The 138,347-nt window shown below is 60.5% G+C and overlaps 1 protein-coding gene and 4 long non-coding RNA genes across 13 annotated transcripts; 3 read left to right on the top strand and 2 right to left on the bottom strand.

Moving 5' to 3' along the window:
- Window positions 1-6,555: 6,555 nt before the first annotated feature.
- BAHCC1 (BAH domain and coiled-coil containing 1) lies at window positions 6,556-83,599 on the bottom strand. 9 transcript variants are annotated; one of them, XM_070225788.1, is made up of 30 exons: window positions 81,969-82,100; window positions 77,786-77,859; window positions 69,241-69,634; window positions 45,121-45,300; window positions 33,560-33,682; window positions 28,275-30,035; window positions 27,865-27,973; window positions 27,259-27,467; window positions 26,903-27,061; window positions 26,422-26,666; window positions 25,919-26,249; window positions 24,054-24,893; window positions 20,521-20,622; window positions 19,671-19,870; window positions 19,396-19,532; window positions 18,897-19,025; window positions 16,682-16,802; window positions 15,647-15,939; window positions 14,667-14,845; window positions 14,277-14,578; window positions 13,940-14,047; window positions 13,704-13,854; window positions 13,508-13,622; window positions 13,333-13,408; window positions 13,100-13,208; window positions 12,227-12,346; window positions 11,891-12,067; window positions 10,594-11,774; window positions 9,416-9,652; window positions 6,556-8,853 (listed from the first exon to the last, which is right to left on the bottom strand). In XM_070225788.1, the coding sequence occupies exons 3-30, from the start codon at window positions 69,416-69,418 to the stop codon at window positions 8,647-8,649; spliced, it is 8,079 nt and encodes a 2,692-aa protein (XP_070081889.1). In that variant the 5' UTR covers window positions 69,419-69,634; window positions 77,786-77,859; window positions 81,969-82,100; the 3' UTR covers window positions 6,556-8,646. The 9 variants fall into 9 exon arrangements, with proteins under 9 accessions (XP_070081889.1, XP_070081884.1, XP_070081883.1 ...); XM_070225783.1 differs by lacking the exons at window positions 77,786-77,859; window positions 81,969-82,100 and adding an exon at window positions 83,461-83,599; XM_070225782.1 differs by lacking the exons at window positions 77,786-77,859; window positions 81,969-82,100 and adding an exon at window positions 73,466-73,667.
- On the top strand, window positions 16,687-18,240 carry LOC138916077 (uncharacterized). Its single transcript, XR_011422734.1, has 2 exons — window positions 16,687-16,822; window positions 17,137-18,240. It is a non-coding gene; the product is annotated as an uncharacterized lncRNA (long non-coding RNA).
- A 668-nt stretch (window positions 83,600-84,267) lies between the features above and the next one.
- On the top strand, window positions 84,268-85,196 carry LOC111775563 (uncharacterized). Its single transcript, XR_002811269.2, has 2 exons — window positions 84,268-84,768; window positions 84,922-85,196. It is a non-coding gene; the product is annotated as an uncharacterized lncRNA (long non-coding RNA).
- A 30,103-nt stretch (window positions 85,197-115,299) lies between these two features.
- On the bottom strand, window positions 115,300-116,366 carry LOC111775564 (uncharacterized). Its single transcript, XR_002811270.2, has 2 exons — window positions 116,128-116,366; window positions 115,300-115,535 (listed from the first exon to the last, which is right to left on the bottom strand). It is a non-coding gene; the product is annotated as an uncharacterized lncRNA (long non-coding RNA).
- A 4,334-nt stretch (window positions 116,367-120,700) lies between these two features.
- Window positions 120,701-123,179, top strand: LOC138916078 (uncharacterized). The gene is made up of 2 exons (XR_011422735.1): window positions 120,701-120,960; window positions 121,033-123,179. It is a non-coding gene; the product is annotated as an uncharacterized lncRNA (long non-coding RNA).
- Window positions 123,180-138,347: the final 15,168 nt, after the last annotated feature.

Here is a 138,347-nt window from a genome sequence, read left to right on the forward strand (position 1 = left end):
TGGGCGGGAAGATGCTTGGCCTCTGGGCATAGTCCACAGTGTCTGTCCACTCTCCTCCTCCTCGAACCTCCTGGACTCATCTGTCGTTTGCTTCTTCCAAGTCCCTCACGTCTGGCCACATGACCAGGCACTGCCCAGGACCCTGTGTAGACCCCAGCCTTGGACATCCAGACCGATGCTCAATGTTCAGCCCCCTGGGGGGACTGTCCTGCAAGGCAGGGTTGTAATGGCACTGTGGTCCACCTGGGCTGGGCTGGCGCCTACCGAGCCATCTATAAACCCAGCTGCTTCTTTGTTAGGCAGCAGATCACGTGGCTTCGCAGAGGTGGTGGGTTTGGGCTCCTGTGGCAGGAGTGAGCTCCAGAGGCTCCTGTGCCTACGGGCCTGCTTGGCCTCTTCCGCGTGCACCTTCCTGCCCCATGAGGGACACCTGCTGGGTGCACCTGCTTATGGCCAGGTGGGCTGGGGAGCACCCAGTTTATTTTGAACAGTTGGGTTTCAAGGTCAACCCGTTGTCCCACAGTAGCAAATAAATATAGGACGTCGGGGTAAATTTAAATTTCAGATGAACAACGAATAATTTTTAGTATAAGTATATCCCGAATACTGCCTGGACCATAGTTATACTAGAAGTTCTTCATTGTTTATCTGTCAAATTAAACAGGGCGTGCTGTATTTTATCTGCTGACTCCATTAGGGTCAGGGGTTCCGTCTGCTGGAGCCCAGTACCAAGCCAGGAGACACAGGCCCACTTTACCGCAGGCACCACCGGCTCGGGCTGGCATCACACCTGGCTACCCAGGCAGACTGCACTCGCGCCTCGGGCCTGCCTGAGAACCCACGGGCACACCCTGATTGGCTTAGCCGGGGCCACGTGCCCAGCTCAAAGCCAATCGCTGTGGCGAACGGGGCAGAGGCCGCCCCCCCCCCCCCATTGGCCCAGCCGTGGTCATGTGACCAGAGGGCGGCATGGCGCCCGCGGGGCCTTGTGTGTTCGCGGAGGGGTCTCGGGCGACCATCCTTGGGCACGGGCCTCAGAGGAGGCTGTTTCTCGGACGGAGGGGTCTCTGGGCCCCGTAACAGTGGCCTCAAGCGGCCCTCGCGGGCTTTGCTGCTCGGCAGGCGGCGCCAGTAGCCCAGGGGGCCCGGGGGCTGTGGCCGCGTGGCTTCCCTGCTGCTCCCACGGAATTCTCCGGAAGCCTGGGCGGAGGCCGTCCCGGCTGGCCTGTCCCTGGCAGTGGCACGCGTCTCCTTCCTGTCAGGGTCCCTCCATACCTGCTTCCAGCCCGCGTCCAGCGGGCTCCCCAAGAGAGGGGCCGTCGCGGGGCCGTGGGGATCCCCGGGCCGGAGTGCGCCGCCCGGGACCGGGGGTGGCGGCAGGGCCGGTGGTGAAAATGTAATTACCCTGTCAGTGCGGCGCGGCCGCGCTCGCCCTGCTTGCTGCCGGCCCGAGTCTGTTTCTTATAAGTGAAAACAGATTTCCTGACAAGGGGCAAGATCTTAAACTTGTTCAAAGCCTCCCAAATAAAAAGGGTGGTTTTAACTTTCCCCTCTCAGCAAACCAAATTGTGAGGAGGCCTCTAGACCATTCCATCTCCGCAGGAAGGGCTCGGGAGCCCGGGGCTCCTCACTGCTGGGAACCTTAGGGGAGAGGGGCTGCGGGGGGCCTTGGGTTGAACCCACCCCACCGGCATCTGGAGGCTTGATCTCAGTGGAGCCCCAGCCCCCACCCCCAGGCTCAGCACAGCCGAGTTCCTACTGGCCTCGGGGTCAGCCTACCCCAGGGTAGAGGGCCCAGGCCTGGAGGTTGTTCTCCCGTGTCACTATTTTCTGAGTTGATGCCAATGGAAGATGGTTCCCACTTGGCAAACCCCCTGGTCCTCCCTTCCTCTGAAAGCTGCTTTAGCTGGAACTTTTTTCTTCAGATTAAACCAGTTAAAAGAAGCAGCTGCAGTTGCTCCCAGAAGTGCTTTCTGCCGGGGGCTGAGTTTCCTGTGAGAGGAGCAGGATTGCTCCCCTCCCGGGGTCCTTGACCTGGATTTCTTGGCCCGCAGACGCTCTGTGCTAAGGAGGGGCCCTGCCCGGTGCCCTCCAGCACAGCTTCTCCATGGAGCTCTGGGCTTGCTGGATGCCTTGGCTTCTGTACCAGCCTTCTTCCCTGCTGGGCTCCGAGCTCCTGGAGGGTGGGAACTTTGTGCAATCCCCTGGCACTGCATCCCCGTGCCTGGCACAGGGCCCAGCACAAAGTAGGTCTTCAGTCCATACTTGTTGAAATGACAGACAATGGGTGGATGGGTGGACAGACAGAAGCAAGTTGTGTTCCTGCCAGCAGCAGATCACATCTGCAGGGGTTGAGAAAGATGTGGGCTGTGCCTTTCTCTGATGGGCAGGATAACTGGTTCCTGGATGTTTGGAGTAGACTGGAGGTGTTGGCAGCTTCCCCGCCAGCCCTGGGTATCATCAGGAGCCCGCTGTCCCTCTCCGTTGAGGGAAACAGGACCAGTGAAGGTTCCCCTGAACAGCAGGCATTGGCCCGCGAGCCTAGTGTGCTGGCTCAGTCCCTTGCCTTTTCTTTCTGCAGACAGATGCACTCAGCCTCGGGAACCCTGCAAAATCAGACAGGAAACACCCATGCGAGTGGTCCCGCTAACTCTGAACTTGGGGCAGCATGTGATGGAGAGCACCTGAGAACTCAAGCTAAGCGAAAGAAAGGGGCAAAGGATGTTGTCAGGGGGACGTTGAACTTAAGAAAACAAATGAGTGCCTCGCTGTGCGTCGTGCGCCTTCCTAGCCCTTCTCTGGGCTCCGAGTGGCTTGCTCTTGGTCGGCTCAGCAGCGAAGCGGTGATTACGACAGTTCTTTGGACGCTCTTCAGGGATGGCCTCTGCTTCCTGTTTGGGGAATCCCAGCCGTCGGGATTCAAGTGGGCTCCGAACTTCAAAATTGATGCCTGGAGAGCTCTGGCGACAGACTTGATCCCCTCCATAGGGCACCAGACACAGACGGGGGGTTTGGAAGCTGCCCTGTCCTCTTTCTGCCTCAGCTGGGCTCCTGCAACACTCCTGAGGGTGCGGGGTGAGGACCCGAGGCCCTGCAGAGGGGAGGTCAAGCTTGCAGAACACTGAGTCAGGAGTCTGAACAGGCGAGTCCCTGCCCCTCCCCGACTGTCAGGTTTACAGCCTGATGATTCTCGTGTCCCGCAGCTGCCGCTCCCTGTCCCGGCCTGGCTGGCCAGGTGTGACGAATCCGCCCTGCCTTGAGACACCGACCTGGCTCGTTGGTACCACTAGAGCTAGTCTGGGCTCCTGGTGAGGAGGCTGAAGAAAAGGGGTCCCAGGGCTGTCCATGATGGCCCACAGCCACCCTGTTCATCCCCACACCTCCCAGGGGTCTGGTCCCTAGTGAGTCTGACGGAGACTCTCTCCCTGGGGCCCAGGACCTTGGGGGCATGCAGAGCTTGACAAACGAGTAGTGTGTCTGAACTTCTGAGTTCCAGGGCAGCCGGGGTGGGAGGAGGGAGTAGGGGTGGGAGGGAAGGAGGGGTGTTGGCACCCCTCCCCCATCACTGCTCAGAGCCCCTCCTTGGCCCCCGCTTCTCTTCTCACCCCTCCTGGAAGCTTGGGGCTGCCTTTCCTTTCTCTTCCTCTGGTGCTCTTTGTCTCAGCAGCCCCCACCCTCCTGCCATCCTCAGGGCTGGGCTGGGGGCTGCACGGGGGCTCCACGGCCCTTGCGGACCTGTGGGGTCCCTGGCTAGTGTGAGGGAGGGAGGTGTGTCCACGGCTTTGGGGACTCCACCAGGGATCCTTCTTTACATGGGGGGCAGGGCAGGTGGATGCAGACCTGACACGCCGATGACTCCTCGAACTTGTCAGAGGAGGGCAGGCAGTCCCCCTTGTGCGCCCCTAGGGAAGCCCCCGTGAATCCCTGGCCTGAGCCCCCAGGGAGGCTGCGGTGACCCTTGGTGGAGTTGCTGGGGCAGCTTCCTGGGCCCTGAGGAATCCCTAGGTGGGGAAGAGCCGCGCCCCTGAGCCAGACAGGGGCGTGGAATCTGGCTCCAGTGTGTCCAGCCCGGGGCCCTGTGTGTGTCCCCACACTGCGAGCCCTGGTCACTGACAGCCAGGACAGTGTTGGGGCAGCAAGAAAGTGCTGGCCCTTCCTACCCGGGGGCAGTGGTGTGAGGACCAGGGAAAGGGCCTGCCCGCCCGCGGGGCTGCAAATGCCTTCTGCTGCCTCCCGGGCACCTCACCCCCATCTCATCGGCAGGCAAAAGTTGGGGACCCATTTCACAGACAAGCACTCTGAGGCCTGAGATGGGGCGCCCCAGGCCACAGACCGACCGCCGCCGCAGACCCACCGCCGCCTCACCCTGCAGGCCTCCCTTCCACCTGGCCTTCTCTCTGAGGGAGGCCAAGTCGCTCCACCCTCTTGGTGCTCCTCGTGGTGGGCCTCTGGCCCTGGGAGGGCACTGAGTGGGGGCGTGGGCTTTAATGACCCCCCAGCCTGGTTGTCTAGGGGAGCTCATCCACCCAGCAGCCCATATCTGAGCTAGCGGCCTGAGGCAGGTGTCCGGGGAAGGGGGCAGAAGGCTTGAATTTTAGAGGAGAAACGGCTTTGGAGGGGTGCTGGCTTGTCCCTGCGGCCCCTGGGGAATGGGACGAGGTGACAGCAGGGGGCAGCGGGAATGGAGCATGGAGGTCGAGACCCCTGGGTTCCTGGTGGGAGGAAAGGGAGCCTTTCAGAGTCACTCTCCTTGGTGCCTCCTCTGTCCACTTCCTCAGTGGGCACCCAGGGGCCCTGGAGGTGGGTCCCTCCTCACCTGGCACAGCCTCGTGCAGCTGCACAGACTCAGGAGGCTGCCAGGGGCCCGACCGACCACCTGCCTTTGGCCAGCTGAGTGCCCAGGTGACCCCTTGCTGGCTGGGCGGCAGAGCCGACCTCTCCCCCGTCCCTGCCCAGCCCCCTGGCCACCTCACCCAGGCCAGGGCACGAACAATTAAAGCCTCTTGTCCCCAATTGGTTTGTGGTATTAAAAACAAATTGCGATGGGCCAGGTTGTCATTTCTCCCTGATAAAACATCACTTTTATTGATCTCGCTCCCCCAGTGCCATCATCCATCTTGCTTCAGTGTTTCACATCATGGCTCGTTTGTCTTGATCAAAGCACAGTCCCGCATGTTTAACCCTTGGGGCTCTGCAGCCTCACGTGCCCACCCTTGTCCCTTGCCCAGGCGCTGTTCTGGGGGGCAGGAGGTTCTGGAAGGCAAGGGCCACCCTGTCTGAATTAAGGCGGGAAGAGGGAAGGGGGGAAAGGAGGCAACCAGAGGGGGTTGGGGAGGAGAGGGTGGGGCTGGGGGAATGAGCAGGGCTAGGTGGGTCAGGTCGCAGTGGGGCCAGGGTGTCCCAGGGAGGAGGGGCCAGTGGAGGCCAGGCTATGTGTCCTACCTCAGTGCCCACTGCTGCCCCCTGCAGAGTTCCTCAGGGCGAGGTCCGACCCTCTGTGTTCCAGCAGTCACCTGACTCCTGGCTTACCCCACCGGCCCCCATTCCTGGGCCCATTGGCGGTCCTCCTTGTTGTCCAGCCAGCCCCCCGACCCACGGTCCTGCCCTCCACCCCTTAGAGCCTTTCTCTGGGTGCCAGCACCTCCCCCAGGTGCCAGTCTGGTTCCTCCAACTCTGAGCCCTGGGTTGTAGAGGGAGTGCTCTCAATTTGATGGCGGACCAGCAGCTCCTTATGCACCTGGGGGGGTGGGTCTGTGTCTGGGTCACAGCCCCACTCCTTGCGCTGACCTTGCCCCTGCATACCTGCCCTGACCCAGAGTCCACTTACCAAGGTCCCCACTCCCAGCTGGGGTCTCCCTCCCTCGGGCCCTGCCTGGCTGAGTGGCAGGCTTCCCGGAAAGACCTCAGGGCCTGCAGCCTCACTGGATGGGGCTCTCTCTAGCTGGGGGGGGGGGTGCATTGGCCTGGCTTCTCAGCCCCCTTTTGCACCCCTCTTCCTGAAACCCCCAAGCTTGGGGTGTCAACTCTCCATCTGACAATCAGGGGCGTTGTTTATTTATTACCCCATGCGCAGCTGTCAGTCAACAAAATGTTTGTTGAATGAATAAATTCATGCTCTCCTTGAGGATGGTGTCTGCTGTTTGGTCGGCCCACGCCATTCCCTCTGCAGGCCACAGAACTTTGGGGACCACCCTTCCTCCTTGTGCTTGTGCCTTTGCGGGCTGACCCTCCCCTTCTCACCTCCAGGGGCGTCTGCCCTGGCCACATGGACTGGTTCATGCTGGACATCTGACCGACATCTGGTGAGATCTATACAGACCTTCAGAGGCCCCGGCCGCCCCAGACCCATTCTGGATGGACGTCCCTCTCACGGGCCTGAGGCCGGTGCCTGGAGGGGCTCCGCTCCGCCCAACAGGCGGCAGGCCTGGCTGAGACGCCCCAGGCCCGGGGCTTGGGCGTGTCTGCTGAGACCCCCCAAATCTCTGGGGCTCCAGGGAGTCACCGTGCGACATGCACACAGACCCTGAGGCACAATTAGGATTCCAGACCACCGAAAACTGTACAATAGTTCATATATTTATTCTTAAGCAAGTTATCAATAGAAAATTTAATACTAAAATGCCTTTACATAGAGTTTGCTGTTCATAAAACCTTTGTGTTTTTTTTTTTGTTTGTTTGTTTTTAGTGTTTACATTGAAAAAAACCCAACCATCCTCTTCGTTTACACATTTACAATAGGGGAGCTTCTGCCAGGTTTAACCACGGTTGGGGGAGGGGCCACACCATCCACACGTACAGACACAGATGGGGGAGGAGAGAGGACAGGACAGGATAGCGGAGACCCGGGGTGGGGGCGTGTTCCCTTTGCTGGGTGCTCGGGGTGAAAGCAGCCCTGGGCTGCGCTTCGCGGCTGGGCTGTCCCCACGCGGAGCAGGGCGCGTCTTCCCCTTCCGCATCTTCCTGCTTCCCCGGCCCTGGCAGCCCCTCGGCCAGCGGATGCCACCGGGACGCCCCCACCAGGAATGAAATATTGCACTCGGCCAGACAAAGGGGAGCGTCGGGCGGAGGGCAAGCTGGGGTCCAGGGGCCCCTCCCCATCCCTGCACTTCCCATGGAGCCGCCGGGAGTGGGAGGAGGGCCCTCCGGGGGGGCCGGGACGGTTTTCTGGTCTCCTGGTCAGAAAGAAAGGGGGGCTGAGGGCCCAGGTTGCGGTGCCGGCACCTGCTGCCACGCCTTGTTTCCTGGGCACCTGGGCTGTGGGTCACATGAGAACTCGTCCTAAGGAGCAGTGGCTAGCTTGGGGGGCTTTCCTGGGGCTCCTGGTGGGGCCAGGGGAGCCCCGGGGAGGTGAGACATGGGAACACATGGCCCTTGGTGAGTTTTGGGGACAAGGTCTGTGGGGCTACAGGTCCGGCTTGCCCTGTCTGTCCCTCTTGGCCATGGGACAAGTGAAGGGTGACATGTTCTCTGGGGTTCCTGGGGTGGCGCTGAGGGTCTGGTGCCCAGGGCACTGGGCGGAGGGGAGCTCCCTACACTCAGGGTCAGGGTGTGGGCTCAGGCGAGCAGGAGGGGCCCTCGCTCCCTGCTCCCAACACTAGCCCAACAAGCTATTCGCCCTGCCAAGTGGCCGCAGGAAACCTCCACGTGTGTTGGCGGGGGCCAGTCCCTTCCCTGCTCTGAGTGGACACTGGACAAACTGGCCATCGGAAAAGAAATCAACAGTAACTTGGAATACTCAGGAAATAAAATCAAAACATCACTTTTTCATATCGGTACTTCAAAATATTTGTTCATTTTTGCTTTTTTTTAAACAGAGGTAAGATACGTATGGCTGCTGTCACACTCCTGGGCTGGGGGCCCAGCTGATCCTGGCTTTCATTTTAGCTTCTGGGATCCCTTCTCTCCCCAAAGGACCCTCATTATTGAATCTCCCCCCAGAACTTTTTTTCCTAGGAGATGAGTTAAAAGGAAATAAACTTGTGTGACTTTCGTCTTATACAGTCCCCCGAAGAGATCAGCGGGTGTCACCAGGGGTCCCATTCAACCCCTCCTATGGCCTCCAGCCCCCCGCCCCCCACCCTCAGCTGCCTCTGTCATCACAGATGCCCCAGTTGGAACTCAGCTATGCTGAGGAAAACAGTGCATTTTCAAAGAAAACCCCCCAGAACAAAATCTCTACACACACACGCACACGCACGCACACACTCTCATCACGTGTGGGGAAAATCCTTTTCCACTTTTTTTTCCGTAAAACTTCCCCGCAGAAATACAATATTTACAGAGAGAAATAAATAGACAACACACCTGATTTCTGCTTTCCCTGGTGGGAGACAGTCGGAGGTACTAGGGAAAATATGGCTTGGATTCTAATCTCTCGTGAACTGCCGGCGGGAAAAGAGAGCGCGGCGGCCGGTGGGCCACAGCCGACCCTCCGCAGCAGACAGGGTGGGACTGGATCCGAGGCCCAGAGCTCTCTTTCCAGGGAAAATAGTAAAAAAGCCTAGGTCTCGCCTGGTGGGTTTGCATATTTGCTCAGACTCGCCCCTTGGGGTGCGGGGCTGGCTGCTGCCTGTCTGCGTCCTCGCGGCTCCGCGCCCCGGGCACCGCTGGGCGGGCAGGGCCTCCGCGGGCCAGCCGGGCGCAGGCTCAGCACAAGATGGGCACGCCGTCGGCCGTCACCAGGCGCCCCGTGGTGGGGTCGTAGGTGCCCGCCAGGTAGTAGAGGTCCCGCCGGTCCTGGTACTTGCGGCTCCGCGTCATCTGCTCGTACTGCTCACGCCCCACGACCTGGCACTTGTGGGAGATGGTCTGCACGTCATTCTCGTCCTCGTGGCAGGACTGGTACAGCGCGTTCTGTGGGGGCCAGGAGGGCGAGGAGCACTCGGGGTCGGCGGCCGGCCTCGGCCAGTGCACCCCACCCGATCCCTTGGCTGTGGAAGGGTCCCTAGACTAAGCAGCCTCTTCGCTGGGCAGCCAGGCGGAGTCGGAGGGACACTTGTTCCTGCACTGTCTGCAGACCCAAGCTCTCCTCAGGGCAGAGCAGAGAGGGCACGGGGGACGTTTCTGTCTCAGGCTGGCATTGGGAGGCAGGGAGCAGAGGGCCATGGGGCAGAGAGGCGCTGCCTCGGATGAGACCTGCTTGGTGCCACTTGCTGCTGTGGGGCATAGCCCCCCCACGAGGTGAAGTCATCACCCATTTCACGGAGAGCCAGGGAGGAGGTGCAGCTGGGGAGGGACCGGGGTTCCAGGGCACGAGCCCTCAGCTGCCTTGCTTCCTCCGGGGCCTGTGGCCACCCTGGGCAGGGAGGCTTTGAGGGGTGGGGGTGGGGAGGGGCCTCCGAGTTGACCACTCCCCTTGTTTTGGCTCTGGATCCCCCAGAATCCCCACCTGCCCACAGCACCCCAGGGGCCTCACCTTCCCGTCGCTCTGCCGCTTCCCCAGCTTGGTCTCCTCCGGGTGGTAGAACCACTTGACCCTCACGACCATGTTGCTGCCCCACGACTCCCACATGCTCTCGATGCGGCCGACGTAGGGCAGGTGGGGCCGCCCGGCCGACAGGAAGACGGCGCAGTCCCCGACGCGCAGCGTCTCCTTGCCCCGGACGATGGCCTTGTAGAACAGCTTCCTGGCTTTCCCCTTCATGCCCCGCCTCTGCAGGGGAGACAACCAGAAGCAGAGGGCTGACGGGGGCCCAAGCCTCGGGGACCGGCGGTGGCTGGGAGGTGCAGGAGACAGAATGACAGAGACAGAGCAGGAGGGACAGACGGCATGTTTCGTGTGTGACTGTGTGTGCGTGGGCACCTGTGAGGGCAAGACAACTGCCAGAGGAAGGCCACCAAGCCATGGGTCCAGGATGAGGTCAGCCATGCCTGGGTCTACCCTGCCCACCAGGTCATGACATCAAGACTGAACCAACTAAAGGAACGTGGGATCTGAAGGCAGAGAGGGTAAAACTATGAGCCGTCCACTGGAGCGTCGTCTACAAGGGCAAAAACATGAGCTGTCCACTGGAGCATCATCTACAAGGGCAAAAACATGAGCTGTCCACTACAGTGTCATCTACAAGGGCAAAACCGTGAGCTGTTCCCTGCAGCGTCGTCTACAAGGGCAAAAACCTTGAACAACTACATGTTCACCCATAGAACGTTGGCAAAGACAACGTTTGCATCCGTGCGGTGGTATTTTGAAGCCCTCCCAAAGCTGGCTGTGTTGTTCATCAACATGAAAAGAAGCTCAATGCAACACTGTGGACTGTGGACAAGCGCAACTGCCACAGGCAGGACAAAACACAGGGTACGTGCCCCAGTGCAAACTTTATTCACATGATCATATAGGCAAAGGCAAGGACTTGGAGGTGAAATTGAGACAGTGGTCATCTGCCTCCTTGGATCATGGGTGGGTGTTTGTTCTTCCCTTGAGTTTCCTAATTTTTTCCGTTGAAATTGAATAGAATAAACCCCAAAACGAGAGAGAGAGAGAGAGAGAGAGAGAGAGAGAGAGAGAGGGAGCTGAGGAGCAGGAACACGTGCCAGCTTCGCAGGGCACCAGGGTTCCCCACTGGGCCTCTGCCCACAGGGAGATGGCCCACCCACCTGCGTGGGGCTCCCCGACCACTTCCAGAGCTGCCGGGCGGGCAGGAAGGCTGAGATCTTTGGCCGGTTCTCCACGGAGGGCAGCCGTTGCCTCCGGGAAAGCTCTTTGGCTTTGGAGAAGCTCATGGCCTCCTTGCGCTTGAGCTTGGATTTGCTGCCGCTGGGGCCCGCGCCCCCGCTGGCCACCGCGGCCCGGGACAGGAAGCAGCGCTGGGCATGCGCGTGGGGGCCGCTGCCCTTGGCACGCAGGGCCTCAGGCTGGGCCAGGAGGGCGGGCACTGGGTGGGTGAGGCAGGTCTGCAGCAGCAGGGCCGGGTCCTCATCGTCCGAGCTGTAGGAGGAGCCCTCGTCGTCCGAGGAGCAGAGGCTGGAGGTGGACAGGGAGCCCGAGGAGGAGGAGGTGGACGAGCCCGAGGAGGAGGAGGACACGGATAGGCGGGCGAGGAAGCGGGAGGGCACACCGGGGGCCAGCCCGGGCTCGTCCTCCTCCTCGTCCGAGTAGGAGCTGTGGCAGTCACTGTCGCAGGGTAGCGTGTACTCGGCCTGGCCCGTGAACTTGCGCAGCGCCAGCCCCACGGGCAATGGGTGGACGGGTGCCCGGCCCTTCCTGTCCTTGCCCACGAGGGCTGGGTGTGCGTAGCCTGGGCTGGGCAGGGGCCGCCCCAGCTTGGGCCCGAGGTCCTTGTCGCCCACGAGCAGTGCTTTGCAGTTCTTATTCTTGGGGGAGGTCACGCCCTCGTGGTCCAGCTTGACCAGGAACTCGCCGCCCGCCCGCCGCCGCCCGCCCTTCTCGGCCTCGGCCCGCTCGGCTTTCTTGGCCCGCAGCAGCTTGTGGGCGCCCCCGGGCAGGCCCGGCCCGCCCGCGCCGACGAAGGGCGCGTAGGAGCTGGCCAGGCTGCTGAAGGAGTCGGCACGGAAACCATTGCCGAACACGGGCGTGGCCACGCTGTGCACAGGGAACAGCGCCTCGCGGGCCCGCAGCTTCTTGGCGCTGCCGTTGAGCTGGAAGAGGTTCTGCAGCACGCCCGGCCCCTTGCCGCCCGCCGTCGCTGCGGCCACTGCCTTCCGCTTGGTCTGTGCCACTGCCGACCAGCTCAGCAGAGGGCTGCCCCGGCGGGCCAGGAAGTGGTCTGAGGCCCCTGAGGGGGGCTTGGCACCTGAGGTTAGCAGCTCTGCTTTGCCTGGGGGAGGCCAGGTAGGGTCAGAGGGACCGTCTGCCCACCCCTCCCAGCTCCTGGCCCCCTGCCCCACCCCGAGGGTGCATCCCCACCCGGGTTCTCAGGAGCCCCTCGAGTACCAGCTTTGTCTTTGCTGATGGATTTCTTCCCGGGGGTCTTCGAGGCCTCAGGGCTGTCATGTGCCTTGGGTGACAGGTTGGGGGCGGTGGCCTCGCTGGGTGGGGGGGCCTCGCAGGAAGTTTTCTTAGTCCTCCGGCAGCTGCTGGACACCAGCAGGGCCGGCGAGGGCTCTGTGCCTGCAGAGTGGACGGGCGGCCTCAGCACTGTGCCGTGGGGTGACGGCCTCCTCTCGACCCTCCTCGGGAGTCTGTCTGGACCCAGGGGAGGCCCAGCCCGACCCCGGCGTGGGGCTGACCAGGCAGTGAGAGGCCTCCCACCGCGGCCCTAGGGCTCACACTGGATCTTGAAGTCCGGAGGCAGCAGCCTGATGTTGGAGACGGCGATGTGGCCGGTGTCCCCGTCGTCAAACTCCACCACCACTGAGTCCAGGTCCTCCTCCTCGTCACTGGAGGCGCCTGGGGACGGGGCCCATCTGAGCATGTGGCCCTCTGCTCAGGACCCACAGGGCTCTCCCTGGCGGCCAGGTGGCCGGGACGGTAGGATGACAGGATGGGCTCCCAGGCGCCTGACAAATGACGCTGGGCAGATTCTGCTCCCTGATCACATTCCACCTTGGAGGTGCCACAGCGGGAAGCAGACGGCCTCCCCTCTGCCTCCTGCGCTGTGGCTGGAGCGACAATATTACCGCCATCCATCACCCCCACCCTGGGGCATGCACACAAGGATTCGGAGCCCAAACCTCCCCCAACACACACGTGCATGTGTGCAAATACACCCCTGGCTGAGGCCTGCCTGGAGGCCTCCTGCCCGCCCACCTGCCCATCAGACCCCAGGGGCCCCACATCCCCTGCCTGGCAGGTCAGGAGGATTCACCCCAGGGGAGCTGGTGCCCATGTACCAGTTCATGATCCCCAGGACCGGGGCTCTGGGTCCCCTTCCCTGCCAGGCCTTCTGGAGAGCCAGAGCTCCCCACCCTGTCTCTACCCCAAGTACCCCCTGGCCTTTCCTGGTGACGGAGGAGCTGACCCCACTGTCAGCTCTGCCTGCCTTGGCTCGGCCTGGGAAGCAGGGCTGGTGGGAGGCGCCCCCCACCCGAGAGGCAGGAGCCCCTCCCCCGGCTCTCTGGGGGCCTCAAGGTGGCCTCATCTGCAGCTCTGCTTGAGGAGAGGAGCTGATCAGCCTGGCTGGGGGCCTTGGCTGCAGCTTACCTCGGACCACGTTGCCTGGGTACAGGCAACGCGACTTCTGGCTCCAGTAGGCGCAGACCCTCGTACCGGGGGGAAGGTACCGGCTGGACTGCGGCCGGACATCGAGAACCTGCGGGAATAGCAGGGGCGGCAAGCCCTGAGTGGGCAGGGCTGGGCCAAGGGCACCACGACGGGCTTCGTGCAGCCAGGCCACCTCCCCTGGGCAGCAGGCCGAGCGGGGGCTGTCCCCTTACCGCCTCCTGCAGCAGCTGCTCCAGTGAGTAGATCCTTTGCCGGTTGCCTCTCTCACCCTCGATGACGATGCTGTAGCTGAGAGGTGTTGGGGGAGTGTGAAGGGGCCTGCGCATCCACGGCCACCCATGGAGGCCACGGCCCGCGTCCCTCTCCCCAGCTACACCCGGGCCTCACATGTCCGGGGGCTGCAGGGTCCTGACGCTGCCCGCATACAGCAGACTGTCTTCCTTGGGGATAAGCACAGCCAGCCCGTCCTGCAGGTCCTCCTTGTGGATGGTGCACGAACGTGCTGGGGGGACCGTGGTGTCAGCACCTGGCCTCTGCCCGCCCCCGCTTCTCCCCGCCCCTCAGTGCTCCTCCCGCCACTCACCCAGGGCGGCGCTCTGCTCTGCGCTCAGGGGGCCACTGGGCCCCTCCTCGTCCTCCTCCTCCTCCTCCGAGAAGCTGCTGCTGTCGTCAAACTCGAAGTCGTCCTCCACTGCGAAGCTCTCCAGTAGCCGGCTCACCGCCCGGCCCTTGCCCTGGGGGGCCAGAGGGGTCAGCTCCCTCTGGGGGCTGTGGGAGAGGTCTGTGCCCCAGCCGGACCCCAGGGGTGGGGGACGCTACCTGCTTGCCGCTGGCCTTGTTTTTCACCTTGGCCACCTTCCTGCCCCTCCCCAGGATGGCCTTGGCATTGCGGGGCGACAGGGCGATGGACAGGGCCCCGTTCTTCCGCTGTTGGGGCAGGTGGGAAGGGACTGAGGTGAGGGTGGCACCAGCTCCCAGCTGGTGGCCGGCCCAGGGTATGACTTGTGCTGACCCCGAGTGTGAGCCCCAGGCTGTGACTCAGCAAGGAGAGGGTGAAGCGAGGTCCCCAAGGTCTTTTGCATCTGGTACCCACCCTGCTGGGCCCAGAACCCTTGGGAGGGTGCCCACTGACTGTGGGGTGCCGGCTGGCCCTCACCCGCAGTCCTGGCTGCAGCATTGTGCTCTTGCGTGTGGCTCTCTTGAGGCGCTCGCTGGCTAGCTTGCTGCCCTCCTCGCGGCAGGTAAAGGCCCGGGTGGGGCTGAAGAGGGCGTCCCTGCTGGGGGTGGACCCCGGCTCTGCCCGCAGGCCACCTTTGGCCTTACCCTTGGCCTTCTTCTTGCCTGGCGCGCCTGGGGGCCTGCGCCCCGGGGCCCGCTCCAGCTTGGTGCCCACCTTGGCCTTCACCGCCCGCCTCTTGATCTTGACCTCGCTCTCTGGGCTGGACAGGCGGCAGGCCCCTGTAGGAGGGAGGGGGGCGATCGCAAGGGTCCCAGCTGTGGGGTCCTGCTGGCCAGGCTGACCCCAGCTGCCCTTGCGCCTGCTTACCCAGCAAGCCCTGTCGCTCTTTCTTCTTCTTGGCTTTCTGGTTGGCTTCCATCTTGACCACGGAGGAGGGCGAGGGCCCCAGCGCAGCCACACTGGCCCCAGCATGCAGAGCCAGCCCAGGCTCCTTGGGGGGTGCCTCTGTCCCTAAGAGACCCTCGCAGGTCTCACTGTCATAGCCACTGCCTGGGGGGAGGTGGAGGGTCCGGGTGACCTGGCGTCAGAGCAGCACCATTTTGGGCTGGAATCAGGGGAGCTGACCGTTCTTGTGTGGATATGCTGGGGGCTGAGTGGGGCCCTGTCACTGTCATCCCTGGGGCAGCTCTGGGGGCAGGCACCTGGCCAGGCGTCCTGTGGAGGGGGGATGGGGATGGGAAGGGGAGGCACCTCTCTGCCCTTCTCCCTGCCTCCCTTTTCCTTTCTTATACCCTGGGCAGCGGGGTGCCCTCCCTGCCAGCTTGGGGAGCTTTCCCCAGGGCAGCCCCTCCCCCTTTCTGTAGTCCTCCCGTCAAATGGCCTCCCACTTCCTCCTTCCTCTTTCCCTCCCTTTGTTCCTTCTCAGGGGAGACCTGGGGAGGCAGGGGCTCGAGGGGAGGAAGCGTCTATTTTTCCAGGCTCCTGTTTCTGGACATGTGTGTTTGCTGGGGGCCTGATAACCCCTCCAGGTCAGCATGGCCGGACGCTGCAGGAAGGCAGGCTGGGCAGCAGAAGGGCTATTTTTAGCCCCCTTTCCAGGATGCATCCAGGGGCCTCTTTCCTCCTCTTTGCCCTGATGTGGGGGTAGGGCAGAGAGACCTCTGTGCTCTGCCCTGGGGCGAGGTCTTCTTCCCCTGCCCGTGCCAGCAGGAGGTCCTCCCTGGGTCCAGCAACCCCATGAGCCCTGACCTGGCTCCTGAGGCTGTCCTAGCCTCTGCCCGCCTTCTCCCCCAGCCTCCAAGGGACCACGGCCCGGAGGTCCTGGCTGCCACGCTCAGACCAATGACTTGCCTGCCTCGAGTGCCGTGGCCTCTGCCGGCTGGGCAGGGAACTTGGGTGTCTCCCTGCTGCCGTCACCGTCGGGCTGTGGGTGCCGGGCTGCCCCAGACACTGTAGTGCTCTGGGCTCGAGACAACTTCTTCCGAATTCGCCCACCTGGGGCAGCCTCTTTCCGCCGGAAGGGACTGAGGGTGGTGGGCAGCCCCTTGTTCTTGACTTTCGGCTTCAGCTGGGCCACCTTGTGGGCCACTGCGGACACCAGCTCGCCCTGACTACTGCTTTTCTTGCACCGAACCTTCTCCTGCAAATGGGCAGGCAGCAGCTGCACTCACTGGGGCCCTCACCCCAAGCCATGCTCGGAAGGTGTCACTTTCCTTGGCATTGCCCTCCAAAGGGCCAAGACAGCTTCTGGCCCAGGGGCACAGGGCCTGCCCATTGGAGCCTACAATTGTGCCTGTCCCGTCCCCCACCCCACAGCCACCCCCCGCCTCCCCTACTCAGGCTAGGGGGAGGGAGGCCAAGGGCCCAGGGGGCTGTGTGTGCTCTGGGAGGGATGGGCAAAGTGATATCATGCTCAGACCCGCCCCTCACCTGTCCCTCCCCGGACCCTGGGATAGAGAAGGGGCGGGAGGCGCCCCCTGCACAGAGAAGGAATGCATGCTGGCACCTGAGGGCCAGCCCACCCCAGGGCAGGGGCAGTTGCCATCAGCCTGCACTACACCAGGTGTGCACCAGGCCCCGTGGACTCCATGGACCCACTCCTGAGATCCTCTCTGTACCCTGGGGTTCCTCTGCCTTCCTGTTCCTTCTGCCTTTGTGAGCTGAGGGGGTCACAGAGCATAACCAGCTCCTTGTCCCACCCGCAGGGTCAGAGGCCAGCCTCTGCTGAGGTCCTGAAGTATGCTGGGCCTTGGTTTGCTCATCTGAACAGTGGCAGCCCAGCTGGGTGCTGGTGCAGAGTAGGGTGGCAGTGTCCCCGTGGGCTCAGGCCCTGTCTCTTCCACATCCCGCACCCTGAGCCCGAGGGCGGACCTGGGACTCACCACAGGGGCGGGCTGCAGGCTCACACGGACGCCCTTTTCCAGTCGGCTCCGCTTCTTCGTGGGCTCGTCGCTGCCGCCCCGCAGCTCAGCACACAGCAGGCTCAGGCTGGACCGCATGGCTCTGGGGGCGCAGGGGCACAGGTGAGTGAGGCCAGACGCAGGCACACCTGGGCGCCCTGGGCCTTGTCCCCAAACGGTTCCTGTGGCGGCAGCCAGGGCACCCCGGGGGGGGGGTCACATGGTGCAGCTGCATGTCTGGGAGACCCCCCTCTGCCAGTACTCAGCCCCCCTGGGCACCTGCCTCCCAGCCAGACCCTCGGCTCTCTGACTGGAGGCGCAGCCCTGGGCTCAGGAGCCAGGGCTCCGTGGCTGGCTGGGCCACTGTGTGACCGGGTCTGTAGCCTCAGTCTTTCCACTGGAAGATTGAGACAGTAACAACTGTGCCTCTCTGCTAGGCTGAGGCCCTAGGGAACCACCTGCTACCAAATCAGGAAGAAGGCGCTGGGAAAGGCTCCTGAGAATGCGGCCGCCTCTATCATCACAGCCACTGCCAGGAAGAGGGTGGCGGCAGCCACCAGGGAAGCTCTGCCTCCCAGTCCCCAGGGGGTCCCCAGGGGATGCTCTGCTGGGCTCAGACCCCTCAGAGCTCCATCCTCTGCCCTCAATTCAGCGTCTTGAGGGAGGGAACCCTGTACCCCCCGCCCAGCTCTCAGACGGGATCCGGGAAGCTGCCAGTACTGAGCCTCAGTTTCCCCATGTCCCACATGTGTGAGCGGGGAGATGCCTGTATTTGCTGTCCTATGCTAGACGGGGGCTGACCTCTCACTTGCCCCCTCCTCCGCCAACACGGCGTTAATGAAAACGAGTCACAGATGGAAGCTGAGAGCCCTGGCCTGGCCCCGGCCCATGTGGCCGGAAGTTCCCCTTCCCCTTCCCAGCCAGGGAGGAGGCTGGGCAGGAAGCGGGGCCCTGCAGCCATGCTTGGCCCCCAGGCCCCAGCCCTCCCACTTCCTGCCTGGGCCCAACTGCCAGCAGCCCTGCAGGGCAGGGCCCCACAGGGGGATGGGGAGTGTAGGAACCCAACACGGGGAGGTGGCGAGAGGGAGCCCTGATCCTTAGGAAGGAAACTCCCTGGACTTGGTTTCCTTCCCTGTCCTGAGGCCACTGCCCTCCAGCCACGGCCCGGCTTCTAGGGTCAGTGGAGAAAGTGGCTGCAAGTGAACAGCAGGATGGGCTTCCAGGGTTGGGGGCTTCATGCCAGGTGGGCTAGAGCACAGTGTGGGGCAGCCTCGCCAGGGGCTTCCCAACAGGGCCCCTGGCCAGACCCTGGCATCGGTGGTCACCACCCTAGCCAGCAGCCCCCACTGCGCTGGCCGGTTCTCAAAGGGGGACCCCTGGAGCCCCCTGCCAGGTAACACCTGGGCAGGGCGGAGGGACAGCTCGGGGAGGCCCCCCGGCCATATGGCGCCTCCCCGCCACCACCCGCAGCCGACGCAAACCCCTCCCTGTACCCTTCTCTGCGTTTGCTAATGTTTTGTGACATAAAGCCCCGAGATTAATTTTTTGCCTCTGTCTTAATTGAAGGAACCATTTAGTGCCGATTTAACTATTATTACCGAATCATCAGGATTGATGCAGTGCGCACACGCGCGCGCCAATCGTGTTTGGAGGAGCTCGGAGGATTTATGCAAATGGGCCTGCCGGGAGAGGCAATTTGTAGCCGAGAAGGACAATTATACCAGGCCCGGGAGTGCGCCAACGACTCTGCCGGGCGGGTAATGGATAATAACATCGCTCGGCAGCCGTGAGCAGCACCGCAGCGTGACCAACGACTTTATACAGCGCAGATAAAGAGGCTTTTACGCAACGCCGCCTCACGCTCGAGGGCGCCGGGCCACAGGCCGCAGCGTGGGTGGGGCCATGCCACAGCCCTGGCCACGGCCGGGTGTGTGGAGGTGGTGTGGCCGCCCTCCGGGCTCACAGTGACTTCCAAGAGGAAAGGAGCCCAGGTGGGGTCGAGTGCTGACAGTGGGCAGAGGGAAGGGGACGTCTGGCCTGGGCTCCGTCTGCTGGGTGGTCACTGTGGCCCAGCGTTCCGAGAGGGAATGCTGGGTGTTCAGGAGGAGCTGTGAAGTGGGGGCAGCTGGGGAGCCAGAGAGGAGCCCAGCGCCAGCCCCACCACGTACCCCGTGGCCGCCCCGCACCCAGGACTCACTTGACCTTCTTGCCGTCGCCCCTGGGGAGTGGGCCGCTGGCTCGCAGGGCAGGCAGCAAGCTGGAGTATTTGCGCTTCCTTGGCCGGCCCGGCCCTCGCCTGGCAGGGCTCCTCGAGCTCTCCTCTCTCCTGGGGGCCACAGGAGAGGCGGTCTGAGACTTATGCCCACTCTGGCTCCCGGATGGGGATCCAGGAGAGGGCACTGCCCTTGGGGAGCTGCGGGGGGCAGGCCCTCCCAAGACTTGACCCAGGGAGGCTGCACCAGCCTCTGCTGGCAGTTCTCCCACCTGGACCCCCCGCCCTGACTTGGTTTCTCTGCTGGGTGAACAGCTCATCATCCTGCTGCCTCAACGGACCCTCCCAGGCCCCAGCTTCTGACCAGCTCAGCCGGTCCACCAGGGTGCTCCCTGCCTACAAGGAGGTGCCCTGGGCTGGGCTGTACCCACATCTGTCCGGGAGCCTGAATCACACGTGCCTGCCCCCCCGACCCCAGGCGTACTCGTGGTCATGCCTGCGCTGCAGGCGGGCCAGCTCCCGCTGCTTCTCCTTGTAGCGCCGCTGCAGCTCTGCCAGCTGCATGCGCATCTCCACCTCCTGCGTGTCTAGCCGGTCGATGGCGGCCTTCAGTGGGCATACCTGGTGGGCAGGAGCACAGGAGCTCATGAGCCCCGTCAGGGCCTCACGACGTGGCAAGTGGGCGGCCGGCCTGGGTGCTCAAGGTCCCCCCGGGCTCAGGGCACTGGGCTATGGGGGCAACCAGGGACCCCCACTCACAGGCTTGGTCTTGGGGGTCCAGGTGTCCTTGCGCTGCAGGATCTGCATGCGGGGGGTGAGCGTGGGAGCCCTGCGGGGGTCGGCAGCAAGGGGCTGGGCTGAGGAGGCAGGGCTGTCCAGGCCAGCGGCCTCCACCAGGGACCAGGCTGAGGCCAGCGTGGCCAGGCGCTGCAGGTTGAAAGCCAGGACATCCTCCTCCTCTGCGGGGGACATGAAGATCAGAGTGTGTGCGGGTGGCGGACACGCACTGTTCCTTAAGGAGGTTCTGGATGCCAGCCTGCATCTCAGCATGGCCCAGACCCCTGGGGCTGCCCTGCTCCCTGAGAAGTGAGGACCAAGGATGAGGGTGAGGTGGCCAGGAACAGCAAGATGGGGCCCGGGGCTGGCCTCTGCCTGGGGAGAAGTCCCCTTTGGCTACTGTGGGCGAGGCCAGCTGGGATGGCACAACCCCTCCAGACAGACCTCAAACCTAGTAAAGTCACGCAGCTTGTTACACTTCTAACAGACACTGCCCATGCATGTGCACCCACTCCTGGCTTCATGAAAACCTGGAGCATCACAGCCCTAGCGGGGTGGGGAGGGATGGCCCAGCGCAGGGTCAAAGGGCAGCGGAGGCAGCATCCATTCAGGAGAGAGTCCTGGAATGGAGACTTGGGACCCAAGTGCAACCACGGGGATGCGGTGGCAGCAGAGATGGGGCGCTTGGTGCACATGGACAGGCTGATCCCTGGAGGAGCCACAGCTAGGGAGGGGAGCCCACCAGGAAGAGCCCTGGGGGTTAGACAGGGCACCTGGAGCTGGAGGTGCCAGTGAGCAGTCGTGTTTCCCAGAACATACAGCTAGCTCTGACCTCCTAGTGGGCCTGGGCGCACGACACTCGAGTAGCCAGGAGCACACCTAATGCCGTGGTCTTGGCCTCCTGAAGAAGAGAACTGGCTCCTTGGGGAGACGGCTGATTCCAGGGCAGTGGAGGTATGGGTGAGCCCGGAACACAGGAAGTGCTCAGAGAAAGACAGGCACACATGGGCACACATGGGCCAGCCAAAGGGGCTCCATGGGGCAAATGTGAGACAATTCGGTCATCAAAATAAATGGTGACAGCCACAAATTACAACAGATTAAAGAGAATAAGAATTCACGAGTCACACTGATATAGATAAACAAATGAATTGAATGCAGAGGAGGGGAACCATGTGGTTTCAGAGCGCCTCCCCACAAAGGTGGAAGTGCCCGGCCGATGCCACGGATGGAGCTGTGAGGTGCACCACCTCCACAACGGCACAAAGCCGCAGGGCGGACGCTGGAAGCTCAAAGCTCTGGACACTGGTTCTGGGCCAAGACCACAGGAGACCCTCAGCCCAGAGATGGGCTGCTGGGTCAAAGGTGCCCTGAAAATGGGGGCTGAGGGGGCCCTCTCCTCCTGGCGAGCTGAGCTGCTCCTGCCACCCGCAGCCAGGGCAGGGCTATCTGCTAGCCTCATTTCAGCAGGAAGTTCTGCACGGTCTTCCCATCTCTTGGGGTCACTGTGAGCACTCAGAAGCCCCTCTCCTCGCCTCCCTCAGTCCTCCCCAAGCCCCACCTCCCTCAGGCGAAGCCTGTTGAGATTGTGCAGTCCTGAGGGTGAGCCTGGGAGGAGGGTGGGTGCAGGGAGAGGGCAGAGAGGGGGCATGGAGGGGTTGGGGGAGGGCCCTGCTCTGGGCTCCAAACACCACCCAGCCTGGCTCTCTAGTCTGGGGGGCAGTGGGGAGAGCCGATAATAGACCCGCTCCCAAGCCCCAGGGGTCTCAAACCCCTATCCCCAGGGCTGCGTGAAAAGACGTGGGACCTTGTAGGGCTGCCCAGGCAGGCAGCGGGCGTCACAGACAGAGACAATGGCCGAGACGCAGGCTTCCTCCCCACAGCCGTGCCTGGCCAGTGGGCCAGGGAGAAGGCCAGGGGGTTGGCCGGGGGGAAGGTTGGGGGGCGGGGGGCAGGGCAGTTCAAAGCAGGGAGGTCTGGGGGCTTTGATCCCAGGTGGGATCTTGGGGCAGCCCATCCTGGTTTTAGGCTCACTCAGGAAAGAAGGGCCATCCACACCTGGGAGGGAGAGGGTGCCCAGAGCCCCTCATAGTGCTCCCCACCCCAGGCAGGCCTCTGCCAAGGGAATTTGGGCTTCCCCAAATCCCAGGATGGATGGGAGGCCGAGGGGCACCACATCTCCAGGCAGCTCCTCCAAGAGCAAAGCAGGGCCTTCTGGGCGCTCAGGGCCCAGCCCCTGCCCTCGGGCCTCACCATCCAAGGCCAAACAGAAGTGTCCCACTCACCCCCACCCCAGGGCTCCATCTGTCTGGGGCCTGAGTCCCTGCAGCTGGGATGGGGGTTTGGGGGCAGCTCACCCACCGAGCTCCCTGGCTCTGAGCCCAGGTGGGGGCAAGTCAAGGGTCCCTTGGCAGAGGCCTGCCCAGAAGGGGGAGGGGGTGCTATGAGGGGCCCTGGGTGCTCAGGTCAGTGAGCGTGGGACGGGCCCCAGCCCAAGAGCAAACAGGCTGGGGCTCTAACCACGGCCCGGCCATGGAGCCAAGAGCCACAGAGCCGAGGGCCACATCGCCTCTCTGAACCCAGTTACCTCCTCCCACCTCTCTGGGACCCCCACCCGGCCTTTCACCAGTTGCTCTGTCCAGCCTGGGGGAGTACTTTAGGGGGTCCCCTCTGAGGAGGAAGCAACAGGAAACCCTGCTGTTTCTGGGATCTTCACACCTCTCTCTCTGCTCCCTGTCTCACTCGGCCCCTGATCCGAGTTCTCCCAATTTCTCCCTCTGAGTCCTGCTGTTTGTTCGCTCGGAGAAAGGAGCCGATCTAATTAATTTCAGGCAAAGCGGTCACTGCACTTGCATGGAACAGCTCTGGAGCTGGGAGGCTGTGCAGACCAGACAATTCACTGGGACAGAGGGAGGGTGGGGGCCCGCGGGTGACAGGAGGGGAGCATGGGGTGGAGACCTGGCTGTGGCCCCTCTCTTGGTCCACACACCCTGGTGATGGCAGCGCCTGGCCTGGGCTGGCAGCTGCAACCCCCACAGCGGGACACACGTGGTCTCCACGTGAGCATTCATTCAATGAATGGGCGCCGGTCCAGCAGGCATTCACACGCACAGACCGGGTGGCCACACACACGGCACCGGCATCCGCTGGGAGCAGCCTCATGCCAGAGACACTCACACGTGGGTCCCAGCAGCACAGGCCCTGCCCGGGGCACCCCCGCCTCACCCTACAGCCCTAAGCCCCAAACGAGGCCCTACTGGGGCTCCCCGGCTTACTCCCCTCGGCACAGCGGGGACCCTGTGCAGGCAGACAGGAGAGGAGGGACACAGAGGCCTTCAGGGAAATTAACTTTACAGGAACATTCACTTTATCTCCACGCAGCACAACAGGCGCCAGAGGCTGGCAACGGGCAGCAGAGAGCTTCACGTGTTGGGAAAACAAGTGGGCAAGTCTGAGGACTGTGTTGGGTTCTTCCTATAAATATCGATGGAGCACGATGCCTGACCAGGGGCTCCCCCAGGTAGGGGCTCCCTGTGGGACATGGAAGATGGGCTTCTCCTAGTGGACACCTGGGCAGCAAGGAGGGCCCGTGTGGGGTCCCTTTGGGGCACAGCGGAGGGCTAGAGCAGCCTAAGCAGAGACCTGGCCCATCTCGCTGGGGGGCAGCACCAGCTTTACGCCTGTGCCCCGGGGCTGCTGGGGGGTGTGGGGAGCCCAGGAGCACCTCATCCTGCACCCTGCCCCCAGCCCCCAGCCCTGCTGAGGCTGCAGGGGAGGTGGGAGTGCTGAGGCCTGGGGACCCGTCTGAGCAATCTTGCGTCACTTCCCCTGGGCCTGGGAGGCAAGCGCCAATGTGTCCTGAGCAGGGCCGCGCACAGGCCCAGGGCCAGGAGCCTCATAGCCCGAGGTGGAAGGTGAGCGTTGAAAGCTTGCAGAGGAGGATGCCATCTTTCTTCCCCCTTCCCTGGCTGTGAGGCATCTGTTCAGAAGCTTCGACCCCTGAGCCCCACCCTGCGGGGGCCTGGGAATCCTCAGGTTGGAAATGGAGACAATTGTGGGCCCTGAGGGTGTCGGGAACATCAAGTGCAGGGAGGTGCGGCCCGGAGGCCCCTCCTCTGACACCACCGTCCGGTGCACTCCTGGCCCCTAGTGGACCAGTCAGCAGCCAGGGCTGGGGGTGATATGGTGTGGGCACACTGCCTCTGGGTTCCTGTCAAGGGGCTGGTGGGTGGAGGGGCAACTGTGGGACCACACTGTGGAGACAGCTGAGCAGGGCCGAAGACCACTATCGCTTGTTGACCCTGAGCCCGTGCCTGCGGGTCCAGCCCCAGGTACTCCAGAGGAGTGAGGGTGCTGGGGGCTCACCTGGCAGGGCTGGCTCACTCCTCCGCTGCTGGATCTCCAGGTCAGCCAGCTCGCTGAGCAGGGCGATTCCGTGAATTCCTGAGCTATGGGGCAGAGGGGCTGTGCTGGGCGGCCCAGGGACAGTGCAGGGCTGAGGGTCCAGCAGGCCAACAGCGGGCAGATCCCCCAGGTCGATGGTGGCAGCCACCAGGGCATCCAGGCCCAGCAGTGTCCTGGGCAGGTGCCTGCTGTCAGGAATCGATCCCCAGTCCTCCTCCTCCTCCTCCAGCTCATCCTCCTGGAACTTGGCCTCGGCCTTGGCCGCCGGCTCTGCCTCCCCAGGGGCCTGCCGCTCGCCTGGCTTTGCCTTGTCCAGGGCACCCGGGCTCCCCGCCTGCTGCTCCAGGGCCTGGGGGCCGGCCCCTGACGAGGGCCCTTGCTCCCTTTCTTCCCTCCCCTCCTCCGTGGTCCTCTCCTCTCGGGCCCCTCCCTGAGTAGAATTAGCCTGGCCCCTGGCCTCAGGGCCCCCTCCCCTGAGGAAGGGCCCGAATTGCAGTTCCCGCAGCCCTTCCAGTGGGCTGGGGTCTGCTGCCTTCCCCGGGGGTCCCTGCTCTGCAGGGTAGGGGGTGGTGGCAAGGTCCTGGGTGGCCTCCCTGGCGCCTGAGGGCAGCCCAGGCTCCTCGAGGCTCGGGGGACTGCGGGGGGGTGGCTCCCTGGGTGGGAACGTCCTCGTTGGCTCAGGCTGGGCCCCAGGGGTGGCGGTTTGCATAGTTTTGGGGTCCGAGAGGTCAGATGAGTGCACATTGGGGGGCAGAGAGCAGCCCGAGCCAGCCACAGGGCACGTGCATCCGGGAGGCAGGTCTGCAAAAGAGGAGCATCATTAGGAGAGCAGCAGGAGGAGGGTGGCCTCAAACCCCTCGGACCCCCATTTGGGAGGGAGGGCCCCAGCTAGCCCTGTGCCTATGGAACATGTTGGGCAGGAATGGGGACAGGTTATGTGGAGGGGGAGCCAGACCTCCAGGCTGGCCCAGGACCCTCTCTCTGGCCAGGACAGCTGTGAGGCCCCTGGCCCTGCCGCAGCCACAGGGACCCCTGGGGGCCATCTCCAGCATGGTGTGGTATGGCTCATAAGAAAAGGGGGGCGCTTTAAACCCAGACACTTGAATCAGGGCTTTCCCTGAACCAGAACGAGCGGCAGCCTGTCAGAGGCATTACGCCCCATTAACTGCAATAAAAAAAAAAAAAAGAAAAAAAAACTAAGGGGAAAAAAAAGCCTAGAAAAAAAAAACCACCTCTCTTGGCTCGGTCTCCTTGTTGTGGAACTGGGACGGTTTTATGTTCGCCACACGGGCTTCCAGTGTAAACTCTCAGCCTAATTCAGAGAGAATCCAGCAGCTGTGGGGGAGCTGGCAGGCGGCGGTGGGCGGGCTGCAGAGGCTGAGGCCGGCCAGGCCCCTCCACCGCGGGCCGCCTCTCTCGCTTCAGGCCCAAGCGGGGTGGCATCTCTGGCCCTGACGGCCGAGGATGTGTTCCCATGCCCAGCTTCATGGCTGGGGACAGGTCCTGCGGCTGCTGCCCCGGGGTCCTGCCACGGTCCCCAGCAGGCCAGTACTTCACCATTTACAGGGCCCAGAGCCGGCCGACTGGGACTGACCCTCATCTTGCCCCATCTGCCAGGGACCCTGAGTGCTTCCCCATGGGTGACCCAGAAGGATTGTGGAGAGGGAAGAGGAGAAAGAGCAGGGGACAGTCAACTTGTCCCGGGCCCTACCAGGGGGCCTGGGACCCCTCAGCTCTGGTCATTCAGCTCTGCCCGCCCAGGAGGGGGGAAAGGCCTCAGAGCGGAGGGGGCGGGCCGTGGCCAGCCCAGCACGGCCCACTCTCACCTGGTTCCAACGCGCTGAGGTCGGCTCCGGGCCGCCGGGCCTCCCCACTCTTGTCCTCGGTGCTGGACAGCTTGGAGCCAGGCCCGGGGCTGCCAGTGGGGCAGAGGGATAAAGTGCACGGGGCGCTGGGACGCGGCGGCGGTGTGGGGCAGCTGGCAGGGGGCTGCGGGGCGGGCGAGTGGCAGCAGGGTGGCAGCTTGGCGGGGCCTGCAGTGGCGGGTGAGGGGGCGCCCTTGGCCGAGGGGGTTAAGGCAACTGGCTTGTGAGTGGACTTCAGGGCCTTCTCCTGGGCGGGCTCCTCCAGCTCCAGGTGGTGGTCCTCGGGCTTCCGCTGTCGGGGTTGGGGAGAGGCTCAGCCCGCTCGGCTCCCCTGCTCAGGACACCATGGTGGGGGTAGGGGGTGGGGGTGTGCAGTGGGGACACCTGGGCCAGGCCAGGTTGGAGCAGACAGGGAGCGGGTGGTGCCCTGGGTCCCGGCTGGGTGTGGCCGTGGGGGTGGGTACCTGGAACTGGGCGGCCCGCTGCAGCTCCAGGGCCTGGGCAGCCCGCTGCTGCTGCTGCTGCTGCTGCTGCTGCTGCTGCTGCTGCTGTTGTTGCTGCTGCTGCTGCTGCAGGGCGTAGAGCTCCTGCTGCCGCAGGAACTGGGACCGCGAGTAGACGGGGAGCTGACCTGGGTGCTGCATGTGGGAGGCGGGACCCCGGCTCCCGTACATGGGGGGCCACAGCGAGGCCTGGTCCATGACATCAGCTGTGGGCAGGGCCAAAGGAGCCATCAGCCCCAGCCGGGATGGGTGGGCTATGTCCCCAGCCACCAGAGCCGGCCCCGTCACCATCCCTCACCGCCGGCTCATCCACCTCACACCTGCCTCCCTCGCCCTGGCCAGGTCCTTGCTTCCCGCCCCTACCCCCACGTGGGCTGCTCTCTCTCTCAGATCTGCTTCCCACACCCCCACATGCAAACAGCCTGGCCAGGAAGGCCCTTACCAAGTGCATGGGGGGCGGGGTGGGGCGTGGGCTCTGAGGGTAGGATGACTAGCTGTGCAGGGGCATCCTGGGAGAGGGGGAAGACGGAGGGCATGGAGCCGGGCACAGAGGCAGGGAAGCCAGGGGGCAAGTTCTGGTGCAGGGCAGGGTGCCCAAGGCCTAGAGAGACAGGGCACAGAGGTCAGGCAGTGTGAGGCAGGGAGCAGGGACCGCAGGCCAGCTGGGGCCCATGCCACATCAGGCCTCCCACACCAGGCTGGTTGGCCCCAAGTCAGCCCTGACCCCCAAGCCCGGCCCAGATACTTGTCCTGCCCCGTCCTCACCGGCTGCCCCAGACCTGCCCTCGGAGCACTGACCGTAAGAATGTCCCCCCATCCACAAGGAGGGGCTACGGGTGCGGGGCAGCCAGGGGGGGTGTGCAGGGTGGGGGTGGGGGGCTGGGTCTCCGCCCAGCTGGCTGCTCTGCAGAGAGGAGCTGCTGCCGATCATGAGGTGAGGGGCCAGATCTCCGGGGCAGCTGCCTGACGGGTGGATCCGGGTGAATTCCACGAGGTCCTTGTTGTCCCTGTGTATCATAGGGACCACAGTCGGGGGGGCTCAGGATAGTCACCAGGCCACCCACCTGGCTCCTCACCCCAGCCTGTGACCATCAACCTTGGAGCGTGGGCGGTGGGGGGGGGGTTTGGTGGCTGCTTGGAGGATCAGGAGAGACCCCAGGCTCAGGCAGCTCTTAGTGTCAGAGGCCTCCGTCCCGGCAATGCCCCGTTGGTGGAAAGGGAGTTAGCAGAGCTCCCCTCAAAGTGGGCAGACACCCCAGAAAGATGCTGAGGTGGAGGCACAGCCCTGCCTGCAACAGGCTGCTAAACCTGACATCCCATCCAATTTATCCCATGTGGGCTTGAGTGGGCAAGCCGGGGGTGCAGTCTGGCCCCTGCCCCAAAGGCCGAAGTCCCGGTTCTTACTGCAGCAGCAGCTCACGGCCCGAGAGCCCCAGACGGTCCTCACACAGGCGCGCCCTTTCCTCCTCGGCCTCCAGGTCCAGCGTGTGGGTGGCGCGGGGCCCTCCACCAGCTGCATGGGTGGGAGACAGCAGAGGGGACGAGGGTTGGGATGGCGGGGAGCCAGCAGCTAAAGCAAGCAGGGACCCCACTTCCAGCCAGGGTGGGTCTCCTGCCCTGTGGGCCTCAGGGGTCTGCCGAGGGCAGGTGAGGGGAGCCAGCGGGTTCACGGGGCAGGGGCAGGCCAGTCCGCCCTAGGAGGTACAGGACTGCAGACACGAGGAGGAGACAGGTGGGGGTGCCCAGGGTGCTTCCCAGGGAACTCAGGAGGGTGAACAAAGGTCCCCTGTCTCCCTCCCCATGGAGGGGCCTACCTTTGAAGGTGGGGGCTGCCCGGCCCTGCCGCCCGGTGCTGGCACCATAGGCCGTCTCAGGTCGGCTCACCGTGTCCTTCTGCCGGGCCAAGGCCACTGCGATGCCTACGGGCGGCTGGCGCACCTCTCCATCGCCGTGTGGGGCGTCGTGTTCCCGGCTTCGGGCACAGTCGGGCCTCTCCACCTCACCGGGGGCCTGGCCTGGGCCCTTGGAGGCCGGGAACTTCACGTCCTGCTGGGCGCAGCTGGCCTTGAGGCCACCCAGGCCCACAAAGGGCACCTTCTGGCCCACGACCAGCGCATGGCTGCTGTACTTGAGGAGGCTCTTCATGGCCGAGACCTCGTCGGGCGGGGTGGGCAGGTCCTGGGACAGAAGAGCTGCCTGCTGCAGGCCGCCGCCGAACGGGTCCAGGTAGGCGCCGCCCTTGCGCTCCTCGCTGATGGCCATGGCAGTGCCCTGGCTTGACTGGACGCTCCACGGGGGCAGGTGGGGCCCACCATAGCCCAGAGATGCCAGCTCCAGAGACTTGCGCTTGGCCTCGACCCCACTGGCCCCCGGCTCCACCTCAGGGGCCACCAAGTGCTGCTGATGCCGGATCCGGGCCACCTTCTGGGCCCCAGGGGGACCCACGGGCGCCTCCTTGCTGGCAGTCTTGTCTAAAGTGCAGCAGGCCTGAGTGACCTTCCCACCCAGCGGGTCCTGATGAACCGGCCGGGCACAGTCCTGTGAGGGGGCGGGCAACTCGAAGTAGCCGCCTTTGTCCAGACTGCCTTTGGGGAGCCCGGGGAAGGGGGCCTCGGGGCCTGCACTGTTGAGATACTCCAGACCCTTTAGCCGGGGGTTGAGGGCTGCCTCGAAGCCCCCAGGCCGCCGCTCACCCTTGCCCTCAGCCTTCAGGTGGGCATAGGAGACCCCAAAGGGTGTGGTGTGGTCAGGGGCCACGGCCCCATCAAGGTGCCGATCTTTGCCCTCACCTGCCACGGCACAGGCCTCGGCCGCCTGGAAGGGGCGGCTCTTGTCGGCCAGGTGTCCCACAGAAGGCACGAAGGTGGGCCCGCTGGCCTTCAGGTCCCGGGGGACTTTGTCCTGCAGTGGGCAGAGCCCATCTGGGCTGCCATGCAGCTGCAGGCAGGGGAAGGAGCCGGTGGCTGTGCTGAGGGGCGGGGGCGGCCCAGCGGGCAGGCCAGACGGCACAGTGTAGGATACGGCGTGGTGCAGCATTTGCCGCCGCTCCAGGCACTCGCTGAAGGCCGGCCCGGGCTCCGCGGGGCCCGCCGCCTCCTTGGTGCAGCGGCCCGAGGCTGCCATGCCCATGCTGGACCTCGCCAGCACGCCCCCTGCACAGCTGGCCAGGGCAGACTTGCCCATGTCGCCGTTGAGCACCTTGGTGTTGAGCAGGCAGGAGGCCAGGTGCTTGGGGCGGCCCTCGCAGGTGCCCCGGGGTGCGGCAGTGCCCTCTTTGCAGTGCCCGTCAGCCGGCACGGGCAGCACCAGCTTGTGGCGCTCCTTGCCGCCGTCGTCCTCTGCGACTGGCCGCTCCTTGCCCTCTGCTGCCTTGCCAGCCTTCTCTCTGCCCAGCTCTTTGCCCATGACGAAGTGGTCAAACTCCTTGGCGCCCTTCTGCAGGGGGCTGGCCTCGCCCCGGTCTCGGCTGCAGGAGCCAATGGGGTGGCCAGGGGCAGCCCGGGCCACGCCGGGGAAGTTGTGGTTGGCAGGGAGGAGCGTGGGCTGGGGGGGCAGGTTGCGCAGGTAGAAGTTATCTGCGTGTTGAGAGAACCAAGGTCAACTGGGAGCAGGGCCGGGGCTGGAGAGAGACTCCCCCAGGACCCAGGCTCCAGGTGGCTCCCCACTGCCAGCTGGCACTGACCCAAGGTTACTGTCTGAGGAAGGTTTAAAATTGTAAACTGCACATAACATAAAACTGACTGCTTTAACCATTTTTAAGTGTGATGTTCAGTTGCATTAAGTACATTCGCATTGTCTGTGCAACCATCACCACCATCCATCTCCAGAACTTCCTTATTGTCCCGACTGGAGCTCTGATCCCATGAAACTCTAACTCCCCACCCCCTAGAAGGGTCTGACTGATGTTCAGCCACCCAGGAGATGGGAGCTGCAAACGGCCCGGTCCCCCCTGCCTGGCCCAGTGCCCGTGGGGGTTAGTGGAGGGCGGGCAGTTAGGAGTGGATGGCAGTGTGTGCTGACAAAGCCAGAGGGATGAGGTCCACGGCAACAGGCATCTCCTCTCACCCCACATGATGCTGGAAGCACAACCAGTTGGTTTTTTTTTTGAGGAAGATTAGCCCTGAGCTAACATCTGCTGTCAATCCTCCTCTTTTTGCTGAGGAAGACTGGCCCTGAGCTAACATCCGTGCCCATCTTCCTCTACTTTATATGTGGGACGCCTGCCACAGCATGGCTTGACAAGCGGTGCCATGTCTGCACCCGGGATCTGAACCGGCAAACCCCAGGCCACCAAAGCAGAATGTGCGTACTTAACGTGAGCCACTGGGCCGGCTCCCTGGTTGGGTTTTTACAAACAGCCATTAGAACCTCAAAAGCTGAAGGAGGCTGCTGCCTCACCATTGGTGAACAGCTAAGTGGACGGCAGTGCACATGGCATGTGGCGTGATGTGGCCAATGCACAGTGTGCTGTGCCAGGATGCCAAGCTACATGGAGAGGCGTCTGAAAGAGCCCACTGCGAGTGGGGCCATGCGCTGTGGACGGCTAAGTGCCTGGCTCTCGCTGGCCCCAGGGCATTGCTCAGACCCTCAGGAGGAAGTGAGACCCAGGGGAGACGTGTGTCTGAGAATGGGCTGGGTGTGAAGGCCCCTGCTCACCTACCTCCTGAATCCCCCAGGAGGCCCCCGGCCTCTCTGCATCTTAACTATGGCTATATCTCAGGATGGGGGGCTGGGTGGACCCTTTAAAAAAGGGGGGAAGGAAAAGGGTCCCAGTTGGCCATCCCCACCCCTAGCCCACAATCAGCTTTCAATGCCCCTGCAGCTCCGAGCCCACCCAGCCTGGGAGCGGATGGGTGTGCCCCCAGCTCCCTGCGCTGGTCCGTGGCCTGGGGGAAACCCTTCCTGCCAGGGTACAGCCAGCCCTGGGGACACCCACTGGTCTCCAAGCTGAGGCCGGTTACCATCTCTGGGGACCTTGGGAGCCCCCCTCTACACCGAGCTGAGGTGGCTGACAAGCAGCGCGGATATCCTGGAGCTGCGACAGCAGACAAGGCAGAACAAAAGAAATGTTTGGAACTTGTAAAACTGTCCTCAAGTCACGTAAATTCCTTGTCAATTTCCTGCTAATTAAAACAAGGGGAAGAGGGTCGCCTGGGCAAAACCTAATTAGCTCTTTTTCCAAAACCAAAGCATTCTTGGATGGGGCTCTACCACAACGTGGTGAAAGCCGAGAGGCCACCAGCACTCCAATGGGGACCTGGCTCTGGTTCACTGAGTTGGGTTTCTGGGGCTGGGACCACCTGCCTGCTCCTGACAAACACCATCCCAACAGCTGCATGTGCCGGGGCTGCCCTGGGAGTCTGGGGGCCCCAGCTCACGGGCGGTGAGGGGCTGTCCTCGGGGCAGCAGAGCACCTGGCCTCCAACCCTGAGGAGGCTTGGACTTCCTGGGTGTCTGTCCATCCCCGGGTTAGGGGTGGGGAGCTTGTCTGCACCGCTCCCAGCGGGCCAGCTCTAGGCCAGGCCAAGGCCCTAAGGTGCAAGATGGGCTCCAGGACATGGACATGCTGAGGGCCTGGAGTGGGAGGTCAGGAGAGAGAAGGGGCTGGGGGATGGCCAGGGCAGGCAGGAGGGCTGACCACAGGCTCACCTCGCTGGGGACCCCTTCCTTCTCTGAGACCCCTTCACGACACTCTCCAGTTTAACTGCTGCCTCCTGAAGCCCTGCCAGGTGCCCTGTCGACCTCCCGGGCTCTGCTGGGTGCTCCGTGGGTCCCTTCTTTGCTCCACTCAGAGCCCTGGCCTTGGGGCTCCCTAGCATCCTCTCTTCATCCACCCTCCGCACCCGGGGCAGCCCCTCTCCTTGAGCCTGGTCAATCTCCCAACCCACCCCTCTGGCACTGACCCCCAAGACACCTCTGGCACTGTCTAGCCATCACCTAGATACCCCCACGAAGGCCCCTCAGCCCCTCTGCACAGAAGCTGAACTTACCCATCCCCTGTGAACTGCTGGCCCCTAGGTGCACCCCCTCCCGCAGCCGGGGCCATGAATCAGGGGTCATCTAGGACCCCCTATCCTTCAGGCTCCTTCCAGGGCCCTCATGGGACCCCAAGTCCCAGTTCAAGGCCGTATCACTTGTCATCTGAAACATGGTAACTAACCCAATGGTCTCCCTGCCCCAGCTTCCTGGGTACCACCCCAGGGAGCGCTTCCCAAAATGCAAAAGAGATGTCACCCCACCCAGGAAAAATCCTGGAGATGGACACCAAGGCCTCCAGCCACTCCCTACACCTGTCCCATCTCCAGGCGACTGCATCTCCCACAGGCTCCTTGATGGGATCCACGCCCTCAAACTGGGACTTTTGCACATATGTGTGTGTGTGTCTCTATGTGTGTATGTGGTATGTGTGCGTGCTCTCCTGGGGGAATGCCCCTCCCACTGCCCCACCAGCCCTGCCTTCTTATCAGAGAAGCCCCAACCTCAGCCTCCCTTCTCCAGGGACACCTCCTGGGGGCCTCCTCCTGCCAAGAGGTGGGAGCCCCTCTCCTGTCCACTGGGCACAACGTGGCCCACCTGCCTGTAGCCTCTGTCTGTCCTCAGGCCCTGGGGTGGGGGTGGGGGACTTGGGCCTCAGGCCATCCAGTGAGGCGGAAAGTGCAGGCTTCTGGGGGGCCTCTTCTGCCCCCACCTGACGACATCCTCCCCTGAACTGCCCCTGGAACCCCTGAGCTGCAGGGGCAGGGCAGAGGGTGCAGGGCTGGGCCAGGTGCTAAGGGAGCTGGACACCACCCCCTCAGGGTCACGGTTACTTGAGACGCTTCCACCTGAGCCACGAGAGCTCCAGACAGCGTGCCTGTGTCTTCAGAGTGCTCACCTGACCCAGCACTTAACCTGCCACTTGGAGTTTAAATTTTCCAGGGGCCTGGGAAGCAGGCGCGCCCCACTCCTGCCCCTACCCCACCATGGCCCAAGACCCGGAGGGGAGGGTTCACCCAGGCTGGCCGCCTCTACCTGACACCCCAGAAGCTCCCAGTCCCGCCCTCCACCCCTCCAAGATCCCTTGGTCCCAGGCCCCTCATAGTCTGACGCCAGCACTTGCCTTTTTGGGTTCCATAGAAACGATGTTGCCCATAGAGAACATTGCTGTTTCCATGGTGATCCAAGTGGCTCATGGGTAGGAAGGTGGATGCCAGACTCCCCGAAAATCTGGGGTACCCTGGAGCTAGGGAAGCAATGAGATTGGCTGCAGAAGCGCCTCCAGGCCCCCCGGCCCACACTCCCCTGACCCCAGGGAAGTGAGAAGCCGGCGGGCGGCCCAGGAGCGACGCCCCACGGAGCCCAGCTCGCAGCCCGCCGGTGGGAAATCAACCCATCAATACATCATATTAACTCTGACTCGACTAATACCATCCCTCCGGTGCGGCACAAATTGAATTGCTGATGGGCTGGGGAGAGGGGAGGATGGAGGAGGGCGTCTTTGATGTCTCTCCCAGCAGCACTTAGCGGTGAGGGAGCTGCAAGGCAGGGCAACAAAAGGGGCTCTGGAGAGGTGTCTCAGAGGAGGGAGACGTGGTGGACGGAGGTTCCTGGCCAGGAGAGTCAGGGCCAGACACCGCCTCAGCCTGCGCCATCTGACACGACGAGCAGGGATGGCGCGGCCTGGGGTGGCGGCCTTCTACCTTGCTGGAAGCAGCAGGCGCCAGGCTCTCCAGCGGCCAGGCCTCCTCTGAACTCTGACATCAGCAAAGGGAGCTAGTTCCCAGCAGGGGCAGCATAGCCCCCAAAGGAGTTCCCAGCGTCGGTCCTCAGCCCTGAGACCCTCCCTGGTGCCTCCCAGTCATGCCAGGCAAGACCCCCTCTGTCCCTCTGAGGGGCCTAGTCTGTCTCCCAGTCTGGCCCTGCCTAGCACAGGAATGCTAGCCACACCCTGGAGCTGGCCCCACTTGTCAGCCTTGGACTCTGGGGGGCTCTGGCCACCTGGACTCACACTCTGCCCCCCAGAAGGGATGAGGACAGACAGAACTAACCAACGGCCCGGGGGCCCATGACAAGGCACAGCAGGCAGGACACTTGTCTGCTGGACATCCAGAGCCTCCAGCCACTGGGAACAGGGCGCCTCACCACTGGGTGCTCCCCACCAGGTCCAGCAAGGAGGGGCAGGGTGGGCAGAGGGCCTGCAGCTGGGGAGGCCAAGTCACCGCTGGGCTGGGGTGGGCAGGACGCTGTCTTACTCCAAAATTCATGCCTTGAGCTAATGCCCTGAACGTTCGCCCCATGGAAAACAGGCCCCAGAGGAGCTCCTCTTGGGGACCCCATCACTGTCCCGTGACCCACTGGCTACTGGGAGCGGCTTCCCATCCGACTTCTGGGCTCCCTTGCCTGTGATAAGGCAGCAGGAATCCTGGGGTTTCCCCAGGGAGTGGCGGCCGCGGGGACAGAGCGAGGGAGGAGCCTGTGCAGGGCCCTGCAGGCGGCAGTCCCCAGGAGCGGGCGGCAGGCTGGCTACCAAGGCGCGGGTGTGAGTGCCCGTCATAGATGTGCCCTGATGAAAGGGAGCCGTGAGCCACAGCCTAGGGAAGAGGGCCGCTGGCAACCCCTCTTAATGCGTCAGAATGAAGTCCCTGACAAGTCCCGAAGCAGAGAGCTCTATGCATCTTGCTCATTAACTGTTTTCTGAGCTCCTTTTATGACAGAACCCCTCTGCTGTTTCAGTGGCCAAGCATTCCACGGAACACACTCTGAGTAACCCCTTTCCAGAAGGGGCAGGCTCAGAACCACAGGACAAACCTCCAGGCCCACATGTCCCCAGAGAGCCCAGGACATTTGCCCGTGGCCTGAGGCTGGCCTGCCTGGACGCTGAAGCTATTGAGATGGAGGGTGGAGGCCGGTGCAGCCTGGCCTCCATCTTGGTACCAGGGGGTGGCTGTGGGTGCACTGTGGGGGCAGCCCTGGAGCCCGCCGTGAGCATCCCAGGAGACGCCTCGGCAGGCTCGAGGCCGAGGGGGAGCCATGTCAGTGTGGGTCAGGCTATGGAACCCAGCTCAGAGGTGAAGATGGACAAGGGGCAGGGGGCAGAGCTCAGAGTGAGAAACGGTCAGGCAGCAAACGCGGTTACTCCAGGATCGCACAGGAACAAGGTCCCCAGTCCAAATGGGGCACACTGCACCCCAATCCCGGGGGGCCCCTCGGCAGTGGCAGGCTACCATTCAGACCCTAAAGTTGCAGTTTGATGTTCTCTGGCCCAGTGGGTCCAAGGTGAAGCTGTGGAACACTATCCCCAAGAGATGCTCCATGTAGAATGCATCCTGGATCCCACACGCTCGAGGACGGCTACCCACACCAGCCCCATTTGGAGGCTCGTGACAAGCACACATAGTGAAGGCTCCGAGGAGTCCCTGGATATCTCCCACTCAGGGCTCACACCTCCGGCTCGTCTGAGGACTCGGGCAAGGTGCCCGCTGCCACCCTGGCCTGTCCACCTGCAGCCCCCCTTGCAGAGGGCACGGGCTGAGTCCGGAGAGCCTGGCCAACTGGCCTGGTTTCTGTACCGAGACACATCTGGAGCAGCTGTTTCCTAGATTAAACGCAGCTCCTGGAAGACTTGACAAAAGCTGAGAGCCAGGCGGGTGGGGGTGGCTGGGGTAGGGGGCAGAGGCCCATGTGTGCTATACGGAGGGGGCTAAACCCCACAGCTGTCCCCCTTTAATTGGCTGCTGTTAAATGTTTTACGGGGCCTCGTTTTGGTAAACAGAAGTCTGTAAATTCCTCCCTCCCAGACGCCGGTTCCCAGGCGGACCCCCCAGTGACCCCTGGGAGGTCCGGGCGTCCCGCCCACCCATCCTCCGAGGGGAGCAGGCCTTCAGCCGGCTGAGTGGTGGGCTCCTTCATGCCCAGCGCCCTTCAGGGGCAGTGTGAGGGCAATGGCTCTTCGTGTCCCTCCACTTCTGACCCCGAGCTGGTGGAGCAGGGGCAGAAATCTACCAGGGGCCCCAAGCCCCTGCCTCCCCCGTGTTCAGCCTGCCCGAGGCCCCTCCTTCTGGGACCCCAGAAGGGGAATTAAGGCTGGGGGAGGAAGGCGGGGGCAGATGGGGGTGACGGAAGAAGAAATGGAGAGAGCCTGGGCCAGGGGGCTGGGTGGGGCAACCTGGTGAGTGTGGGGAAAGAGGCCCAGACGGGTGGGGATGAGGGGGCAAAAAGAGGAGGGGTCAAGTCCTCCCTGCCTGGCCACAGAAAGGCCCCTTTCTCTGCCCCAACAAGACCGTACTCTCTGAACTGAAGACGAAAATACAAAATGATTTTTATGAATCAGAGCAGCTGTTCTGAGACGAGAAGCCAGGGCTGCTGTGGCCGGCTCAGGTGACGCTGGGTCCTTGAAGGGGCTGCAGCAGAGAATGTGGGGGCTGTTTCTGGGGAGGGCTAGGGGATCAGGGAGGGTGCAGGGTGGCAGGCACAGGACACCAGAGCAGGGCGTGCTACAGACACACCAAGGCGGCTCGGCGGCAGGGTGGGGGCTGGACGCCGTGGAACCCAGGGCCAGAGCTCCTCAAACTCACATTCTTAAGGCGGCAGCACGGTCTAGGATCCCCCTTCCCAAACCCACACATCCCTTGGGGTTGGGGTTGCTGGGCTCACCCTAACAGACAAGTGGCCAACCTGTGTAAAGCAAGTGCCCACGGTGAGGAGCTGGGCCCCAGACCTGCTGTCCCTGGGTCCCCCTGCCCTTGGAGCCCTGGGGAGGGGCCCTGGGCCTCAGTGGAGTCTCACTGAGGACACCCCCCCATCCTGCCCCCACTGCTGTGAGCTGCCAGAAAACTCAACCCAATCCTATAAGTGACAGTGGGGGACAAAGGGTCAACACCATCAGAACCTGATGAGGTGTAATGAAATGGAAGCGGTCAAGGGCTGGGCAGGGATGGCATATATCAGGTCTCTGGGGCCGTGAGGCAAGGTGACCACACCCTTCAGCCCCCCGGTACCCCCTGGGCCTTCTTGGGCCACGTCCGGAAGGTCAGGGATGCCGGTGGGAAGTGTGCGGAGCGGATAGGAAGAGAGGGGTCAGCAGGCAGCCTGCCCGGTGGGAACCTCCAGAGGGCAGGGTCTGAAGGACAGAGGGGTGGGAGGGTGGGCAGGGCACTTCACAGGGGAAATGCGTGAGGAGGTGGGGGCCCTGGGGTGGGGGGCTTCTCCTGCCCCCGAGTGAAGGGGCGGGGGCCCCGGAGGACACAAGGCCTGCTGCAAGCCTCTTGGCCAAGAGGCAGGAGGGTGGCCCCCCAGGGCACACACGGGCCGGCGCCTCCGTATCTGCCTTCCTCCCTCGGTGGGGTGACCTCAGCCCCACCCATCTGGCACCTCACTTCTCCTAGGTTTCGTCACAGCACCTTCCCAGCAGCTAAGGTGCCCGCGACCCCACCTGCCCCAAGCCAGGCCCAGCACCTTCTTCCTCACCAAGCCGGGGAGGTGGCAACCGCCCCCTCCCAGGGACCAGCCTCCTGACGTCTCTTGGGAGGCTGGACGCTGGGAGTGCTCCGGCCAGGCCCGGGAAGGGTGTGGTCAGCCATCCAGAGGACGAGGATTCCCCGGGGGTGAGGGAACCCCCCAGCACAGGGTCACCTGGGAGCCCCCACTCCCAGGCCCACCGAGCTCAGCACAGACACGGCAGGTTTAGCAAACTCTTCTTGAGGCCTGACGCACAGGCTCCAACCACCTCTCCCCAGGGTCCTGCCCCAGTTCCCTGCCCACTGCCTCCACGCTCACGAGACAAGACCCTGTGCCACCTTGACAGATGGCATTGCCACCTCCCTGGAGGGCAACACCCACCCTGATCCTGAGGCTCAAATTGCTAGAAAGTTCTCCCCACCGTCGAGCCTTGAGCTGCAGCTCCCCACACCATGCCTGGCTGAGTCCTTGACCAATGGGGCAGGGAACCTGTACCTACACAGCCATACCTGGCGGGCTCCGAGGAACCCATGTCGGGCTGTCTCTACTGCCCTGACCTGTCAGAGGCCACATCTCCTCTGGGTCAGGCTACCTCCAGGCCTCAGCGGTGGGGAAGGCCCCTCTCAATGAAGCCCAGCAGAGCCCCCACCCCTGTCCATGTCCTGCCAGCCTTGACGAACGCCACCCTTACTCCACCCACCATGACCCCCGCCGAGACGCCCAGGAGACACCAGGCCTGGCAAACAGCTCCGGCTCCTGGGGCCCTGGCATACTCAGGATTCTGCCACACTGCCAGGGTGGGGGCCCCGGCCCAACACCCAACACTAACTGGGTGCTAGCTCTCTCCTGTGTGACACCCCTTTCACTCAGGGTGTCAATGTGTTTCAACTGGGGTGCACAAGTCTACTAAACCAGAGCAACCACTCAGAATGCTGGGTAAGAAGGATTCTGAGGCTGCGACCACATGCAGCAGCAAAAGTGCTGTGCTGCCATCAACTAATAATGTCTGTCCTGAGTACAGGAGAGGCATTGGCAGTGAGTTGGCAGGACATTTGCCACCCCTGCTGTAGTATCTGAAGTAAGTCACCTGGAACAGCCCCCTCCCCAAGCCCTCCCTGCTTCCTACCAAACGCCCCTGCGTCCAGCCCTAGGCCCCTCACACTCGCAGTCAGAACCCCTGGGCATCCAGGTTGTGTGTTCGAAGTGCAGCTCCCAGGATTGATCACCCTGGACTTTGTTGAGAGGAGCCGAGCGAGACCCCTTCTTGGGGCTGGAGTGGGTTTTGGCAGCTCAGCCCCTCAGGGTGTGTCCAAGCCTCAGCCTTCTGTAGCCAGGGGCTGGGGCCCGTGTAGACTTCTGCTGCATTCCAGCCCGTCAAAGGCGGCCCACCACACCGGCCTGTGGGGCCCCGGTTCAGGCGCTCCACACACTCACTGACCCCCAGCCACCCCAGGGAGGGTCCTGGCAGCCTCCGTCGGTTCCCAGGCTGAGAGCCGGGGAGGTGCCAGGCTCCCGCAGGCACCTCTGGACCAGAAGCAGTGGGCAGCCTGCCCAGGACACGGGCGGCCGCGGACGGTCCCGGGCTCCTGGCACGTGCTCTGCCCGGGGCAGCAAAGCTCTGGCTGCAGAGAGCAGAAACGCAGAGCTCGGCCAGGGCCCCTGAGGGAGTCGGGGCCTGAGGGCTGGGGAGAGCTGGGAAAGACAAAAGAAACTCAGAGCTTGGAGCTAGCTGGCGGGACCCCCAAAACCTCCACCAACACCCCAAAGCTGCTCCGACTGCCACCCTGCCCTGCCCCCCAGACCTCCTGTCCGTGGCTTCCTCACCCTGGCCTCCCATAGGCTCCAAACCCCCCAGGGGGGTGTCCTGGACACTCACAGGCCATGCTTGGGGGTCCCAGATGCTTGGGGACACAGAATGCCCAGAGCCAGCCCCCGACAGACATGCAGTGGACAGGTGCACCTGCCTGGGCAGCAACAGCGCGTCTCTCCCCCCGCAGTCAGACCCAGGGCTTCCCACACACACGTCCCTGCTGCAAATGTCAACCCAGGACGGCGCCAAGGCCCCCAGCTCAGCAGGGGACAGCTGCTACAGGGGACACGTGAGGACATGCGGATCTGAACGGCTGTCCTGGTAAGAGCGGTGTGCAGCTGGGGAAACTGAGGCTCCGAGGTGCCACAGCTCTCCCAGCCTCCTCGCCAGGTGCCAAGGACGTGAGGCTAATACAGCTCTCAGGCTGTAAAGACACCCTTTGCAAAAGGCAGGTGCCTGGGTCCTTGTCGCACACAGTCCCTAGCGCCCTCCGGCTGTGGGCATCTTAGCCCTGGGCCCCATAGCTGCCTCCACACCAAGAGCCCCACTGAGTCCTGGCATAGGGACCAGCGGGAGCTGGGGAAGGAGCTGCCCAGTCCCGACACAGGGTAGGCGGAGGGAGACCTGGTTCAGAAGGCAGCCGGGGTGGGGGAAAGGAGAGGTGAGGCTTCGGGTTGGACTCTGGACTCAAATCCTGTCACACACCTTCTTGAGCCTCCATTTCCTTACCTGTGAAATGGGTGAACAGCCACCCACAGATGCGGGTATCGCCGGGAAAAGTAAATGAGGTGAGCGTCACATCAGGGCCAGGGCCAGGTACAACACCATCATCCTGAATGCCACCAGGTGGACCTAGAACCAGGGACTGGTCCCGGGATCCCTGCCTCAGGGCCACCTGCAGCTGCAGGAATCAGGCCCGCACGTGCACACCAGGGCAGGGCTCTGGCGCCCACAGTGCTCAGGGCAGGACCCCCGCCCTCAGCAGCTGACAGGACAAGGAAAGAAGCATGCGAGGGAAATCGTGGTGAGCTGGGCTCTGGCTGCGACAGAGACCTGCCGGAGCGTGAGACTCGGGCCCGTCGGCAGGAAGGTGGTGCCCTGATGGGGAGGCAGGCCGAGGCCAGATGCAGCCAGGGGCCGAGGACTCAGGGAGGGCTGGCCACGCAGAGCCCTGAGAACGCTCTGCAGGGGTGAGAGGTCCAGACAGGATGACTTCCCTTGCCTGTGGCAGCCCTGACCCCCATGTGGGGATCTGGGAGCTTAGGCCCCTCCCCTACAGTGTCCTCCTGTAGCCACGGGTGGGCATGGGTGGGGGCCAGGAAGGAGGGCGACGGGTGCCACTCAGACATGGGGGCATCTCCACCGGGCTGGGGGGAGAGCACTAGCGGGTGATCGCTAGTGGTCCTGTGAGGGCAGATTCAGAGGCCATTTTAGCCACTGGGGAAACTGAGGCCAGGAGAGAGAGGAGGAGCTGACAGGGTCTGGGAGAAAGGGACTCAGAGAGGGGCAGGTGGAGGGCCCTCTAGACAGTTCCAGAAGGTGGAGGTGTGGGAGCCAGGAGGCCTCCAAGGTCACAGGAAGGTGGTGGGCTCTGGGTGGGACCTCTGTCCCTCACACAGACATGCTCCTGGCTCCCACTCGCTCCCAGAAGCCCCGGCAAGCCCTGAGATCTCAGAGGGGACAGAGGGGGAGTGAGGGGCAGCTGGCGGCACGTGGGGAAGCTCGGGGGCCGGGAACAGCAGGGACCACTGGATAACTCTTTGGTGTAGCCCCTGCCTCACTGGAGGCCTGCCCAGCCCTGGATGCACAAGCGGCTGCAGGGATAGGTAAGGCTCTGACAAAGAGGCCAGCCAGGCTGACGGCCAGGGCTGGCACGTGTGCCCACTGCCGCCTGAGGCTCCCCCTCCAGGTGGCACAAGAGACCACAAGTAGCCTAGGCTGCAGAGCACAGCAGCTCCGGCCCCCACCCCTCCCCAGCTGAGCCCCCAGGAACAGAAGTCCCTTTCATCCGCCCTGTGGGTGGTCCCAGCCAGGCAGCTGGGGGCTGGGGTGGGGAGGGAGGGGGCCAGGCTCGCTGACAATAGGACCAGCTGTGCTGCGCCCCCGCTCCCCTCAACCCACCCAGGGCAGGCTTGCTGGACACTGGCTCACCCCTGCCCTGGGCCAGTCCCACCGCCCATTTGCACCCTAAGCTCCAGAGGGGGACATGCAGGCTCTGGCAGGATCCCTCACTTGGGTGAGCCTAGGGGGCCAAGAGGCTGGGGGACTGGACAGACAGGCTCTGGCCCAGGCCAGATGTTCCAGGGTGGCTCCTCCAGCTCTGGGGTGCCTCCCTTGCACCCCAGCTGCTCCACCAGGGAAGCAAGAAGCCCGAGCCCACACTCTGGCAGCTGCCCCCCAGATGGTGGGCTGGGTCCACGAATGGAGGGGGGAGCCCTGCCTGCAGTGGGGGGCACCTGGCCCACCCAGCCCCCACTCGCTGCTGGCCCTGGCCTGCCTGCCCTTAAGATAAGAAACCCTTCAGGGGCCCAGCCCTGGCCAGCCCCGGACACGGGAGGGAGCGGTGAGCTGGCTTTTCAGGGCACCTGCCTCCCCATCCATCCTGGAGGCTGTGGAAGGAAGCGGGATGAGGGTGTGAGCCAGACCTCTGAACAGCCCGCCCAGGCAGCCCACCGTGCCTGTCGGCCCCCACCCTCCGGCCGTGTCGCGTGCCCCCCGCCCGCCTCCTTCCCCACACCGCCCCCCCCGAACACACACGGCAGAGAAACAGGCCCCGGCACGCGGGGAGCCAGCTGGCACCCAGTCAAACTAGCAGCCAGGCACGCTGCCAGGGCAGCCAGCCAGCAAGCGCTGCCACTCGCTCCAGCCCCGCCCGCCCGCTGGCCTTTACGCTCCGAGCTCACAGCGAGGCAGCCGCACCACGTGGCCTGTCGGGGAGTGAGGCTGTAGCAGACAGGCGGGCAGAGGGCGGAGGGCAGGGGAAGCCCCACAGGAAGGGGATCCCGAGGTGGGGCAGCTCAACTGAAGGAAGAGAACGGGAGACGGCAAGGGGGTAAACTGAGGCATGGGCCTGGGAGGTGCATGTGGTTGCACGGTCCCCTGGATAGACACACACTAGCTACCCTCAGGCGGAACCTGTCGGGTTGGGGGGTGTTCTCCCCTCGACACCTCCTGCCTCCCCCACACCCGTCTTCAGACCTGAGGTGTACTCTGCTCCGCACCCACCCTGTGTTCCAGAGCCTGGGTGAGTGGCCAGAGGCCACATCCCACTTCTCCTTGTTCTGCATCCACCTGTGCTTGCCCACCAAGCCCACAGTCCTGACATACCTGTCTTCCCGACTAGACTGTGAGTATGGCCAGCTCAAGGAGGTGCTGGTGGTGTTTCGGGGCTGGGTGGACAGACAGATGCCCACTAGCCCTCAGGGCTGGCTTCAGAGGGAGAGGCCCAGCCTCGACCCCTCTTCCTGCTCAGACCAGCCACGCCTCGAAGGAGCTGCCTCTCCAGGATGCAGGATGGGGCCAGCGCAGGCCACAGTGCCACCCCCACACTGGCCTCCCACCAAGACAGGTGGACTCTCATGGGCCCAGGGCTGAGGGCATGGGGGCAGGCAGCCGTTGGCTCAGGGGAAGTGAGTGACTGGAGGCCGTTGAGGGCACTCTGTCTGCAGGCCGCCTCCCACCCCAGCCTCCCAGCAGCCCCCAGAGGGACGGGGGCACCTTCTCCCCGGGCCCCAGGGCAGGTGGTGCTGCCCACAAACCGCCCTCCTTGCCGGCGAGATCCCTAAGGGTAGGAGAGAGGGGAAGGGGATGCATGGCTCCTGATGCAGGGCTGCTGCCACTCCTGGGGCCGACCAGGGGCCACCGTTGCAAGAAGGGGAAACCAAGTCAGGCAGCCTGGGGGCACCCACGCACCTGTGGCTGGGCCAGCGTCGGGCCGTGGCGGTTACTTCGGTTGAGGCAGTCCCACGTGGCTGGTGCAGCCCTCCCCCAGGCTCAGCCACCCTCCTCCCTCCCACAGACATCCTGGGAGCCAGATGCTCCTGCCAGGGCTGCAAGTGTGCCCAGCAGACACAGAAGGCGGGAGGGCTGGAAGGGGCAGGGGGGTGAGTGGTGCCAGGAGGGCAGGGGGCCCACCCACGGCCAGTCCAGGAGGCCCCAAACCAGGGTCTGGACTCATCTGCACCAGGTCGCCCCTCAGGGAGGCTGCTAAGAGTGCAGCAGTGGGAAGCGGAGGTGGGTCTGGGCCAGGGACCCTGCTCTGCCCACCTGGGTCCTCAGAGCCAGTCTGGCCTCCCCTCCGCCAGGGGAGAGAACTGCTCCTTATCACCTGTCCAACATGTGTGCTCCACACAGAGCTTAAAGCCCAGATTATTCTAACAACTGTCCCTCACTCGTCACCTGTCCTGTCTGGAAAACAGCCCCTTTCTTATTGCACAAAGAGAGATTTCTCTCGCTCTCCAGCAGCGCCGGGCGCTAATCTCCCAGCCTGGAACATGGGCGGCGACGGTCGCGGTGTGTGGGTCCGTGCGCTCTGCAAACACAACGCCCGCCGCTCAGCAGTCATTGAGTTACGGCGGTGCCAGTGCCAGGAGCGGAGAGCCCTCTGTGCCCGCTGCCAACTGCAATTACCTCTCCGCGTGCCAGCCGCTGCCAGGCTTAACCCTTCCCACGCCTCGGGGAACTGGACGGCCGAGCGGATACTGGCAACCAGGGGCCAGGGACATTGGGGCCCAGGGCCACCACCCACGTCACAGCGCCAAGGGGCTGAGCAGACAGCAGGAGCTGGGTGGGGGGTGCCCCACCCTGGGAAAGCCGAGGGGAGCCTCAGAGACCTAGAAGGGCCTCCAGCGGCCCTCCTGCCAGCCACCTGGCCTGAGATCGATGCTTATTCACAGGGCACCTACTGTGCACACAGGGGCTGCGTCCCATGGGGAGGCCAGGCCTGGGAGGGACTCCATTGTTCTAGGCCAGGCCCTGAGGGTGGCAGCTGAGAATGTTGACAGCTCTCTCCTCGCTGCCCCTCCCTCCCAGCTGGCACATCTGGAGCCCATGCTTCCCTGAGTCGGAGAAGGTGGGTGCAGTCCGGACCGGCTGGCCCAGCTGTGCTCCATGTTTCCTTGGCTCTCAGAGCCCTCCCAGCTCCACCCTCTTCTCTCCCTCTCTGCCCATCTGTGGTGCACATCTGGCCAGGACCACTGCCTGGCGGGGCCCACCCCTCTTTCCAACCAATTACCACCTCCCCCATGGAGGCTTCCTCTGCTGGGAGGCAGCCCCTCGCCAGAGCGCTTGGCAGTGTCTGCCAGCCGGCTCTTGCCTGCCACAGCCGGGGAGCCCTCTGCCTCGCCACTGGCCCTGGACACCACGTCGGTGGCTCCAGCCGCGGGTGCTGCCGGGAGCCCAGGCCCCTGACTTACCTTCGTGCGAGTGGGAGAACCAGATCTGGGAGGCGGTGGGGTGGGGGCCACGGTAGGCCTGCTCCGAGGGGGAGGGGGCGGGGCCGCTGGGGTGCGCAGAGGCCGCCGAGCCCAGGCTGCCAGTGAGGAAACTGCCCATGAAAGAAGAGGCCGGAGAGTTGCCCATCAGACGGCTGCTGGCTGTGGACACAGGGGGTGAGAGTGAGTCTGGGCAGCACCCCCACCAAGGAGCCCCTCTCAGGGCCGACTCTCCAGTCCCAAGCTCCCTGGGGCTTTTGTCTTCAAATCCCAAGCAGCCCAGGTGGGAGAAGCTGCCCACTCGAGCCCCGATGGTCACACTCAGGGTCCAGAGGTCCTGACGCCCTCCTGTTACTGCAAAACCCCCAAGAATGGCGCCCACTCCCACCCCATCAACCAGGGGCCAGGTTCTCTACTAAATAAACACTCAGGGTCCAGGGGAGCAAACGGCCCTGTGGGTGGGTCTTCCCTTTGCGGGCAGAGTCCCTGACTCCCCTAGGCCCAGGCGGTGGGCAGCTCCACGGCCTCAGCCACCAGCGGACCTGACAGAGGCCAGCTGTTTCTCCCCACCCGCTGGGCGGCACTTGGGGGGGCTAGCCTTTCCCCACAGTGGGGTCCTCAACCTTCTCCCCTGGTCTAATTAACTGGTTCATCAGACTGGGTGCCTTGTCTTAGGTGAGCAAGAGGAGAAACTGAGGCAGAGGAAGAAGGAAGGATGGGCAGAGCCTGAGGATGAAGTGTATGGATCTGCTTTTAAATCCCCCCGAGGCTTTCTCAGGGTCAGGCCCTGACTGGCGGGCATGGAGATGCAGACAGCCAGCCTGTGCAGCCTGCCCACCCCAGCTCTCCATGCCCGCCAGCCCACCTGCACCCTCTGCCACGGGGTCCCCTCTCTGCCCAAGTCCAGTGGCCAAGGCCAGCCCCAGGGAGCTTCCCTGGGTTTCCATGGCGACCAGTGGCTTACACAGGAAGGATATACGGGCACACAGAGTGCTGGGCACCTGGTGGGTGGTCTGGGGCTGCACTGCTTGGCCCCCACCCCGGCAGGGTGCCCTGGCACCTTGTCACCACAGTTCCATGGGCAGTGAGCCTGGCTTGGATCATCCCAGGAGTGGAGAGCAGGGACCTGGGGGCTCGCCACCCCATCAGACTGAGTGGAGGGGCCTGGCGGGGTTTGCAGGGGTTCTGGGGGCCCGGGGAGGCTGCAGGCCCGGCCCAAGGTGAGTCAGGGTTGCTGTTTCCCTGCCCGGGAGGCAGGGGGAATTTGTGAATTTGTGATGCCTCATTCAGCCTGGCCCTGCCTTGGGAGCTTCCCAGACACGGGTGACTCAGCAGCAGAGAGGCGGCAAGGCCCGGAGTAGGGGGGGTGGGGGGCTGCCCCAGCTGGCCGGGACCCTGGTACTCTCCTCCCCTCCGCGTGTGAATGGGACATGTGGACAAAGGGGGCCTCTCCTGGGCCTGGGCCACAGAGGAACAGCCTGTGAGCGCTGGCTGGGGATTGGGGCACAAGCTGACTTCTGTGGTGGGTGTCAGACTGCAGGGAAACCCTGAAAGGACCCAGGGGCAGGGGGTGAAGGTGCCCAGGAGCCAGGGACTTCCCGGACCGCAGGGCTGGGACTGCCATGGGCCATGGCCAGACCACAGGCGCGTCCAGCCAGGGGAGGGGACTCTGGGCTGGGAAGGGAAGCGTTGCCCTCCTGGGGCTGGGGCAGGCAGGAGGAGCAGGGCGGGAGAGGGAGGGCGGCCTCTGCTGGGCTCCAGGGACCCTGGGGGGGGCATGCCTGTGGAATGAGTGAGGCCTCTTCCTGCCTCACCCAGGCCCGCCCCAAGTCCCTCAGGCCTTCCCGCCCCCACACCCTCCCAGGGAAGTCCCTCCCACCCTGCTCCTCCCAGGGACAGTGGGAAGCAACCGAGTCCAAAAGTCGGGTCTGGATAAAGGATTTCTCCAGGAGTTTGGCCTGGGAACCCCGCACCTTGAGCTCTCCCACACCACGGCAGGCGGGGGCGGCAGGGCCCCGGGCTGGGCAGGAAGCACAGCTCCCATCCCATAGGCCCTTCCGGTCCTCGGATCAGGGAAACCGAGGCGCGGAGGCAGCTCCCTCACAGGGCGTCCCACGGCGGGGGGGGGGGTCCCTGCAAGGGCAGCAGGCAACCTCTGAAGACCCACCACCCAAGCCCCAAGGCACCAGCCACCTGGGGCTGGGCAGGTGGGGAGCAAACCTGAGGCCGGTTGGGGCATCTGCCCCAACTGGACCCCTAAGCTGGAACCTGGGGTGGGGAGGCTTGGGCCACTGGCTGTCACGCCCCCTGGGAGGCTGATCCGGGTCTTGGAAGTACCCTGCTCTGATACCATCCCAGAAGCCGGGGGTCCCACTGCACTGGCTTTGAGGGGTGGCGCTGCAGCTCAGCCAGGCCCCGGTCCTGGCTCCACAGGGCAGTGGACTCGCCAGTGACAGGCTGTGCTTCCTGCTGCGGCCAGAGCTCCCAAGCCTGGGGCTCCCCTGGCTCCACGCCTGCCTGTCTCCCGACTTGGGGGTCCCTCTTGGGGTGCCTCCTTACAGCTGGTTTCTCTGAGTCCATGAGGAAGGGACCCTTACTCCAGAGTGTGGGAAATGAGGAGCGTGGGACAGCGTTCCAGCCCAGCTCCCCTGCCCCGGCCTCAGTCCTAGGCTCCCCAGGGCCCCGCTTTGCTGCCAGCCTTCAGGGCCACCCCTGGCCACCAGAGCTAACCCAGCTGCCCCTGCTGTGCCACCTCTCCTGGCCTCGGGGGTGGCTCGTGGGCCCCCAGTGTCCAGACTCAGGCTGGACCATCCAGCTGGGGGGCTTCTCCACTCCTTTTGCCTTTCATGTTGAAAACAGAAGAGCCTTGTAATGCAAATAGTATGTCTTTACATCTTTTACATCTTCCTTAGAAAATGTTCTGGCGGCATCGAAAAGGAAAGAAACAGAGATCGTCAGTGACCCTACTGCCCTCAGAGCACAGGCTACAACCGTTCCACAGACCACCTTCTGGGTACTCGCTCCGATACAGAGCCACAGGAGTCCTTCACCACGCCCCAACTCCACGCGTGGACATCCTCCACCCTGGGGTCACCGTGGGAGACCCACGCGGGGACCCAGGAGGCCTCTCCCTCCTAAAACCCCAGCCCATGGCACAGGTCCTGCCAGGGGCTCTCATGCTCCCTGACTGGCAGGCCAGCCCTGAGGGGATGGGCACTGGGCAGACGCAAAGCCAGTGCCCTGATCCGCCCCTGGCCTGGGCCCTGCACCATGAGGCTCCATGACCCTTGCTCTGAAGGGTTCCATCTCTCCCCCACCGTCCTGGGCTAGAAGTTTGGAAGCAATCAAAGGTCCTGCAGGCCTTGCCAGGCGGGCACTGCCGTGGTGGATGTGGGGAGGGGACTGCTGGCTCCCGGAGCCTCCCCTCGCCCAGCCAGCTCCCGACATGCGGACAGAGTGTCCCCAACCCCGCTGTCACCTCCACCTCCGAGGAGTTTGGCGATGGCACTGTGCCCAGCCAGCAGAGGTATGGGCAGACCTGGCTGCCACCTCCCCAGCCCCCACCCGCCCGCCGACCAGCAGCCAGGCCCAGACAGAGCCCGAGCAGAGGCAGCCTGGGCCCTGGCCAGGGCCGGAGCTGTGCGGCCAAGTCTGGCCGGGAACTGGGCTGGAGGCTTCTTTCCTCTTGGCAGGGTCCTTGCCCACAGAGTGCTGCGGTTACCCGCCTGGGAGAGGACAGTGGGAGCTCCCAGCAGTGTGGAGGGCCAGGGGGGCTCTGCGCAATGACCTGCCGGGCTGGGAGCCCCCATTCCAGTACCATCTGCACCAGCCCCTTTTACCAGTGGCTATACAAACCCTCATACTAACTTGTATCCCCACGATCCCAGGTGGCAGGCCCGCCCCGGGGCTGATAAAAGAACGGGGCATCGTTAGTCTGGGCCCCACGTGCCCAGGCTGGGGTTTGAAGGAGGCCTGTCCACTCCAAGGCTGCCCTGTCCCCTCCAGTGTGCATGGGCAAGGTGGCCACGCCCCTGGGTTCTGAGGCAGCTCGTTCGGTACAGCATAGCAGCCCCCCACGAGCCACCCCTACGGCCCAGCTGGCCCAAGCCAGGGTTTGCAGCCCCAGACACAGGGCTCCAGCCCCAGCTCCAGCGCCGCCTCAGCCCTGCCGAGTACACCACGGAGGCCTGGCCTGGGCGCCGGGCTGGCTGAGAAAACCGCTCCGGAAGCCAGCATGCCCGGGAGGGCTGGTTGACATCCCCCTGGCGGCCCGGCTCCTTAGGCACAGCCCCCACCCCCGGAGGCCTGTCCGTCTCCATGCACCAAGGCCCGGACAACCTGGACTGAGAGACAGGACGTACCTGGACCCTGGCTTCAGCAGCCACTTCCCTCCCAGCTGCCCCAGCTGGACAGAGCTGGGCCGAAATGCCCTGACACCCCAAGAATCTCCAGTGACCAGTGAGCCCAGCCTTTACTCACAGGGCCGCAGTATGGACCGGGTGGCACCAAGGAGGTAGTCTCAAGCTGCAATGGCCGTGGCAGAGGCGGCCCTAGACGCCCAGGCAAAACTGAGGGGAACGGGGCCTCTTCCACCAACCTGTTCTCCAGGCCCGCTGCTGCGGCCAACGGATAGCAGGTCCCGGGCAGCCCGAGGGCAGCGAGGGCGCTCCTGCCCGGAGCCCACGAGTGCAGGAGCCTCCAGGCGTCCGTCCACCCACCCTCCCTTCAGCCCCACCTCCCCTCCAGCCTCTCCTGGGGTGGGGGCCCCGGGAAGCCAGGCTCTATACTGTGACCCCAGGCTGAGGGCAAAGGGGGCAGAAGGAGGTGACGGACAAACAGAGGGACGGACAGATGGAAGGGCCTGGGAGAGCAGGGGAGAACGAGCGGAGCTCAGAGCTGCGGCAGAGCGAGCATTTGTTGTGACTGAAGTGAGCCACTGAGACAGCATCCTCCTTTTCTGGAAACTGTGAAATGGGTTGTAAAAAAAAAAAGGCCTCGCTGAGATGGCTGGCGGCCGCTCGTGAGAAGCAAGCCCCTTCCCAGGCTCCCGGCGCTCCCGGAGCTTCCGGAAGCCCAGCTGACGGGCTGCTGGCACCGGGCTCCCCGGCTCTGCGTCTGGCGGCTGCACCCGCCGCCCGCGCCAGCTCCCACCCTCCCGCTCACACCTGCTCAGGCTCCCTGCTTCCCCCAGGCCCTTGCAGAGCCCGCCTGGGCACTGGGGACACCCGGCTCCCCTTGAGCCATCCCTGGGTCTCCCCCAGGACACCAGGGGCAGCTGAGACACTGGAGTGACGGGTGGCCTGCCTGGGGGCCATAGTGCCCCTCCTGCGCTGAGCCAGGCCCCAGAGGGAGCTGGGCAGAGAGGAGGAGGAGGCAGGAAGGACCAAGAGCCCACCACATGGACCTGGCCCACATTCCTCTCATTCCAGCGGAGGGAGGGAGGGTGGAGGGAAAGTGTCCACACTGGGTGTCCTGTGTGGAGTGACGTGGAGAGGCCTCAGTCCAGCCTGCTCGGAGGCAGGTGGACATCCATCTATCTGACTGCCAAGGAGAAGGGTGGGGGTGAAGGCGACAGGGATGAAGAGACCTGGCCCTGGTGGGAGGGGCCGCTCTGGGACTGCCCCCTCCAGGAAATCCAAAGCAGCTGCAGCAAGGGCCGTAGAGGCCAGGCCACACTGCCGCCCACGAGACTCACTCTGGGTGTGCACAGATTTGCAGGCTCGACTCCCCCCGATACCACCCAGGGACGATCCCCGCTAGGCTGGAACCCACCAGCGGCCCAGGCGTGAGATGATGTAAGGGGGGGTGTGTGTACCTGTGGGCACAGAGGCAGCAAAGGGACTGTGTGTGGGCACTCATGAGGCATACACTTGGCTGAGTGTGCACACGTGGCTATGGGTGTACACAGGGGCTAGAGATGTGCACGGATCTCTGAGGTGTGAGCTCTGAGTGTGCACTGTGGATATGAGTGTGCAAGCACGGCTCTGAACGTGTACGAGGGGGTGACACAGGCTGGGTGGTCCCCAAAGATGCTGCTTCCCAGGGTCAGGCCTCCGCCAATGGGTGCCCTCACTGGGCTGGACCCTGGAAAAGGCTCCTGGCCTGTGGTTCTGTCTGACCCCGCGGTGGCAGGGTGAGGGCAGCAGGCCACCTCCTTTTGCCCCCAGGGGTGACTCGCGGTGGAAGGGGAACCCTAACCTCAAGTCTGCACCAAACCACAGCTCCAAGACCCCTGACCCCTGACCCAGCTACCAGGGAGTCAGCCCCGACCCCAGCCCAGCCGCTCAGCCCCCAGCCACCTGGCTCTGAGACTCTGCGGTGGAGATACAGCTCAGCCTGGCACAATGCCCTCACTGATTTGGAATGCCCGGCAGGACCAGATTGCCAGATTTGGGGCAGTCCCCTCTGGCCGCAAGTAGGCAGCCCCCCGAGGTCAGCATGGCCAGCACACCCACTCAGTCTCACTGGACACGGGGCTTGCCCCACTTCAAGGCCCCTCTCTGCTACCACGGACCATGGGGCGCCACACAGTGACCCCCATGCTGCTGTCCTCGGCCCTGTGGAGGGGGCTGGACCAGAAGAGGAGGCTGAGACAGCCACAGGGAGAGAGGGCAGAGGTGGGAGGTGGGAAGGGACCAGATCGATGGCGTGGGGGGGGCAGGAAGTGGAAGCCGTGGGTAAGCCCCCCGGCCAGCCCAGCCCTAGGTGTAGGGGTGGCCTGCAGTGAGGGCCGCCCGCCTAGAAACATGAGCACATCATGCGGGAAGTTCCTCTCGGCCGGCACAGGAGAACCTTCCAGAAGCCCTGGTTGGCCCAAAGGCAGTGTCTCTCAGGCCATAATAGGAAAACTCTGTGGTTGCTGAGCCACCCAGCCCACAAATGTGGAGGCAATGATGACAGGGGAGGGGCCCAACCACCAACAGCCCAGAACTAATAAAAGAAAAGGAAAATCGGATACAAGCCTGGTTCTTATTAAAAAGGGTAAATTTAGCCCTTTGGCTGGTGGAGGGGAGCAGCCAGCGCTCCCCACTGGGGCCACCCTCGGCCTCTGGCTGAGAGCAACTGAGAGCCCCGGGGGCGGGGGCGGCCTCCCTCTCTGCCCTCTCCATCCCCACACCTCCTCCCAGGTCTCCTCCTCCCTTCCCTCTCACACTCCCTGCAGCAGGGCGTGGGGAGACAACCATGCAGGTCAGCGCCACCCCTGCTAAGCCCCCAGCTGGAGGAGCATCCTTGGCCACGGCAAGGCATTTCCCTCACCACCATCTTGAAAGAAGCCGGCTGCAAGAAGATGAAGGCCCCAGTCTAGACATGGGGGCACACACACAACCAGGCACACACACGCCCCAGCCCCACTGGTCCCCTCAGAGGGAGAGCCCATCCAGACAGGGTCAGGGGCACCCACCTTGCTCTCCTGCACCCCATCCCCAGCCCCAGGCCCCCAGCCCCTCAAGCCAGCCCTGGACACACCCATGTCTCAGCTGTGGGCAGGGAGAGGAAGAGGGCAACCTGGACAGGGACGTAGGGTCCCTCTGTCCGAGGCAGGTCTGCTCACAGGGTTTGGTCTGGTCTGGCTACACCAGCACAGGACAGAACTGGGTTCACAGGAAGGCCCCGTGCCTGTAGATGGTGAGTTCGCCCTGCTGGCTGGCCTTTCCCCATCCACCAAGTGGACCCCCCCAGAGCTGGGTGCAGACTGGCCTCTGGAGAGTGTGATCTTCCTCCTCCCACCCCAGCCCCACGAGGACGACATTGTTGACAGCACTGGCAGAAGCGCCAGGGCCAGCACAACAGGAGAAATTAAGGGAGGAGGAGGCAGGTGCTGGCCGAGGGCAGCCTGGGGGCAGGCTTACCACCACCCTGTGCACTCCCCCATCCTGCAGACTCATCCGTTTATCCATCCACCCCCTCCATCCCTCCATCCATCCCTCCCTCCCTCCATCCACCACTCCATCCATCCATCTCCCCCTCCATTCATCCCTCCCTCCCTCCATCCATACATCTCTCCCTCCCTCCATCCCTCCCTCCCTCCATCCACCACTCCATCCATCCATCTCTCCCTCCATCCATCCTTCCCTCCCTCCATCCACCACTCCATCCAACCATCTCCCCCTCCATTCATCCCTCCCTCCCTCCATCCACCACTCCATCCATCCATCTCTCCCTCCATCCCTCCATCTACCCCTCCATCCATCCATCTCTCCCTCCCTCCATCCATCCATCCACTTATCCATCCATCTCTCCCTCCCTCCATCCATCCATCCATTTATCCATGCGTTCCTCCCTCCCTCCCACCATCCGTGGAACAGCCATGATGGTTCTGCAGGCAGTCACAGCTCCCAGACTGAAGGTGCACAGTTAGCCCCTCTCCTGCCACGCCTCGCCCCTGTGTGGAGGCGACCCTGTTGTGCGCCCACCTGAGCAATGGCCCTGGAGCAGAGGCCATCTGTGCTGCAGCTCCTCTGCCCCAGGCCTCCTTGCCCCGTCACCCCAGCCCTGCAGAGGCAGTTCTCTGGGCACTCGGAGTTGGACTAAAGCATGACTAAGTCTGACCTCTCACTCCTGGCAGGGCTCATGAGCCCCTTTGCTGTCACAAGTAAACACAGGACTCTCACCCTGCCCAGGGCTGGCAGGTTCAGGCACCAGTTTCTGCCCAGAGTGAGGAAGGGCTGGCAGTGTTCTCCGGACGACTCCCCCACCTCCTGCCCCAGGTCCAGCCACAAGGCCCGGAGGCTGGGCTGGCTTGGGCGGGTGTGGGGGATCTGAAGAGCCATCCCAACAATGCCTAACAAGGCTACAGGCTGACCCAGGCACCCCGCACCTGCACCCAGGCGGGAAAGACACTAGTCTGTGTCACTGAGCTCCAGCGGAGCTGAGGGGTCACGACAGTGGGCAGGGACAGCCATGTACATCATAGTCACTACCTCTGGCCACGGGGTCGGCCGCCACACTGGGCTGGCAGAGCTCCACCTGGCCACTGTGAGGACTCAGGCCAGCTCCTGCTACTTTGTGCCTGAGAGGAACCAGGGCCCAAGGGCCCAGCTCCCAGAATGGGCTGGCTGGGACTGCAGCATCCTGGAGTGGGGCTGGGAGGGGCACTGGGACCCCACAGGTCACTACAAGGACAAGCCTGCTGCACTCCGTTTCTCAAGAAGTTTCGTGGGCCCCTGCTGCTGGTGCCAACTTTCTGTCCTTATTTCCCAGTCAACTGCTTCAGGTGCAGTTTGCTCCAGCCACACTAGAATTCACACTCCAGTGCCGTTTCTTCCAAGAGAACACATGGCTCTTCCCAACTCTTTATTTCTCAAGTTTACACCCACCCTCCTCCACGAAACCCAGCCAGACCCCCTTCACAGAGCTTCCCCTCCTCAGAGCTTCCCACCACCTCAGGGCCTTGGTTCTACACCCAGCCGTGCCTCCAAGGGGCTGAGCCCCCATCTATCACCTGCCACATGGTCTGGCACCCTGGTCCCAGGAACTCAACCCCGTGAAGGAACGTGGAAATGGGAGAAGAAAGACAGACAGGAAAGAAACAGGAAGAGGCAGGTTGACTGAAGATGCCCCAGAGAGTGAGGGGCGTGGGCAAGGTGGGGCGGCCAGAGGGACACCAGGGCTCGGCCGCCTGATTCTAATCCTGAGCTGGGGCCAGGGGGCTGTGCTCAGGACCAACCTCCGAGCCTCAGGGGTTTCCCCCAATGGGGCGGCCTCTCAAAGGAGGGAGCAGCCAGAGAGAAGCCTGGGGCAACGGCCACACAGAAGAGCCTGAAGTCAGGGAAGAAAATAAGTCGTGGTGAGCTCAAAAAAGGCAGCAATGCTTCACGGGACATGAGAAACGACAGCAGAACCAGGGAGATGGAGAAAAGGCAGGGGCCCAACTAATGTAAGATGCTGGTTATTTCTCAGCAAGGTTGCCTCACCATGTCGGGGGGAGCCAGGCAAGGGGCCCCTGGGGCTGCCTGCCAAGCCCACTGGCCTGCGAGGCCTGACCTGACCCCCTAAGAGAGTGGGTGTGACTCGGCCCAGAGATGCCGAGTGGGACCCAACCCCCAAGGGGGTCATGGGAGGAGCCTGCGTCTCAGCCTGCCTGCACCCAGAGCCAATGCTCCCAACTCATTCCCCACAGATGGGGGTGCGGAGGGAACCAGGTCCCGGCCCCTCCAGGAGAGAGCTCCAGGGAGCCCACATTCTCCAATTTCTGACGGGCCCCTCCGCACCCCACCCCGCCTTCCAAGGCTCTCAGCAGAACTGGCCTCGCCACCCCACTCTAAGTCCCCACGGGGGGCAGGAGGAAAAGGCCTGGCGATGCCCGCCGTGGACCCCTGGGGGCAGTGCTCCCCCCGCCCCGGGTGGTAAGGCAGTGGGGCACGGCCGGGGCTCTCTGCATCTTTGCGGATTCTTCCACCAGCACCACTACCTCTACAAACTGGTCACCCCCTTTCAAGCACAGAGACAAAATATTTCACTCTCTGAAGATGGTGAGCGCAAGTGGAAGGAAAACCTCAGTCCTCTAAGGTAAAACTACAGTGTTTCTGGGAACTCAAGAGGTGAGGGGGCAAGGAGAGCAGTTTCTGGCATGGGGAAGCCACACCCCACTGATCTGGGGACCCCCAGGACAGAAGGGGCAGGCCTGGGGCAGGAGGCAGTGGCCTCCAGAATGGGGCAGGAGCAACGGCCAGCCCAGGGGAGCCAGCAGGGGACCCAGCTCAGGTGGCCTAGCAGGAGCTGCCAACAGAGAGAAGACCCTGCATCCAGCTCTCCGCTCGGCCAGCCCCCACCACAGGTTGGCAGGGGCCGGGGTCGGAGCACAGCAGGGAACCAGCCCTGGGCTTCCAGCCTGTCACTTTCCATGTGACCACAAGCAAACGGCCTCACTGAGCCTCTGCCACCTGGACCCCACCTGCCCCGGGGCAGGGGCGACAAGGAACTCGGCCCTGAGCTTGAGGACTGACCCCTAGCCCCGATTCACACCCTGGGCTCCAAGCAGGTGTTGTGTGCAGAAAAGGCTCTGCTGCCACAGGAGGAAAGGAGGACAAGGTCCCCAAAGGGCACCCCAGACATAGCCTCAGAGGGTCTAGAGTCTGCCAGATGTACCCTGACCCTCCGGCCACTTGGCCTAGTAGTCAGGTCCCCACTCCCAAGGGGACCCAGGCCTGGTAGGGCTGCTCGGGCTCTGCCCCGGACCTGCTTCGATTCCAGGCAAGTCCGGGGCAGAGCCCAGGTAAGCCCAGGGCCTGCTGACCTCACCAGGGCAGGCGGCTAGAGCAGCACAGCAGGAGAAAGTGTTGCCCAGACCAGACAGCACAGATGTCCCTGTCACCCAAGCCACAGACGGAACCCTGAGCTGCGTCCAGAGAATGAAATTCTAACCGGGCTCATTCGTTAGACAAACAGTGACTGAATGCCTGCAACGTGCAGGTCACCCACCCTCACCCTGGCCCAGCCTGGAATCTGAGGAAGCCACAGGCCGCCCGGGCACCCTGGCCTCCAACAGTCAGCCTCCAATCTCTTTGTGGCCCACACCGCCCTCACAGCTCTTTTGGGGTGAATTTGTTGGCCTGTTGGTGGCACGTCTCGGAACAGACATCCCAAGGCGGCAAGATGACACTGCATCGCCACAGGCAGCAATGCCCGGCCAGCAGGAGGCAGGCTCACATTTGTCTGGGGGCATCCTCTGAGCAGAGATCAAGCTTCTGGAGAGGACAGGCCAAGAGGAGTTGCCGATGAGGCAGGGATGAAGGGACTCCTGAGAGAAGACAGGGACTGAGCTGGACATGAGGGGACAGAGGCTGAGAGGGAGGGAGTCTTCTAGTGGCTTGGCCAGGCCACATGCAAGGAGGCTGAGGGTCCCTCAGCTAGCCAGCAGTGGAGGACAGGGAGGGCCCGGCTGCAGAGGAGACCTGGGTGTGGTTGGCATATGGGGACACTTACAGCCTCAGGAGGGTCCAGATGGTCCCTGCCTGAGCAGGGTCAGCAGGTGCCCCGGGCCCCCAATGACTCCTGACCCACGGTATTCACCCCTTTTATAATCCTCTTCCCTGACTGTGGGCAGGACTAGACTCGCTCTAGAAGCAGAGTGAGGGGACATCCCTTCGGAGATTCGGTTGTAAAGTCACTGCGGCTGCTGTCTCCCTGGTCGCCCAATGGAGAGGCCCCCGAGGAAGGAACTGCTGTCTCCAGCCAGCAGCTGGAAGGGTCCTGAGGTCTGGGACAGCCCTATGGGTGAGCTTGAAAGAGGGTCCCCCACAGCCAAGCCCCAAGATTCTCGGAGCCCCGGCCAACACCTTGACCCAGATTCCTGACACATGGAAACTGTGCTGTTTTAATGGTGTTAAGTTGGGGTGATTTGTTACACAGCAATATAATACTAACTAATACACAGTGAAGCAACAGAACAAGAGGGCGGTTGGGGGGTTGGGGGGGGGGTGGTTTGCAGCATTTATGGTGGAGCCCAGAGCAGAGAAGAAACCTTCAGGAAGGCAAATGGAGGACCAGGAGAGGAGTCAGCAACTCAGAGAGCAGGCTGCTTCTGCAGAAAAGTCCGAAATCCAGGTTTGTGTGTGAGGTCCCCTCACCCCCATCCTGGCCAGAAGGCAGCCTCCTGAACGCCCCCAGGACACAGACACATAGATGCAGCCCCAGCCTCCACACCCCAGCTTCCCCTTCGAACCAGGTCCAGGGTCAATTCAGCCCTTGACCACTCCACGCATAAGAAGCAGGGCAGCCCCCAGGGGAATCTGTGTCTTGTTCCCCTCCTCTTTTGTTTGGCATTTTAAGGACCATTTACCCATCTCCCACCCAAGGGCCCTTTGGATTTAATAATTTTGGATCTTTGCTAAGTATTTACCATCAAATCTGTGATGGGACGGAGGCTTGGAGTGGCCTCGTGTGCACCTTTCCAATTTTTCTCGATTTTTTCTGTATTCACACACATTAAGGGCTTTTCAAGAGTTAGCCTAAAGATGCATTACAATTTAATTTAGATTTAATTTTAATATTAATTTAAAATAAATTAAAAGCTTATTTTTAGGAGACCCAAAGGGATGCAAAAAGTCTCAAAAAGGGGATTGGCTTCAGGCAAACTGTCCACGAGTGACCAGCTGGGGCTGGGGTGGCCTGGGCATGTGGCACTGGACAGGGCACCTGCCCTCCTGGGCAGACCCAGTGTGTCCTGGGGGACCACAGAGTCCGGCTCCGACCCTTCCACCCTGTGCAGGGCAAGGAGAGCCCTGCACACAGGCCAGGGACAAAGGGATCTTCTGTCACCCTCCTGCAAGGTACCACTGAGGCCAGGAGGCAGGTGGAAGCCCCAGTCTTGCCCTCACCACGTCCACATCCATGCTTGGGTCCTGAACCCACCAGCCGCTGGCCGCCAGGGCCCTGTGGAGAGTGACGGGGAGGAGGTATCTGGGCCCGTGCAATGCTGAGTGCCAAGTGCCCTCCTGAGTACACACACAAAGGCCACCACGGTGCAGGGACAGGGACGTGAGGGCTGCGCTGGGAAAGAAGAGTGACCAGGGGCCAGAGAGGCAGGGGCAGGGCTGGCAAGGGACTTGTGGGAACGGACCTGGATGAGATGTGCAGGCTGGGTGGAGGGTCTGCAAGGCAGGGGGATGTGCGAAGGCCCAGAGGCCAGCCAAAGCTCTGGGGTGGGCAGGTGGGAGGAGCAGGAGGGCCTGAAGTCTGAGAGGCCTGCAGAGGACACACATCTCCAACCCACTGCCACCAGGGGCCACCCCGTACCCACAATGGGTCAGCCAGCAGCCCACCTGTGCCTCTCAGCAGACAGGCGGGGTCAAGAGATAGCCAGGCAAGGCTCTGGGACTACCCCGGGGAGAGAGAGGAGGGAGGGATGAAGGGAGGAGGGACGGGAGGGGGAGAGGGAGGAGCAGCAGCTGACCTCATAGTCCCCTGGTCTCCTGTGCTCGGTCAGGATCTAAGTGGCAGAAGACAGAGCCAGCCAGGCCATGGGTGGGTGACCACCCCTATCAACAAGTCACTGGTCCCCCCACTCTACCTCCTTCTGGGGGTCTCCCCCGTCTACCTGTCCTCACTGAACCTCACTCTCATCAGCCTGAATTGACCGTGGGCTTTGGGCACTGGTGCCTGCCTGGGGTCAGGGTTTGGGGGTGCAGGGAGGAGGAGCCCCCAGGCCCTGCAGAGTACACCCACCCTGGGGGAGGGCTGGGAGCTGAGGACCAGGAGGGGTGGCCCTGGGACAGGAGGTAGAGAGAGGAGAAGCCTGGGCCTCCCCCTGGGTGTGGGGGAAGGGGCATTCACAGCTCCAAAGCTGGGATCCTGGCCCCCAGTCCCAGCAGCATCTCTTCACACTCAGACAGATAAAGATGAAAGAGACCCTCACAAAGCCTACCTTCCTAAGGAACCCACCCCAGGGGGCTCTGAGACCTGGCCCTGGCAGCCCTGGTACCTTTCAGTGTTTGTTTACAGGCAGCATCACCAGGACGGGGTACCCCGGAGCCTCCCCTCACCCCAGGCAGAGACAGCCCTGCAGTCCCTGCCAGGGTCCCCCTGGGCCATCATGCCTCTGATGCTGGGAGGACCCCCCAGCACCTCAGCTCCATCTACATGTCCAGGGCTCCCCAAACTGCACTGCCAGTGGCCCCAGAACCTGTGGGCGGCTCCCGCCCCAGAGCCTCAGAGCAGGGCTGGTGCCCACCCCCACCCCCAAGACATCAAACCCCATGAGAAGCCCCAGACAAACCCAGTGAGCTTCCACCTCCATACCCACAGCCCCCAGAAGCCAAAGCCCACCCAGACAGAGGGTGAGAGAGGTATAAACCCCAGGGCCGGGGTGCAGGAGTCAGGGCCCCTGGTTCCTAATTCTGTGGGCTGACTAAGGCCTCAAGACCCCAGGACCTCAAGACGGAGACCATGGAGAGGGGCTGGGCGGACCAGGACCCACAAGGTGGGGCCCCGAGGAGGCCCCCAGGTGCCTCCCTGCCTGTCCCCAGGGAAGCAGCTCCTCCTGCGAGGCCCAGGGCCAGTCACTTCCTACCCAGGTCTCTGCGCAGGTCTCGGGGCAGGGGTGTGTACATCCAGCAGCTCCTGTGGGCTAGCTGACCAGGGGGTGGGGAGAGAGTACCCCCCCAGGACTGCATCGGTGTCCCACTCAACCCTCCAGCAGCGCCCAGGCACGGCCCATTTTAGAGGTAGGAGGCCAAGACGCAGAGAGGGACACAGCCTGCCCAGTCTCAGAGCTCCTAAGGGCCAGAGCAGGGGCCATCAGCGGCCAGAAGTCCAGGCAGCCAAACGCTGGACCCCCACGCACTCCTCCGGTGAACCAGCAACACGCTCCCACGTCCAGAGAGCAAAGCAGCTCAGCAGGAAGAGCCCGACCTGGTGACACAGACCTCCAGCGCCTGCCCAGCCTGCCTGGGTAGGAGACCAGGAGAGGGCAGGAGTAAGACCACGGCCCCTGCCTTCTCCCTGCTCCCCATCTCTCCTGTGCCATTGTTCTTCTTTAGTTTTTGCCCCCCAAGGCCCCGCCTCTGCTGCCACCACAGAGGGGAGCCGCAGCTCTCCTCCAGACTCAGGACCCTGCAGTCTGGTGGGGAAGGTGGCCCAGTGTGGGGAGGGGCACCAGCCCCACAGGCGCTGGTCGGGCAGCTGACGCGGGCTGCTACAAGGCCTGGTGGGACAGAGTGCCGAGGGCAGTCAAGCACAGGGGATGGGAAGTGGGCTAGAGGCCCAGGAAGGTCCTCCTGGGAAAGAGGGGGGCATGTGCGCAGAACTGGGGGGACACTTTCAGGGCTGAGGAGGCCTGGGAAGAGCTCCCATTCTCCACCTGGCCTGCAGGTCAGAATCACCCGGTGGCTCTGAAAGGATGTGAGGCCAGGACTCTCCAGGATGAACTGTGGGTAGGAACCTCGGGGGCGAGGGGGTGGACATTGGCACCTGTAGAAGCTGCCCAGGTGGAGGGCCAGCTGGGGGGAGGCTCCAGGAGGGGCAGGCGAAGCAGAGCCGAGAGAGGAACACAGGTGGCCGGAGCCTGTGGATGGCCGGGCATGGGAACCTTTGGCCATGTGGGAACCCTCAGGGACAGTGGAATGAAAAGGGCAGAGGCGGGAGCTGACCTGAGGTGCAGGGCTTGGGTTAGGGACACCCCAAGGCCAGGGAAAGCGGCCAAAGGCATGCACAGGCTCGGGGCCGGCCTGCAGGTAGGGGCGGGGGAGCGGACCAGCACCTCCTGGAGGACAGGCTCTCCTGGAGAAACTCCAAGTGGCAGCAGCTTCCTGCAAAGCAGGAGCCTGGTGAGGGTGCTGGGAAAAGAACAGCAGGAAGGAAGGAGAAAGGGCTCCACAGTCACAGAGGCAAGGCAGGAGCTGCAGCAGGGCAGGTTGCCCATGAGGGCTGAACCCACAGGAGGGGCTCCTGGGGGTGCCATGGAGGGTCACTGGGGACCTGTGGGCTCCACCTGGCAAGTGGCCAAGTGCTGAAGGATGGAGCAGGTGGCGGGAAGTGGAGGCGGACCAGAACGCACATTCCGGCCACTGGGTAGGCTGGCTCTCCCAGGGGCCACTGGAAGGTGATTCCTTCATGGCCAGTTGTGAGTGAGAGCATGTGTGAGTGTTAAGCGTGAAGACCTGCCCGGCAGTGTGAGCGATGTGGGCAGGTGACGTGCATCCACACGCTGTGGGCACATGTGGGCTTGGCAGTTTAATAGGCTGGCCGGCCGTGGGGATGGCCAGGTCTGCAGGGTGGTAATGCCTGTCCATGTGTGAGATGGAGCCTGCCACACGGTGTTGCTGTGAGATGCTGGGTGGACACTGGCTGGGCAGTGCAGCCCCTTCCCCGCCCCAAATACCCTGGCCCCACCCCAGGCTCGGTTCCCTTCTTCTCTTGTCCAGCTGTCCCCAATCTGCCTTCTCCTCACTCTGTCCAGCTTTGCTCCCAGCACGCCTGCCTAAGGGGGTCCCCCGGCCTGGCCAGGCTCTGTGATGGAGGGGCCATGGTGCCCTCCCCTGGAGACGCCTGAGAAAGGCACAGCAAGGAAGCCCCTGACTTTCTCGAAGGACGGGTAAAGGAGCCCAGCCAAGACCTGCCTTTCCCAAGAAGACGGTGGCTCAGTCCTAGTTTCACAGAGCTAAGGATTCTCTTTCTTGGTGGCATGCCCCAAGAAGGCATTGCCCCCAGCTTGCCCTTGGGGACCCCAGCCTGCTGCTCAGAGGCCTCTGTGGGCAGCACATCCATCCTTGTCCCCCCTCCACTTCTGGAAATTTCCAGCGCAAAACCAAGTCCCTACACTGAGGAAGTGGGAGACACTGCTTCATCTTTCCTTCCAGTTGCCAGCACACAGCGGGTTCCCCCCAGCCTCAAAAGTCTTTGCATCTAAAGATACCAGACTCTTTGGTGGGGGACCTGGGGGAGGGGGAGAGGGAGAGGGGGCAGGGAACCCAACCCACCTGTTTATTCCCTCCTCCTCCTCCCCCAACCCCAGGTCAGAATGAAAAAAAAAAAAAGCGCTTCCTGGCTGATCCGATCTGGAACCTAACCGTCTGGACAGCCGCAGCAGCCCTCAGATGCCAGCCGGGCTGGCTCCCAGCTCAGGCGCGGGGCCCCTCCCCACCAGGTCTGAGGCCTGCTGCAAACCCAGTGCCGACCTCAGAACCAGGGCCCAGGTGCCCCCCACCCCTTCCTCTGAGCCCACGCCCAGTACCCACCGTCCCCATCCCCCGGTGGCAGCTGCTTGCAGGGCCACAGGAGGCAGTAATATTATATATTACAACAAACAGGAGCAGCCCACTGACAAATAGGCCTGCGTGATCTAAACGGTATATTATCCCATAAAAACGTCAGCGGGCAGAGCGTCAGAGCAGAGGCAGCAGGGTGACCCGCGCCCGCGGGCTTCCAAGGCCTGCACCCCAGGTGGTGGGGGTGTTTGCTAGACATTGCACGCTAATTGTGATTTTGCTGTTGGCTTGTAATACTGAGTCTTTGGTGGGAGAGGGAAGGCTCCAGAGGTTCACTGGGACCAGGGAACCCTGGGGAGCCTCTCCCTGCTGGGCGAGGTGGGTGGGAGCCATGCAGACCAGTTGCTATCTACCAAAAAAACAGGCCACGTACTTTGCATCCTGAAGCCCCAAAGTCACGGAGTGTGGCTAAAGTATTGTGACTCAAGGCCAAACAGACCTTCTATGAGGGCCTTCTTCAGGGGGCACCCCAGGGTGGCCACCCCTCCAGGAGGTTGCTGCCAGCAGCCTGTTTGAGACTCTTCCCGGGACAGGTGAGGACAAGCTGGGGCTCCTTCACAACGACCTGAGGCCCGCCTCCGTCCTGGGAGCATGGTTTCTTTTGGATGCTCCAAAAGAAGTCATTCAGGGTGGATGCTGGTCAATATGGTATCAATAAGGCAGGGAGCTACTGCTGTCTGAGGATGTGAGGCTAGGGGGCACCGCCCCAAAGGCTGTGCAGGATTTTCTCATTGGACTCCCTAGGCAGAGACCAGCATATACCACCCAGATGGAGGGCCCGCACGCCCCTTCCACGCCAGCCCCTCGCCAGCGTGACCAGGCCCCTCTGAAGAGGCCACTCTGAAGGAGGGCACATGCAGTGGGCTGAGATCAGGGGGTCTGGTGGGAATCCCCCCGAGACCCTGGCCATGCCAATCAAGGCAGCTACTGCACAGGGTTCAGGGGGTGGAGGGGCAGCTCCCATCCGCTGGGGCCTATATTCAGATACTTATGGTAGGGAGGAAGCCAGGCGGCCACGAGGCCTCTTCCAGGAGGAAGGGCAGGGGGTGCTGGGTGGTGACCAGGGCCCCCTGCCGGAGAGCACTCATTCCCAGTGGCACCGGCTGAACGCTAGTCCCAGGCTCGGACCCTGGAGCTAGATCAGGGGCATTCTGGGAAGTGTAGTCCTTTGGGAGTTAGGCGGGTCTGCTGGGATTTCCGGGGGCATTTGGTTAAGAGCAAGCCAGGAAAAGGAGCGAGCAAAGAGGGTCACCCTGACCCGAATCCCAGGGTGGAAGTTGAACATTCCTGGGAAATGGCTGAACCTAGACGTCTGCTGTCTGAAAAGACACCAAGCAATTCCTGTCTCAGAGGGTACTGCAATGGTTTTCCTGAGCAAGCCGTCTGGGGCTCTTATTTTGGTGGGGAAATCTGGGAACTCCCCAGAGAGGAAAGACCCCAACCAAAGTGCCCCCACTTCTGTCTTCCTCTGGCTGCCGCCCCCAGACATCAGGATAGAGAAGTGTCCGCCAGGGGACGGGGTGCTACCTGCCGGGCTCCGGGAGAGGCTGCAGCGCATCCCGCATGCTCTTGCACATTATTTATGCTCACAGCCTGCTCTGATGACATATGTAAGTTGACAGCGAACATCCTATCAACTTGCTGGAGTGTATCTTGATTGTTAAAACACACTCTTAAAGGTGTACCATCATTTATCAAATTAAAATAGGCGCGCCCCGCCTTGCCTGCCCACCCCCTGCAGCCTCCCTCCATCTCCAGCCTCCTGGGCATCCCGCCCTTGCACCCAGGCCCCACTCCTTGCTCCTGGCTCCACGGGAGACACTGCCTCTGCTTCCAGGGACCCGGGCCTGGCGCCCCCTCCCCATCCCGCCCCAGGCCAGGGCAAGCCCACTAATCGCCAAGAAGTGACAAACGCCAGAAGCCCCACCAATTAAATTTAAACTCATGAGAAGCTCAGTGGCTAGTAAATTATTATTTTTATTAGCTTGAACCAAGTTCCCGTAAGAGAGAAAGTCAACTTGCTCCCATGAATGGCTCTTGTATAATTTATTTAACACTGTGCTCTTTGCCAAAGCCTGGAATATTTTTAGCTCGTTCTGTTGTTGGATTTGGCTTTTTTATGTGTGTTTCTGAGGGGTATTTTTAGCCTCATCCATGTTATTCTAACAGCCTCCTATGCGTTTTGTCCTGTCTGTGCCGGCTCCTGAACCCAGTCTCACGGCAGAGGAGGGAGATTTCTAAGAATAACCGGGGAGCGTTCGGGGGTGCCCGTGTTTTCCAGGGGAGACGTGCAATCTGCACAGGCCACTCCCTGCCTCGCTCGCTAATTTGCCTTATTATTCATGTGACCTGGATATTCCTATAGGAATGTCCTTATAGGAATAATCAGACATGGGGGGCAGCACAAGCCCTACTGAGAAAAAACCCACATTCCAAAAATGGCTTCGGTGGGGCAGGAGAGGCGGCCGCAGCCTGGCGGGTCTACGCGGCAAAGCCGCCGGATTCCCGGGGCTCCTCGGCTCGGCGGCGGCTTTGATGTCTGGTTCTGTCACTTACAGAGCAGGACGGGTAGTCTTCAGAAAGTAACTCTTTTCACACCTACTTAATGTTGGTAACTGTTGCAGAAACACTCCATCGTGTCATTGAGTTAATGAGGTATTTACGAAAATGTATTTTTTTCTTTACAAAAAAATATCACATAACGAGGGAGGGGGAACCTTTGATGGGGTCTTTTCACACTAGGAAATTATTTTTCCCTCTACTGCATTTTTCTTTTTTTTCTTTTTGAGATTGTCGATCAGAAGCACTTTTAGCAGGAAAGAAGCCTGCAGTCCTCCCACCGGAAGGCACCTGCCGCCCTGTTTACTCCTAACACCCTCAGGCCCAGGGCACCTGGCCTCCAGACAGGGCCACGTGCACCCCAAAGAAGACCAGGGTTGGGTCAGGGGAGAAGGCACCCCACAGCAACCCACAAGCAGATCGCTGAGACCAAGACTTGAATGGGCACCTCCGCCTCCCCTGGGTGGACACCTGGATTCTCCAAGGCTCGGCCCTGCGGGGGGACACACACGGAAGGACAGAAGGACGGAGGACGGGGGCTGACCCGGCGGAAGAGGGGGCACGGCCAGGCTCCTCCCAGGCCCGGCTGCCTCCTCAGTCAACGCGCTCCCCAATCGCTCCAGGCAGCAGTGCTGATGAAAAATCTTGGGTTGGTGCGTTGTTGATTTTCCTTTTCTCCCCCCTAGATTTCACAGCTTTGCCTCCGGACCATCTGTATTAGAGACAAAATCTAACACTGCACTAAAAATAATGATTCCAAACATTTTAATTGCACCTTTTAGTGACAAGGTTACTGGAACAGCACTTTGCCATAAAACCCTACAGCCCGATTATAAAGCTGCCGGCACTTTCATTTTTAGAAAAACAATAGGAGCAACCCTGGAGCCCAGCGTCCCATCAGGGTCCCCCAAGCTGACACTTTGAAAGCACTGGATGGGGATGAGCAAGGACGGCCTGGGCAGTGGGCGGGGAGGGAGACCCTCAGCCTGGTGCGGGTGGCCGTGCCAGGGCTGAGCAGTCCTCAGAAGCCAGGGACTCCATCTCCAACGGTGGATCCTCCTCCGCTGTTGGAGCCAGACAAATAGCAAGGAGCTCGGAGCAATTTTCCCTTCAGTGGGGCAGTCAGTGCTGGGAGGGGTGGCTGGGATGCTGCAGTGTGGCCTGCGGACGCAAGGCCATCCGTGGAAAGGGGACGGAAGTTCGCCAAACTGGCCATTTGGAAATCCGCACGAGATGCGAAAAAATTTCTCACTTAATTATACTTTTTTCTTCCTAAACTAGATCGTATATAGAAACAAACCAAAGCAAAATGATCTGGTGTATAATTCCTTTAAAAAAATTGATGTAGCTAAATTTTTAAAACCAATGCAATATTCTGGCTTTCAGCAATTTCAAAAGGCTTTCGGCAGCAGATGTTTCTAGCTGGACGCCCGCTCAGCGGCCAGCCTTCCCGTCACAAATGGGCTGAACATCTCCGAGCACAATAGGTCTCCCCGGTTCCCCAGGGGGGTGGAAACGACCTCCAGGAGCAGGGGACACGTGGCCCTCCAGCCCCCATCTGAGGGCGCCCTGGGGGCCTCCAGCGCCCTCTAGAGCCCCCTTCGCTTGGGGGAGGCTGGGAGTGTCTGGTCAAGGACACAGACCCAGACAGGGCTCAGCCCAGTTTCTCCAAACCCCCCAGGGCCTACACTCTGAGAACCACGTGGTCAAACTTGGAATGAGCAAGACAATGGTTCGGGCCACCCGACCACGTTCCCACCTGACTTGGTGGTGCCTGCACCAGGAAACATGGCAGAAAGGGGAAATGGCGGCTGACCAGGACCTGGCCAGGCTGTGGGCTGCTGAAGGAGATGAAGAGGAGGCAGTGACCTGAACCGATGGGGCATGCGGCCTGGCCGAGCCTCGGGAGGGGTGACGGCCCCAGCTTGCCTGTGCACCACCAGGAAAGCCTCAGGGTCAGGGGTCCTCCCAGACCCTTGTTTCTATGGTTCTGTTCCCTGCCAGGCTGGAGGGCACGGCATTTGGGGGGGTATGCAGCCACTCCCTCCCCATCCCCCAACCTGCAAGCTCAGCCTCCCGAGCCTCAGGGGCCACCAGCCTGCAGCCAGGAGCAGGGGCTGGTAGGGAAGCTGTGGCAGTGTCCCTGTTGCCACCACGAGCCCCCACTCACAGCCCCCCAGTGTGGACTGGGCTGGGCGGGCACCATCTCCAACGAGGGGCAGGAGAGACACAACCGCAGGGATAGCAGGATTGATATTTTTAAGTCAGCAATTGCCCAGGCAAGTACTTTTTCTCTCTGGAGTTATAAATCTAAAGGAGAAAAAAGAAAGAAAAGGAAAGAAGAGCAAGGAAGAGGCGAAGGGGCAGGCGTGCGGAAGGCTCGCACAGCAACAGGAAACACAGCGGGCCGGGGCTGATTCCCGGAGAGCCGGGAGCCCAGCCTCGCAGCTCCCACTCCCTCGAACTTTTTGAATCTCCTTGCGTTGTAAATGCTAAAAAGCCATTCGTAATTAAGCAATTTCTCATATTTTTTCTTTTTAGGAAATTTACATTTTTCTTTCTGACGGCCCTCCCTCCTGACATTCTCCCTTCTAGCCCGACTCTGCCATCCGTTTTAATCCACACACTAATTGTAATCCCATTAAAGCAGATATAATTTTATTAGTATTCACAGTTCATCAAGCTAGCAATAATAACTGTTACTGCCAAATTAACAACAACAACAAAAAAAGCGGCAAACAACATTTCTGATGTTTAGAACAAACTGTAAACAAAAGCAAGCCAGCCTTCCACGGTGGCCATCGGGTCCCCACGCGCAGCCGCTCCAGCTTCCTGCAACCTCGGTGGGTGCTGGCCAGTGACCTCCAGGATCTAGGGGAGGTGGAGGTAGCCGCCTCTTCGCCACCATCCGCCTGGCCCTACCTTCTCCTCTGACTTGGCTCAACAGTAATATAGAAGCCACCAGAGTGGGGGACTGCTCTGGAGGCCTGGGTCATCTCTGCCAAAAACTGACCCTCTCCTCTCCAGGAGGGGATCCGACAGGACGGGAGCGCCGGGCGGCCCTCGGGTCTCTCCTCCTGGAGCAAATTCGCGGCGCACTCGCCTGCACCGAAATCCCAAGACGGCCCCCGCGCCGCCCCCAGCCGAGCCGGCGCCGGGTGCTGCCCTCCCCCTGGGCTGCGGGCCGCGAGGCTGGGCCGCGCTCTGGCCACGCTTTGTCCGGCTTTAGCAGGATACCAGAGGCACTTGTTAAAGCAAATGCATCCCCTGCAAACCCATTCTCGCCCTGACACTTCAAGGCTTTATATAGAAACAGGATTTGCTCGTCTTACACCAGCAGTCCCTATTAACGCTTACCCCATCCACACACCGCCCTAATCCGCGAGGCCGCCGCGCGCCCCGCGCCCCCCACCCCCAGTCACAACAGCCGTTTTGTTCCCGCAGAAAGTGCCTCGTTGTCCCAGCCCCGGAATGTCTTAAGGATGTGAATGCAGAATGCAGAAATGAGGTTTCCGCGGAATTTAGTTCTTCTGCAGGAAGGGGTGGGGGAGGGTGGCAGGATCGGAAAGGCTTTATTTTTAGCCGGCTCTGGGGCTGCCCCTCTGAGACCCCGGGGGGACCCCGGGGAAGGCCGCTCTAAAGCGAGATGATCCTGCTCGGGGGCCTGCGGGGAGCCGCTCCACGCGCGGGCGGCCACCGATGCCAGAGCGGGGAAATGAAACCGAAGGCTTCTCCGCAAATGCTCCAAGGAGAGGAGGGCGGGCGCGCATTCGACCCTCGACTGTGCCCACCTCGCGGCTGGGCCTCCTCTCCCGCGCCCGCCCCGGGCGGCACTGACCTGTGTGCGAAGCCATGGGCAGCGGCGACGGGAAGTACTTTCCGGGCTGGAAGTGTGCCGGGGGCTGCGCGGCGGGCCCGGCCGGGGCGAGGCGCGCAGCGGCAGCGGCGCTGCGGTGGCCCAGGCTCCCGCGGTCCGACAGCAGATGCGGCGGCGGCGCGAAGTCGCGGCCATCCATGCCGGGCCCCGGCCCCGGCCCGCCACCGCCTCCCGGGAGCAGCGCGGCCGGGGCCCGGGGGCGGCTCCGCGCGCAGGCGGCGCGCGCGGGCGGCGCGGAGGAGGCGGCGTCCGGGGTCACCGGCGGTGTTGGCTGGGCCGGTCAACACGCCGGCAGGCTGGGTTCCTTGGCGGGCGGCCGCGCGCTCAGCCGGCGGCCGCCGTGCGGGTCCATAGTCTGAGAAGACAAGCAGAAGAAACTCGGTGACTCCGGGGCTCGGCTCGACCAGGGGTCCCCGCCCCGCCCGCCCCTACGCCCACCCCGGCTGGAGCCGCGGCGGGGCCTCAAACGCTCAGCGCGTCTCCCCGCTGCACGCGCGCGCGCCAGACTACTCGGGCCGCCCTGGTCCCCGAGCGCACACGCACCGTCCCGGCCACGCTCGGGCCGGAGGAGCCCCGGGGAACCCGGCCGCACCGCTCGCCGCTTCCCCTTCGCGCACCCGCGGGTCCCTGCGGCGAGGGCGCCGCGGCGGAAGGCTGCTGGCTCCGCTGGGTGATAAAAACCCAAATCTGCGAAGCCATCACGCACGCACACACACACACACTCACGCGCACAATCTCTCCCCTCCCCCGCTGCCCAAAGGTGTCTCAGAGGAAAAGGCCTGGGGTCCACGCTTCGCTTTTTTTCCTCTCCCCCCCTCATTCCGAGGTCCAGCTTTTACTGCATTCCGCTTAACCGAATAACCATGCTAATTAAGCGAGTAATTTTATTGATTGTAACTCAAGAGGTTTTTTTTTTTATAACCTTCCTTTTCTCTCCTCTCCCATCCCCCCATGCGTCTTTCGGTCCATTCTTTTGAACCCGCCCCCCCACTCCCCGCCCCAACAAGACGAGACCCCCACCCCACAGCACCGAGCCAGGACCCTTGGGCCAACTCCCCGGAGCCCCGGCGTCTGCGTCTGCCGCCGGCGTCACCTGGGCCGCCACGCCGCAGTGCCCAGCCTGCCGTCCCCGAATCGGGAGCTTCCTGGCGAGGCTGGAACAATCACCCTACTCCCCAATCAAATTCGCCCAGGATCTTCCTCTGCCGATTGGGGGCTTTGGCGCGGGGCGGGGTGGGGGGTGGGGGTGAGGGGGGCGCCTTGAGAGTCAGAAACTGTTCTCTCTCAACGCCCCAAATCGGTCACGGGATTTCTCCCTTCAGCGCCTGCCTCAGGTCACCCAGCCGAGGCTGGTCTCTGCCCGACCAGGCAGCCCGGGGACCCGGGGTCTGCGGCGCCTGGCTCTGCCCTCCGGGCCCAGCGCAACCTTCGCCTCCCCCCTCCCAGCTCCCAGCAGACCCCGGGCCTCCGTTGTCCACCTCCACCTCCCAGCAAGGCCACATAAAAATACCCCCACCTCCCTTCTCTTCAACCCCCACCCAACGCAGAGAGTCAACTCCGAGGCGAAATTGGGGACAATTTCAGACGCTGACTGCGGACGAAGGGACAGGAACTGCATGGCTGTGCGCCCGCGAGGACCTCTTTCGTTTTGCATATTTCTCATTTCCGACATCTGCATTGTTTTAATGTTTGATATCACCTCCAACAAAAGGGAGATGAATAGGCTGATATTCTTAATTGTGAACTTTGCAGAAAACCTGATTTTTTTAAAGCCGTCCCACTGTGACAACAAAGAGATTAAGATGTTTTCCATTTCGTGAACACCATTTTAAACTGCTATATTTAATGCTACAGGTTCTACAACGTCTTATTTGCAGACTATTTTGTGTTAGATTTAATCTATAACCGAAAACATAATGTATTAAGTGAATACATATTTGCTCAGTTGATAAGCTTTTTTAATATTTATTCGGGGAGCTTTTGCATTGTAAATAAACGAGACCTACACAAAGAGTTCCCTTTGTCTCAACTTCATACAAAGAGGTTCGGGGCTCCCTCCCCTCTGGGGATCGCCAGCGCTCTCCCCGGGTCTAACAAATAACTCAGTTCGCCGCCGCTCGGGCCTGCAAAGCGAGCGCCAGGCCGCCAAGGCCGAGGGCGCGCCGGTGGACGGGGATGCCTGCGCTGGGGTCAGAGGAGGAGCTGCCCGCGCCGGAATAGGGGCCTGGGGGCAGCAGCGAGGCGGGAGCTGGGGGGCGCGGGGCGGGACAAAGGGAAAGAAGGAGGGGAGGGAGGTCGAGAACCTGCGGCTTCAAAGGCGCCGAGAGCCGGAGGCTGCGTGCGCGGGGGTGCGGGGCTTCCCGGCGGCCTCCGGGGAGTCGTGTGTGCTAAGCTTTTGTTTTGTGGGGTTTCTTTTTTCCAGTAAGAAATTTCAAAATTGCCGAGAAAGCGCGAGCTGCTCGAGATTCTCGGGACGCGGGCTCGGCTACCAGCAGGAATTTTAATTTTCCACCTTCTGCGGGCGGATCGCTGGCTCGACTGAGCCTTCTTCACCAGCCCGCCAGACTTTTTACGGAAACAGGGGATTGATTATTGTCGCTCGTCTGTGCCGCTGCGATTCTTACGGGATTGGGGGAGGCTTTTCTTTGTGTTCTTTGCTCCGGGGGAGAGGCCGCGCCGCGCCTCTTCGGCCGCCAGCGCGCGGCTCCCGGGGCCTGCGGAACCCGAGCTGGGCAGGGAGCGGGCCGGGGAGGCGCGGCCGCCGCAGAGGCCTGGGCCCGGAGCCTGGGAGCTGCCAGCCGCGAGTTCCAGGGCTCCGAGCCCCCTCCCGCCAGCTCCTGGAGAGGCCGCCGCACAGGACAGCGCCCCAGCCCGGGTCCAGCTGGTCAAAGGGAGGAAGCGGAGCGCAAGAGAAGGTGGGCAGGGACCCTGCGCCGCCCGAGAATCGCTGACAAGGGCATTTTGGAAAGAACCGAACCTCGGAACGCCGGGATCCTCCCCGGGGTTGCGGGGCGCGGTCCTCAGAGCAGGCGGTCCCCTCCTCGCGTGGCTCGCGCGCTCATGGATGTGGGGTCCTTCACATTTGCTTTGGTTTTAACTCATGCACCTAAAAACCTGCTCTCCCTTCGGCTGCACGCCCAGGACGAGGACCCCATCCTGTCTGCCTCCCCCGGCGCCGTCTCAGAGCCCGCGGGCGCCGGGTGCGGGGGAGGAGGCTGCAGGCTAGGCTGGGACCAGGCGCACACCGGCGCGCGGGCTGCTCAAGCGCCGCCGCAGAACCCGCTCCCTGCGAAACGGCCGCGCCCGCCCCCCCCCACCCCGCCTCGGAGAGGACTGAGGGCCGGGGCCGCGCCGGACCCCTGCGTCCCAGGGCGCACCGGCCCGCAGACCCCACCCCGCGGGCCGGGGCCCGAGCCCCGTGCGCTGCCCGGAACGCGCGCGGTGAGAACGCCCCGCTGCGCCGGCCTCGCTCGGCCCCCTCCTCCACCCTCACCCCAGGCAAAAAAAAATCTCAAATGTTCTGAAATGAATTAGGCTCTGGAAAGCGAAACCCAAAAAAACTCGCCATTACCCCTCCCGGTCCGGGCCCCTCGCCCGCACCCAGCCGGCGGCCAGAAAGCCCCTCTGTCAGCGGCCCGGGCCGCCTCGGCCACCACAAGCCGGCCGGTTCTCCGCCGCGGAGCGACCGGGCGGGGTCGACCCGGGACTGCTCGGGGGAGGGAAGCAGGGTGGGGGGGCAAACAATTGGGGTTCGTTGGTGCTGCCGCCAGAGCCGAGCGCGCGTTGGCGGCGTCCGGGACCTCGCCGACTGTCCGCCCAGCCGTCCGCGCCGCACGCAGCCTGGCTGTCCCTGTCCTGTTGCGATTATTTATTTTTAATGCTGGGTGTCGATCGAGACAACAAGAGCTCAGAGCAAAGCAAGGACGCATTACGGGGGGCATTTTAAACCGATCGATAAGATTTTTCAGAGGAAAAAAAAAATCGCCCTTACATATAGTCCATCTTAAAAAAAAAAGCCTGCTCCACATTATAACGGATTTTTAAAAAGGGAATATATATATTTCTTAACATCGCAACCCTGAATTTCTCTTGCTAAAAAAAAAAATGTAAATCCCCAAAGCCAAAATAAAAAATAAAATAATAAAAATACAAAAACAAAAAAATGAAAGCAATTTCAGTTACTTACTGGAGGCTGTTTCCTGGATACAACTGAATGCAATACAATTAAACCAGTAAATGTGACTTTGTTTTGTATTCCTATTGGTATTTTCAATGTGCTGACTGTTGCACTGTAAATGCACCGCTTCCACAACAACGACTCTAGCGAGCCCATCCAGAGCGGCTCTCAAACCTGCAGCCGGCGCGGCGAGCCACGGGCCCTGCATACTAATAAGCTCGTGCCACTCAGTCCCGAGCAGCCCGCGCGCTGATTGGTCGCGCGGCCCTCCGCGGCCGGGAGCTCGTGCCACTCATTCGGCGTAAACAGGCCTCCCAATAGGCTGGCGCCGGGCCAGGGAGCTGCCAATCAGGGAGCAGCAGGGCTACTACCGAGCCCGATGGCGCCTAATTCAAGCCCCGCGACTGCGCAGCTCCTCTGCGCAGATCGTTGCTGCTGAATGGGAATGTGGTGGCGCAGGGCGGGAGAGGGAGTAGGGGCGAGTGGGAGCGCGTGTCCACGCGGAGGGGGAGGCTTTTTTTTTTTAATTTAATCCACCAGGTCTAACGTTTGGTTTCTGGTGCACGGAGGCCAGGAGAAGAAACAGCAACACCCGTTAAAACAGATGCCTTTTTTTTTTTTTTTTTTTTTTAATACCTGGGATCTGTCTGGCAGGTGGCTGAACCAGGCGCAGGTAGGCCCGAGCTCTAAGAGTGGAGGCCTCCTCGTGTTGTCCGGCCCTTCCACCACTCCGAGGCCTCCGCCTGCTCCGACTGACGTTGGGAACGCCTGCGTCCTGGGCAACAAGAGCTCCAGAGTCGTCTCCTCCCCCTGGCCCCGGGGATCAGACCCTGGGGAGAGGGTCCTGCGTCTCTGGCCATCTATCTGCGGACCCTCAGTTTTTTATCTCTCTCGGCTCTACTTTGCAACAGAGCACCGATCAACATGAAAATCAGAGACGTACGGTCAACACAGAGATTGCCCTTTCTTCATCTGCAACTAGATTTTTAAAATATGATTTCCTTGATATGCATGGTGCGAAACCATGCGTAATAATATTTCTCAATGCCGCTCTCCTGCATATCCGCTAAATCCTCGCCCCAATTAAAAAGAGCCACTGAACAATTATCATAATCGTAATCAGATGCAAATCACTTTTTAAAATATTCTCCAAATAAATATTTCTGTTAGAATTTGGTTTTCCAACAAAATGCTATTTATTCTTGGCGAGTTAAAGTGATGTCTTCGTAGTGATGGATACATCATATTTATTCCTTTCTCCCTGTGAATCTCTGCCTCCCCCTCTGAAGGACAAAAAAAGGATATTTAAACTATATGCCAACCAACGCACTCACACGCGTTAAAAACTCTCCACCGGCTCCTTCCGGGGGGACACGAAGGAGTTAAACCCGAGGCTGTCTGTTGTCTCTTTCCTTTCCCCGCCCCCCCGCCCGCTCCCACGGGACCCCCGGGATTGGCTGGCACTCCGCCAGCAGGCTGTCAATCACAGAGTGTAAACAAGGCGCTGATTGGCTGTTGTCCAGTCCGCACAGGGCCTCCTGAAAAAAGCAATTACTGGCTCCGCGGTTTCAAGGCGGCCCAAGGCCGCTTGATGAAAGGAGATAAGCTGGGGACCGTTTCCAGGATCCCCGCGGGCCGACCCGGGCAGCCCGGGAGCCGAGGTGCGGCGGAGAGCCCGCGGATCAAAGGAATGCGGAGAGAAAGGGGAAGCAGGCGCACGGCCCCGGCTGGCCTTCCCCCGCGGGCGTCTCTGACCAGGGGTGGGGGCTCGGGCCGCGGGTGGGTCTCCGGGATTGGGCTCCCGCTTCGGCCGGCGCGGCCGGTGGGGCAGCTCCGGAGAGCCCGGGGCTGGCAGGTAAGCGCCGGGGCTCCGTGGGCCCGGGCCGGGGATGCAGTCCACGGCGCGTAAACCCGAGTCCCGATTCTGGCGACGCCCCGCCCCGGCGGCGGGGACCCCTCCGGCGGCCCGAGCCCCCGGCCAGTCTCGAGGCCGGCGCCATCGGAAGCGACCCCGGGCCGCGCGCGGCGGCCACGGGAAGAGAGGCGGCATGCATAAATCCATAAAGCGCCCGGAGATCCGATTAGCGCGCGGCTATTCATTAAGCCGGGGGCGATTGAATTAGGTCCCCTGGTGCGGACCGGGGGGAGCGGGCGGCGCGGCCTCCGAGGCGGGGGTGTCTGACGCGAACCTGCGGTCTCCGGCCGTGGCTTCCGGAGGATGAAGTCGCAGTGGCGGCCCCCGCGTGTGAGTGTTGGGGGAAAGGAGTTCCTCCGGGTCCCGACCCCGCAGACGCATGCGGAGGCCGCCCGCTTCCCACGCACACCGAGGGAAGCCAGCCCCGGCCCCGCCCGGCTCCGGAGAAATCGCGCCCGCGGCGGCGGGGGTGGGGGGGCGGCCGCCGGACTCGGCTCCCGGGTCCCGCGCAAGGGCCAGGCGGGGCCGAGGCACGAGCTGGGAGCGGCTCGCTTTCCCGTCCCCGAGCGCACGGGCTCACACTGCCTCCCGGCTCCAGTGTCCTGGCGCGCCGAGGCTGCCTGGTCCGCGCTCCGCGGGGTCCCGCCAGCTTCCCGCCGCCCTCCGAGTCCCGGCCCCGGCAGGGCGCCCTGGCTGACGCCAGGTTTCCTACTCTCTTTTGGAAGCGGAGTTCCCCATTACTGACTTTCTCCGATGAGCTTGTTTTCCATCCCAAGAGTTTTTTTTTTTTAACTTAAGACTCAGTTTTAAACCTCCATTTGAAATAAAAAAGAGAAAAATATATGAGAAAAGCCCTCCATCCAACAGGCAGAGAACACTTTGGCAACGGGCGGTGTCCCTGGAGTTGCTCCGAGCTCCTGGAGCGCACGCCGCGGCGGCCCCGCTGACCCTTGGTCTGGGAAAGGGCTCCCGCCTTGCACTGCCGGGTGGGGAAGGGGTGGGGGGGCTCCAGTCTCTCCGAGCCCCCAGTCTCCTCCAGGGTGTCCGCAGGCTGGGAAGCCCCCAGGGCCCCCAAACTCTGTCCCCAGCTCCCTCAGGCAGAGGATTGTCTGAGGGTCCCGGAACCTGGCTGATGGGCCCCACCCCAGCCATAGACATGCAGGCTGTGGGGCAGATGGGATGGCACAGGACAGGATGCGTCAGGCCTCCGTCCCCTCTGCAGACTTGCTCTGGTCCTTGCAGCTTGCCAGGGCCAGATTCCTAATTCAGGGAGCGAGAACTGGCTTTCAGAACCCTGCCCCTCCTGTCTGGCAGAGAGCGGCTGCCCTCTTGGGAGGGCCTGGTGTACTTGGGTGCATCTAGGCCACCAGCAGCTCCCTGCTGGCCTGGCTTCCTCCACCTTCTTGTTCTGCCCCCAGCATCACTTACAACAAATCTAGTGGGCTTTTTTTAAGAAAAAAAAAATACTGTTTCAAGACAGTTGTTACAGCAAATAGCTGCAGACGGGCCTGCTGCATGCGGCAGGGGCTGGCAGCTGCCCAGCGCTCACAGCTCCCGCAGTACCAAAATAAGCTCCCTGTGTCGCGCCCGCTGTGAGGCTCCCGGCGGCCAGGGCGTGTTTGGCTGGGCGCTATCAGCTCTGAGGAAACCTCCCCATTTCCTTTTTTACTCTCCTTGCTGTCCAGAGTTAACAAATGTTTTTAATTTTAGAGGAACACCGTGTAGCGATCTGCAGACTGGCCTTCCACTGGGGAGGGAGACAGCAGAGGGAGAAGAGAGGGGGCCGGGTAATAAGGTGAGGTCAGGGCTGAGCTGGGATGTCCAGGTCTCTGCAGTCGCCTGCAGTTTCACAAATGAATGGGCTCCCAGTCAGGCGAGGCCAGAGGCCCACACACCCCCCGCCAGATCACATGCCCTGCCCCAGCCTGGAACACTGCCAGGGGTGTCCTTGAACCCCCAGCGGGCTTCCTCCCTAGCAGGAGCACAGGGCTTCCACACTCCTGGTAGACACCACTCCCAGCTTGCCCTCTCCTGGCAGACACCACTCCCAGCTTGCCCTCTGGCCTTCGGAGAGGATAAAGAGATGCCCGGGGCAGCCTTGACACCTGGGCATGCACACTACAGTCATGCATACATACGACACTCATGTGTAGTCTCACATGTGCGCACACACATTCATGTGGGCTCACACATCACACTTGCGTACACGTACACAAACACATCACACAGGCACACACTTGAGCACGAAGCACACCACACTCCCCCGTGCACACGTGCACAAAACATGCATGCACGCACGCACTTCCACAGCACACACCACACCAGCCCTCTGGAGAACCTGCCTTCCCACCCACAGCTTCGGGGCCCCTGGCGCCCCAGAACCTCTCCCCGCCCCGGAGCCGCCCAGCACTCACCCACACACTGCTACCCGAGAGTGGCGACAGATCTAGGTCTTCCAGCTCCCAAAAGACCATGATCCCTGCTCTGTCTGAAATCATGAAATAAATAATTTTTTAACACAAGAGGGTGGAGGTGTTGGGTGAGTTACATAAAATTATGAATTAGTCGCTGCTCCAAATAAATGCCTGTTGGGCCAGAGAGCAGCAGAGCTGTGCGCCTGGGTAATTGTGTGTCGGGTGTCTCTCCATTGTTCCCTGGGCCATTAGTCAAAGGGCAAATTAGAAACAATTTCTTGACAAAAATTGACTCTTAATTCTTCCCACCAGAGGCGCAGAGGGCCAGTTTCAGAGGCCGGGGCCGGGCACAGGCAGGCATATCTGGAGGGGGCCTGTGCCACGGGTTTGCCCTTGCCCAGCATCCAGGGCATGTGGGGAGGGGGAGGAGGGGTGGGCTGGGGCCCCAGGCCGGGGCTGAAGTGGTTCACAGCACCCCAACCCTCCCTCAATTGGAGGGCAGCGTTCCCCACCCCCACCCCCACTCAGAATCCCACCTGCTACAGCCCACTGGGCTTCCAAGGACAGTGCGAGAGTCAGGAGTCTGCATCCTTCCTCTCAAGGAAGAGGGGTAAAAAGAAAAATCACACACATTCCCACAAGCGCCTGAGCTGGAGGAGCTCCGCCCCCAGCACCACTCCAGCCTCCAGGAAGCAGGGCTCGGCTCCCACCCCAACCCCCTGAAGGAAGTCTACTGCCACCAGCCAGACAAGGGATGCTTCTTTTCATCAGAGCCTTTGGCTGGTGCACTGGAGGGGGCAGGGGCGTGAGGGGAGGTCAGAGGCGCCAGCCCCAGCCCAGGTCTGAGAAGCCCCTGCCCCTCCCTAGGCACTCCCCAGAGCAGCCTGGACCCCTACCTTCCCAGGAGCCTTGTGCCCTGGCTGTGGACAGGGTTAGGACGCCCCCTGGGGCCCCCAGAGGTCCTCCCCCAGGTGCTGCACCAGGAATTCATGCCTACACTTGGGGCGGCCTTCTCTCTGCCACGTCCTCTGTCTTTGGGGGCTTAAGCTTTGTTAGGGCAGGCCTGTTTTGGAGGGGAGAGGAAGGCGATAGATCTCCTGCACCCCCCAGGGGCAGGGGTCTGCCCCTACTGAAAACAAAACTTCCAGTCACAGCCTGTTCATTATCTGCTGGGGCCAGAGGACCAGGCAGCAGGGGAGGGGGCCGCTCAGAGGCCCAGGGTTGGGGGGAAGCAGCCATCAGAGGAAGAGTTGTCAGGAGCCAGGCCAGGCCCTGAGGGTCCTCTAGTCCCGTCTCCCCCCGGGAGGCCTCGCTGGGACCTGAGCAAGGGGCCCGCACACCGAGGCCCAAGCCCTGATCACTTGGAGCCCCTGGGCCCCTCGCAGAGGCACAGGCCACAGACAGGCTGCAAGACAGACTTGGGGACGTGGCTCTAAGTTTTAAAAGGCAACCAGAGCAGCCAGCGAGAAAGACTTTGAAGTCAGATGAGCAGTTCCCAGCCCCTCCCTCTTGGGGGGCTTTAATTCTGTTGTTGTTTCTTCCAACCAGGTCAGGAGGCTGCCCAGCCCCCTCTGCTCAGGGAAGGTGCTTGTTAAACACAGGGTTGCAATTTGTGGCTAAATATAACCCAGTGTGTTCACACAGAAAGTATAATTCAGGGTGCTGGTTGTGTGAGGTTATCAACCAGGAGACCCATCTGGGTTAAATTGAAGTGGTTTTCATAAACGGGCAGGAGTGTCCCATTGCTAGGCTTCTCCTCCCTGACTTTATTAGTGACAGTGATTGCTGTTACTGTTAAAGGGGATAATGGGAGTGGGGAGCCGTCTGGGACGCCCAGGGGGAAGGAGGGCCCAGGAGAGGGGGCCTCCCATCCCCTCCCCACTCCCTGCGTCCTGCCCCTTCCAGCCTCCTGGTCACTTTCTCATGGAGGCTGGAGGAAGGCAGTGGCCCCCCAGGGAAGCCCGGAAAGGAATCAATAGTGCGGTGCAAGGCCGCCCTCCCCAAAGGCAGCCCTGCTCCTTCCATGTAGGAAGTGGGCCCTGCCAAGTGGGCCGGAGGGGGGAGGCGGAGGGAGGGAGGCAGGGGGAAGCAGGTTCTCTGGGGATCTGTACTCACCTTCTAAAGCTGAAAGGGGGGGGATGTGTTTTGGGGATCTCCTTGCAGGAGGCTGACCCAAACCGGGCCCTCTGCCTTCCTGCTCCTGAGGAAGAACCCTACTGATGACCAAGGCCCAGACCCGGCTCAGTGGCTGGAACTGTCCTGCTCGGGGACAAAAGCTCTGGTAGAGCCTGATGAGGGGACAGTCAAGTGGTCCTTCCAGACCGCCCCCCAACCAGGCCCTGGCTGCACGCCCTCCCCAGGTGGCTACCTGCCTCCCTGCAGACAGGCCTGTGTGCATGACCCAGCTAGAGGGAGCCCTGCGCCGCTGGCCCAGGGCCGTACTTGGGTGTGTTTACACGTGTCGCTGTCAGGGTATGTCTAGATGGGCCGGAGTGGACTTCAGGGCCTGGTCTCACCCTGGCGGGAGGACCCTGGGAGAGGGATGCAGGCTGGGTGTCAGTCTCCTCTGATAAAACCCAGCCGGCCCAGGCAGAGCCGCAGTGGGCAAGCAAGGCCAGGAACAGAACCCAAAGTATGGGGACTGGAACTGACCCACCCCGTTTGCTCTGCAGGGCCCCAGCTTATCAGCCCCTACCTCCACCACTGGGGTCCCGGGTCCAACCAAGTTCTCAGAGCACCGGAGCTCAGGCAGCCAGCGGGAGGGCAGGGCCCTGAGACGCAGGCGAGCACAACAGGCACCGGCCCCTGCACACCCGGGGCTCCCAGGGTGGCCAGGAGCCTGGAAGCCCACTTCCCCATTGGATTTCTTCACATTCCCAGATTTGGAAAGGCCCCAGCCCGGCCAGACTCCCCCTCCCACTTTTGCCCCAGCAGAGGGCTCCAGAGGGTAAGGCGCTGCCCGTTTGGACTTGCTTCCGACACAAAACGGGAGACCTGGGCCGTTCATCACCCAGGGTCACACAGCGACCCTCCTGTGCTCTTCCTGTTGTAAAGCTGTTGCTGGCAGAGCTCCCCACTCACACCCTGGCCCCAGCTCTATAGGGTGGGCCTACCCCACAAACCCCACAAACCTCCTCCTGCCCCTGGGCTGAGCTACACTCCCCCTGCTTCCTGCAGCCCCTAGGACTTTTTTCCGGTGTCCGATGACCAAGGCTTGAGGCTCCCTTCTGGGGCTGCCTTTGGGACGACACCAGGGCTGGGCATCAGGGCTGGGCAGGCGCCAGACCCGCCTCCTTCTCCTCCCTCTTGTTTCTGGGGGGACTGAGTCCTTGGCCTGGTTACTTGCGGCATATATAGACCAAAAATAAATTATTCCCATCAAAATTCCCACAGAGCAGCCTGAGCCTGCGGCAAAGCCTTTCCTCCCAGTCCCCAGAGGCAGGCATTGGGGCTGGCCAGACACGGCCACACGACCACCCCTCCGGCCTGACCTGAGCATGGCCACCGCCTCTTTTGTTAACAGGACAGTCGATCCATTTAATTAAAAATCATTCAATAGATCCGTTTTTTCCCCTCAATCTGCACGAACACATATTGCACCCAATTCATGACACATCAGACCTGCTGCAGTCTGTAAGTCCCCAGCGGAGGTGGGAATGAGGGGTGCCCAGGAAAGTGTCCCAAAGGGACACTCCCCGGAAGACTCCCTCTTCCAACAGCCCAAGCAAGGGTAGCCAGAGCAGCCTGCCCGGGGCCAGCGCCGAGGCCAGGGGGCCAGGCGGTGCCACCAACTCTGGCTCATGACTTGCATGAACCTCTTCCAGCACATTCCAAGGGCCCAAGGGCCGGGTCTCTGGCCCACGCTGGGCCCAGGTCCCTTTCAATATGCAAACCCCAAGCCCAGCTAGCAGCTGTCTGCTCTGCGTGATGGAAGCGCAGACGCAGATGGAGGGATTTTCTTTCCACCAGAACTGATTTTGTTTGGTTTGCATTTGTATTTTTTAATAGCAGGCATTTTGGATGCAAAAAGCCTCCCCAGGCGGATGGAGTAAAGTTAAAGCCGCCGCTTCCCAGCCAGAAACAAAAGCCCTTTGGAAACTGAGCCGCGGGGCTGGCGGGCGGCGGGGATGGAGCCGGCCGAGCGCCCCCGGACCCGCGTCGGGAGAAGCGGCGCAGCACCTACCGCGCGGCGGCTGCTCCGGCTGCGCTCCGGCTCCGGCTCCGGCTCCGGGCGGCCGGGTGTCCGGCAGAGGCCGTCCCGGCCTGCTCGCCGGAGTCCGCCCGGTCTCCTAGAACGGGGAGGCGGCCGGAGGCGCCATAATCGCAAATTTATGGCCTGGGTGACGTGCTTCCCTCTCCCACAATGGGGCCTGGTGACATTAAACAGAAAATTGATGAGAGAGGAGCGAAATCTAATCTCTCTTCCCTCCACGCCAGCTCTTCTCGCTTTTCGGGGAGGGGGGTGGGGGACGGGAGGCAGAAAGTGGTCGCCTCGAGTTGGTGCGCTCCTGAGCCCCACGCCGGATGCTTCCTCCCTAATTCGGGCTCCTGGCCGGCGGGCTGCGGGAGGGACCGCGACCCTGGCCCTGGGCCCCGACCCTCCGCGGCTCGCCGACTCTCCGCCGCATTTCGGGCAGAATCTCTTTCCACGCGCCTCGGACGGAGAAGAGAGCCAAGTACCCCAGTCCCACCCGCACGGAGGGCCCCGGGCCCGGATGGGGCTGCGATGCGCCCCCGGCCTTCGCTCCGCTCCCCAACTCCGGGGGCCCCCCAGTCCCGCGTTGGAGCTCCCTGCCCCCACCGCGCGGAGCCTGCGCCAGCAGCCGATGGGAAGACCCCAGCTGCCCAGCCCCCACCCGGAGCAAGTGGGAAAAGAAAGCAAGTGACCACGCGGGTCGCGCCCGGGGTGGCTGGCTGCGAGCGCCCGCGCTCCTCTGCCTGCGGCGCGGCTCCCCCGGGGCGCGCCCGGCGCCTCCTGGCACCGACCCCGCCGTGCCTCGTCCTTAAAGGCGCCGCCCGCCCAGCCGGCCTTTGTCCGCGCCTCAGGGAAGGGTCACACCAAGGGAGGTGGGGTGGGTGGGGGTGGGGGTGGGGGTGGGGGGCAGCGGCAGGGCTCTTTTTCCCCCTACCCCCTCCTCCATCCTATCTCCACGGGGCAAAATTCTGCGGTGGCCTCCCCCTGCTTGGAGGAGGCCAGGGCCCAGCAGCCACCCCGCCATGTGCTGCCTGAAACCTCCAGGCTTGGACAAGGTGCTTGGTCGTGAGGACCCAGCCTCAACAAGTGGGGGTGAGGAGGGTGCTTCTCAGAGAGAGAATGAATGAGGGAGCTCCAGTGGAGCAGCTTGAAGAATGGAAGGGCCACCTGCTCACAAGAGAGAACACATCCCTGCCAACCAACCTGGCAACCTGGCTGTGCTGGGCCCCGACCCACAGGTGAGGGGCAGCTGCAAGGAATGGACAGAGCCCTGGTTTGGGGCCCAGACCCGGATCCAGTGGGCAAAGTTATGAGCAACTCCACTGGTCCCCCTCTCTGGCCTAGATGACATGGGCATCTGGGTGCCAGATGCTGTCCTAGGTACACGTTTAATCCTCTGGACAGCCTGGGACACAGATGATAGTGATGATCATGCCCATTTTAGAGATGAGCAAACTGAGACTGAGACGGTGTAACTTACCCGTGTTCTCACCCAGGGGCTAGGTACCTGGGCCCCGGATTCTTCCGCAAAACCAAGACATGGATTGGCTGGACTTTGGGTCCCAGAGAGCCCCAAGACTCATGGATGGGGCAGACTTGATAGGTCCCGACTTTCACAAGCCCATTATCCTTGTAGACAGAGAGCAGAAAAACATGGGCCTCATGACCGCAGTTGGGTGCTTTGGGCCACAGGACCCACAGAAGGATGCCACCAGGGCCCCATTCTTCCTGGGAAGCCCCCTCCACAGGCTCCAGTGGCCCAGCGTGTTTCTGAGTCACCGGGATGAAGACACCGCCGGGCAGGTCACCATCTCTGCGGCTGGGAAGAACTGCTTATATATGGCAAGAATCTGGAAGCCAGAGTCCAAAAGGTCACATTGGACTGAAACCAACGAGATTACATTTAACGGGCTGGACGTGAACCTCCACTTTTAGGTTCAAGATTCAGTTGTAAAAATGCAGGCAGCTTCCCACGGAAGACATGATGAGCCGACTTGCAGCTGTCTGTACCGTTCAGGCAGAACCGCTCCCCAGCGCAGGCCCCTTGTGAATTTCCCTGAGCCCCAGCAGCTGCGCCTGCGCCCTCCGGGGCCCTCCTGGGATGTCATGCTTGCTGGGGGAGGGGACGCAGCTGGGGACGGCCGAGAATGGGGTCCTTGTGCTGCTCTCATCAAACCCAGCCTGGATGAACACAGCTTTGTCTGCACCCACACGCCCGTGGTGGCCACGGGACCAGGGATCAATGCCTGGGGCTGGGGGCGCTTCAGAACAAGAGTGGCTGCTTTTGGCCTCAGTTAACCCTTGAGTGGATGTTGGATGTACAGTCTTCTCCAGCTCTGCGCCTGGGGGTGGGGGTGGGCAGGAGAAGGGTGAAAATCAGTGTCAAGTCCCAAGTTTCAAAAAAATGTTAAACCAATTTTTTTTTTTTTTTAATTCAAATGGCTGCAGCCATTGGGGGAGATGAGAGGGTGGCCTTGGGTGAAGGGGGTAACTCTGAGAATTACTTGGCCTTCTTCACAGAATCCCCCTCCCACACCAGGCCCAGCTGGGAACAGAAGCCTAACTTGACAGCGCCCCAGTCCTGGTCTAGCTGTGGCATGCACCTCACTTCCGGGGAATTCTTGGTCATCCAGAGAAGCAGGCCCCCACTGGGCATCCATCAGCCTGACAGGATCTCAGCTCCAGTGGGGAGACCAAGGAGACCAACGACAGAGGGGAGAAGAGCCTGGAGACCCTCTGCTGGAACCTGGAGGGCCTTGCAATGACTTCAGAGCAAGTTGGGGTGGAGGTCAGTCGGGGAGGCCTTCCTGGAGGCGGGAAGGGCGGATGGAAGTGGGGAGGGGCGCATGAGGGTTACTTACAGGTCTAATGGCTTGAATTGCTGCAGTGGGTCTGGGCCAGGAAGTGGGGTTCCTTGTGAGTCAGCATTGTTCCCTCTTAGTGAACAGAGCCGGTGGCAAAGGGGCAGCAAGAGGACGACGAGAGGTCCCCAGAGGACCCGGGGGCTATAGCACCTCTGGTCCAGCTGGGACCTGTCCAGCCCGCTCCTCCTCCTGGGCAGGCAGCCTTGGGGCCGAAGGAAGTATACCTGGTAACAGCATGAGTCGGTTTTATTCTCTTCTTTACAATTTTCTGTATTTCTCAAATTTCCCTTTTGAAATGCATTCATTTTGTAATCAGAGAAAACAGAAACAATAAACATTACCCCTAAACAAATCTCCAGGCCCAGAGATACTGTCTCAGGCTGTTGGGGAGCCCTGAGGCATGCTGGCCCCTCTCCAGCGGGCTTGTGAATTCACTGCCCTGGCTCAGTGCTCATGGTTCACCCCAGGACCCGGAGGCCCCATCCCCGCCCCACAGACCCTTTGAGGAGTGGTAGGCCCTGGGGGGTCTCAGATTGCCCCACACCCTCTCCCAGGCCTTATAGAGGCCACCAGGACAGGTGCCATCGGCTCTGGCTCTAGTCCCTCAGTCCACTGCATCCAGGGCAAACACAGACCAGCCCCCAGAAGTCCTTCCCACTCCCCCGAAAGCACTTGTTTCCTGAACATCCCTAGTAAGGTGAGCCCCAGGCAGTCAGACCCCTGCCCACGAGAGGTCCACGGCCCTGAATGTGCCATGCCAAGGTAGAGGGGCCAGGTACCTAGCAATGGCAGGGTATAGGGGGCCCAGTCCTCAGGGTCAGGGGCCTCGGGAAAGGCTCACCCGGGGGGTCAGAGGCCACTGCTGACAGGCATACCAGCGAGTCAGAGCCCTGTCCAGGGTGAAACCGGTTAGCCAGTGTGTAGGGCCTGATGTAAGTGAGGGGCTGCCTGATGTGGCAGGGGCCAGACAAGGCCGAGCCAACTTCCTTTCGGATCCCTATGTGGATCCCTGCACCCCCTGCAGTGGCGCCGTGCTGCGGCCCCACCTCTGCCCAGGGCTCCTGGCCCAGATGGCAGTGGGGCCAAAATCCCCTCACCAATCCTGCCTTGGTTGGGCTGCCCAATTTTCACCATAGCATAGCTCTCACCCTGGGCTGGGGTTTGTCTCTGCTCCACCTGCACCCCAGGATCCAGGGCCATGAGCAGGAAACCCCTGGGAGTGTTGGCTGTGGGGGTACTGGAGGTTTCCAGGAGAGGGTGCTGGCTGAGAGGCTGGCTCTGGGTACTCGGGGATGAGGGGGTGCCTGGAGTCCTGCGTGGACCCTCAGACCCCTGGGGAGGGGGCAGGAGAGATTCCCCAACACAGGGTCAAAGAAGGAATCTGTAGGGGTAGGGGGACAGGAAGAAACATGGCCATGGCCACAGGCTGGGTCTTGGGGCACAGCAGCCACCAGCATCCTGCTTGGGTTGGCTGCTTCCCCTCGCTGACAAGAGGAAGAATTGAGGTTTCCTGAGCACTGAGCCTCAGACAGCAGGTGACTCCCCCTCCAGGTCAAGGTCATGCAGCAGGAAGGAGGAGAGCTAGGATTTGGCCGTCCACCCAGCCTGAGCTCCACCTGCTGTACCACCCAGCCCTGCAAACCCCGAGAAGTGTAGGATTTGGGTTCTGATGGGAGAAACGCAGAGGGGACCACTGCTGGCCTCGGGTTTAGGACAACCAGAGTTCACCTAGACATCTGAATGGCCAAGGGGGCTCTGCAGAGTATTGGGGGTACTGCTCCCATCCTTGGCTGAGCCCAGTCCTTGCATCCTCCCCTACGGCCACAAAGCAGACCCCTCCCCCTGCCCTCAAATGGAGGTAGGGTGGGGCAGAGGGGGCTCTTCGGGTCTACCTGGGCTCCAGATGCCCACAGCCTTCCTCTCCTAGGAAGGCCTCTCGTGTGGGGAGGCCGAGGCTGAGCAGTGGGGGCCATGGGGAAAGTCAACCAGAGGCCAGAGGCCAGAGTGCCTGGGAGAGACAGGGGTAGGGTCCAGCCCTAGGAGGGTGACGGGCATGGAAGGCGGAGGCAGATGGCACTCTGGCGGGTCAGGCCCAGCCCCTGCTTCCCCCTCCTGTTGGGTGATTTACGTTATTAATAGAGCCGAGGTCCAAAGTTCAAAGGTTTGAGCGGCATACCGGTGGCAGAAAGGCCCTTGGCCCCCAGGCCTCATCTGCTCCATCGCTCCCACGCGCTCAACGAGAGAGACTGTGTCAGGCCCAAGCCAAGCCTGCCCTCCGCCCCCTGGAGAGGAGGTCGACCCCATAAACCCCGCATGTCTTGGGCTGCTTGGGCAACCCGAGGCCCTAGCCTGCACCCACGCCTGTGCCCCGTCCCCCATCACATACCATGCAAGGGCACATCTAGGACCCACACCACACCAAACACCCACAGGCCCTCTGTGTGACCTGGACCCCAAGGAACCAGGCCTGCTGGGGCTCTCCTGCGGCCCCTCCCCTCTGGTTTCTAAGGGACTGCCCAGTGTCCACAGGGACCAAGCCCCCCGATGACCTGAGACGAGACCCTTCACTTTCTGCAAACCGTTTCTGGCCCAGCTGCACCTGCACATGCTCAGCAGGAGCTACAGGGCCGCCCACCGGCAAGGAGTCAAATATCTCCTCGGTCTCCGGAGGCAGCAGGACCCCCGGCTCAGACCGACCCGGAGAAGCCTGGAGCCGAGCGTCTGAGGCCGAGGGTCGTTCCTTCTCGCCATTCTCCTTCTTGGTCACAATCGCAGTCATGTTCACCGAGGGCCCTCTGGGCCAGGCCCTGCCCCTGTGACCTCAGCCAGTCTCCAGCCCCCGCTGCCAGCTTGTTTGTGTCTGGTGTTTCTGTTAAGGAGTCTGTGACTTGCCCACAGCTCTCAGACCCCACGCCCCACAATTGTAACCACATGACCAGGAGCAGCTCTGTCCCTGATTCCGTGATATCTTGGGAGTCCCACTGGAGGAAGTTGAATGGTGGCCCCCAAAAGACACGTCCATCTGGATCCTGTGAACAGGACCTTATCTGGAAAAAGAGTCTTTGCAGATGTAACTGAGATGAGGACCTCCTGATGAAATCATTCTGGATTAGAGTGGGCCCTAAACACCATGACAGGTGTCCTTATACGTGGCAGAGGGAAATCTGGGAGGAAGGAGGGAAAGGCCACGCAAAGAGGGAGGCAGGGGTTGGAGAGAGTCGGCCGCAGGCCAACGCCCGCGTGGGGCCCCCGGGAGCTGGGAGAGGAGAGGCAGGCAGGACGCTCCCTTGGAGCCTTTGGAGGGAGTGTGGCCCTGCTGACAGCCAGATTGTGGACTTCCGGCCTCCAGACATGAGATAGCACATTCCTGCTGTTGTAAGCCAGCTCGTTTGTGGTCACTTGTTATGGCAGCCACAGGACACCAACCCCACGCTGGCCTGGCCCGGGGGCAGCTCTCCCCATCCTGGGCAGAAGGCGAGAGTGTGAGTTTCTCGAGTTTCTCCCGGAGAAAGTACACAGAGACAGGACGGCGGGAGGCGCCTTTCTCCCTCTCCGTTCCCAGGGCAAAGTGGGGCAGAGGGGAGCATTGCGCCATCAGCCACCCAGGGAAAGACCATCCCCAAACCTGCTCCGACAGCTGGGGAGGGAGGTCTGAGGCCTGGGGGCGCCTGGTTGAACTTGGAGTCACCAATGAGGACTCCAGGCAGCTCAAACTGGGTTTTGGCAGCACTGGGTTTTCTATCTGGATAAGGGGCAGCAGGACGGCCAGCCTGCAGGGAGTCTCTGCCGGGGCTCAGGGACCATGGTTTCTGCCTTCGCTCCTACAGGCTCTGTGAGTCTCTTTGGTTCTCCTTGTTGGGGTCACACAGAAACCTGCCCTCCTCTAACAAGGCTGCTCACGGTCCACCTCAACTGAGCACCCTGTGTCCAGAGCTTCTGGGGCTCCCCCCGGTATCTCACATCACCATCCCAGCTGCCCCACGAGGTCGGGATTGTTCTAGGTTATAAAGACGGGAACTTCTGCAGGGGAGCCCTCAGTCTGAAATGACTACCTTTCCATGTGTCCTGGCTGCCTCCTCACCCCACTCTTACCCCCGGCTGAATGGGGAGAACTTGGCATTGGTCTGTCTTTCTTCTTTTGAGAAAAAGCACTCCAACTGTGCTCCTGGAAACGGGAGATCAGAATGACCAACTTTCAGGGTCCCCTCCAACTGAGGACCACCTGATCTGACAGTGGGAAACTGAGGACCCTGAGGGCTCCCTTGCTCCCAGATGTTTCTGGGGCACTTGAGAGCTTCTCCAGACCTGCTGCCTGGCCTAGACTCCCAGCCACCTTCGGGTCTAGAGACACTGCCCCTACTCTGAAAATGTGGCGATTGGGGCACAGAAAGGTGGAGTGACTTGCCATGGGCCCACAGCATGTGAGGGACAATCAGGTTGATCTGCCCTGGCTGTTCTATCTCCTGTAACCGCAGCTGTCACCCCTAAGAGAGTCACGGGGCCAGTGGCACAGCAGGTGCTCGCTGTGAATTCCAGGGGAACGTCCCAGTCCATCCGCTGTTCTCAAAGGGCAGCCTGAGATGCTTCCCACCTGGCCACACACTGCCGAGGATGCCCCCTCCTGCCTGCCTGGCCTTTACCTGGCCGTCTGGAGCAGCGTGCATGCCTGGTCCAGTGAGGCACCCTGTTCTGTCTGGGGTGAGTGCACCCATCACTGGGTGAAGGAGGGACCTAGGACATCAGCTGTGGATGATGCTCCCGCAGGCTCTGGTGGCCCACCTCCCACTCCCACCTGCCTGCCATCCCAGCGTGGAAGTCCTCAGGCCAAGGAGGAGGTGAGGCCTGTGCTGCCTGCGCCCAGGCCCTTCTGGCTCCCTCAGCAGGGCTCTGCTCTGCCCTCGGCCCCCGCCTCCTGCCTGCTCCCAATTCTACCCAGAGTCTCCCTAAGGTCTGTATTGCCTGGCCCCAGCTCATCCAACGCCCCAGGAGGCCACTTTCACTGACCAGCCTCTTTCTGGATCATCTCCCCTGTCTCCCCACTGCTCTGCTTCCAGCCTCCGGGGAAATGCAGGAGGACACTTGGGCAGGGCGGGACACAGAGGGCCTGGGAGGACATAGACACCACAGTCCCAGACCTCGTGGGCCCAGGGCTGCATTGCCACCATGAAGCTGACCAAGAGAGAAGCACAGGTGGACAGACAGGCAGCCCTGTGGCTACTTTCCAAACTGCCAGGGCTGTGCCAGGCTGTGGGGAGGGGCAGGACAGCATAGCAGATGCCTCAGAGGTGCTCTCTGAGCTGGGAGAGGGGACCAGGGAGGGGGACGGCCCCTGGTTCCTGAGAAATTGGCAGCCCCAAGGGTCCTGGGGGGCCCGGCTGTGACTTAATGAGGCGCAGGGGGGCAGGGGGTGGCCCTCCCTGATCTAGGCCTCTCCCAACTGTCCCCCATCTGCTTGGACGGATTTCGGCCCAGAGTGAGAGCGGCTGAGGGAGACCTGTGAGTGTGAGTGTTGGTCCACATACATCTTGAACTTAGACACTTGACATTAATCTTTTTTCCGACGTGGAAAGAGCTCCCACACCTGGGTCACCTTACACAGAAGTGGGCTTCCTCGCAGCCCCAAGCTATGCCCTGCAGGGTGACACTGCTGTCACAGCTTCTGCCCTCGGTTCTCCGACGCCACCCCCACCCTGCCCCCAGCTCGCTCGCTGCGGCTCAGGCTGCAGGATTCTCCCGCTGAACAGCAGCCTGCAGAGGGGCCAGAGGGGGCCGGGGGATGCTGGGCGGCCTTGAGACAACGTGGGTGAGACCTCCTCACGTGGTTGATCAAGCACCGGACGTCCGATGCTGGGCAGCCTCCACACATCCAGCCACAGGCTGCCCCCTTGCCCTGGATGGTACGGGCAGTTGACAGGGACTGGCACCTCCCCTCAGCCACAGCCCAGTGCCCAGGCCCAACCCAGAGCCCCCTGGAACCCCCTGAACCAGACCACCTGCCTGGACATAATGTGTGGGTCCGTGTGGAATGAAAATGTGGGGCCCCTGGTTCAAAGGTTATTAACGGTTTTCAAGATGGAGAGCGTTCTATCCAGCAGGCCCTGCACTAGAGCCTGGGGGAGGCCCCAGGGAGGGAGACTTCTGGATGGTCCGCCCCGGTCACGCCCTGGTCCTGTCCTCCCTCTGCCCAGCTCCTCCCTGATTCATCTTCCAGAGCAGAGCTGTCCGACAGAAATATCATGGGAGCCACACGTGAGGAATTTAAACATTTCTAGTAGCCACAGGCCTCAGCCTCCCCCTCCCCAACCTTAACTTCTAGGTAATATCTTCACGCATGTGCACATATGCACACACGTGTGTGGAATGGTTGCATGTGTATGTGCACACTCATGCATGCACACCTGCAGATGCTGGTTTTGGCCTCTTGCCTTGAGCTGGCCCTGGTCCCTCGCCCTGTAGTGAGCAGTCCCCCACCCCGGGCGGATGATATAAGATGAAGACCCCTTGGCTCCTGTGGAAGTTGCCGTCTGTGGGGGGCAGGGCTCACACGCTATCTGACAGACGGAGAGACTGATGTTGAGAGAGGTAGAGTGAGGTGTCTGAGGCCACCTTCAAACAGCAGAGCCTCTGACTCCCCCCAAGCTCCGCCAGCACCCCTCTCTACCATTCCCCAAACCCAAAGGTGGGTAACCCTGCCCCCAGGCTTCCCTTCAGCCTGAGGTCTTGGTTGGGTTCCTTTTTTTTTTGAGGAAGATTAGCCCTGAGCTAACACCTGCTGCCAATCCTCCTCTTTTTGCTGAGGAAGACTGGCCCTGAGCTAACATCCGTGCCCATCTTCCTCTACTTTATATGTGGGACGCCCACCACAGCGTGGCTTGTCAAGGGGTGCCGTGTCTGTACCCGGGATCCGAACCGGCGAACTCCAGGCCGCCGAAGCGAAACATGCACACTTAGCTGCTGCGCCACTGGGCTGGCCCGGCTCCTTTTTCAATTAGGGTGGAACATACAGACAGTGACATGCACTCATCTTTAGGTGCAGCCCGACACGTTTTTACCCATGAGCACCAACACCCCCAGGTGATGACAGAAAGTATCCCGCCCCCATGGAGTGCCCTTGGGGCCTTCCCGTCTTTAAACCCACCCCCCACCCCCCACCCCAACCAGGGGACCACTCTTCTGACTTCTAGCCCACGGATTTGCTTTGTTTCTTTCGTGTCTGTCTTCTTTCCCTCTGAGTCACCTCTGTGAGAGTCACCCGTTTTGCCGCATGCGTCAGTGGTTCCTTTTCGTAGCTGAATTACCTTACATTGTAGGAATAAACCGTAATTGGTTTATCCGTTCTCCTATTGATGGACATTTGGGTGGTTTCCAGTTTGGGGCTTGCTGGATGATGCCCATCCCCCCACCAAAAAAAGACGTGTCCCCCGGATCCTGTGAGTGCAGCCTTATTTGGAAAAAGGATCTTTGTGATGTAATTAGTCAATAATCTCGAGATGAGATTACTCTGGATTAGGATCGGCCCTAAATCCAATGACAAATGTCCTTATAAGAGTGAAGCAGAGGGGATCAGACAGACACGCAGAGGAGACCTGCAGAGAAGGCCACGTGACGATGGAAGCAGTGATGGGAGGGATGCGGCCACAAGCCCAAGAACGGCGAGGTTTGTCACAACCACCAGGAGCCAGGAGAGTCGTGGACAGACTCTCCTCAGGGCCTCCGGAAGGAGCCGACCCTGCCAACACCTTGATTTCAGACTGTCGGCCTCCAGAACGGGGAGAGTATAAATTTGTGTTGCTTTAAACCACCGGTTTGTAGTCCTTTGTTTCAGCAGCCGCGGGCTCTGATGAGGAGAGCTGGTGTGTACGTTCTTAGTCCCGCCTTTTGGTGCTATAAGCCCTTATTTGTTTGTTTATATTTGTATGTATAGCTTGTTGATATGCATATGAATATATATTTTATAATAGACATAAATAAATATATATATGAAGAGATAAAGAGATTTACTATAAGGAATTGGCTCACGCAATCGTGGAGGCTGACAGGTCCCGAGATCTGCAGCCGGTGGGCTGGACACCCAGGAAGAGCTGATGTTTCAGTTCGAGTCCTAAGGCAGGAAAAAATCGATGTCTCAGCTCGAGGCAGTGGAGCGGGAGGAAGCCCCCTCCTACTTTCCGGAGGCTCAGCCTTTTTGCTCTTGCCCGGCCTCTCACTGCTTGTACGGGCCACCCACCCTCGGAGCTCAGTCTGCTTCCAGTGAATGTTAATCTCACCTACAATCATCCTCACAGGCACACTCAGAATAATGGCCGACTGAATGTCTGGGCGCCCGGTGTCCCGGTCATGTTGACACGTAAAATTAACCACCACAGGGAGACACCTAGAAATGGGATTCCTGGGTCATAGCTCAGGCACAGGAATTAGTAGAAATTGGCAATGGGTTTTTGAACTTTGACCCCACCGGAGGTATATGAGAGCTCCCGCTGTTCCGCATCCTCACCAGCACTTAACACTCTCAGATTTTTCACTTTTAGCCTTTCTGGTGGGTGTGCAGTAGCATCTCATTGTGGTTTAAATGTTATTTCCCTGGTGATTAATGAGGGAGGTTGACCAATTTTGCATCAGAGTATCAGCCATTTGGAGATCTTGAGGTCTGCAGAGTGCCCGGTCAAGTGTGTTGTTGCCCGTTAAGAAAAACTGGTTTGTTTGCATTTTTTTTTTAATTATCGATTTGTCGGAGTTCCTTATAGCATATTCTGGACACAAGGCTCTGCTTGGATCTCTCCATCTCTCAGGATGCACAGAGGTTTGGAGGCAATCTTGTCCCCTGTGTGTGGCTTGCCTTTTTGCTCTCTTGATGACATCTTGATGAGCGGACTTCTTAATTTTAATGAAGTTCAGTCTTGTCTTTTATGGGGAGTCCCTTTTGGGTCTTATGTAAGAAACCTGTGCCAAAGACGATGTCTTGAAGAGATTCTTTTATGTTTTATTCTAGAAGATTTTTGGTTTTACTTTTCACATTGTGTCCTGTGGTCCATTTTTAATTAATTTCTGTATTTGGTGTGATGTAGAGATCAAGGGTCATTTTCCCCATCAATGTCCAACTGACGTGGCACCTTGAATGAGAAGACCATCCTTTCCCCCTGCACTGCAGTGGACTTTGTTATAAATCAGTTGATTCGAGAAGGGTGAGGGGCATCTCCTTCTGGATCCTCTCTCCTGTCCACTGGTCTGTCTGACTAGTTTTGTGCCAATCATCTGCAGCCTTCTGTGAGCCCACCCACAGGCTTGAGCAGAGGAGGTCCCCGGGATGAGGCTGCAGGGAAAGCTTATCTTGGCCTCCCGGGCCCCTCAGTGTCCACTCAGCTTGCTTCTCTCCGTGCAGTGGCGTTCTCCTCTCAGAGCCACCCTGACCACATCGCAGCAGAGCACAGACTCCCAGGCCAGCGGCAGGCCAGTGGCCCTGAGACCCAGCTGCAGCTCCCAGGCAGGGGCCCAACCTCTCAGGCCAGTAGCTGAGGCTGAACACGCCTCTCAGGGTACCCTGTGGATGAGTGTGGGGACAGCTCTCAGGGAAGGGACATTCCGAGGTCAGGCTTGCCTGCCATGCAGCAGTCCTCCCGGCCAATCCTCTCATCTAGGCACACCGGGAGCTGGGACCTCGTAGAGCTGGACACTGGAGCCTACACTGTAGTGGGGGCGTGAGTGGGGACAGAGCATGGACAGAACAAATAGATCAATTATATAGGATGTTTGAAGGAAGTGCACGGTGCCTGGGAGGACGGAGGGGTGTTGCAATTTTAGACAGGATGGTCAAGATGACATTTGAGCAAAGTGCTGCAGGAGATGAGGGAGCAAGTCATGCAGGTATCAGGAAGGGAGTGGGGTAGCATTTCAGGCATAGGGACTGGCAAGTGCAAAGGCCCTGAGTCTTCCAGGAAGGAAAGGAGGCCAGTGGGGCTTCAGTGGGGGCAGGAGGGAGGAGAGGAGAGGCAGAGGGTGGGGAAGCTGGCAGCTGGATTCCAGAGGTCCCTGCAGGCCACTGGGAGCGTGGCAGGGGAGGCCAGTGGCAGGCTCTGAGCGTGGCAGGACAGCTGTGGCTGTTGGGAGAAAACCGAAGGGAGCTCAGCCGAGTGAGAGGAGGCTCTGGGTCAGGGAAGAGAGGGTGGCACTCTGGCAGGCTCAGAGCAGGTGGGAGCTCGATTTCGCATGAATTTGGAGACCTGGAGCCACGGGGATTTGCTGTGGGGGTGGGGAGGGAGTCAAGCAGACAGCAGTCATGGGCCTGAGCCCAGAGGGATGGGGACCCTTCGCTGAGATGGGGCGCCGCGGGCCGGCAGGTTTCGGGGAGCCTCAGGGGCTGGTGCGCACGTCTGCTCGGCCTGAGGGGGGTGTCAGCGACCAGGTCCACCTGGATGGGGAGAGCCACCGCCGTTTGCAGGCTCAGACTCGGGAGGCCAGGCGTGGTGTGGACAGAAAGCAGAGGCATGGGTGAAGTCAGCGCAAGGGTGAGAGAGGGCAGCCTGAGAGGGTGGGGAGACCAGAGAGGCAAGGGGGCCACCCAGCCTGGTGTGTCCCAGAAGCCTGAAGAAGGAAGGTCCCATCAGGTGGGCATCGACTCTGGGTCAACCAAGGGCACTGGCCCTTGGCTCTGGTGCAGCGGAGGCCACTGGCCACAGGGACAGGCCCCTGTTTCACTCCCCCTCCCAGCTCAGCTAAGTGCTCCCCACCCCGGCGTCCCCTCCCTGAAGTGGCCTCCTGGCTTCAACTTTCTGACCCTGCAGGGAGGCCCCGGACCTGCAGTGCATCCTTTCGGCGCCCTGTGACCCATGCCATGTCCCTGCAGTGTCCAGGTGCCTCCTCGTTACGACCAGCCCTCCTGGCAGGCTGTGCTTGCAAAGGTCCCCGTGGACTTACACTGGGTGAGGGGACGGCCTCCACCTCCCGTCTGACTCCTCTGTGACCCCAGCAGCCTCTAGTTCCCTCCCCACCTTGCTGGCCCCCCTCCCCAAGCATCCAGACTTTGGTGGCAGCCTGCTGTTGGTGTCCTGGGGCTGCCGTGACAAATAGCCACAAACCAGGAAGCTTGGAACAACAGAAACTTGTTCTTTTTTTTTTTTTTTTAAAGATTTTATTTTTTTCCTTTTTCTCCCCAAAGCCCCCCGGTCCATAGTTGTATATTCTTCGTTGTGGGTTCTTCTAGTTGTGGCATGTGGGACGCTGCCTCAGCGTGGTTTGATGAGCAGTGCCATGTCCGCGCCCAGGATTCAAACCAACGAAACACTGGGCCGCCTGCAGCGGAGCGCGCGAACTTAACCACTCGGCCACGGGGCCAGCCCCCTAGAAACTTATTCTCTTGCAGCTCTGAGGCCAGAAGTCTGAGATCAGGTGTGGACAGGGCTGGTTCCATCAGAGGCTCTGAGGGACATGGGCCCCAGGCTCGGGGCTTCTGGTGGCTGTGACAATCTCCCCAGGTTCATGGCCGCATCGCTCCAACCTGTGTCTCTCGTCACATGGCCTTCTTCCCTTCTACGCCTCTGTATCTCAAATCTCCCTCTGCCTCACTTTTTTTTCTTATAATTTTTATCCATTTTTTAAAATTGCGTTAAAATGTACATAACATTTACCATTTTAACCATTTGTAAGTCCGTGGCATTAAGTACATTCACATTGTTGTGCACGCATCTCCACCCTCATTCCCAGCGCCTTGCTTTTAGGACACCAGTAACTGGATATGGGTGCCCCCTACTCCAGCGTGACCTCATCTTGACCGTGTCTGCAGAGACCCCACTTCCAAATAAGGTCACCGTCTCAGGCGGGACTTCAACATATCTTTTGGGGGACAAAATTCAACCCACTAAGGGAGGCTGCAGTGAATGAGGCGGAGGACGCCTGTGGGCTGCCCCAGGCAGAGATGTCCATGTGGCACTGCACACTGGGACCCGAGGTCCAGCTCAGGAAGCTGGCTGAGTCCTGTCTCCCAGCGCCCCCACCTCTGCATGGGCCCTGCTTCTGCTTTCCCCGAGCCTGGCAGGCCCTGGCAAGCACTCTGCCCGGATGTGGCTTTCCCAGTCAGTTCCTGGGGACCCGAGGGTCTCTGCTTTGTGGCTGCCCTTGTGAGGGCTTGCTCTGGAGGAGAAGATTTGAAAAGAGAGGGCCTCAAGGGAAAGAAGAAAGACAAGCAGTTTGAGCCAATGTCTGGAGAGAAGCTGAGGCCAGGCGGACATGGGTGTCAATCGTCACCTTCGCCATGTGGGCCCACATCCCAGGGAGCCAGAAGGCTGGGGCACGGCAAAGTGACTTCCTGGGTTGTCCAGAGCCATAGCAGAATGCCACCCTCACCCACCGGGCAGGAGCAGGGTGGTGGGCTCTGCCTGAGCCCAGGGGCTGCCCAGGGCCCCGGGACTCCCCTGGAATCTGCTCCTCCCCCTCTGTTTCCACCTGGGCTAGCAGGTGACCCTGGGGGCTCTGATCCTGCTGAGCCTCATCCGAGAATTAGACTAACTAGCCTCCCTCAAGGGCGCTGTGAGGACGAACCAGCCCACCTGCACCTGGGCACAGAGGAGGGGGGCCAGCTCTGCCAGGCCCAAGTTGGGGACCATCAGATGCACCTCCCGAGCAAGTCTCTTGTCCTACCCCTGTCCTCACTGAGCCTGCCAAGGTGACCCCTCGGGGAGACTTGAGGTGCCTATAAGCCCCTTTCACTAGAACCGTCTTACTCAGTTGCCCCAGTTAACGTAGGTCCCGACCCCAAGAGCTCCAATGCCCATTCTGTGGATGCAGAAACTGAGCCCAGAAAGGGCCAGCAGCTTCCCTCAGGAGCCCTGGGCTGCCCAGACCTTCACCCCATCCTAGAGGAAAAGGACTGGGTGGATCGAAGGGGCCGAGGCAGTTGGGGCCTAAGAGGGCAACACGTGGATGGGGTGAGCTGGCTGCTCCCTCCAGGAGAGAACAGCCCCGAGTCCTGATGGTTGACGTCACTGTGAGCCACGCCTGCCCCAGCAGCAGGAGGCCAGGCGGCTGGGGCTCTGGGGAAGCTGGGTACTGCCTCGTGTCCAGCAGGTCCCAACAGCAGCTGGGAGTCCTCTGGCTCACCTGGGGAGCCTCAGGCCCCTTCTGTCTGCCCCCCTACTTCCCACAGGTACCCTCCTTCCCCATCTGAGGCTGGCCCGGTCAGCCTGGTGCAGGGACAGAGCTGCCTCTGTGCCCTGGGGCCCCGGCCTCTCAGCACCGCATCGCCCGCCCCCAGTAGGCTTGGATCCATGGCCCTCTGTCTTCCTGACGGAGCTCTGGGCCTGGTCCAGCTTCCAACATGGAGGAAAGTGCCTGAAACCTTGGTCAGGTTTGGGACGCTGGGCTTCCCTTCTGTTCCAGCCCCGCAGGTCCCACACCTTCACAGATCAGGAGTATCACAGGGGTTCGGCCACCTCCCGAGCTGGGGGAGCACAGAGCGCAGGACGGGCTGCCTGCCTTTCCTCCCAAGGCCATCCTGGGGGGAGACTGGTGCCCTGGGAGCAGCCACCTGATGGAGAAGGGCCTCCATCTGCCTACAGGTGAGGGACAGAGTCACTCGGCTGAGGCTAAACGGCTGCAGCCAGAGTCCAGGCTGCCTGACCCTAAGCACGGCACCCTGCTGGCTCCAAGGCCATGTTTGGGCAAAGCGCCACCGGCGGGAGCGTCAGCCCAGGACAGTCGGTCACAGCTGCCCTGGGCCTGCCGAGCCCTCTCTGCGCCGCCCACCCTCTTGGCTCCACTTGGTTTCTGAGGCACCTGGGAGCTGGCCTCAAATAAACATCCACAGTTTGATTGTGTTTTTTCTGGCATCTTCCTTCTCACCTGCCTCATCCCCCTCTTCCTCCTGTGACCCTAGACCTGGGGGCCAGCCAGGGTGGCCTGGGCCTGAAAGGGACGGTGGGAGGGCAGCCCGGTCCCCACGTATCCAGGTGCCCAAGTACCCGGAGGCTGAGGGCACTGGCCTGGGCCAGCCCCACTGAAGGGCTCTGCACCCCTCCCCAGAGGAGGGGCTGGGCTCCAGGGCCCTGGGCCCTCCTGGTTCTGATGTACGTTGTTTCCAGCCGAGGGCTTCCTGGATTTGGGTTGGGTTCTAAACCCCGTGACAGGCACCCTGGGAGAGAAAAGCAGAGGGCAATCTGAGCCTCAGACCCCCGGGGAGCAGCCACGGGTGCAGGAGGAGGGACCCGGCGGTGCAGCCACAGATCAGGATGCCCAGAGATGTCGGAGGGCTGGCGGCCTGCAGCTCCTTGATTTAGGGCTGCTGGCCTCTCTGCAAACTGGGCAGGAATAAGTTCCGGGCTCCAAGTCACCACATGTGTGGAAATGTCATGGAAGGTCTAGGAAAACAGAGGAATACTTAAAAAAATCGCAAAGGTAGAAAAACGATAAAGTGCAAGGATGCTCCCGGCGCTGGCCCTCTCCCCTCAACCACACGGGACACGTGCAGGGGGAGCCGCTTTGTGTCAACAAACCACACACCACACACACCACACAACACACCTGCCACACAGGCACACACTGCACAAGTCACGCGCCACACACCGCACACGCCACAGACCACACATGTCACACACACATGCCACACAGGCACACAGGTCACACACCACACAGGAACACAGGCCACACAGGCATACACACCACATATGCACACACACACCACAAACACACATGCCACATACGCCACACACCACACCACAGACACACACACCCCCCACACATGCCACACGCTGCACACGTCAAACCACACACCCGACAGACACCACACACCACACAGGCCACACACTACACACACACGCCACACACACCAGACACCACACACACACACACACGCCGCTCCCCGCTCCCCCCCCCGCCCCCCCGCACTGCTCTCGCTCTGCCATCTTCCCCAGTGGTCCAGCCTCAGCCCCAGCCCATCCCCATGCCGGGTATGAAAGTCCCTGCTCACATCCTGGCCCCCCAGCTTGGCTGTTGGGAAAATCCCTGCAGGTAGAAGCTGAAGCGAAGGCACACCCGTCTTTGGATAGACACTGCTAAGGGACCCGCCAGGAAGGCCGTGCCAACGCTCACTGTCCCCAGCAGACCCTGAGGGTGCCCCCTCCAGCCCCCTGTCAGGACCACTCACAGGGAGCTTCAGAGAGGGGCCTCCCGAGCCAAGGGACAAGCGCTTCGGGGTGCCACCACAGCTGCCCCCAGCCCCAGGCACGCTGCTGGACGCGCCGTTAGCCTGCCTGTGGTTGTGTCGGCAACGGAGCTGGAACAGGAAGTCAGCGCATTAACCGGGGCCTTTCGGGGTATGACACACTCATCAAACACGGCCCTGCGGGCAGAGGGCAGCATGCCCCCAGGCTCCGTGGCATTGGGAGTAAGGTCCTCTCCAGCTCCGGGAACAGGGGACCAGGGCGCCTTCCAGCCCTGTTCGGCCCCTCCACGTGCTCCAGGCCCTTGCTGCCCATGCCCCAGACAGAACTGAGCCCGAGGCAGGGCCTGGGGCTGGGCCCAGTGCCCACACCGGCAGCTGTGCTCTCCCTCTGGCCTTGGTTTCCCTCCCTCCCTGGTGAGAGCTCCCCCACCCCCACGCCCGTGAGCGGCTCAGTATCATCTGATTTCTCTGTTAAATTCCGAGTCCCAGACTTGGGCTGATGCTACTAACACCCCAACAGGATCCCCACTGACCCCTGCGCGAGAGCAAGTTCTGGAGCCCCATTCTCTCCAGCGGCCAGTGCTCAGCAGCGCCTCTGGGGAGCACGCTCTGCCTGACCCACCAACACAGGGCCCCTCGTCCCCAACAGCCCCAAGCAGCCGGTGCCTTTCTGCTCAGGGCTGGTGCTCATCAGGCTCTGGCCGTCTTTTACATTTTAGGCCAAGGATGGATTTCAAAATGGCCCTGATGCCACGGCAGATCCTGAATAGTCAGGGGACGGGGGTGTAGCATCAATCCAAGCTGGGGGTCCCCCTCATCTTACAGGGAAGAATCTGAGCCAGGGAGGTGCTGGCTCCTGCTCGAGGTCACTCAGCTCTCACACTTGGGGCAGAAGGGGGACCGAGAGAACCCCTTGTATAGACCCCCTCGGCCAGCACGTTGCCCACAACTCCCCCAGCCCGGGAAGAACCATCCGGCCTGTCCAGACCTGAGACCTTAGGCTACTGCAGCACCAAGGCCGGAAGATTCGAGTCAGGGGTTCCTTCTGGGGCTTGGGGCTCAAGGCTGGCTGCAGTGCAGAGGATCCCCAAGCCAGCACTTCTCTGGCTGCAGGTAGAGTGAGACGACATGGTCCCCGGACAAGCCCTCACAGCCTGCAGGCAACTGGCCCCGTCTTTCGTCTCCAGCGCTCCAGGTGGGCGCGGCTGTCACACAGCCCTGCCCCGCGGCTGCCCCCTTTGCCCTTGGGTGACCCCCAGCCCCACAGCTGAACTCAGACACTAAGCCCAGGGGTCCTGCAAGACTGTGAGGCAGCGAGACCCCGGGCTTACGACAAACGCAGGTTCCACCCTGTTGTGGGCTGAACTGTGTTCCCAAGAAGATGTGTCCAAGAAAGTCTTAACCCCACACCTGTGAGGGTGACCTTGTTTGGAAACGGGGCCTTTGCAGACATGACCAAGTTAAGGTTGACTAACCTGTCTGTGGTTATGTTGGCAACTGAACTAGAACAAGAACTCAATGTCATAGACCAGGGCCCTAATCCAACAGCTAGTGTCCTTATAAAGAGGGAAATTTGCACAGAGACACAGAAACGAGAGGCCATGTGATGATGGAGGCGGGTTGGAGTGACGCAGCCACAAGCCAAGGGACACTGAGGATTGCCAGCAGCCACGGGAAGCTAGAACAGCTATGAAACAGCTAGATTCTGCTCCAGAATCTCCATAAGGAACCAGTGGTGCTGACACCTTGATTCTGGACTTCCGGCCCCCAGAACCGCAAGAGAACAGATTCCTGCTGTCCTCAGCCACCCAGTTTGTGGTGATCTGTCACAGCAGCCCTGGAAAAGTCATACACTCCTCTTCTGAGTTTCTCTCTTCCCTCCCCTCCCCTCCTTTTCCCTCCTCTCCTCTTCCCTTCCTTTTAGTTGGGGCCAAGGAACAGGCTCATGCAGGCAGCGCGGGAGGAGGCAGGCAAGTAGTCGGCGAGTCACACGCAGGGCAGTCGAGAAGTTGCTAACTGTCTTCAGGGTGCTGGGGCCAGATTCTCACCGCTGGAGACAGGAGTGTCACACACGGGAAGGAGGAAGCCTAGGACCGGCTCTCTGGAGCTGGATGACAATTGTGGTGTTGGCACCAACTCACATTTTTCAGCATGGAAATGGATGTTGGGGTGTGTGTGCTTCTTAGCTCCGCCTGCCCAAAGGGCCCAGACACAACGAAGCCCCAGCTGCAGTGGGCACCTGGTGCCCAGCTCTTGGTTTCTAAATTCCATTCTCCAGTGAACAGAACAAGCGCTTTTTGGAGCAATGGCTGATTCCAGGGCTGGGACGGGGAGCACTCCAGATGAGCCCGGAGCTCATGGAGCATCTGGTGGTGCCAGAAAGTAAGGAAGAGTTCAAAGAGTGATGGAGAGGTCACAAGGCCAGGATAGCTTGAAGGGGCTCCCACTGGCCCAACTGGGAGCAATCCATTGCTCTCTTTATTTATGATATAAATAATTCATGATATAAATGAAAGAATACATGAATGGGGGAGAACGCTGACTCCGAAATGGAGAAGGAAAAATGGAATCAGAAAACTTCCGTTTGGCAACGAGCGTATTAATAATTGATTCAGGGAAGAAACAACAACAAATGCTCCAACTGCTGTGACAGGCGGACGGGAAACAGGGTGCTTGACAGACTCAGTGTAGCTCCTCACAAGGTATTTGCTAATGATTACTTATTAATTAGTAAATTCAAAATACTAATTAATTAACTTTCCAGTGGAGAAACCCGGCAGACATGATCTTAACCAGGTGATAAACGTTAACGTCACCAGTGTTGGGACACACAGACGTCGCGTGCCTCCTGATACGATGCACGGAGGAGAATGCAGCATTGCCACTGAGCTGTGCCTGCCAAAAGTGCAGACGCGCCATCCAGCCTGCAGGAAATGTGGGACAAGCCCAGACTCAGGGATGTTCTCCAGTCACTGGCCTATACGCTTCAGAAATATCTCAGTCACGAAATATAAAGAAAGGCTAATTGGAAAAATAACAATTTATTTATCACATTTTACATTAGATTTTTCCAAAGCGACCCTCTTGCCCCCTGACCTTCTGGGTTGCCTTATCAGTTAGCAGCGACATCCAGAGTCCCACCTCAGAGTCTACGTGGTCTTAGGGAAGGGGCCAGTGAGCCCCGAAACCCTACTGTTGGCTGGTTGTGCGATCTTGAGCGAGCCCCACAATTTCTGGTCTCAGTTTACCCATCTGCTAGACACAGTTTGCTCGCCCTGCTTCCTCCCTGGATTCCAAGGCGCTGACCTTGACTGTCAGACCCAAGTGTGGAACCCAAGCTTTCTCAAGCCTAAGGGACGGAGCCACAGAGAAAAACCTGACTTCCACATGAAAGGAGACTCAGGAAAGATGACAGCAACCCAGCGTGGCCTCCGGGGTTGGAGTCTGCGCTTGTCTAAGACGTTATAGGGCCAATCCGCGGAATTCTGCCGGGGTCCACAGGCGGAGGGCAGTGTCACGTCCATATCAGCATCCTGATTCTGACCATTATGCCCTGTTACATAGGAGCTTGTCCTTGTTTTAGGAAATACACACTCAAGTGTTGAGGGACAATGGGCATCGCCTGCAACTTTCTCTCAAATGATTCAAAAACTTAAAAAAAAATAGAATAAGAAAATGTGATAAAATGGTAATACTCGGGGAATCTGGGTGAGCAGTATACAGGAGCTCTTTGTGCTACTCTAACAACTTTCCTGTCAGTTGGAAATTATGCAAAAGTAAAAAGTGCAAAAAAAAAAAAAAAAAACCAACAAAACACCCTGTCCAGAGGATGAAGAGACAAGCTGGAGCCGGGAGAAGAGACCCGCAGCCGCAAACCCAGCCCAGGACTCGTGTCGAAAACATGCGGAGTTCGTGGTGAGGAAGATCGGCCCTGAGCTAAAATCTGTTGCCAATCTTCCTCTTTTTTTTTTTTTTCTCCCCAAAGCTCAGTACACAGTTGTATATCCTAGTTGTAGGTCATTTCTAGCTCTTCTATGTGGGACGCCGCCTGGGCATGTCTTGATGAGTGGTGTGTCGGTCTGCATCCGGGATCCGAACCGGAGAACTCTGCGCCGCCGAAGCAGAAGGTGCGAACTTAACCACTCGGCCACGGGGCCTGCCCCACAAAGAATTCTTAAAGCTTAGCAGTGAAAAAAGTGAACAAGTGAATTAGAAAATGAGCAAAAGACATAAAAGCCACCTCACTGAAGAGTCTATGCGGACAGTGAATGCGTCCAAGAGAAGATGCTCAACATTGTCCTCCGTCAGGGACACACAAAACAAAGCCACAGTGAGAGATCATAACACACCTGTCTGAATGGCAAAAATAAAAACAGTCACAAAAGCAAATGCTGGTGAGGCTGCAGAGAAGCTGCATCACACATGCATTGTTGGTGGGAACGTAAAGTGCAGCAGCCTCGCTGGAAAACGGTTTGGCAGTTTCTTTAAAAACTAAACATGCAACCACCTTAAACCTTGCAATTGCATTCCTGGGCATTTATCTCAGAGAAATGAATGCTTACGTTCACACAAAATCCTGAACATGGACGTACATAGCAGCTTTGCTCGTAATGGCCAAAAACGAGAAACAACCCCAATACCTTCAATGAGTGGATGGTTAAACAAGCTGTGGTCTATCCACTCTACGTGTGGAATACTACTCATCAGGAAAGAGGAACAGCTCCTGACACAGCAACACCCTGGATGAGTCTCCAGGGAATTATGCCGAGTGAAAAAAGCCAGTCCCAAAGGTCACATACTGCATTTATATAACAGTTGTGAAATGACAAAATTATAGAAATGGAGAAGAGGATGTTGGTTGTCAGGGGCTGAGGTAGGGGTGGGCAGAGTGGGCGTGGCTATAAAAAGGCAACAAGAGAGATCCTTGTGGTGACGGAATGTTCTGTATCTTGACTGTATTGATGCCAATATCCCGGTTGTGATGTAGTGTAATTTTGCAGGATGTCACCATGGGAGGAAACTGGGCTCTCCTGTGTTCTTTCTGACAACTGCATGAGAATCCATAATTATTCCAAAATAAAAAGCTTATTTGTGCATATATATGTGATTGTATATAATTGCCAAATATATATTGCTCTGTTTATTTCAGATATTTGCATACACTTAAGAAAAATTGTAAGTGCTTAGAAAAAAATGCCACTTCCTGGATCTCCTCCAGACCCTCTAAATCGGATTGGCTGATGGTCAGGACCACGTGTCTGCAGGTTCCCGAGTGGATTCTGATGGCCGCTTAGGGTGAGAACCACGAGCTTTCCAGGGTCAGCAGAGAAGAGAAAGGTCTCCTCAAGCCCTCAGCCTCCGCCAGGCCACAAGCCCACCTTCCAGTCCACTCACATTTGAGGATGTCCTATAAGCAGGCACCGGGCCAGTGCTGGGGTACAGAAACCAAAGAGGGGACCCTGTCCACATGCAGCTCACAGGCCAGGAGGGGACTTAGTGGACATTAATGCTCAAAGACAGTCAGGAAGCAAGGCCAGTAGCCAGGGACCAGCCCCTCCTGCCCTAGCTCCCCTCTCTCACATCTCCCACCTCTCACGGACCCCTGGGGCTGCCCTTTACCCGCATGGACCCCTGTTCACACTCAGCTCATCAGCCCCTGTCTAGCCAGGCCCCAGAGTCCACCCCTCAATCACTCATCTGCCCAGCACTGGCTGAGGGTGGGGGTGGCCATCCTGAACACCTGCGGGTTGGAAAAACCAGGAGAGAATTACTCTGCTGTCTCTCAAAGCGAGATGCCCCAGGAACTTGCCTCAGAATCACTAAGGGAGCCCATTATGGGAGCTTCTCGGGCCCCTTCCCAAATTAAGTGGCCATGGGGCCCACCCGGTGGCGCAGCGGTTAAATGTGCACCTTCCTCTTTGGTGGCCCGGGGTTTGCCGGTTCGGATCCCGGGTGTGGACATGGCACCGCTTGGCAAGCCACGCTGTGGTAGGCGTCCCACATATAAAGTAGAGGAGGATGGACATGGATGTTAGCTCAGGGTCAGTCTTCCTCAGCAAAAAGAGGAGGATTGGCAGCGGATGTTAGCTCAGGGCTTATCTTCCTCAAAAAAAAAAGAAGCCAAATTTCCTGGCCAGGAATCTGACTTTAAAACAAACTCTCTTGGGGATTCTTCTGCGCATGGACAGGAATTTGAGCAGTCAGATTCTGGCTCCCTAGAATTTTAACCCTTGAGCAGAGTGACAGAAATTTGGACATTTTCTTCATGTGGTAGTTGGAAAAAAAAAGGTTCACAATTCTTCAATCCTCCTTCCTTTAAGGGGCGGTTCTACGTTTCCCCCACCCCCTCAAATCAGGGCTGATTTGGGTGACCAGCTTGGCTCGTTCAGAAAGCCCTGCTGCTTCTATCTGGTTCTCATGGGATACTAGCCTTTGGAGCCCTGAGCTACCGTGTAAGAAGTCTGAGACCCCGAAGGCCACCATATTGTGAGGAAGCCCAAGCCAAGGAGAGAGGATGGGTAGGTGCAAGGACAGCCCAGCTGAGGTCCCAGTCAACAGCTAGTATCAACCATCAGATGTGCAAGTGAAGGTGTTTCCAGATGATTCCAGGCCCCAGGCCATTCAAGTCACCCCCAGCTGTCTTTCCAACCACAATGTCTTTACTCAGACATCATGGAGCAAAGACAAGGCATCCCTTCTGTGCCTGGTCCAGATCCCTGACCCACAGAATGTGTGCGCATGTGGTTTTAGCCACTGGGTTTTGGGTCTGTTTGTTATGTAGCATTAGTAACTGGAACACAGCAGATGCATCTGTGGCGAAACCCAAGCAGAATGCCCAAGGGTTCCTGCCACCTCCATTTCAGGACCACCCCTACCTCTGTCCCGTTGGACGCCTGGATGTGCAGCTCTCCCCTCCAATCCGTGAATCAACTTCTGTCCTTCCACGTTAGCCCCAAGAATCCTGCCTGTTGCAGTTATGCTGACCATGAGGTGCTGTGGACATCCAAGCAGAGGTGACCAAAGGACAGGGAGGCAGTGAAAGTGTTTGGAGTACAAATTTGGCTGTACTGAAAATCCAGCTCACAATGCAATTATCCAGAGAAAGTACGCAGAGAGAGGAGAAATGGGTCCAGGACACCACATTTCAAAGGATGGGGGGAGAAAGAGAAATCTATAAAAGAGATCAGAAAGAAAAGGAGAGGTGGGAGGGGCCACGAGAGGGCAATATTAGCGAAGAAAGGAGCAGAAAGGGTCTCGGGAGTCGCCCAGTGAGACGCGGGCTGAAAAGTGGCAGGAGGTCTTTGGAGACTTTTGCTGGAGCAAGGCGGGGTGGCAGCAGACGCCAGATGGTGGGGGACCGGAGGGCGTGTAGGTGGCCCCAAAGTGGGAGCAGCGTACAGGGCGGCACCCTCCACGTGTGGCGGCACACCGCGGTGCGCTGCTTGTCACTCATCCACATCAAGGTAAGTCCAGAAATCGAGAGTGAGCCTTTAGCAACTTTTACAGCAGCTGGACGGAGTAACTTATGTCTGTTGAATCCAGTAACACCAACTTGGGGTCTACACTTTGGATGTCTTTGGGACTTCTATTTCACTTTTCTAGTAATTCATTTCACTACGTTTTTCGAAAGTATTAGTCTGCAATGGATTCGGGCAAAACCAAAACAAAACAGAAGCACTGGCGTAGACTGAGGGGGGAGGGAACAGCGCGAGCTGAAGGGTGGTCAGTGCCGAAGGGGGTATTTTTGGTCGGTTGGTTGTAATTGATGATGAGGATGACGTCTGCCATTAGGATGAGGGAAACCTGAGAAGGTTTACATGCCAAGAAGAAGAGCCAGTGGAGAAAGAAAGAGATGACAGGATACAGCAGAGAAGACAACTGACGGAGGGAGGCCACCTCGCAAGTGAGCAGCAGCAAGAATCAAGAGAGAAGATTCACACACACGGAATAAGAAACGGGACCAAAAGTACAATTGCAGAGTTTGTTTTAATTACGAGAATGCTAGGTACATCTCTGCACCCACAAAATAAAAAGAAATCTAGATTAGATTATTTTCTAGGAAAAAAATGCTGAAATTGACTCAAGAAGTAGAAATAACCTCTGGAAGTTGGCAAGGTGGTCAAGAATTTATCCATAAAAGTGTCACCAGGCCCAGATGGTCTTAGGCAAGTTCTACCAAGTCTTCAGGGAACAGATAACTACCATTTATGTCAACTCCGCCAAAGTATAGAAAACGCTAGGACTCATCTAGACTCTTCCACAAATGCAAAGTGGAAAAACCAAGAGAAACCTATGTTTTAACTTCTTTTATGAACACAGATGCAAAAAAATGACTAAAATGTTGGGATTTCTTTGTTGTTTTTATAAACTTCTCCAACTGAGAGCTCAATTTGTTCCTTTTCAATCTTTCCTGTTTTCCAAAAAATGTACTTAAGGGTATACACTTTCCATTTTTCCTTTGGGATATCCCGTGGGTTTTGAGATAGAGTGTTCTCATTGTTTCTTCATTTATAAATAGTTTGCAATTTCTGTTTTGATTTCCTCCTTTAGCCAAGAGTTATTTAGAAGGGAGGCCGCAAAGGGCCACGTGACTGACGTTTATGTTATCTTCTTCCTCATAATTTCTAAATGATTTCATTGTAGTCAAGGAATGTGAACTGTATGATTTCTGCTTTGTTAATCTACAAGATTTCTTTTGTGGCCCAATCAATGGTCAATTTTTTGTGACCGGTCCGTATGTGTGAAAATAGTAGAGTCTCTATTCATTTCTCACAAAGTTCTATTATAAACATCTGTTGGATCAAGTCTGTTAGCTGTGTTTTTCAAACCTACTAAATCCTTAAGTTTTTGTCCACTTGGTCTCTCAATTTCTGAGGCTGATGTGTTAAGATCTACTAACTGTGGATTGGTTACTACACGTACTCTAGAATTTTTTGCTCCATGCATTCTAAAGACAGGTTGGTTGGTCCATAGCAGTTCACAACTGGTGTGGCAGACTCTGTGGAAAGAGGTTCATGACCTACTCCAAACACTTCTCTTTTGCGTTCCTCTCCACTATCAAAAGGAAATGCCTAGATTCCTGGTCTCCCTTGGAGACGGAGGTGTCCATGGGACCTAGTTCTGGCCAAGGAGATGTAGGACTTCTCCTTCTAAAAATAAAGAAGTCTTGTGGCCCTTCTCCCTTCATTTTTGGAGACACGATAGAGGTGGAGGTGCAGCAGCCTTCTTGCAGCCATGAGGACAAAAGCCAGAAGCCACCAAAAGACAGAATCTGTACCTCTGGTGATTTCCTCGGGTAGTTGTATCAATCTTGGATTTTCAACTTCTGCCCTTCTTCTGCATGAAACAAACCAACCCCGTGTTTGTATAGCCCACTCTCTGCTAAGCTTCCTGCTATTTGCCACTGATCAGTTACAGAAACATCTGATCCAACTGGCACATCACTGTGGTGGCTGTAACGGAAATATAGGGGTTTTTTTTGGGGGGGGGTCCTTTAAATGCTTTTTGCCTTGAATTCTTTTTGTCTTTTATTAATATGATTATACATGCTCTTTTTTGCTATCATTTGTCTGTTATAGCATGTTTTTTGTCATCCTATGAATTTTGTTTTGTTTTTATCGTAGTAAAATATACATAACAAAATTTACCATTTAACCATTTTTAAGTGTACAATTGAATGACACTAAGAACATTCACAATGTTGTGCACCTGGCACCACTGATCCGGCATCTTAGAACTTTGTACTAAAGATAAAAATGTACCTATCTTAAATGTGCAGGCCTTGAATTCTCACATAATGAGCGCACCATGCAACCAACACCCAGATGAAGACACGGAACTTTTGTCTGGTGCCTCTTTTTCCCCTGCCTTTATTTCCTGTGCTTCTGCGGTGTTTTCTTCTGGGTGGGCGTGCGGGTGTCAGAAATTCTGCCTTAAACTGGCCTCAACAATAATGAAGTTTAACGTTCACGGGACAGAGCTGGGCAAGCACCAGAGTTAGCGCCTCAGAGGTCCGACAGCGTCTCCCAGACCCCAGCTCTTTCACGAGACTCAGGGAGGTGGGAGGGGTCCCTTCTACCCTCAGGCTGGGCGAGGTGGATGGTAGTTGCAGCTTTCCCACCCAGATCCAATCCAATGGAATCCAGGGCAAGGTCTGAGCTCCTCCTCCTGGAGCGTCCGCGAGAATAAGCAGCGTGTCCCATAGTCCCGCAGCAGGCATCGCCTTGCATGCCTGGTGCAGACCTGCCCCCACACCCACCCACCAGGCTCTGGCCTCAGCAGCGGAGTCACCATGATTGGCCTGGGCCCCTCTTGGCACCTGGTGAAGTCTGTGGATTCGTTCTCAGAATAAGGTTTTTAAATACATGGAACAGATACGATTATACAGGAAACCAATTATATTGAAATGCAATCATCACAGTCTTGATAGGATTTTTAGATGTATTTTGTACACACATATATACATTAATATATCGCAAAAATTGTGATGTGTGATATGTGATATTTGTGCTTCTTCACTAACACATAAGTAACTCCCCAAACTTTTAAGTACTGATGGACAGAAAGAGGATTTCAAGATATCTGTAACAACTGCAGCATGATTTGAAAATAACCGTCATTTCAGTTAAGTCACAGATTCATATCTGAAGGAAATGAGACATTGTGGTAAGAGATCAGTGAAAAGAAAGGTTTAACAACGTTGTCCCTTCCAGGCTCGTGGACTCCCTGACTCTGTCCGTGACCTTCCCAACTGGGGTCTTTCCATCAGCCCGTGACAGGGACCCCTGGCCCTGACCAGCCACCAGTTGGGGTCAGCCTCACTGACAGCACTGTCCGGATGTTGAATTTTTATCTAACTCAAGTGTCTCTGTCTTTTAATGCATGACTTTGCCTTGCTGACATTTATTGTGGGTTACCAATACACTTAACCCTATTTCTGTGACCTATTGTGGGTTCTCATTCGCACGTTTCCAGCTGTTCCTATGGGGGGATCCTCCCAATCCACTTCCTGCTTTTGTTAAGTAAGGCAAACTGTCTTTGTTCCAATTTTTCTTCTAAAGGTTTGGAAGGTTTACTCGAATTTCTGTTCACCTGGTGGTTACTTAAAGTTGACACGCACGTGTGAACTCACCTTTCCCGACCCACCTGAAACTAATAAGTACCCAGACTGTCCCCACGAATAAGACATGGCACTTCTTGGCTTCATCTCCCTCCTCCTCTCGCCTCTCCTGCCTGGGATGAGATCATCCGGAGTTCCCTTCCAGACAGTTGAGAGTATTTTCCAGGCTGCGTCCCCCGATAAAAATAGATTCACTGGCTCCTGTAGCCCATGCCTTCCTCTTGGATTGTTTTGTTTTGCTAGAGTATATAATCTAGCAATTATTTCAGATAGTATTTGTTGGAAATAAACTCTCTAAACACTTGGCATGACCCAAAAAAGTGTTTGTTTTTCCTCCCAACCGAATGGCTGTTAGGCCTGGCAGAGAATTACAGGCCCCAATAATCTTCCCTCCAAACTGAAGGTGCCCCTCAATCATCTGGAATCCAAGGCTGCCGAGGTCTGATGTCAGCTCATCCTCTGCTTTCTCTTTTTGGCGGTAATGTTTCTTCCCCTGGGTGTTCCCTTTTGATCTTTTCCTTCGTGTCCTTTTCCTTTTTTTTTTTTTTGAGGAAGATTAGTGCTGAGCTAACGTCTGCGGCCAATCCTCCTCTTTTTGCTGAGGAAGACTGGCCCTGAGCTAACATCCCTGCCCATCTTCCTCTACTTTATACGTGGGACGCCTACCACAGCATGGCTTTTGCCAAGCAGCGCCATGTCCACACCCGGGATCCGAATGGGTGAACTCTGGGCCACTGAGAATCGGAACATGAGCACTTAACCGCTGCGCCACCGGTCCAGCCCCTCCTTCATGTCCTAAAATATCTTCATGCATCTTCCTCAGCCAGGGTGGTGTATTGTTCCCCAAAGGCTCTATCCTTTGGAATTCCTCCTCAATAACTGGATGAGAAAACTGTGGGCTTATTTTCCATGTTTCTTAAGCTTTTCCTTCCTAGTGAGTGTTGTAGAGAATTCTTGAGTTTGAGCTTCCAGCTCGCTAGTTCACGGCCCTGCTGGGTCTGTTCCAATCCTTGGCCCACCAATTGAGTATTTTTCATTTCAACGTCCAAATTTTTTAAGTCCCAAGATATCTAGTTGACTTTTGGAAAGTACATTTTTAAACTTATTTTTATTTTGTCACAACAAACATGATTTTGTTTTTTTTCCTGAAGATATAAATAATATACTGTATTCTTATAAAAACTTATATGAAACATAAGATTATAAAGAAGAAAACAAAAGTCACTCAGAGTTCAACTCTCCAGATGCTGTTTTTAAAGGATGAAAATCTCTTTTATTTTTTCTCTGAAAAGATGCTGTTTTTAGCATGCTCCACTTCAGTGGCCTGGGTTCAGTTCTGGGCGTGGACATACACCGCTCTGTTAGCAGCCATGCTGTGCTGGCAGCCTACATACTAAGAAATAGAGGAAGATTGGCACGGATGTTAGCTCAGGGCAAATCTTCCTCAGGAAAAAAAAAAAGTTGTTAAACATTCCATGTGTTCTGAAAACTCTGGCTTCCTCGTGTGTTAGTGTGGGCCACACTGATGTAACAAGGAGACCCAAACAGAGCCGTTCACACAAATTGGATTATTTGTCTGGTACCTACGCAGGTCAAGCAAGTGCTCCAACCAGCCCCGGGCTGTAGTCGCACCTGCAACATGTGGCTTCCATGTTGCTCTGACTGTCTCCTCTCCGGTCACGGGAAAGGAACCACGGAAAAGGGCTCACGGGAGGTCTACGCACCAGCCTAAAATTGGCCAGTGTTGCTTCTGCCACACTATGTTGGACAGAACAAGTTACGTGGCCACACCTATTGCAAGGGAACCTGGTAAATGCGGTGCAGCCAAGGGTCCAGGGGCGAGGGGAAACAGCTTTTGGGGGACAGCTGGACATCTGCAGTCTGCCCTCTGGCCCCAGATATCCACGAGCACCCAGCCTTCTTCTCACATGGAAAAAGATCCCGCCCGACTCAAGGAAGACACCCTGGCCCAAAGCCCAAATCTCCCAGCCTCTCACTGGGTCCGGACGCGTGTCCTCACTGTCAGGCAGGTCATCCGCTGTCTGGCCCCCTCCCCACAATCCGATCCTTAATCTGACCTTCGCTGCAGCCACCGTACGGCCCTCCTTTTGACTGAGCTAACTTCATGGAGGCAACCTTTTCTCCCACTGTTTGGGGTATAAATACTCGGCTCTTCCAACCTGAGTCCCGGATGCCTGGCCTCTGTCTACTGTGTGACAGCACTCACCCTCCGGCAAGGCCACGGTCGAGCAGCCAGGATCGGCCAACACACACGCACACCCTGCTCTTTCCCGTCACCTCCCCAGTTTCCTCAATGTCTTGCCATGGTATAACAAGCAGAGTGCGTTATTATTTCCAGCTCACCACATCCGTTTCCCTGCCATCCACAAGCCAACCACTAAGGCAACACCACATATTTCAGCGATTTGTCACCCCAGCTCCCCGGGTACCCATTTCTGTATTAGTTTGGGTGGGTGTATTAGTCAGCTGTTGCCACAGCAATGCTGTATAACAAACCACACTCAAGTCCCGGGGCTAAAACAACAGTCACTGATGCTCACACTCAGGGCTCTCAGGGCCAAGCAGGGCGGGTTCAGGTCTGCTCCAGGGTTCCCTCATCCTCCTTGGACCAGTGGCTTCCCATGAGCCACTCTTCCAGGGGCACAGGCTTCCTGTGGACAAGGCTGATCGTCACTCAGCCTCTGCTCACTCCACATCTGCCAACAAGCTGCCATTGGCCAAGGCAAGGCACACTGCCAAGTCCCAAGTTGGGGTGAGGCATCCCACCCCCCCAGGGGCCACAGCATGGAGGTGGAAACGAAATCCCACTAGAGGGGACCAAAGAGCTGGGATTAGCTATTTCACCTGGCGCAGGAAGTTAAACTGCTCCAACGTACAGACCCTTGTCCAACAGCCCAAACAAAAGACAAGCTTACTCTCTCTTGAGAACCTGTGGCAAGGCTTCCAAGTCAACAGTGGCCTCGACTCCTGCAGTGGTTCAGGGCCCCCGGCTGACGGGGATTTGAAATCCTGGTAGTGAAGCTTCCTGACTCACTGGTGTCATAGCCATTCGGGCCCACGGGAAGGGGGAGGAGTGTGGAGGGAGGTGCTGCCAGGCACAGGAGTGGCACCTGTCATGTCTGCTCAACTCCACTGCAGAGGAGCTGGTCACATGGCCACACCTCCTTGTTAGGGAATTGGGGAAATGGAGTCTAGCCCATGCACGGAGGAAGGAGAGCCTGACCCAGATGGCCCGCTACAGCCTCAGCCAGCTCATGAGTCGGTCCATTTGCGGTGTTTGGTGCTTCCCGTGGGGCCGGCATCTGTGCTCCTCTTTGTATGTGAAGTTCCCCGTTTGTCCATCAGCAAGCGGTCAGTGGCCTCAAGCGACCGTGTGGAGGGCCCAGCAAGTCCAGGGACATGAGACTCTCTGCTCCTTCCAGGTGTTGTTCACCAATGGGAACTTCTTTGTCCACTGCCTGCTGCTTAGGATAGCGAGGGGTGGGGCCGAGCTCCACAGACACCCTGTGCATCACCCTGAAAGTTGCCCCAGGCCCCCTCAGCTGCTGCCTCTGAGCCCCCGTCACCTGCCCGCGGTTTCTGCCTCAGTGCCTTTGGCTGTGGTTTCTTCCCTCCAGCCAGAGCAATGGCCTCCACATCTCCCCAGGATTCCTCAGGATTTCCGGTTTAAGGGTGCCCTTCTTGTTCTCCTGGTTCTAACGAATTTTAATTTTTTTCTGTCATTTCCAGGCACTGAGGGCAGGAGTTCTCAAGCCTTGAATGCTTAATCCCCAGGAGCAGCATTTCCAAGGCCACGTTGATGGGGTCTGTGGGCTGCAACCTGGCCCGGACCAGGGCAGGCTACTGGGAGGGGCTGCTTGTCCCTGGCTGCTGCATGGCTCGCTCAGCACTCCCCTGATCCCAGGAGTGAGGAACCCCGAGGTGGAGCCTCAGAGGTCATTGTCTAGTGGCTTTAGTAATGAGGTGTTGGACGGTGAATTTGGCGACAGCAGCTCCAGTGACGTGGGGGCCTGACCCTCCTTAGGCCAAACCTGGCAGGTCCCTCTGCCATGCAGCACCTTACTTACCTCCTGGGTTCAACTCAACCCTAGATGGACGAACTGGATCCTACAGGTGGGCCCTTCCTGATCTCTCTGTCCACTGCTTTCAAACCGAACCATCCACAGATGCTTTACTTGAGTTTTATTTTGGTTTATTTGTGATTTCATTTTGAGGCGAGGTTTGGAAACCAAGGAAAATTGGAAGCCACCCTTCCTGACACTGGGGACCACCAAAGCCCATGCCCCTGTTGTGGCTCCTCCTCCTCATGGAATTAAGATTGTGTCTGCTACTTTGAAGAAAAGTGTAGGACTAGAGTCCACAGAAGTCGTCATCTAGAAGCAAGCCAATCTGCTTTGTGTTTCCTTAGGGAAAAGAAGACCTGGAACTAGCAAATGAGCATCCCAAACAGGTCTCATCACCCACCCCCAGTGGGGAAGCAGCAGAATACTTCTCTCCTCCTGCCGTCCCACAGGGCTGAGGGCAGCGGCAGGCCCTTCCCTTGACCTGTCTTCCAGATGAGCTGGGCAGAGGCCCACCTCCCAGGAGGGCTCAAAGAGCAGCAGGCATGCAGCCCTGGCCGTGGAGACTCCAGATCTGAGAGCCCCAGGGCCCTGGCTCTTGGGGTCCTGACATTTCTCCCTCAGTATGACCCAGCTCCGGGGAACAGGAGTCTGCTCCTCATTCGGGGTGACCCTGAGACAACGCCAGGCAGCGCGTAAGACCCGGACAGGCTCCTGGGCCCCTCTCCCACGGCCATCCCCCCGGCCCACCCCAGGGGACCTCGTTGCGGGCAGAGACGCTTCTAAGCAGCACCTCCCTCCGGGACTCCGGGGCGCTGTCCCGTCCTCGCTCTCAGGGCACCCTCCTTCCCTCCCGGGAGTGCTTCGCTTCTCTGCAAGTCCTCGGGGAAATGCGCAAGGCGCGGGGCGCGGATCAGAGCTGTTCTTAACCAACCCCTTCTGGGCCTCCGGGGTCCTGCTGCCGTCCTGCTGCGCAGCCGCCACGCGGGGGTCTTCCCCAACCCCGCCTTCCGGGGCGCGTTTCCGGACAGCGGAGGACAGAGTCAGAGCGGGGAGAAAACGCGGGGGACTGGGGACGGTGAGTCTCCCGCCTCCCGAGCCTCAGTCCTGCCCGCGGGTGCGGGCCTGCCCGACGCCGCCCGGCCACGCACGGACACCCGGGCCGCGGCGCCTACCCACGAGGCCCGCCCGGCCCGCCCATTGGCCCAGACGCGCGCCGCCCGCCTCTCCGCGCAATCCCATTGGCCCGCGCTCGCGGCCCAGACAAAGGGAGCGGCGGCGGCGCGCGGCGATTGGGCAGGGTGCAGGGAGGAGGAGCGGGGAGGAGCGAGGCGGGCGAGGGACAGCGGAGGGGGGCGGGGGGAGAGGAAACGAGGGGAGAGGGCGGGTGTAGGGAGGGGACGGGTGAGGGACGGCGGGGAGGACAGCGGGGCGCGAGGTTGGGGGAGCGCGGGGGTGTGCAGCGGGAGAACTCCGGCGCGGGCCGGGGGCGGGGCGGCGGGGGCGGGGCGCCTCCGCGTGGGCGGAGCCCGGGCGCCCCTCGAGGACGGCGGCCGTGGAGCGCGGGGAGCGGGGCGCCTGCCCGCCCCTCCGCCCGCCCCTCGGCCCGGCACCCCTCCCGCCCCGGGGCTCCTGCCCCTACCGCTCCCGCCGCCGCCGCCGCCTGGTCTTCCCCGAGGGCTCAGCGTCCGTCTCCGCAGTTTGGCTGGAAACGTGGGAAGGCGGGAGCCCAGGCGGAGAAAGACGCCCCGGGCCCGGACCTGCAGCTGGAGCCGCAGTCCAGCAGCGGGACGCTCGGCTCCGCGGCTTCAGAGTCCCCTTCTGGGTCTACCGGCCGCGGGGACTCTGCGCGCCCGCGCACGGGGAGGAGGTGCGGGCCCTGGCGCTGGAAGATGGACGCAGCGCCCAGACAGGAAGCTCCTCGCGCTTCCTGGAGAGTTGGCTCCGCGGGGTGCGTCGCCGGGGAGGGAGGGACGGGCCGTGGGGCGACCAGCCGGGCGGGGAGTGGCTTCTGGGGGCCCCCTCGCCAGCGGCGGGCCCGCGAGGCCGCCCTCGGAGCGCCGCCAGGTATGTGCGTTTTCCTTGTTTCCCGCGCTCCCAGAGCGCACGCCGGGTAAGGGACGAATAAAAACCCGGTTGGTGTGTAAGAGCCTTTCGCTGCAAACGTGTCTTTCTGCGGGGCTCAGGGAGGGTGGGTCAAGCGCGGGTGGACGCCGGCCGGGGATAGTCTCGTCCTCCGTCCACCTCGGTGTTCGGAGCGAGTGCCCCTTTGGCAAAGCTGGTCGTTTTTCTCTAGGTTCCGTTTAATTCGCTTCAGAGACCATGCGCCTTGCCTCCGCCCGGAGCCGGGGCAACGGGGCTTCGTTCCCTGCTGTCTCTCCAGCCCTATCCCATGCAAAACCCGGATTCTTTGTCGAGCGGGGACGCTCAGCTTCGAGGGGAGGTCGGAGGAAGCTGGGGATGGGGAAACCCGACCTTGGCCCCGTGCTGGGCGTGCAGCTCCCCTTGTCCTGTAGTGAGCCCGTCCTAGCCCCAGGAGCTCCGGACTTGCCGGTTAGGGGAGGCCCGTGGGCTTTGTTATCTTGGGGGGGTTAGGAGAGGTCCGGTAGGCAGGCCGGGGCCTGCTCTTTCCCCTCCCCCATGCCCACTTCAAACAAAAGAAATCCTCAGAGAAGAGTCGTTTTGGGGGGAGAACTCTTCTGAGTGTGAACCTGTAGTTCCCCCCGCCTGTTCTTAGGACGGGAGTGGGTCTTGATAACAAAGGCGTGGGCCAGAGAGAGTGCCGGAAAGGGCGCGCTTTTATTTGGGGATACTGTAAGAGAGAAGAAACCTTCACTTTTTCTCCACTTTCGTACCTGATTAATGGGACTTTAGATCACGTTTGGATTTGGCGTGGTTTTGTTTGAAGACTGTGTCAGAAAAGGAAGAGTCCTAAATACGTGAGAAATTGGAAATTTGGTCTCCACCCGGTGGGGAAAAATCCCCCATGGAGTGAAACGTACTCCTTGCCGTTCGGGAGACTGAAAATGAGGGATTTGATGGTTAAAGGGAAGGGTGCGATTTTGTGTCCTCCCCCCCACCCCCATAAGTTAGAACAAAGGGCCGAATGGGGTGGGAGGCTGAATGGGGCAGGCAGTAAAAAACGCCTCACTTCCCAGTCCCCGCGCACACCCGAGTATTCTCATTGGAATTTGGGCTGGAAAGAAAAGGAGTCCCCCGCCCGCTTGGGTTCTGTACCAATTCCCAGCCCCGGAGAACCCCGCTCGTCCCAAGTCTCGGTTTCTGGGCTGGGCAGAGAGGAGCCCCGGGGGCGGCAAAGGCCCTTCCCTGGGGCAGAGCGCGCACTGTCGGTTTCCACCCTCCGGTGGCGAGGCGAGGGGTTCTGGGCGCCCTCGCTGCGCGTCTCGCCCCGGCGTGGCGCTCCCGGCGCAGACCCGCATCCACCAAAGCCCCGGACCTCACTTCTCTCGAAATAAAACTCAACAAGCCATAAAGGCTCGCGACTCCAGTGGAAAAGGCGCCGAGGATTTATGGTCCCCCGAATTCCCTACACTCTAATTATCCCTGTTTTTAGTTGACTTATGGGTGGTGACCAGTAAAATCATTTTCCACTTTGGAATTTTTTTTTTTTTAAGACGTGAAAAATGCAAGCTCCGCTCCTTTCTTACCCGCTTGGGCGGACCTTCTTCCGTGCGGGAAGAAAAATCGGGCCTCCCTCTGCCTTCTCGGCCGCCTCTGGTTGGGCTCACCCGGCCTGTCGACCTTCCTCCACGACCTCCTTCATTGCAATTTAAAGGAAAGGTTTTTTCTTTCTCCCGGCACCCAAGGGCGTTCACAGGGATTCCTCCCAAGAACCCCTGTCGTGTGGTGGGCTGGGTGCGGTGCCGACAGCGCTGGGTTCTGAGCCTCATTCGGGGTCGCGGCCTCCACCCTGGCCCAGCGGCTGCGGGAGAGCCAAGCCGGAGAGCGAGCCCCCCCGTGGTCCCAGTCTAGTCATCCTTCATCCCTCGCCCTCCTGGGGGCCCGCGCAGGGCAGGGGGCTGGGGCGTTGTGGGGCCCCCACGGTCCTGCGGGGGGACCCCCAGCCGACCCCTCGCGGCTGCCTGGCGGCCCCATCCCCCATTCTCCTCTCTTTGTTCGTCTCTCCGGACACTCAGTTGAAAGTGGCAGGAAAAAAATAATTAGATGGAAATCAGAGATTAGACGGGGTGCGCTGGCAGCCTCGGCCAGGCCTGGCCAACACTCCGCCGGAGCCCCATAAATCTTCAGGGGCCTGACAAAGCCGTGTCCTCCGCTTACCTGGGGATTTCGGAACTTATCGATCTCCTCCCGGCCGTCCACCGAACACCCCTCTTCGGGAGCAACGGCGGAGAGTCCTTAGGGCCCCCAACTTCTGGCCAGAACACAGCGCCCCCGGCCCAAACCTGGAGTCAGTTAATTCTCAGAAATGGATGAAGGTGTCGCAGCGGGAGGGGGTGGTCTGGTTAGCGAGTGACTGGGGCCCAAGAACCCTGTCCAAGGAAGGGCAGCCAATACCCTACCCCATTTGCGAACCAAAGAAATGTTTTTAGGGGGCTGCATTTTCCTACTCCAAGCTGCGGAGAAGGATGCGCGACAGATTAACCCCTCGGTGGCGACTCCTTTGTCTGGCCCGGCCACTGCTGAGACGACAGAGCGGCGCCCTCGGCCTGAGGACTGGGCACCAGTGCCCGAGGAGCGCGCCGGCCGTCCGAAGGCCCCTTCTCCAGCCCAGGTGTGCAGGCTGCGGGCGGGGCCTCGGCGGCAGGTTCGGCTGAGCCACGCGGTCTTCGGGGCCCACGTGCGATGCCCCGGGAGCTGCGCCCCTGACGCCACCAGCCATGGAGCGGGAGAGAACGTGAAGGAAGTCTTGGGCCGTTTAGATTGTTTTAAAAACTCGAATTAATTGGGAAAATAGTAACTGTGCTCCCCAACGCAAAGAAGAGGTTGAGAGGGGAAGTCTTTTTTTAATTATACCCCCTTGTTGTGGCGGTTGTTTCTGACCTTTTCCTACTATTAAGAGAAATGTTGCCACATTTAATTTTTGTTGCCATGAGATATGCAGAGGGTAGCCCAACATTTTGAAGTAATTTGATAAGCTTTCGAGTAGCAAATCCGAAAGGGAGGCTGGCGGCCCAGGTATAGTTTCTTTATAACCTGAATTTACAATGAAAGCATTCTCCTTTATGGATATAATAGATTAGATTTCACAACTTAATTCACCGGAATGGCTCCGTTTAAGGGAGCTCCGGCTGATTTTATTACGCCAAGCCAAATTGGATGTTTGTGGTCTTAACGAAAAGCGATTGTGACATAAAATATATAATTTTTAAAGTAAAGAAACCCAGCGGGTTCGACCCTGTCCCCTCCTCTCCACCCCCGGTCCTCCTCACCCCCGGTTCCCCAGTTTGGGGAATGCAGAGAATTATTTGTTTGTTGATTTCCGCCAGAGACAGGAACTCACACCCGGGAGGGGCCGGGCGGGAAGCGCCGCTCGGGCGGGGGCTGGGCGCCGGGGGCAGCGGGCCTCGCCTCTCCCGCGGCCTCTCCCGCTGGGCCCCGCCGCTCGCCCTTCCCACGCCGCGCAGGCCTCGCCGGCGGCGCGCACGCGGTGCCGTTTCCCCCCGAAGGCGTGGGGCCCGCTTCTCGGGCTCCTTCGAAACGTCGAAACCCCCGGCACAGGCTCCGGAGTCTCGGGGCCCTCGGAACACCCATGGGGGCCGAAGCGTCTGCTCGCCCCGCGGCGCAGGTACAGCCGCCCCTGGAAGCGCGCGTGGGATGCCGAAGGGCGCCCCTCTAAAAGCCCTCGCGCGTTCCCCAGGCAGGGCCCTGCGCAGGCCGAGCCGCGGGCCTCGGCGGGACACCAGGAATGGAGCAGGCTCGTCTGCGCTACTCGCTGCAAAATGACTGCGCTCCCGCAGGGCCTGCTCCGCGCCCGCGCCGACGACGAGGCCTCGCCCAGGGTGCCAGCAAGACCCACCGCGTCCCGGACCCACTGCGTTCTCCACCTGCAGCCCCTCGGGGGCCCAGACGGCGAGTGAGGCCCTGGGGAGTGGGCGTCAGCGCCCAGAACTTTCCAGGCCCAGCCAAACCCCCGCCTCTAAGCGGACCGACCCCAGAGCCCGCCCTCTCCGCCCGGCGGGTTGACGCTCCCTCCCCCAGCGGAGAAAGGCGCAGCCCGCTGGGCAAGTGGAGGACCGAGGTGGGGATGGGGTCTTGATGACCCTGCCCGAGCCTGGCCCGCCAGCGCCCGCGGCCCATTCCCCTGTCACTTATGATTAAGGTCGGGCTCCATTCTCCCGATAGCGGCGTCCTCCTCTTCCTTTCTGCCCCCCGCCCCCATTTATTGGGTGGTTTGTTGAAGATGGATTTAGCATTCCCCTCCCCGAGCATCCGGGGCAGAAGGCAGCCCCGAGCGAGCGCGGGCCACCCCTCCCCAGTCGGTCTCCGGGCCGGCTGGCACGCGGAAGCCAGAGCCACTGCGACCGCCACGCCGGGCAGGGCTTCGGCCCGAGACCCCGGCCGCGACGTGGGGCCGAGGCTGGAGGGACCGCCGGGCGCTCCACTTGGCTCTCGCCGGGCCACGAACCCCGAATCCCGCGCTGCGCATCCGGCGGGCTGCGGGTGCGCGCCTTGAATTAAATCTTCGCAGCGCCTGACCTTGTTTTTTCCTCCGCCCGATAGCAGCAGCAGCTGTTTTTTCCAGAATTCCTGCTGCTGGGGGAGGGGCGTTATTATTATTATTTTTTGGTTGTCACAACCTCCTGGAGAAATTCCCTGGCCTCGGAAAGTGTAACAATAGCCCAGCTCCTTTCTGGAGGAAGCGCCCCCTCCTCTCCTTTCTCCAGGGACCCCTCTGCCCTCGGGCTGCTCCTGGGACCTCCTCCACTGTTCCAGCCCCAGCCCCCTCCTGGCCCTTCAGACCTGGCTCCCAAATGCCTTGGGGTCCTGCTCCTGCCCCCCTCACTTCTGGGAGAGGTCACAGCTTTCTGAACCGGGGAGAAGTTAGTGGTCTCCTCCAGCATGGTTGGGGGACGACTGGAGCCTTCCGGCCCCGCCCCCACCCCCAGCCCATTCGGTGCTACGCCTCGCTGGGGTGTCCCTTCTCCAGGAAACCTAGCCGTGTTTGCTTTTGGGGTCAGCGCTAGCCTCGAGGTAGTTAAAGATTAATGGGCCTGGGCCCTGGAGGATGGGAGGAGGGGGCCTGGGGACGGAGTCTGGCACAGGTGGTGTCTGTGGTCCCTCCCCTGCGGCCAGGCCCGGGCTGGCCTCTGCACTCACAGATACTCCCCCCTCCATCCATAGGGCTGAATAGTGGGTTCACCTAGGCAGCAGTTGCTGCTCACCTGTCCCGCCAGGGAGGAAATTGGGGAGCTCTGGTTCCAGACGTGACCTGGCTTCCGGCTTGCCCCCTGCAGACTCCCAGTGCATAGTGCGGAAAGAGGAGGGGACTTTGGCCGTCCTGGCCCCCTCCCCCAGTGCTGCAGCAAGCCTAGAAAAGTGGCCTTGCTGAGGAAGGGCCAGGGAAAGCCAGACTGGCTGGCTGGTCTTGCGGTGTGCAGGCTGGCCTGGGCCTCCTGGTATCGGCCTCGCCGGGTCAGTCCCATTCAGCTTCTCTGTCACTGGGGGTGGGGGGAGTGTACGTGGAGGGGCTGCCAGGGGCCCTTACACAGCCCTCTCTGCTGGGCCCTCCTTGGTCAAGAAGGGGAGAGGGGCAGGTCCCAGCCCCACCCACCGAGGCTTCTCTCCCCCGGACCCCCTGACCCATCCACCACGTAGCCTCCAGGACCTTCCCCAGAAGCCCTGGTCCTGCCGTGAGTTGATTTACCTTCGTCTCACCAGGTGCACGGCTTTGACACACGGCCTGCGAGGAGGACGGAATGAACTTTAGTCTCCAGGCCTTCAAGGCGGTAGGGACTATACTTCATTAATGGTTGTTATGCAATAAAAACGATAAAATGGTCCCTATTTGCGATTTAAAAATGTAATTTATTTTAATTTACATTTCTAAGTACTTCTGGGGTTTGATGGGGGCCAGCTTGGGCGTCGCTGGAGGGGGTTGGGCCGCAGCCCCTCCATTTGGAGGGACAGGGAATGACCCAGAAGAAATGGGACCCGGAGTAGCAGGAAACGCAGAGGGAGCTGAAGGAGTGGCAGAGGGCTTAGGCTGGCAGGGGTGGAATATTCCGGGCTGCCTTTTAAACAGCAGTGAAGTCACTCTGAGGCCTTGCCCTTCTGTCCCTGGCTCCTGCGCGGTGGGCCTGGGGAAGCCTGCTGGGCAGGATTGTCCCCCAGCACTCTGGGACCTTGGGCACAGTGGCTCCCCCCACCCCATCCCACAGGCAGCCGGGCAGGTTCCTCAAGTCCAAAGCAGCCTGCCTGGTACCTGTGGGGACCCCCCCAGTGTCAGGAGCTCTGCACTGGCCTTGCATGTGGATCGGAAGCCCATTTCTGCAGCCTCTGGAGGGTCCAGCTGTCCCCTCCCGGCGCTCTCTGCCTAAGCAGGGCACCATATGCAGTGCCAAGGCCTGAGGGCCAGACAGCCTCTGCGGATGTGTCTCCTGGGTTTCCTTCTGCACCCCTCTGCCCCCTCCCCAGCCCGCACACAGGCCAAGGCGCGTGAAGAGAAGCGAGGGTCACAACAGCAACAGTCCAACCCCAGCTACAGGAGAGGTGGGGCCATAGAAGAGATGAGAGACCTATGGAGAGTTCAGAACCCAGCACTGAAGGGGAGGCACTTGGCTTTGCGCAAGTGAGGGAAAGAATCTGTAAAGGACCAGGACTGGGGCCTGTCAGGCAGGACATCTGAAACCTGAAACACTCCACGGTGGTGGTCACAGGATCCCGGGCCACCAGCTCCTGCCATTCAGACCCAGTGTTAGACTGTCAGCTTCATTGTCCACACTTGGACACTATCAGAGCCAGGGTTCCTAGCCTGGCCTGTCACCCCCCACAATGCACACACACACACACACACACACACACACGTTTTAGCAAGATACAGCCATGACTGGGGAGGACAGGACTGAGGCGGTCTTGCCCCCTCCTGCCACTTGCTGGCTGCCTTGCTGGGTGGGGGCTGGGAGCAGCCTCCTAATTCCTCTGTCCGCTGCCCTCCAGGCTCCTGAGGATCATGATGTCTACACCTGTTGTCCCCCACCCCCCACCAGGACTGTCCCGGGCCTCTGGCTCCCTCACCCTTTTATTCTGGGTGCCTCATCTTGCAGAGTTAATTGGCAAACTTTCCCAGAAGTAAACTTGACGGATGGAAATTAATAATTTTCCAGGCATTGCATTCACTGCTAATCATGCCAGCTGGGAGGACGAGGCCCGGGTGCACGAGGACCCCTGAAAAGCCATTAGCATGAACAGGAATTTCCGGGGGCTGGGGTCCCTCATGCAATTTAGCAGCTCTGCAGCCCCAGGGCCTGGGTGCAGCCACCGCAGGGCTGAAGGCAGTTTGTAAGGGTTCAAGCCACCCCTACACCCCCGACCACGGATGTCTCACTGGGTGACCTGGGCCCAATGGGGTCCTCTGAGGTGCTTCCAGCCGGGGTATCCTACACCAGGAAAGCCCCTCACAAGAGGCAAGGGGAGGGGGAAGCCCTGGCTGAATGTCCGGAGACCTCTGTGCTGTGGTGGAAAGGGGTCCTTGGGAGCCCTAAAGGAGAGGAGGGAGGGGATGGCCGTGGGGGCTAGGGAGGGCCGGGGGGTGGTCAGGGGCCCCTGCCTTCCTTTAGAGCTCTCCTTTTGGAGACAAGTGACCACGGTCTCACTGGTCCACCCGAGGCGGAGGGTGCCTGGCTCTTGGTGACATTGCCCCCGGGACTCCCCTGTCCTATGAAGAGGCACAGCCCCCATCCTGTCATTCTAGAGCTCTGGGCCTGGCAGGCCTTGTCCCTTTGGAGTTGAGTGGAGAATTAGCGCTCAGGCAAAGCAGCCCACTGCTCTGGTCTCTGCATCCCGGGAGCAAGGAGGGCACAGCGCCTGATGGCCGGGTCCCCAACAGAGGTTCTCCACAGTCTGCTGCTCTGCCGGCTCCTAGGCTGGGCCTTCAGCGCCCTCAGTGCCTTCCCCAAAGGAGCAGCCGTGGGGGGGTTCTCAGGGTCCCTGGCCAAAACCCAGACGCCCAGGCCCCACTCTGGAGAGTGGCCTGGGAGGTGTGATCAGCAAATACCTCGGATGGTTCTGCCCAGGCAGTCCAACCACCACCCAGAAGACGTGGATGGGCTACAGGGTCAGCACTGGGATTTGGGGGAGGGGGAGCTCTTCATGCAGGAAGTGTATGTTGAATGAATGATGGATGGATGGATGATGAGGTTTTGCAAGGCACAAAGATGGCTTCCTTGGCCCTTTTATGGTCCTGTTTGTGGCAGAGCTGACCTCATTGTCTCCACCTGGAAATTTTCCTTGCAGAACCAGACATCAGAGCAAACTTGAAAAGACAGATAGGGGTCAGGAAGGGTGAGAGGGCTTCCTGGCCTCTTCCCTGCAGTGACCAAGAGGCAGCCACCTCAGCATCTCCATGCTGGTGAAATGTGACCAAAATGAAGCTGGAGGAGCTGGGGACGGGGGAGATTGGGGGCGGTGAGGGGAGCAAGCTTCACTCATCCTGATGGCATAGACTCCCGGCTGACAGCCACAGCGGCACTGGGCCTTTCTGCCTACCTGGCAGGTGCAGAGATCACCTGTGTCCAGCTTGGCTATCCTCTGTCCACCCTGAGCAGGGGTGATACCTCCTTGGGCTGGGTGGGCTTGTGCTAGCCCATACTGCCAGCCCTGGGCACCCTATGGGGACTGCCAGACTGCTTTGTCCCGAGGCCACAGGAACGCGGGGTAGGAAGGGAGGGCAGGAGGAAGAGGAAGGAGCTGGCTTCAGCGGGTGCCTGGACTTGGTACATTTACAGCATTAGCTCCCTGGGTCCCCACAGGGGCCCTGCTGTGGAAATAACATTAAAGATGAAGACAAGAAACACAGAGAGATTCAGTAGCTTGCCCTAGGCCACACAGCAGGATGTGAAGCGGGTCTGTCTGACTGAGAAGCCTGCCTTTGTCCAAAACACAGCACATTGCAGATTAATTAAAGTTGTCATGCCAGCAGGACGCCTGATGTGTCCCTCCCCCCACCTGGGACCCTGCCCACAGCCCGGAGCCAGACAGCTGACCGGCTTCCAGGGCTTGGGCTCGGCAGGCTGGGGCGGGCAGCTTCTGAGGGCGAGGGGCCCAAGCCTCACCACACGGCTCCGGGGCCTGGAGTGGGCCAGGGGCATGGGGCAGGGGGGTCCTCCTCAAGGACGTCACTAGGAAAGGGGTGCCTCCCCTCCAGGAGCGCCTCGCACTCTTCACGCTGACCGCTCTCCGTCCTGTGGAGCCGCCTGGGTGCTCTGGCAAGGTTGGCATAGGACACACTGGTTCAATGCTTCCTTTCCCTCATTCCCTCGGGGGACACAGACACTCTAACACTGGCCTTACAGCTTCTGGTCGAGGTCACATCAGACCTGTTGTTTGCTTTCTAAGTTTTGCAGCAACACTTTGGCCTGGGCCATTTGGCTCTGATCTGAGGCGGTCCGTGCTTTGGTCCCCTCTTCTCTCACCCCCTACAACTGGAGGCCTCAGTGCACCTGGGCTGGGCCCCTGATTCGGTCACTGCAGGCAATGGTGTCCTGGCCTCAGGAAAGCTTAGGAGAATGTCCATGGACTTAGGGGTGTTCTGCAAATGCAACGATCCTGGTGTGGCCCCCGGGGTCTGAGGGCACACCCAGCACCATGGGGGTGGGGGCAAAGGCATGGAAGAGAGGGGTGCGGGCTCTCTCCGGAGTTGGGGGGCCTCCCTCTGCCCACCCTAACCTCTGGTTTCACTGAGTCCTGCCCATCCTGAATCTTGCTATCTGTTCTCTAGTGCAAGGTCACCTTCTCAGCCTGGTCCCTTATATGTCACTAGGTCACTGCCCCCCCCCAGCCTTCCTGACCCAGGCTTTCTCCCCGTTAGTCCTCGTCCATCCTAGATCCACACGCAGCCAGAGAACCTCGACACCACACAAACCGTTCCCAAGCTCCTGGCCCAAGTCCTCAGTCCTTCCTGGCCTTACCTGCAGCATCCCAGCCCAGGACGGCTGTTCCCACCCTGCAGCCCCGTGGGACTTTCAGAAGGGCGGTGCTGGTGGAAGGCAGGTGTCTCTTTCCCTTCCCCTCAGGGCGGATCCTAACAGGTGCGGGAGCCTCCCAGCCGGGGCCCTCTGCTCTCAGACGCCTATCCTGGAGCTTGGGAATCTGCTGTTTGGTGATGCTTTCATCGAAATGGAATTTGTTCTATGCTTGTTTATCGATTTGAGTTAAGGGGCCGGATGGGAGTGGCTTGCTGACGCTGGACCGGCTGGAGTGCTGGGCCCCCACTGCCCTGCTCTGACCCTGGGGGCTGCTTCCTGTGGCCTGCACATCACAGGTGGCCTTCTTGCTCCTAGGCTTCTAGCACGTGGAGCCGGGGAGGCACAGGCCAGAGAGCCAAGGGAGGAGGGTGGGGTGGAGAGGCGAGCACCCTGGCTCTGGGCCACAGTGCGTTCTGCACCCCCTCCTGCTGGTTCCAGCAGCACCTTCCCTCCTCACCGCCCTGCCCACCACTCTGCCCTTGGGCCTCTGGCAAGCGCTCCCTGAGTCCCCCTTTGGGTGGGCCTGCCGGGCCCTGACGGATCTAAACCACACACTGACCCGACGGCGGCAGCCTACTTGGAAGCGGTGAGCCACACACCCTCAAACTGCTCCAGAGACAGCGACAGAAAGGCCTTTCAAGCCCCCGCACCCAGCTGGCAGGCCTGCCTCCTCTTCCAGCCAGAGCACCTTTGGATTCCGCCCTGGTTGTACGAGAAGATCTTGGGGAATGGTTGACACCTTCCCTCCGCTATCCCCCCACCTCCTTTCTGGGCACTGGCAGCCCAGAGAGAGGAATGCAGGCCGGTTCCACCTTCTTCCTGGACCCAGCTGGATGCAGGCCCACCCTGTGCCCCAGGGCCCTCGGCCCTGACCCTCTGGATCTTCCTTGAGACTCTTCTTAGGTAAAGGATGTGGCAATTCCTGTCTGGACGTTCCCTGGTGCTGCTTGGCACCCAGCCCTCCAAACAGCTCTGGCCTGAGCTCGACCCCCTTGGTCTGCGGAGCAGGTGCCCTGGGGCATCTGTTGAGGAGCTCCTTGGGCACTCCGCCCTCTCTTCCAGCCCTCCAAGGTCCTGTCTGCTCCCTGCTGGCCCCTAGGCCGGCTCAGAGGTGAGACAAAAGGCAGGTGCCACCTCAGAGAACACCGAGTCCACGAAAGGGACAGATCCGTGAGCAGACAGCTGCTGCTCCAAGTGGGAGCCGTGCGGTCCAGGCCTGGGGGCAGCAGGCAGCCCCCATCAGAGCCCCCGCAGCAGCAGGTGGGGCCAGAGGCACCCTGAGGTCAGCCTCAGCCAGGCCAGCCATGGCGACTGCATCACTCCACCTCCCGAGCCTCAGTTTCCCCCAGGGCTCACAGTGTCACCTGTGCAGTGCTCCTGTCCAGAATGCTTACCCTGAATCGAGCCACAGGGACGAACAGAGGAAGTCCACTCGGAGGAGGCTCTGCAGAGCAGCCGCTCTGGACGCTCCAAGGAGACCCCTGTTAAAAAAGACAAAAGGATGGGATGTCTGTTCTAGAGGGAAGGAGGCTGGAGAGCGGTGACAACTAGGTACAGTGGAAGACCGTAAGTAGGACCCTGGACCCCTCAGGGCTGGGGTGGGGTCGGCTCTGAGAGATTGCGGAGGAACTGAGGAGTTTGCACAGGGGCATGCGGGACCTGACGGGCGGTGCCAGCCACGTTCCCTGGGCGTGATGAGGTAAGAAGGCCCTCCTTGGACGCCAAATGCCGAGTCCTTAGGGGTGAAGTGTCGCGGTATCTGCAGCTGCCTCCAGATTGTTCAGTGACTTTGTATGAAGGAGAGGAGGGCCCCATGACTGCACGCTTTTAGAAAGAGCTGCTTGGTACAAAGTCGGCAGATGCAAAGGTATTTTATTTGTATGTACTTCAAAAAAGGATGTCCTCCGAGGCCTGGAGGGGCCAGACCCCGGCTTCCTTGTGATCCTGTCCCACAGCCACCTCACCCGTGGCGCTCGGGAGATGCCCGGAAGACAAAGGTGAACCAGGCGCCGGCTCTTGTTCCCGCTGCAGAAACGGCCGGCCGTGCAATGTTCACGAAGTGGGTGGGCGGGCTTGTTGCTCAACTGCCCCTGAAGGGCGCTCCCAGCACCTTGGGCCCCATCCCCACCCCGAGAGACTGAAAGGTCCCTGCTGCTCCCCAGAAGGTGCTTGAGGAGGAAACCACAGTTACGAAGCCCTGTCTCAGACACTGACTCCCTGATCCCCGCCCCCGCCACGCCACCGACAGTTTGCTGTTGTTAGCATTTTTAAATGAGGAAACTGAGGCTGTGATAGACTGGAGCTCAGCAGGAGGCGGGGACACAGCGGCTCGAGCTGACTCAACCTTGACTGGGCGCAGGGCCCTGGAGCACACTGCGCCCACGTCACCCCTTCGGGCCCTCGCAACGCACCGTGAGAACAGCTGTGTTAGAACGATCCCATTTCACAGATGAGAACGTTGAGGTGTAAGGGGTTTAAACACTGAGCTCAAGGGCCCCAGCTGAGGAGTGGGGAGCTGGCCCAGGCCCCACCGGTGGCAGCCCCCAGCCGCCTGCTCCCCCCGCTCCCGACCCCAAGCACATTCCCACTTGCCAGCCCCTTCAGACCCCGATGCCACCCACAAGGTCACACACACTGACAGGGAGCTGGATGGTGCTCCTGCCGGTGGTGGAGGGCTTACGCTGGGCCCCACGCCGGGCTCCGTGCCTTACCGCCACGACCGCCTCTCATGCTGGCAGAGTGCAGACCCAGATGAGGAGCCCGCAGAGAGCAGCTTGTCCAGCTGACGCAGATCCCCCTGGAACTGCACACACACACACAGGGCTCTGTGGCTTTGGGCAGGCTCCTCTGTCACAGGCGGCCATGTGACACCGAGGACAAGGGTCCCCATTCCTGTGAGGAGGGCACCGTCAGGCGGCTGCCAAGTGGGCGCCTCCCGAGCCTCCTCTTTCACAGGGCAGAGGGCACGGCAGAGCCTCAGCCACCCTTGCCTGTGAGAGCTGTTGCGGTGGTCACGCCTGGGGGCCCCTCCTGCTCCCCAAGATCCCCATCAGCCTGCAGAGCCGCCCTCCGCCTCCCCCCAGGGCTCTCGGAGGCCAGGAGGCACAGCTCACGTGGGCTGGGGTTTGCATTTTCCTCTCCTTTAATTTGAATGAGACCTCAGCATGGCAGAAAGACCTCGTGGGGGTTTGTGGGAGGGTCAGGGTGGGGTGGAGGGACAGGAGAGGGGCTATGGGTCCTGCCTCCAGGCCTTGCTCATTCACTGTCCACAGCCTCAGCTTTGCCCACAGTCCAGGAGCTCCAGGCAAGGGTGTGGGGACAGCTCAGAAAGCCTTCCCAGCATCCTTCTCTGGGCAAAGGGTCGGGACGGGCAGGTGACAGCAGGAGTCCTGCCCCCTAGAGCTCACATCACAGCCCCTGGCCAGCTCCAGGCCGGTGGCTGCCCAGGCCTCGATTCCACCAGGCACAACCGAGGACGTGGCTGTGGCTGACCGCACTGGCCTCCCCTCCTTGGGCCTCTTCCTGGCCGGGACGGCTCTCCTCTCCTCCCTCCCTTCGTGTCCTCTCCTGCACACGCCTCACCCACAGCACCAGGCTCCGCTCAATCCCCTCAACCCAGTGGGCACCCCTGTGTCTGTGTGTCCCTCGACAGTGGTCAGCAGGCTCGAGACGAGAACCTGTATTTCTCTGATGAAATGTGGGTTCCCTTTCCCTGGAACCCGGCACACTTGCTATAAATTCAGATCCCCACCTGCTCCTGCCAGTAGGAACCTCTCAGTCCGGCTGTCAGCGGCACCCAGGCTGCGGCAGTGGGAGACTCGAAGCCCACCGCCACCGTCTGTGTCTTGCCTCCCCCCATCAGGACGGCTAACTCTGTGTCACTGCAGCCCAAAGAATAGGAGTGGGGGCCGCCAGCCGGGGAGGGCGGGTTGGCACTGGACACAGCCTATCCATACCCCATCCCATCCCCCACAACAACCCTCACATCCTATTTCCAAGTTGCCCCCCGAATCTGCAGTCCTGCCTGAGAGCCTTTGCTCTTTGCTCTGCCAGGAATTCGTTCCTTGTCCTCCAACAGCATCTCCTTTGTGAGGCCTCGGCCAGCTCCAGAGGCACTGGGTGTCCTTGTACTGCCGGGGCGGGCCTCCCTGGCTGCTGCTGGGACACTGCCCCCCACTCCTCCCCGGGAGTCTCCAGAGCCAGCGTGCTGCCTGGGACGAAGGGAGAAAGAAAGGAACCAGGGAGAAATTGCAGTGGCCACCACGACTGGGCACTGCTGCTGGGCTTTCAAGGCAGCCCCCACAGGAGGGCTCCCCTGGGAGGGAGGCCACCCCACTACCGAGCGGCCCTGGCCCCTTCCACCAGGAAGGATGCGGGAGAGCTGTGACTGACCCTGATCCCTGTCCCCAGGGTCTGGAACGCTGCCCCTCTGTTTCCAGGTGAGAGCAGGGCGTGGGGGACAGAAGGGGGCACGTCTCAGGAGCCTGAGAGGTCACCTGAGAATGCTTGTTGAGCAGATGACCCTTCCAGAGACAGACACTGAGGCCCAGAGAACCAAAGCAACTTGCTCGAGGCCCCACAGCTGAGCAGAGGCCGAGCAGGGCGGGCACCCCCATTCTTCAGCCTGCCGTCAAAGCAGGTGTTCCCCACCGAGGGCAGAACCCCCCCAACAGAGCCGGAGGATGGCCTGGATCCTGGGTTCCAGGCCTGGGGAGAGGCAGCTGCTGTGTCAGTGCGGGACGTTGCCAAGCTGGGCTCAGACGCCCTGGCCCGAGGCCTGTGTGGGTGTGGGACGGAGCCCGCAGCCCAGCCACACCTGTCCCGCCGCGGGCCCTGGGGTGGGGTTTCCCATCTGTGCTGGAGCCCGGTCAGGTTTCTCACTTCACCCGGGGGTAGGGGGCAGAGCAAATGGGCCCCAGCCAGCCCTGAGTCACCGCCCAGCCTGCCGGCCTCTCTGCCAGGCTCCTGACAGACGGGAAAAACCAGCGGGAAGGGGCCAGGCTGGCAGCATCCTCTCTGGGCCTGGGGGCATACTCCCTCGCGGCCCAGGGGGCAGCTCCCACCTAGCCCAGCAACTTCCTCCCTCCTCCAGCGGGGTCAGTGGTCCAGGGCCCTGAGTGGTGAGTAGAGGGGGCCTCCCAGACCTGAGTCAGTCTAGGCTTCACTATCCCCAGGCCCCGTAACACCTGGTTACGACCTGGTTCTGTGATCTCAAGGGCTTCTTTCGTACCTGATCTTGTCCCAAGCCTTAATATCTGTGAAATTGCAGGCTCGATGCGTTGGTTTTGTTTCTTCTAATACATGCTAAAAGAAATCATGCGTTTTAAGAAGTTTGTCGAGGCCATCTGTGGCTCATGTCAGGCACACCTGGCCTGGGGGAAGGCCAGCCCCTCCCTTGGAAAGGCGGAGCGCAGAGGGGGTCCGGCTGACGCTGGGATCAGCTGGGAAGAGGCTCTGTGGAGGCGCAGCCCCAGAGCAGGGAGGCCCCAGCCTGGAGTCCAGTCTGGAGCCCCTGCCCCACCTTCCACAGGCCCGTACCCCCAGAAGCAGCCTCTCCAGGCAGCCTGGGGTCCCCGCCACCCTGGGAACAGGATACAAGGCCGGGGGCACCCCGAGCACACCTGCTCCCACCTCCCCTGGACTCACCCCATCTCGGCTGCACCCCTCATCTCCAAGCCCCCCCACCCATTCCAAGCTCCTCCTCCGCCCCGTGCAGGGGAGGCAGTGGACCCCAGTGGCCTCAGTCCCTGAGAACTCCATAGTAAGGAGAGCCCAGCATGGCCAGTGAGCAGCCTGTACTGAGCCCCGTGCGCCCCCAGCCCAGCCCAGGCAGCCAGCTGTCCATCCCTGGACCCACCCAGGAAGGGTCCCTGCAGCCCCTCGGGAAAAGCAAAGGTGAGGGAGAAATGCGAGGGTGCCCCCTGCTGGAGAGAGCCGCATGACGGGCCCCCCAGCCCTCTAAGCCGGCAACCCGTCCTCTGCTGGGCAGGTGAGTGAGCTGAGGCTCCAGGCCCAGCCATGGGACTGGATGGGGCCGTCTGCACTCTGTGCTCCCTCCTTTCTCCCAGGGCCCCTCCTCTGGGTGGCTACCAGGTCCTCTTCCCATGGGGCTGTGAGCTCAGTCCCCTGGGCCCGCCCTGCCCAGCTCCGCCCTGGGGGCCTTGGGAGCAGTTTAGAGGGAGAAAATGAGCCAGACAAAGTGGTGACAGAGTCCTTGAAACACCCAGGCTGGTGAGGGTGGGCTGGGACTGGCCCATCTGGGCCCATCTCCCCAGAGCCAGGCTGTGGGCAGCGAGGGCTGACATCACTGAGCGCCCAGGGCACACCAACACTGGGCTCCAGGCCGGCCTTCCACACTAAGCCTCCTGAGAGGTAGGGGCTGTTCAATCTGCCTTTGACAGACAAGGAAACCGAGGCGCAGAGTGATGGAGACACCAGCTCAGATCCCGCAATCAGTGGGGGTCAGAGCTGAGACTCAGATGCGGCCTGGCCCAGTCTCCAGCCAGCCGAGCAGGTCAGAGCTCCCCAGCATGGCTGCCTGCAGGGCCCCGGCTGCTTGGGGTGCCCTTGCTGGCCTGGGGCCTGGGCCTGCAGCCTTCGAGGCCACCTCAGCCACCTGCAGCAGCTTCTCCAGCATTTCTCACCTTCACAGAGTCCCCTCTGGCCCAGGAGAGGGAATGGAAACAAAATCTCTTCCTTTTTAAAGGTGAAAATCTGGATTGATAAAGGGAGGAGGTCCGGTGGTTCCTCAAAAAGTTGAACACAGAATTACCACGTGGCCCAGCAGTTCCACTTCTGGGTGTGCGTACACCTAAAGGCCTGAACCAGGGACCTGAACAGAAACCTGTGCACCGTGTCTTCAGCATCATTGTTGCCAATCGCCAAGAGCTGGGGTCAGCCCCAGTGTCCATCCACGGGTGATGGATAAACAAAACGGGGCCCGTGGATGCAATGGAGTTTTATGCAGCCTTAAAAAAAGGAGTGAGGCACTGACACACACGACAGCATGGATGAACTTGAAGACGTTATGCTGAGTGCAAGAAGCCAGACACTAAAAGGACGAATATTGTCTGATTCCATGTTTATTAAATATCCAGACCAGGCAAATTCACAGAGAAAAAAGGTAGATAGGAGCTTCCCAGGGGCTGGGAGAGAGGCATGGGGACTTATGACTTAATGAGGACGAGAGTGTCTGCTCGGGATGGTGAAAATTTTGAAAATCGATGGTGGTGACAGTTGCACAACACTGTGAATGTACTTAAAGCCACTGAATTGTGCGCTCAAATATGGTTAAAAGAGCTAATTTTATGTCATATGTATTTTACCACAATTTAAAAAAATGATTTAAAAAAAGGAAGAGGTGCAGGGAGAAGTACATAGGGCCCCCTGGGGACTCGCCTCCCCGCCCCGCCACCCTGAGGGTCAGGGTCCCCAGTGCACGTCCTTGGCTGCTCCCCTGCCTGGCAGGCCCGGCTTCATGGGAGATGAAAAGCAACTCCATCCACTTTGCTTCTCTTTCAAGGACTGACGGGGGAGGGGGTGAGATGTCAGCACAAATGAGGTTTGGGGATCACCTGCGGGTCTCGCGTCCACAGCCTCCTGAACCCGTTGCAGGAGTCGCTGCAGGCTGAGGGCGTTGCTGTCTCCACCCTCTCTGCCTGGTTTCGGGGCTGTGTCGTCCTGTCCTCTATCCTGATGTCTTCTCTCTCGTCCCGCCGACGCCACGGGAAACCTGTCCGGGGCTGACCTCGGCCTCCGGGCTGCTGCCGTGCAGGTGAGCCGGAGCCTAATTCTGCCACCGCCAGCCGAGTGGTGTTGGGGACACACTGCCCTCTCTCTGGGCCACCAAGTCTACACGGAATCTGTGTGAGGAATAATTATGTCCGGGTGCAAACATGAGACGCAGGCTCGTGGAGGCACTCTGCAACGTTGCCCCTCCCCGCAGGGTGTTCTCATGCCTGTTATTCAACGTCTGCTCTTAAAGAGGCCTCTATGGTCACTTTTCCGGCTTTATTCTATAAAAGGGCACAACGTTGAGTCCTGTAGGAAGAGCTCAGGCCTTGTTGGAATCAGCTGCACTATTTCCAGCTGTGCCACCTCAGGGCGGCTGCCTAACATCTCTGAGTCTCCTTTTCCTCATCTATAAAGTAGGATCATTGGGGCTGGCCCGGTGGTGCAGCAGTTAAGTTCACATGTTCCAGTTTGGTGGCCCAGGGTTCACCGGCTTGGATCCCGGGTGCAGACATGGAACCCTTTGGCATGCCATGCTGTGGCAGGCGTCCCACATATAAAGTAGAGGAAGATGGGCAGGGATGTTAGCTCAGGGCCAGTCTTCCTCAGCAAAAAGAGGAGGATTGGAGGCAGATGTTAGCTCAGGGCTAATCTTCCTCAAAAAAAAAAAAAAATTAGGATCATAACACCTATATCCCAGAAATGTGAAAACTGATGTGGGAAAGTGCTTATCTGCATGGCACCTAATACAAAGTATGGTCACCAGGGTGGTTACAGGCGAGCCTGTCACTGTGTAGTGGGTGGAATGGTCACCCCTCACTCCCCAGAAAAGATATGCCTACCTAGAACCTGTGGATGTGACCTTATATGGGAGAAGGGTCTTTGCAGATGTTAGTTAAATGAAGGATCTTAAGATGAGATCATCCTGGATTAGGATGGGCCCTAAATCCAATGACAAGTGTCCTTGGAAGAGAAGAGAAGGGAGACACACCTCGGGCAAGAAGGCCACGTGAAGATGGAGACAACGACTGGAGTGATGGGGTCACAAGCCAGCCAATGCCAAGAGGTGCCAGTCACCACGAGGAGCTGGAAGAGGCCTGGAACAGATTCTCCCCTGAAGGCTCCAGAGGGAAGCAGCCCTGCCAACAGCTGGATTTTGAACTTCTGCCTCTAGAACTCGGAGAGAATATGTGTCGGCTGTTTGAAGCCCGTGAGTCTGTGGTCATTTGTCAAGGCAGCCGCAGGAAGCCATGCAGGTGTCATTATCAGGCACAGACACAGGGGGGTGGGCGGGCAGGTGCTGGGGCTTCATTGGGATCCATAGAGCCGGTGGCTCAGGGGCAGGAGAGGGAAGGCCAGGCACACTCAGACCACGGCTTCTCCTCCACAGTGGGTGGCTGTTGCCGCCGTCCCTGCTCTGGGCACACCCTGCAGCCTCGGCAGACAGCACCTTCCTCCTGGGATGCTGGGAGAAGCCGGGCCACCTCCAAATAAGGCACTGAGTGTGGATTTGTGGAGCCCATTGTTACACCATCTTTCCTGCCTAAGGACACACCATCAGCCCTCAAGGCTGAGCTCAAGGGCCACCATCAGGGCCTTCCAGGCTTGGGAGAAGGCATCAGAGCTAGCCACTACTCCAGCACCGTATTCTGCTTTGTCCCCTTCCCTGGAGCTCAGGGCCTGGGCTTCAGGCCTCCTTCCCAGAGGGCCTGTGTCCAGCCCGACTGCCCCACAGCATGCCAGGTGCGGGCAGGGCAGCCGGAACCTCTGGAAGAATGAGGTATTGGACGCCCCAGCCCACCAGCAATCGGCCCTGGCACGTCTAGGGTCCTCTGCAAACTTCAGCCTCCTCGTCGGCCAGATGGGGGACATCCTTCACTCACTTGAGTGTTGGAAGAGTCACTCAAGTCATATTTACCAAAGGCCTTGGTGACTCCCAAGGCTGTTGTGTTGCTATTGAGGTGGGCATGCAAATATTTCCCTAAGGGGTGAAGGCCCCCAAGGCCAGAGTCTCGGGATGGGGTGGTGAGGGCAGAAAGAGGACACTGGAGGCTCCCTGGGTGCTCGGACCCTGGCAGACCTCGGCTGACCTAGCTTCGGCCCCAGTGTGGCCCCAGCTCCCTGGCCGACCCTCTGGAGCCTGGACCGGCTGTGACATGAAAGGCTGGCCCTCCAGCCTGGTCCCCCAGAGTGGGCTGGGGGTTGCAGAGAGAGGAGGAGCGCCTGCGGGTGCCCCACTTGTCCTGACAGTTCTCGCCCCCGACAGGAAGCAGACCCGGTGGCTGTGGCCTTGGCCTGGGCGCCTGGGCTCACACGCCGGGCTGCCCGGCCCCGAGGGTGTGGAACCGATTTATTCGGTAGCTTTGCCGCTGATTAGTTGCAGGTGAGTGGACGGCACGTGGTTTGTGTTGTAACAATATTTTGGGACAATTAGATTGAAACCACATTGTCTCGGCCCGCCGGCGGCTCGCCTCAGCATTGCACTCTCTGTGCCCTTTGCAGCTCCCGGGCTGCCCGCACCACCCGACCCCTCCTGGGGCCCCCAGGGCCGCGAGGCACTGGGGCGGGGCCTCCCCTCCTCACCCCCACCCGGGCTCTCCCCTCTGGCCTCCCGCCGACCTCAGCTTGCAGTTGTTCCAGAAAACAGCTGCTGGGAGACCTCCTGGGGCAGGTGGCAGGGGCCCCTGGGGGCCCAGAATGGGACTGCCAGGCCGGATGGCCACTCCCCAACAAACCCCATCTCAGCACGTCCCTGTCCCCTGACAAAGGAGTCTGCTAAGCACCCTCCACCCTCCGCTTCAGCCGACGGCACCCCCAGACTGCATGGTTCAGGAGAGAGGGCTCAAACCCAGTGACCCCAGAGTGGGAGGGGACAGCCAAGGCTAGGTTGGTCCAGCTGGTGGGTGGAGATTCCCTGTCCTGGCCCCGCAGCACTACATCATGGGCAGAGTGGCCCGGATGCCAGGTTATCCCTCTTACTGTCGGGGGACCATGCTCCCTAATCCACCCTCCAGAAATGCTCAGGGTCTGTCCTATGAGGGGAGGGGGCTGCAAGGGGGCCCCTGGGGCCAGGCCCAGGCTCAGGAAGAGGGTAGTTCACGAGGCCTGAACACAAGGGTGGGTAGAGTAGGACCCAGCCTGCCTTTTGCCCCAGGAACAGCCAGCAACACCCCTGGGCAGGGCCAGGGAGCAGCGCTGGTGTCTGCAGATGGGGATTTTAAACCCAGGCGTTACTCGAGTCCCCTGGGAGTCTGGGGAC

This window comes from Equus caballus, chromosome 11 (genome assembly GCF_041296265.1).
Source record: "Equus caballus isolate H_3958 breed thoroughbred chromosome 11, TB-T2T, whole genome shotgun sequence".
NCBI lineage: Eukaryota > Metazoa > Chordata > Mammalia > Perissodactyla > Equidae > Equus > Equus caballus.

What these genes read in the sequence shown, in the direction of transcription:
- BAHCC1 (XM_070225783.1), bottom strand. Translation starts at nt 69,418, where the DNA reads ATGGATGGCCGCGACTTCGCGCCGCCGCCGCATCTGCTGTCGGACCGC. An exon ending in TTTCTATGGAACCCAAAAAG is followed by an intron (nt 30,036 to 33,559) that starts GCAAGTGCTGGC and finishes CTCAACACGCAG; the next exon opens with ATAACTTCTACCTGCGCAAC. An exon ending in ACAAGGCCAGCGGCAAGCAG is followed by an intron (nt 13,855 to 13,939) that starts GTAGCGTCCCCC and finishes CTGGCCCCCCAG; the next exon opens with GGCAAGGGCCGGGCGGTGAG.